The following is a 144179-nucleotide window of genomic DNA, read 5'->3' as shown; positions in this document are numbered from 1 at the left end:
TTTTTTCCCCACAATTTTTTATTTATTTTTTCCTACTGTCACCAGTGCAGTACAGCGTCGTCATATGACTGGTGGCAGTATGTAAAAAAAAACATTGTAAACATTTTTTTTTTACATACTTTCATAAAAGTAGGGCATTGTTGCCATAGTAGTAACTCTGCACTACTCTGGGGGGGGGGGGGGGTAATTTGTTTTCTAAACTGTTATTGCTTATAACAGTGATCACTGTTATAAGCAATAATTAGCTGTCATAAATGGCTTTCAATTCGTGATAGCTTTCTTACTGATGATATGCTGTGATTGACTACAGCTAATCACATGGCACAGGGTGTTGTGATTGGCCCAGGTACCACGTGATCTGTGGGCCAATCACAGCATCAACATAGCAAGCAAAACAGTCAGGAATGGAAGCCATTCATGGGTGTTTTGTTAGCATTGTTATGTGATCGCTGTCATGGTAGACACAGTGGTCACAGGATCAAGCCCCTGGGTACGTCGCCTACCCTGGCTGTGCCAACCCTCCGCAGTAAATGTACTGTGGGTGGGCGGCAAGCAGTTAATAGAACAAGGCTAGAACTACCATAATTAAATATCAATGTGGAAATGAATATTATCTTACAATGAATACATTTTGACCATAGATATGCTTTAAGTGAAATGTTATTCTTGGGACTATTTAAGAATGAAACAGATGTATCTACAGCAGCTGTGGGGAATTGCATATCATAAAATGCAAATTACTATCTTTCTTTTCTTATGCATTTACTGCCAAATAAAGATAAATAAACTATGAAGCTTTGTCTTGCCAGGGAAGTGTATGTTTTAGCGTGTTTTAGTAACATGAATCTATTATCCCTTTGATCATGTGGAGGAAATATTGCAAAGTAAGCATAGCACAGTCTGTTTGGAGAAATGTGCTGTCACAAGCTGATTTCTCTGTCCCTGGGGAACATTTCATTATCCCAAGTTGTTGGCTTGATCTGCCATGGTGTTTATTTAATGCAAATAGCTAAATGTTAATTACTTTAACTACAAACAGTCCAAGAAATCTTTAAAGAGACAGTTAGCCATTTCTAGAGTCAGGATAGTGGAAATCCTTGAAAAATGTGTTCTGAACAGAGGCACAGATACATTATTGGGTTGCCATCCAGATGACAAAAAGTATTTTATTCTTAAACTCTCTTGTGTACACTGTTGGAGCTAAGGTGGTACAGTGGGTAAAGCTGTGCTACAATGCCAATGGGAGCCAGGACTACATTATTTCATGAAGGAAGTGGGTTTCTTCTGAATGGAATTGCTTTGCAATGGAAGGATTCTGGTGCCATGTCCATAACATACAGAAGTTTCCAACTTAATGCCAATGTCTCCCACGATCATATCACTACCACCAGAACCAGTGGTGTATTTTAGTTTTGTGCTGCCAAAGGCAAGACAAAAAACAGGCGCCCACGCCAACGACCCCACATGTAAACTTGTCCCACCCCAGCCGATTTAACCGATTGCCGACCAGCCGTTATCATTAAAGTGCGAATCACTGTAGCTGTACGTCGGTCCCTTTAACAGCTAAAGGAGGTGTGCCTGCTGCACGGCGGGGAAGCTGATGTGCGTGGCTGGCGGCCGCAATGTCTGCCAGCCACCCGCGATCGCTCCACAGAGAGCCAGAACGGGCCTCTGTCAATGTAAACAAAGAGATCCCCGTTCTGTCAGGGGAGTATAGTGTGATTGTCTGTTCCTAGTGATTAGGAACAGCGATCTCTCTGTACTCCCAGTTAGTCCCATCCCCCACAGTTAGAAGCACCTCCCAGGGAATACATTTAACTCATTGATTGCCCCCTGGTGTAAACCCCTTCCCTGCCAGAGTCATTTATACAGTAATTAGTGCATTGTTATAGCACTGATTGCTGTATAAATATCACTGGTCCCAAAAAAGTGTCAAAAATGTCCGATCTGTCTGCTGCAATGTCGTTGTCCTGCTGAAAATCACTGATCACCACCATTACTAGTAAAAATAAATTGTAGAGTGGACGCTATAACTTTTGCGCAAACCAATCGATATACGCTTATTGCAATTGATTTACCAGACATATGTAGAATGAATATTGGCCTAAACTGATAAAGAAATTTGTTTGTTTTTTTGGGAATATTTATTATAGCAAAAAGTAAAAAAATATATATGTATTTTTTCAAAAAAAAAAATTGTATTTATAGTGCAAAAAATAAAAGCAGCAGAGGTTGATCAAATACCACCAAAAGAAAGCTCTATTTGTGTGGGGGAAAAAAACTTAAATTTTGTTTGGGTACAGCATATAAGGATTGACTCAAAAAATTGGTGGACTTTGTGGGCACATAATGAGAGGAAAGATCATTAAAAAATATATAAATGTTATTACAACATGATTTAAAAAACATATAAAGAACTCACAAATATCACCCTGTATGGACACAGTTACCGGTTACCCAATAGTGCAGTTACAGAGGGCTGAATCGTAAGTATAAAGATTGACTTTGTAATATGTCTAATAAAGAGAATTGATCCAGTAACGCCTCCGAAAACGTGCTTGTCGACACATTTCACTAAACTATTAGCTTCCTCAGGGCAAATACTGGGTAGGTGCTGGTAAATCTGTAGCTCAGGGTATAGGGACACCTCACAATACTAAACAAACATCCAAGATGACAAAGTTTCAAATCTTGTATATATGTATACGAAAATGATGCATATATACAAGCCATGTGGTCTATAGTAGACACAACTGATATATAGCAAGTACGGTATATGAATTCAGGATATAAAAATATCAAAGTGTATGCCAACAATACAGGTAAATTGCCATAGGTTATCACTACAAACGTTTCCACCAAGATACCAACAGCACCAATTATGGCCCAAAAATGCAGTAACAATATATCAAGTGAATAACTACATAGGATGTTTGGGTACAGCATCGCACAACAGCGCAATTGCCAGTTAAAGCGACGTAGTGCCGTATCACAAACAATGGCCTGGTGTATACTCCATCGGACCTTTGAGGTCGGAATTTCCGCCAACAAAAGATTGAGAGCTGGTTCTCAAATTTTCCGACGGAAAAAAATCCTAGCGGATAATCCGATCGTCTGTAGCAATTCCAAAGTGCAAAATTCCAAAGGAAGCTTGGAAACAATTTGACACATGCTCGGAAGCATTGAACTTAATTTTCTCGGCTTGTCGTAGCGTTGTATGTCACCGTGTTCTTGACAGATGGAAGTTCAGAGAACTTTTGTGTGATCGTGTGTATGCAAGCCAAGCTTAAGCGGAATTCCGTCGGAAAAAACATCCAAGATTTTTCCGACGGAAAATCCGATCGTGTTTACGCGGCATAAGAGTTTCTGTATGTGCTTTGGTAGTGTGTATCCCATGGAGAGAGATCCTGGGTCCGCATGACTCCTTTCTTCTTGGGTATTCTGGTCTGCTCTGGCACTCGGTGGTCTGGAGGGAGTGTCTGTTCTTTTAATGGTTCTGGTCATATTCATTCATTATGTATATGGATTATGATATCCCGCTATGACCCCTGAAGAAGATCTAGACTCTTGATTGGGGCTTTCACATGGATATTGTATTTAATTTGTTTTGAAACCATAATCAACAGGATTGATGTATACTGTATGGTGAATATATCCTAATGGAACTATATATTTTAAGGTATCCCATTCCCATTTTTTACCATGTATAAATAAAATTATATTATTTAAAAAATGTTTAATGTATTGGTAGTGTGCAGCCAATAAGGGGTGCACCAAAACACACAAATGTGTTTAAAAAAAAGTATTGGAAAAGAGAGCTATCATACTGAGAATTGAGAGTGCAGGGAGCAGCTCTGTAATGTCTTCATTCCCAACCTGTGATTTTCCAGTAGCCATCCCTTGATCTCATACTTGTCACTCTGCACACAGTGTATGCATCTTTCTATGTTTGCCAGCATGTCTGAGTCTAAGGTCACATTTGCATGCATCTCTGCCCCCACTAGAATTTTGCGTCATTATCAAAATCAAGGTCACTGCTGGCAAATCTGCTGAACAAGGTGTCAAACTCATTCTCATGGTGCATCATAAGTAACATTGTCCCTTCCTTCTTCTTGATATCACTGTCATCTCCCATTCACCTTCTCCTGTCCGATCACCAACAGCAACATTGGGGTGAGTCGGACACTAAACTTGGTCTTCTTACTTGCTTTACTGCACAAATGTCAGCGTTTTGTCTAATATTAAAGGGGTGGTTCACCCTAAAAACTACTTTTTTTTTTTTACACTGGCCCCCCACATTACAATACGATTAAGGCTATTATTATTTTTTTGATGCTGTACATACCTTTGTACAGCATATTCACCCGTGGCTTCCGGGTTGCGAGTCCCGCAGGAGTGGGCGTTCCTAACATGTATGTGATTGACGTTTTGACCAAAAACGAGCTCCCCCCCGTCGCGTAAGCCGCGTCAGGGTTGGCGAAAGGAGCCGAACGGCGAGTCGGCGCTATACTGCGCATGCGCATCGCCGTTCGGCTCCTTTCGCCAATCGTGACGCGGGTTACGCGACGGGGGGAGCTCGTTTTTGGTCAAAACGTCAATCACATACATGTTAGGAACGCCCACTCCTGCGGGACTCGCAAGCCGGAAGCCACGGGTGAATATGCTGTACAAAGGTATGTACAGCATCAAAAAAAATAATAATAGCCTTAATCGTATTGTAATGTGGGGGGCCAGTGTAATAAAAAAAAAGTAGTTTTTAGGGTGAACCACCCCTTTAAGGAGGATTGTACTATTCATGGCACAGCTGTCTGGGCATATTAGTAGCCTTTTCATATGTAATCTTGCACTACATATATTTTGCTATAAAATATGTTGATAGCTCAACTGCTGTTCAGGTAAATATTTCATTCATTAGAAAATGCTAACTTTAAAGCGGAGGTTCACCCTAAAAACAAGTATATACCATTCAATCCAGAATACTGCTGACATGTACAGTATGCTGGGGTTTTTCTTTTTTTTTTCGTTTACATACCGTAGTATAGGCATATTCCCCCCCCCCGGCTTCCGGGTAGTGGCTCGCGGGAGTGGGCGTTCTTATTCAGAGACTAAGTGATTGACGTATGACAAAAGCTTCCCCCCGGCGCAAAAGGCGCGTCACCAGTTTCCGAAAAAAGCCGAATGTCGGTGCGCAGGCGCCGTATAGCGCCGACTTGCAGTTCGGCTTCTTTTTCGCAAACTGGTGAACCTCCGCTAACTAATTGCCTACTGTGCCATTTTTATCCCCTTCCTGCCAGGCCAATTTTCAGCTTTCAGCGCTGTTGCACTTTAAATGACAATTGCGCGGTCTGATATAAATAGGTACAGTAGATAGGCAACACACATTTATCCAAACCAGCGATAATACGCAGGTCCTCTTCCTTCTTTCCTTCCTTTTCCCCCCTTTACTCACTTCTATCTTTTTGTTAAGTTTTCCAATTCTTCTGCCTTGTTATGTATTTTGATGTTATAACCTGGTTCATGGGACCACAGGCATTATGCTAAAACCAAACAAACGTGCATAGAGAAATAAAAACCCAACAAGAATCTCTTTTGAAAATTTATTAAGTATAAGTTCACACAACACATATTGACTCATATATGTCTGGAATTAAATTGGCCACGGCCTGATTCATTGGTTTAGAAAATATTAAATCACAAAATGTTGAATAAATCAAACTAACCACGTAGCTTAATCATTTATCAATTCTTTATAACCAACATACCCAGCTCAGCCACTGGAGACTCGAGCTGTACCAGAAGATTTACCAACTTTCCCAACCGACAGAAGGGGGAGGGGTATTACCACCCCTTCTGTCACCACCACCCCAAACCGCGGCCTCCTCTATGCACGTTTGAAAATTCATGTTGAGGATATCTAGGCCTATGTCGGACAGGTGTACCCCGTCCGACCTGTATAGGCCCAGCGTACCTCCCTCCAACTCTAAGTGCCTATATGACCGACCCAAACTAGGGGACAAAAATTTCTCCATCGCCCTGTTTAAACGTTTACGGACTTTCTCCAATGGTTTAAAAATAACGGAGTCTGACCAACACAAACGAGGGATTATCTCCGAAAATATCAGACATGAAGCAGGGGATGCCTGACTCAGAAAATTAAAATCGTCTTTCATCATGTTAATTAAATCAAGCGTTCTTATTTTACCCACATCGTTGCCCCCCAGGTGCACAATCAAAATATCCGGGGGGGAAAATAAAGTATACAACCTGCTCAGTTCAAAAATTAAATCTCCCCAGAGCATTCCTCTGCGGCCAAACCAATGAATGCTGAATGCTGAGGGGTCCAAGCCCAGATTCTCTGAGTATGTTCTACTCGCTGCTCTCTTCCGAGCCCAAAAGACAAAGGAGTGACCTAAGATCCACACGGATCGGTGACCACCTAGAATAAATTAACATGTTAGAGCAGGACGGATATATGACTTAAAGGCATTCGATCTCCACCTACCAATCCTCCTTATAGCACTTTCCTCAAGACCGATCCTGGCGGCCTCAGTGGCAGCCCCGATCCGAAATGAGTGAGAAGTCACCCTAGCATCGGAAACCTGACTATGAAAAGCGCATTTCTTCAGGACCATTGAAAATTGGTAAATGGATACAGGAGACCCGTCCCTATGAATAAATAAACGGTCACCAATCTGCGGGCGGATATGCAAATACTCCCGCAGCCTGATGATCGGGCAAACCTCTGATGACACATATCTATTCAGTGATACCCATCTCCCTTTTCCCAACACATCTGTCTTACTGCGACTTAAAAATAATTTTAACTTATCCCCGCAGAAGGACACCTCGGATAGTAGTATCCCGGAGGCCCTTCCCTTGGACGCTGGGAGTAGCTCAGAAATTCTGAATGCACCAAAAAATGCAATAACAAAAATGGCTTTAAACATAACCGCCTCGAATTCTGAGAAGCAAATTGCAGAGGTAGCTCCACAAATTTTAGCTAACAGGGCAGGGGTCATTGGAGACCTAGTATCCTTCCTGAATGATTCCTTCTTATAACCCTTTAAAACCTGCCGTACCGAAAAGAAGCTAAGGCACGCTGGCATGTTAACAAGGCGTAAAAAGAAGGAAATACCAGATAACGTCTTGCTGATGTGCGACCAGGAAAGGTGCTTCCTAATCATGGACTCTAAAAATAACAGGACCAGCTCTTCCGAGTAACTTGCTGTGGAAAGCTGTAATGATGACAGAAAGGCTGACCAAGAGAACCAGGAAGATAGATAGTTCTTCCAAGTTGAAGGAGCCACCGAATTCCTGACGTATTGCCACATTAAATTAGGGCCCATAAATGGGAAGGACAGCTCATCCCTACCGGATCCGCCCCCGGAAGCAATTCGAAAAAACGGTCCATCTGTTGACGAGAGAGAGCGTCGGCAACGTTATTGAGCCTCCCTGGAATGTACCTCGCTTTTAACCAGATGTTCCAACGTAAACAAATAAAAACCAACTGACGCAAAAAGGAAACTACTGGAGGGGATTTTGATGATAGCGTATTTACTGCGAATAGCACTCCCTTATTGTCTGTGGAGACCAGGATTCTTCTATCTGCAAAAAACTTCCCCCATAGCTCCAAGACGACAACTACCGGGAATAATTCCAGTAAGACTATATTTCTAGAAAAACCCAGGGAAACCCATCTATCTGGCCAGGTGCCCCCACACCAATGCGTGCCCCATATTGCCCCAAAGCCAACTGACCCAGCCGAATCCGTTTCCAGAAGAAAGTCGCTGTCGACAATGAAATCCTGTTGCCACATAGATCTACCATTAAATAAATGTAAAAAATTCTTCCAGACAAGCAAATCCTGCTTGATGCCAGCTGATAGCCTGATGTGAGCAGCAGGATTCTTGATTCCTGAAATAGCTGAATACAGGGTTCTAGAAAAAACTCGACCCATAGGGAGAATTCTCGATGCAAAGGCGAGTTGACCCAGAAGGGACTGCATCTCCTTAAGTGTCACCTTACCCCTTCTGAGAAATAGATCAATCGTCTGTGACAACCTGTAGATCTTCTCCTCAGGCAGCCTGCATTCCATGTTGGCGGAATCTATGGTTATGCCTAGGAATTCTATGCTAGTCACTGGCTGGACCGTTTTCTCTTTCGCTAGGGGAACCCCAAAATGCTCACAAACTAACTGAAAATTGGATAGGAGGGCAAGGCAGTCCCCCGAACCCCCTTTCCCTAAGAACAGAAAATCGTCCAAATAATGGATCAGCTGACATGATCCAGAAACCTTGCTGACCACCCATTCCAGGAACGTAGAGAAAGTTTCAAAATAAAAACAGGAAACAGAGCAGCCCATTGGTAAAGCCTTATCAAAATAATATTGACCTTCAAAAAATATGCCCAGCGAATTGAAGCCTGCCGGGTCCAATGGGAGTAAACGGAAAGCTGATTGAATATCAGCTTTTGACATTAATGCATTTCTCCCCAACAACCGAAGCTTCTCTAAGGCTGAGTCAAAAGATGTGTAAGACACCGATATGTTGTCCGAAACAATCTGGTCATTCAGGGAATTCCCAAAGGGGAATGACAGGTGATGAATCAACCTAAACTCTGAAGGTTCTTTCTTGGGGACCAAACCAAGGGGGGAAATCCTAAAATTTACAAACGGGGGGAGGGGAAAAGGTCCCTCCATCCTCCCAGCCTTGATTTCCTTACTGAGTTTAGCTCTTACAACCCACGGAGCCTCATCTACAGATTTAAGATTCTTAACCATGGTACACCCCACCCCTTCAAATTGAGGTATGGAGAAACCTTCAGAAAACCCCCTAATTAGCAGGGAAGCCCTCTGCTTGCTTGGGTAAATTTGAAGCCAGGGAAGCATTTCTGAAAGCTTCACCGGGGTGAGTGCTTTTGGGAAGGTTTTCCCTCTGGTTGGGCTGTAGCTTCCGAAAACACTTCGTTATAGGGTGGCCACCCCCGCAAGCTGCACACTCGTGTTTATATTTACATGCATTTGCCCACTTGCAGTGTGAGTCATTGAAGGAAAAGCATAACCCTTTTCTGTAAGAACTGCTAGTTGAGGGATGGGAGGCTTGCAACGTGTTTGAGCGAGCAGGAGGCTGCCTCTGGGGCAAGAACATGTTAAGCCATAGGCCCACATCCTTGGAACCCCATTGAAGCGAGGGCTGTACTGCCAACTTCTGGCGAAATGCCTCGTCATAATATAGCCAGGCTAAACCACTAAAACCTTTGTAAGCCTCCAAAATAATGTCTATGTGCTGGAAAATAAAAGGGCTCTGCTCGGGGGAATTTCTCACACAGCACACTGGCATAAGTAATAAAGGCCTGAAGCCAGGCATAAAATGACTTAATGACAGGCTTTCTGTCATCGGCTTTCTCATCCTTCCTATCATACCTGGACACATCTTTAGCTGGGGGGAGAAGCGATACAAGATCGACGTATTCCCCTCTCCAAATTTTATCCTTAGCACTGATAGGCAGGTGGAAACCTAAAGGTGACAATAAACATGGCATGCATTCCTTTGCATTGCTATCTGTACTTTTAACTGAATCCTCTTTGTATGCAGAACAAGCAGGCTGGAGTATAGTATTGGTATCAATACCTGACCACACTTCAGCCTCTCTAGCTAACACAGGAGTAGAGACATTTGCTTTCATTACAGCTATCAGTTGTTCAATGGATGCAGATAAGACAGACAATTGTGATGCAGTACTGCACTCACCCTCTGACCCCTGCGCAGGGAGCGCTCCAGGGGCTGGCGTTGGCGATTCACACCTCACCGGGATTCTGCTGGTCAGCTGTTCTTGCTGTGGGGGCGGGCCCGCTCCTCTGCGTCCCCCTCTGCCACCTCTGCCAGCCCTGGTGCTGGCGCTGGATTGGCTGCCTGGCGGTGCGCGCTCCCGGATAGGAGTCGCATTCCTCCTTCCCCGCCCGCGACCCAGCGGGGGGGGGTGCCTGACTGGCCTGGGTGTCCCTGCGGGAAAAAGAAAAAACCTCCCGCTCACCCCCCGTTGGCACGGGAGATGATGGGCTCAGGCTCCTCCTCTGTGCACGCCTCCTCTTGCTCGTCCGTCTGCCCGCGCCGTCTTCCATGCTGTCAGTCATGTCTGCGACCTCCTGCTCCAGTGACGTCGCGTTCTCCGATAGGCAGGGCTGCGTGTAGGAAACCTCTGCGCCGCTGGGACCCGCTGTTGCTCCAGACTCCGCGCTGCTTGCATCAGTTGGCTGTGGTAAGGAAAGGCAGAGACGAATCCAGTCTTCTCCTCCTGCATGCTCGGCCCGGTCCAATAGCTGGCGTAGTAGGGCATCCATCTGTCACTCTGGTCACGGAGCTCTTCCGGCTGGGTTACCTGTTGAAAAAGATGGTCACCTGCCTAACAGGCCCAGGCCTATATATAGGCCCTGGATGCTTCCAGCACCTTCTCCTAAAATCACCTGTTCCTGTGAACCAATCCCAGCCCGGCCTGACCCTGCTTCTGGAACCTACCAGCCCAGCTGTGAGGCCTGGCTAATTGGTTTTAACCTCCACACTCCCAGCTCACCTGCACTCTCCTGTCCTCACTTGACCTGACAATGACCTCCTTAACCCTTTTACTCCTGCCCCTGCCGTGGACCCATAAGGAAAGGAGAGCCTAAACGGCTACTCCCTTTCCTTTCCCATTCTCGGGTGCTATGTGATTAGGCAAGTTAAATACTAGGTTAAAATACTCTTCCTTGCCACTTGTGTTATTATTGAGGTTGTTGATAGATTGCGATGATGGCAAACAACATGGTTATTCTGGAGTTTACATGAAATCCCGTCTTGTTAGCTTAAAGTGGGGTGGTGACGTCCACATTTAGCAGTAGGACGTGTTACCCCGTGTACTTGGTATTTTATGATGAGAGTTTTTGTGATTTTGTGACTCTACGGTCACTATTTTAAATGTACGTGTTACACTCTCTACTGCTGTTTGCTAATAATTGCTGGTTCTGCATTGACAAGTGTTGAAAGATGTATTGATTCATGCAATATTGTAGTGTCATTTTCTTTTTATGAACCCATAAAAACTAATTGAAAAGACAATTGCGCGGTCATGCAACGCTGTACCCAAACATCATTTTTTTCACCCAAATAGAGTATTCTTTGGTGGTATTTATTCACGATCACAGAGCACGCCGCCCCTGCGCGCCGCACCGGGAGTGCGCTGTGTGAAATCGTAGGAAGAAGTCATATGACAGCCTCCCAGAACTGGTTGGCCATGCTGCAGCTGTCATTCAGTGTTTTATGGCTCGGTCAGATCCTGCTGAACGGGACGAATTTCGATACATATATACCCAGCTTTAAATGAAGCCTTTTATCAAGCTTTTTTTTTACTTTTTAATGAATGAAACACTATTATAATTCTATTTCAATTTAGGAAACTCAATCATGGTGGGTACCAATTTTTCTGGCACATAAAAATTATTTAGTTATTGTTTTCTAGTACTTTCATCAATATGCTAATGAGATATCTCACTTTTTTGTTACTGAAAAGCGGAGATTGTTGAAAGAGATGGGCAAGCTGTGGGTGATCAAGAATGAAGTGTGAATGTTTTAGTATTGTGATATGTTTGATGTTTCTAATAAGGGGTGAATGTGTTCACTAATAGGATGCGATCATAATTTTACTTGGGTTAGACTTCATTACCAACCTATTTCTAGTTACTTGAAGCTCTGCCAGATGTATCCACTTTCTATATAATTATCATTAATGCATGATGCAGCATATTTCTGATAAAATTCATTGTTGGAAATTTTCTTCTAGCTTGTATCAGTTGGCATTGTGGAAGCCCTATAAAAACACCCAAAGGGTGCAAACTAGAATGTAACAAAGCTGTAAGTGAGTTTATAGTTAGTGCGTAAATCAGTATTCAGGCCCAGTGCTGTTTGATACTGAAAAGAAATGAACAGAAACAAGATCATATTCCAGAGTGAATTTCATCATGCTGTGAAAAGAGTTGACACAGCAGAAAAAGTTTTTTTAGATCAGATTCAGAGCCAGACTTTATAAAATAATATATTATCAGAAAATCAACTTAAAACAGAAATATACAGAAGAAAATTGGAATCAACAAGGATGGGATTTGTTTCCAGAACTAACATATATAATATACTATATGATTGAATATGCATAAGAATGTGACATAAATATTGAATAAGTGACTTTGGCTTTCTGATCGATTCTCCCTGCACCTTATTTGTATCTGAGCATTCATTCTTGACCTTCCACTGGACTAGTATCATTATTGGCCATGGCCACCACTGGCCCAACTCTGGGCAAATAAGCAAAACAAATAGCGAAAATACATCACTTTGCCCAGTCCATTACACACTCTCTGCAGTATATAATCTCACTGCAACACAGGTAGACATTCCTACATGTGCAAAGTGAAGAGTATTTTTTTGGGTGAGGGGCTTCCTCTGTAAATCTAAAAGTGATCTTGTGCTAAAGGTATAAAACCAATACATACAAACTGCAAACGGTGGAAATATGTGATAAAGTGCTATCTATGTAATACCAAACGGCTCATATAGAGTAAGATGAGCCTACATATGCTGACCTACAAACAGATACTGATACAATATTCAAGAGTGATCAAATATATATATAAAGTGTCACTGTGCAAATCAGAAAAAAGTGCAAAGCTGCAAAAAAAGGTGCAAAAAGTGCAAGAATGCAAAAAAGTGCTAAACGTGCAGGAGTATACCAATGCACACAATATACAAATGGTTCAATTATGCAAAAAGATGTGAGTGAGAGTAAAGTTAGGCCCCATACACACGATAGAATCCATCCGCTGAAAAATCCCAGCGAATGGGTTTCAGCGGATAGATCCTATGGTGTGTACACTCCAGCGGATCTTTTTCCGCGGATATTTCTCCCCTGGGATGGATTCCAGCAGATAAATATTTGCTGACATGCCAAACAAATCTATCCGCTGGAATCCATCCCAACGGATGGATCCGCTGGTCTGTATAGACTCACCGGATCCATCCGTCCGAAGGGATCCCCCGCATGCATCGTAATGATTCGACGCATGCGTGGAATTCCTTATATGACAGCGTCGCGCACGTCGCCGCGTCATAATCGTGGCGACGGCGCGACACGTCATCGCCAGAGGATTTCGGCGCAGATTTCAATGCGATGGTGAGTACACTCCATCGCATAGAAATCCGCGCAAATCCTCAAGGATTTTTCCGTGGAAACGGTCCGCTGGACCGTATTCGCGGATAAATCCTCTCGTGTGTATGGGGCCTTAGTAAACATCCCAAATAGTAAATAAGGGGACAGATCTTCCAATGTCTCCAAATTCTTGATGAGAGTGTTTCCTTAATTGTGTTATTGAACCATGGTGTCTCTCCTTCACCAGTCTCTCATAACTCTCACCTTACAGATATATAAAACAGGCACATCAATTATTTCTCTTCCACTCCTTTCTGATGTTTAGATACCAGGATTAATATATCACTACTTCTCTTCTTTGTCCCCCTGCGATCTCTCCTCAGATTCCTCTTCATACACCACCAAAAAGTTTAACCCGTTTATATGGTGGTGGTCAGTCGGCCGCAACTCTATGCACCTTCTCTCCTATAACGGTTTCTGTTCATGGAAATACTCTTTTTGGTGGTGTATGAAGAGGAATCTGAGGAAAGTGAGCATTCTGGACAGCTGAGGAACCTCACTGCCTGTATCTACCACTCCTCATCAATCTTCAGGGAGGAGGAGCCTATCTCTCGATGCTGCCCTGGAAGACTTCTTAGAAAAAGAGTTACCAGTGATTTGCTGCAGGACGGAGAGAAGGAAACGCTCTCATCAAGAATTTGGAGACATTGTAGGATCTGTCCCCTTATTTACTATTTGGGACGTTTACTAACTTTACTCTCACTCACATCTTTTTGCATATTGCATTATTGAACCATTTGTATATTGTGTGCATTGGTACATTCCTGCACGTTTAGCACTTTTTTGCATTCTTGCATTTTCTGCACCTTTTTTTGCAGCTTTGCACTTTTTGCCATTTTTTGCACTTTTTTCTGATTTGCACAGTGACACTATATATATATATATATATATATATATATATATATATATATATTTGATCACTCTTGAATATTGTATCAGTATCTGTTTGTGGGTCAGCATATGTGGGCTCATCTTACTCTATATGAGCCGTTTGGTATTACATAGATAGCACTTTATCACATATTTGCACCGTTTGCAGTTTGTATGTATTGGTTTTATACCTTTAGCATAAGATCACATTTAGATTTATTTACGTGTACAGTGAACACCATTAGATCTAGCAGCTTCTGTCTCTTTGGCTTCCCCACATTCATATCTACTCACTAGTAGCGCGAGAAACTTCTTATTCCTACTTCAGGCTTCCTCTGTAGACATGGTATGATAATTTGGTCTCATGTAACAAAAAGCTCTATCTTTACCCTTTATAAAGAAAATCTGTATAAGATACTTTATCATAGGTATCATACTCCAGAGCTCCTTCACACAATCTACCCATTGACTGATAATAGTAGCTGGAGATGTAAAAGGGATCTGGACTCTCTCCATCACATATTTTAGCAATGTTCGCTTTTTAAACCCTACTCGGAAATGGTTGATACTCTCATTCACCACATTTTTGACTCATGGAACCCTTTTACTCCTAAATTTTACCTGCTGGGCCTACCTCTGCCAAACTTTCTACACCCACCAAGAAATTACTATCACATATTCTCACAGAACCGAGACGTTTTACTGGAAAAAAACCATAACCCCCATCTCTACTAGCCTTACATGCTTGAATTAGAGCGTTTTAAATAATGAAGAACCTGGCAGCACGCCTTCAGGGCATGCTGAAGCAATTTGATAAAGTTTGGCTTCATGTGGAGGATCCACCATGATGTCAGTTTTTGCACCTTGAGGTTCTTAGTTGGAATATTGGTACAGCCAGATAGAGATATGACTGGGGATCTCCCTTTCTCTCTTCTTCATTTCCCCTTCCTACTTCTTTTTACATTATTCCTATTCTCTATGACATGCTTTATAGAGTACAGGTTTTTTAAACCTTGATATTCAGCACACTGTCCTTGCATCATTACATGTCACCATGGATTATGCCGTAAGCTTCTGTGAACACTATCTCTTCTGATGGAATGCACCTCCATCTTTCTATGTATCATGAATTGTGTTACTGAATTTTGACAAAATAATGAAAAAAAAAAAATAGAGAGATACTTACCTCTGTTCCAATCATCTGATGTCTGAGGTCCCTTGCCAGTGGCGGTGTGTCCATAGAGGGCGCCAGAGCGCCGCCCCCTCTCGCTCCTACACCGCCACTGAATACAATACAAAGATTCATGCATTGCATGAATCTGTGTATTGTTGCTGCCGCCCACTATTCAGATGGCCGTCCCCCTGGCGAGCACTGGCCATCTGAATAACGGCAGCCGGTTGGCTTTGGAAGTGCCTATCAGAGCCACGGGGGGTGCGTTCCTTGGATGAGACTGACAGGCATCTCAGCCAATCAGGTTCACCGGTTCTGGTTACCGGTGACCTGATTGGCTGAAGCGTCATCGAGGGCTGGAGAAGACATCGAGTGACCGTGGAAGGAGGATGGCTGACCCCAGAAAGGTAAGTGCCGGGGGGGGCAGCATTTTACAGGGCACAGTGGCAATAATTTAAGGGCACAGTGGCAACAATTAAAGGGCAAAGTGGTAACAAATAAAGGGCAAAGTGGTGACAATTGATGTTGGCACAGTGGTGACAATTGATGTTGGCACAGTGGTAACAATTGATGTGGGCACAGTGGTAACAATTGATGTGGGAACAGTGGTGACAATTGATGGCACAGTGGCTGCATTTGATGGCACAGTGGCTGTGTTTGGCATGACACAGTGGCGACAATTGATGGCACAGCGGCTGCGTTTGATGGCATGGCACAGTGGTGACAATTGATGGGCACAGTGGTGATAGATGATGGCACAGTGGTGATAGATGATGGCACAGTGGCGACAATTGATGGCACAGTGGCGACAATTGATGGCATGGCACAGTGGCTGCATTTGATGGGCACAGTGGCTGCATTTGATGGGCACAGTGGCTGCATTTGATCGGCACAGTGGCTGCATTTGGTGGGCACAGTGTGGTTGCAATTGTTTTTTTTTTTTTTCGTTTGTTTGCGCCCCCCCAAAAAAATTTGAGCACTGCTTGCCAGTAACTGCATCCTCTCACTGGCTTCTTTCAGGTGCCGGTCTTTAGCCATATTGGATGGCCTGGCGCAGGTTCACTTCACTCCCACTCATGTGCAGGAGAGCTGTGCTTGCGAACAGGCAGGTACAGTAAAGTGTATTTTATTGCAGAATAGACATCGCATGTCTCTTCTTCAATAAAAAGGCCTGCCTGTTTGCATTTGTTTACCTTTTGCCTTTAGTTCCACTGTACGATATGGACTATTTTATACCTAGCAGGCACCCCTTCTGTAATATTATTGTCCATAAGTGTCATATCACATGTGATAAAGTAGATTTACGTCAGTGAAAACTTTTGGCAAGAAAATAAAGCATTCCATGACATCAGATTATGTTTGTCTTAATTGGAAAGTTCTACTTTTCGGAACATGTCTTCCTCTGGAGCTAATGACATAACTCGTTTCATTTCAAATTATATTTACTGGTGCCAAGAGAGGAAGAGTTGCATGTATAATGTTTGGAGTCTTTCAAAAAGGAAATTAAAGGAAATAGCCCACTAAATGTGCCCTCCGCGTGAATTCATCAATTCTTAATCACTCTGCTGTGTATGGGCAAACAGCTGGCAACTGAGTCTAATTACCAGCAATACTAGCATCTTCAATTAGATGTCTAAATTTAAATCTGCTACCTAAATGGTGCCCAAGCTAAATGTCAACAAGTGAAGAATGATTGGATCTCTTCCTCTCCAATCAAGTTTTTATTGTCTGAAATTTCCTGAGTCTTCTCAACGGCCCTGAGACAGTTCAAAAATAGATAGAATGAAAGCAAAGTTTTTATCATCTTAGTATTTCACAACTGCAATCATGTACTATTTATTTGTGCTTCCAGATCATCAGGAATAGATTTTCTGCATGCTCCCAATAAACAATGGCTCAGATTCAGGTAGAATCGCGCAATATTTGCGTGGGCAAAGAGCAAAAATGTTTCTCTGCGCCCACGCAAATATTGCGCTTTGCCCGCGATTCACGGAGCAGTTGCTCCGTAAATTGCGCGGGCGATATGCTAAATAGCCCTGCGTAAGGGCGCCTAATGTAAATGATCCCGCCGGGGGCGGGAATCATTTAAATTAGGCGCGCTCCCGCGCCGAGCGAACAGCGCATGCTCCGTCGGGAAACTTTCCCGACGTGCATTGCGGCAAATGACGTCGCAAGGACGTCATTTGCTTCTAAGTGAACGTGAATGGCGTCCAGCGCCATTCACGGTTCACTTACGTAAACGACGTAAAATTTGAACGTCGCGAGCGGGAAGCGCAGCTATACTTTAGCATTGGTTGCGCCTGCTATTAGCAGGAGCAGCCTTATGCTAAAGTGGCCGTACGGAAACTCCGTACCTTGCGTGCGCAGGGCCCGCGCAACTTTTGTGAATCGGTGGTAGTATGCAATTTGCATACTATACGCCGATCACAATGGCCGCGCCCCCTAGCGGCCAACGCAAGAATGCAGCCTGGGATGTGAAGGCATAAGGAGGCTTATGTCTGTCACATCCTAGGCTGCAGTCGGTGTAACGAGGTTCCTGAATCAGGAGCACTCGTTACACCGGAGCAAGTAAGCCCTTGCGCCGCGCAACCTATGGTTGCGCGGGCGCAAGTGCTTCTTGAATCTGGGCCAATGTTGCTTTCACCTAACAACTTGGTACCTGGAAAGGGTACTTAAGGACCAGTAATACTATAATTGCACCATTTGGTCATTATACCATGTTCTATTGGAATGCAAGGACTCAACTTTTAGAGCCAAGCCGTCATAAAACCCCATAAAGTCTTTCAAAGATTGGAAGATTGAGAGCTATAAAACCATCACTACTTATCTTGAAGCAACCACTTCCCAAGCTCAGTATGTTGTTCTCTACCTCAGTCCCCTTTTTCTTATAATATTGCATGCATGTATTTTTAAAGTGTTACTAAACCCACAACAATTAAATCTGTCTGTATATGCAGTAAAGCATGCTTGTTATACTCACTGTGGAACTTAAGGGGTTAATCATCTGTAATGTGTAAAAAGGCTCTTTGATCCTGTATGGACAGATCCTCCTCTCCTGCAGGGTCTCTCTTGGCAAGGCCACATAAGAAAGACACAGTCAGAGTGGTAAAGCTACACGTGCTCAGTTTGGTTTCTATTGCTGAAGAGAACATTTCCTGGTTGAACAGAGCTAGCCAGGTCACATGGTATTAACACCACACATTTGGGTGTGTATACAGATCCTAAATGACAGCCCTGTCAGTCCCTCCCTCCTCCCTAGAAAATTACTAGTAGCCTTATTGACTCTCAGTCAAAATTTTAAGAATCTGGGAACCCTGGCTTAAAGGAGTGTTCCAGCCTTTTTTTAAGTTTATTAAAAGTCAGCAGCTACAAAAAGTGTAGCTGCTAGCTTTTAATAAACGGACACTTACCTGCTCCACGGCTCCAGCGACGCGCCGTCCAGGCCTCCGCTCCTCGCCCCCCCTCGCCGGCCGGCGTCTTCATTCCTAGTGTGGGCACCCTGGCAAGGCCACATAAGAAAGACACAGTCAGAGTGGTAAAGCTACACGTGCTCAGTTTGGTTTCTATTGCTGAAGAGAACATTTCCTGGTTGAACAGAGCTAGCCAGGTCACATGGTATTAACACCACACATTTGGGTGTGTATACAGATCCTAAATGACAGCCCTGTCAGTCCCTCCCTCCTCCCTAGAAAATTACTAGTAGCCTTATTGACTCTCAGTCAAAATTTTAAGAATCTGGGAACCCTGGCTTAAAGGAGTGTTCCAGCCTTTTTTTAAGTTTATTAAAAGTCAGCAGCTACAAAAAGTGTAGCTGCTAGCTTTTAATAAAGGACACTTACCTGCTCCACGGCTCCAGCGACGCGCCGTCCAGGCCTCCGCTCCTCGCCCCCCCTCGCCGGCCGGCGTCTTCATTCCTAGTGTGGGCACCCGGCAGTGACAGCTTTCGGCTTCACGGCCGGGCACCCACTGCGCATGCGCGAGCGGCGCGGCGCCGTCTGATTGGACAGGCGCTCGCCTACAGGGAGGGGCTGCAATAAGGCGATTAAGCTAATCGCCTTACCAGCCCCTCGGTGGAAGGAGGAAGTGGGACAGGAAGTCCCCTTCTCCTGAAGCCCCCACTCCCCCCCCAAAAAATTACATGCCAAATGTGGCATGTAAGGGGGCGAGGAGTGGGTTAAGCCGAAGTTCCATTTTTAGGTGGAACTCCGCTTTAATTACGCCCTGCCATCCCTAAACCTTTCCAGCCTTTGGTTCGAGTCTGTAGGGGATGAGCCCCACCTTCCCCTTCCTTTCCCTCTTTTTTCCCGTACTCCTTGGTCTAGTCCCCCCATCTATACATATTTTCCCCTTTTTTTTCTTTGCTCTGTTAAATGTTTTTGTGGTTTTTGACCTTCAATATGATGTAAGTGGTACATTAAGCTGCACTGATAGTGAAAATTGAGGGGGGGGGGGAGGCTATGGTGGACTTCAATGGTACCATACAACAACTGAATTACAGACAAATGTAAAATCTTTAAATTCGTTTTATTACAAAATGATACATCGTTAACAATAAAGTTAAAGATGTATAATTCTGTAATAAAACTAATTTAAACATTTTACATTTGACTGTTTAATTCAGTTGTTGTATGTTACCATTATAGTTCAGTATAGCCTCCCCTCCACAATTTTCTCTTCCATATTGTTGGGACAAAGGTACCGCATGTAAACTTTTCATTACGGCACTCCTCTTCATGGACTCTGATGTTGGTTTTGGAATTTGTCACAGAAATCTATGCTACAGGAGGTGTGATTTGTCTTTATTGTTTGTGTATGCTGACATTTTTGCCATTTGCTATTGCCCCACGTGGGTTTATTGTGTGCTGTATTTTAAACAATAGAACAGATTGAACCAGAAAAAAATGCTGGAATTTTACTTTAAACTACCTGGCAGTTTTTTATATTCTAAAAGTCTGTGGGGAATAAGGGGAGTATGGCCAAATTAGCCCAATGTCACTGACCTATTAACCTCCCTGGCGGTATGATTCTGTCTGGAATTACGTACCAAAAGCGGTACAATTATTTTGCAAGGAAATTTGGCGTTTTATACTGTAGGCCTGTAATTCTTAGGAATAACTCACTTAGATCTGACCAAACAAGAGTCTAGTAGGCATCCCGGGTATGAATTTTTTTTAAAAACAAAATTATAAATTATAATATAATAAATAATTATAAATAATAATATAATTATAATAAAAATTATTCAATAATGTAATCAACTCAAAATCACTGAAATTTGCTCAGTTGCAGAATTGTCGCTGTCATTACTTTTTTTTTTTATGACAAATTTCCCCACAAATCGCTATCGCTCAATTCTGCAAGTGATTATAATTTATTATCGCTGTTTTCTAGCGACTCTAAAACCATTTTTGACATAAAGGGACACTTTTGGTTGCTATGGACAATCTACAGTTTGCAGGCAGAAAGAACAGTTTTTATTATATAAAAGAACATGTAGGGCACTGGGCAGACCACTAGGGACAAGGGGGGGGGGGTGTATTTTTGACATACAGTATTGTAATCTATAAGATTACAGTATACTGTATGTAATGTGTTTGTTTACTTTTTTGAATTTGGCGCCGTTCTCCGCCCCGTGCGTCGTAACGTCGCAGGGAACGGAGATCGGCGGCACACGGGCACACTGTGAATCGAGCGAGGACCCGCTGGAAGAAAAAAATGCTATAAATCCTGCACAAGTTGCTTTATGAATGGCAAAGGGACAGAGGGAAGAGGAGGAGGAGGATGATGAGGAGGAGGATGAGGAGGTATAACACTGGAATTGGTGTTTGTCATAAACTCTGTTCTGAGGCAGCTGGAAGTGCAGCTCCTACCGTACTTTAGGATAAGTAGGATAAGCTGTAGTAAGTGGGGCTCACAGTTAGCTTTCCTAGTAAGAAATCATTTACACTATGCACCAGCGTTACAGAATATTTGAAGGCTTTAAATAAAACATTAGTGTACCTGTACCTAGAGGTTAACTTTAAAGTAAGGTGACCAGATTTTTTAAATGAAATCCGGGGACATATTGTTTTTATTGGCAAATGGTAAACTATTTTATCCGCATATTTTCCTCAAATGATATATGCAGTTAGTGGTGTAGTGTGGAGTTGTCAGCGCCGAGGACAAGGCAATAAATTTGCACCCCCCCCACCAGACTTTTAGCACTCAGAGTCCCTTCCACTAGTACTGACCTACCTGACCACTGCACTGACCTACCTGATCTCTACACTATCCCCTACACTAACCTACCGGATTCCTACACCGATCTACCTGATTCCTATACTGATCACTGCATTGACCTACCTGATTCCTATACTGACCTCTACACCGACCTACCTGATCCCTATACTGATCACTACACTAAACTACCCGATTCCTACATTGACATCTACACTGACCTACCTGATTCCTATACTGACTACTACACTGATCTACCCGATTTCTATACTGACCACTACACTGACCTACCTGATTCCTGCACTACTCACCCCCCCCCACATGAACAGTGTAGATCGATTGATTTTGCTCACCTCTCCATGGCCTTCATGATAATCTATCGGAGCAGGGCTCTCTCCAGCACCAGGTACTGTTCCTGACACCCAGCCGCTCCTTGGTATCCCCTGCCAATAGCCGCCATACACTCTGCACAGCCCATCCCCTCCAATGTTCTCACACACGGGCCGCCCGCACCAGAGGGATCATGGGGGACAGGCTGGACTACAGGAGTCCCTGGGCAGGGACGCTGCAATCCAGGGACAAATCAGGGGACAGACTGGCTCCGGGGACAGTGTCCTCAATCCGGGGACTGTCCCCAGAAACCGGGGATGTCTGGTCACCCTACTTTAAAGGGATTGTAAAGGTACAATTTTTTTCCTAAATAGCTTCCTTTACCTTAGTGCAGTCCTCCTTCACTTACCTCATCCTTGCATTTTGCGTTCCACACAGTAATGCAAGGCTTTCTCCCTGGTGTGGAGTGTCATGCTCGCCCCCTCCCTTGGACTACAGGACAGTCAGGACGCCCACTAACACACAGCTCCTTTCTCTATCTACAAAGTAGAGAGCGTCCTGACTCTCCTGTAGTTCAAGGGAGGGGGCAAGCACAACACTCCACACCAGGGAGAAAGCCTTGCACTACTGTGTGTAGTTACAGACAGAAGAACAGGAAGTGAGGATTTCTCAGAAGAAATAAGGACATTTAAAAGCAAAATGGAAGGATGAGGTAAGTGAAGGAGGACTGCACTAAGATAAAGGAAGCTATTTAGGAAAACAAGGTTGTACCTTTACAACCCCTTTAAGGGCCCAGCCCCTTTGTGCCCTACCATAACCCCATTCCCCATAAAACTTAAAACAAAAATCCCTTGTTGTCCATTTACTGTAAGCAGCTCCATCCTGCATCCTTGCCTTGTGGAGATTCCCAAACAGCCCAGCCGTTGAATCCTGGGTAGCCATTGCAAATGGTTTCTAAAAACATATTTCTTGTATGAGAGCCACCTGGTTCTACTGGAACTAATTTAGATCCTCCTAAAGCAAAGTCCTTCTGAATGACTCAGGAAGATTAATGGCACACTGACTAACCCCTTCCCCCCACCTCCCGGGTTTTCTTTTTTCTTCATAGTCTGCCTCCCACTAAAGCTTTCTTCTCTCCATGTCCTCTTTCTGCATCCCCTTCTCCTGTACCTCTTCTTCACATCCATTACAAGCCGATCCTCTCACAGTCATAGACGGCAGAAAGAGTTTCCCTAACTTACAATAAAGAGTATAAACTAACTATGCATCGGCCCTCACTACACATCCTACTTGTCTTTCTCCATTTGATGTTTCGTACAGCATAAAAGATAGATTGGATGCAATCAAGACAAACCCCCTCAGGCAATATCTTTTCTTACGCCTGGTTATCATAAGACAAAACCATATGACTGAACATTCTTATCCCAAGAATATCCAGGATATAAATAACGTCATATTTGTGGATCTAGTCTGCTTCTTTCTTGTCTTTCTATGAATAAAGAATTTATATAAAAAAAACTGCCTGAAGTCTAAGCACATTTTACACAAAACTATATTCCAATTAACAAGAAAAAACAACCAATAAAATATAAAACCATCCAGGAAACTGTGCTTCTGTATTATTCCAAAGCTAAAAAGTCAGCGCCTTCTTTTTTCCCCATTTTATTTTTATTGATTTTTGTTTTGTAAAAATGTACTAAAACAGAGCCAATTGGGCATACCCTGGCTCGGGCAGTACGTCAAGCTTACAAAGTGTACTAAATCCAACAAAAAACCTAGGGCTAGATTCAGAAAGAATTTACACTGGCGTATCTATTGATACGCCGCGTAAATTCAAATCTGCCCCGGCGTATCTTCTTTCTGTATTCAGAAAGCAAGATACGCTGAAATTAGGCTAAGATCCGACTGGCGTAAGTCTCTTATGCCGTCGTATCTTAGGGTGCATATTTACGCTGGCTGCTAGGTGGCGCTGCAGTCGATTTCAGCGTAGAATATGCAAATTAGCTGGATACGCCGATTCAGAAACGTACGTGCGCCCTGCGGATTTTTTTACGTCGTTTGCGTAAGGCTTTTTCCAGCGTAATGTTACTCCTGCTATATGAGGCATACTGTAGCCAATGTTATATATGGACGACGTTCCCGCATCAAATTTTTAATTTTTTACGTCGTTTGCGTAAGTCGTTCGCGAATAGGGCTTTGCGTAAATTACGTTCACGTCGAAATCATTGACTATTTGCGACGTGATTAGGAGCATGTGCACTGGGATACGTTCACGGCCGGCGCATGCGCCGTTCTTGAGAAACGCATTTACGTGGGGTCATGTTTTATTTACGTAAAACACGCCCACCCCCTGACAATTTGAATTCGGCGCGCTTACGCCGGCAGATTTACGCTACGCCACTGCAACTTACGGAGCAAGTGCTTTGTGAATAATGCACTTGCCCGTCTAAGTTGCGTAGGCGTAGCGTAAATGATATATGTTACGCCCGCATAACCTTACGTCCCCCTACCTGAATCTAGCCCCTAGTTTGTAAAAGTGCTATATGTAAAAGGGGGTTGATTTTGGTACATTCGTCCCGTCAAAATGTATAGGGAATTGGAGGGAGGCTAAAGTAGACTTTAACCACTTAAGACCCGGACCATTACGCAGGTAAAGGACCTGGTCGCTTTAACTGACAATTGCGCGGTTGTGCGACATGGCTCCCAAACAAAATTGGTGTCCTTTTTTTCCCACAAATAGAGCTTTCTTTTGGTGGTATTTGATCACCTCTGCGGTTTTTATTTTTTGCGCTATAAACACAAATAGAGCGACAATTTTGAAAAAAAAAAATCTATTTTTTACTTTTTGCTATAATAAATAGATTTTTTAAAAAATGTTTTTTCCTCAGTTTAGGCCGATACGTATTCTTGTACATATTTTTGGTAAAAAAACGCGCAATAAGCGTTTATCGATTGGTTTGCGCAAAATTTATAGCGTTCACAAAATAGGGGATAGTTTTATTGCATTTTTATTAATAATTTTTTTTACTACTAATGGCGGCGATCAGCGTTTTTTTTTCGTGACTGCAGCATTATGGCGGACACTTCGGACAATTTTGACACATTTTTGGGACCATTGTCATTTTCACAGCAAAAAATGCTATAAAAATGCATTGTTTACTGTGAAAATGACAATTGCAGTTTGGGAGTTATCCACTAGGGGGGCGCTGAAGGGGTTAAGTGTAACCTCATATGTGTTTCTAACTGTAGGGGGCGGGGCTGGACATTGATCGCCTTTCCCTATATCAGGGAACAGACGATCAATGACAGCGCCACTGTGAAGAACGGGGAAGGTTTGTTTACACTCACCTCTCCCCGTTCTTCAGCTCCTGTGACCGATCGCGGGACTCCGGCGGCGATCGGGTTTGTGGATGCCGCGGTCTCGGAGCTTCGGACCGGGTCGTGGACGCGCGCCAGCGACCCACGGCTGGGCAATTAAAGAGGACGTACAGGTACGTGCTTATGCCCAGCCGTGCCATTCTGCCAACGTATATGTGCAGGAGGCGGTCCTTAAGTGGTTAATGGTACCATATGTGTAATGCTGCGGACACACGACCGTTTTTCATGACAAGAAAAATGGCCGTTAAAAATTTAGAACCTGCTCTATTTTTTCTTGCCGTTTTTCTCGTCGTGAAAAACGGTTGTGTGTACGCTTTATCGAGGGGGGAAAAACATGCATGCTCAGAAGCAAATTATGAGACTGGAAAATTAACATAAGCAGCCCAAAGGGTAGCGCCATTCGAAAGGAACTTTCCCTTTATAGTGCTGTTGTACGTGTTGTACATGTCACGCGCTTTACTCAAGCATTTTTTTTCAAGATTGTGTGTATGCAAGGCAGACTTGAGAGGAATCACGTTGAGAAACACTTAGGGGCAGATCCACAAAGAAAGTACGCCGGTGTATCTACTGATACGCCGGCGTACTTTCAAATTTCCCGCGTCGTATCTTTGTTTTGAATCCTCAAAACAAGATACGACGGCATCTGGGTTAGATCCGACAGGCGTACGTCTTCGTACGCCTTCGGATCTTAGATGCAATTCTTCGGCGTCCGCTGGGTTGGCGTTCCCGTCGTATTCCGCGTCGAGTATGCAAATTAGCTATTTCCGACCATCCACGAACGTACGAGCGGCCGTCGCATTCTTTTACGTCGTTTCCGTTCGGCTTTTTTCGGCGTATAGTTAAAGCTGCTATTTGGTGGCGTATGCAATGTTAAGTATGGCCGTCGTTCCCGCGTCGAATTTGAAAATATTTCATTTTGTTTGCGTAAGTTGTCCGTGAATGGGGCTGGACATAATATTTGTCCACGTCAAAACAATGACGTCCTTGCGACGTCATTTAGCGAAATGCGCGGCGGAGGGACGGCGCATGCGCAGTTCGTTCGAGCCGGGGACGCGCTTCATTTAAATGAAACACGCCCCCTACTCGCCGATTTGAATTACGCGCCGTTACGCCGCGAAAGAAACACTACGCCGCCGTAACTTACGGCGCAAATTCTTTCTGGATTCAAAGCTTTGAAAAGTAAGTTACAGCGGCGTAGCGTATCTCACGTACGCTGCGCCCATGCAATTGTACGTGAATCTGCCCCATAGTTTTTTTCCCATGAATAACAGTCGTGTGGACGCGGCATCACTGGTTACCAGTCAAGTTTATAAAGTAAAAAAATTGTTTTTATTACAAGAATAAACAAAGTTAATTTACATATTGGTAGAATATAATATATTATGTTGTGACAACCGTGCAGTAACTCATATTTTACATTCTATTGTTGCCAATAAAATTTCCAACCATCCACAGTGTATAGAGGCTCTCTACATGTTTCGCGTTTTTTTTCGTAATATCCTCTTCCTCAGGAGCTTTACACAAGTATAGATTTGTCAGATGGTACATATGGATTTTTGTCACATAACTATAAATAGAAAGAACATTATTGGTATTATTTTACAATGTGGATATAATCAATACATTTTTTTCATATAAAGGCAAGCATCCATTCCATGGGCCTTACCCAGTCCCATCCCAAAATCTCACCAAAAAGGGGGGGGGAGACGTGCCACAAAAAAGGTCACTGGGAACCGGATCAAGGGGTGACCTACCCCAAAGGGCACAGGTGCTCTCAAAGTGACCCCAAAATCCATTGGTCAGTTTCAGGCCCGGACTGGCCATAGGGCATAAAGGGCATATGCCCAGTGGTCCGCAACGCCCCCCGGCATCCCGTGGGCCACATGTAACGTCTAACCCCAGTGTAACATGCAGGGGGTCCAGAACTGTTAGGAGGTTGTCTGTGTAACAAACTGTGGGGGCTGTGTAATGTAAAGGGGCCCAGAGCTGCAGGGTGCTGTGTAATGTAAAGGGGTCCAGAGGTTCAAGGTGCTGAAACCCCACATCCCATCATTAACTGCCGCCGATGCCCAGTCTAAAATGCCTGGGCCTATTTTTTGTCCCAGTTCGGGCCTGGTCAGTTCTAAATAAATAGAATAAGCGCATATGATTATGATATATATATATATTGGTACACATATCTCGATTAGCTATTCTAAGCTTACATATATTAGGTAAAAATGCATAATATATTTATTCTATGAATATGTAAATTAACTTTGTTTATTCATGTAATAAAAACTATTTTTTAACTTTATAAACTTAACTGGTAATCAGTTACACATATGGTACCATTAAAGTCTCCCTCCCTCCAATTCCCTAAACAAAAAACCTAGGGCCAGATTCAGGTACAAATGCGGCGGCGTAACGTATCGTCTTTACGTTACACTGCCGCAAGTAAGCCATGAAAAAGCAGGCTTAACTTTGCGACGGGAAAAATCAACTTGAGACGACGTAACGCACGCGAGTAGTTTCGTGGATCGCCGTAAAAGCTAATTTGCATACCCGACGCTGGAAAACGACGCAAACTCCACCCAGCGGCGGCCGAAGTATTGCAGCCTAAGATCCGAAGGCGTACGAAGCCGTAAGCCTGTCGGATCTTAGCCAAATGCCGTCGTATCTTGTTTGTGAATCACAAATTAAGATACGACGCGGCAAATTTGAAAATACGCCGGAGTATCAGTAGATACTCCGGCGTATTTCTTCTGTGAATCTGGCCCCTAGAACTCAACAATCCAGGTGCACTTGGTTCAAGGCAGGAGCAAAACCGGTTAGGCAAGCATCAAATTGCATCTCTTGGGATATGGAGGATCTCCCGCTGGAGCAGCTTCAGTAAGATATGAATAGTAAACCATCACTTTACACCCAACCACCTCCCTGCAGAGTCAATCAAAGGCATTTTCATTAATGTGGGCCTAGCCTAGATCCTGTGAGGTATTGGAAGGGGCTGAGCTAAGCCAGACGTTTTAATCTTGGAAAATTTCCTAGGACAATCCCTAGATATGTATGTAAATTACTGAGATCCAAATACTTCAAAAACTCTAAGGAGAGGGCAATGGAAAATTTCCATTTCAATACTTTGGCTTTCCTGGTGTAAAATAAAAGTAGTCCTAATAGTACTCTAAGGGCCAGATTCACGTAGAATCGCGGCGGCGTAACGTATCCTAGATACCTTACACCGCCGCAATTTTTCATCGCAAGTGCCTGATTCACCAAGCACTTGCGATGAAAATTACGCCGGCGGCCTCCGGCGCAAGGCGGGCTAATTCAAATGGGCGTGTTCTATTTAAATTAGGCCGCTCCCGCGCCGGACCTACTGTGCATGCTCCGTTTCTTAACTCCCGCCGTGCTTTGCGCGCCGTGACGTCATTTTTTTGAACGGCGACGCGCGTAGCGTACTTCCGTATTCCCGGACGGCTTACGCAAACGACGTTAAATTTTGAATTTCGACGCGGGAACGACGGCCATACTTTAGATAGCAATACACTTGCTGACTAAAGTTAGGGCACCAAAAAAAACGACTAACTTTGCGACGGGAAACTAGCCTAGCGGCGACGTAGCGAATACGAAAAACCGCCGTGGATAACTCCTAATTTGCATACCCAACGCTGGTTTAAGACGCAAACTCCCCCCAGCGGCGGCCGCGGTACTACATCCTAAGATCCGACAGTGTAAAACAATTACACCTGTCGGATCTTAGGGATATCTATGCGTAACTGATTCTATGAATCAGTCGCATAGATAGAAACAGAGATACGACGGCGTATCAGGAGAAACGCCGTCGTATCTCATTTGTGAATCTGGCCCTAAGAGCCCTAGGTGGGGCTAGGGGATTAATTAGGCCCAACAGGCATTTGTCAATACTCAGTGGGTTTGAAACGGTAGTGAGCTGAAAAATGAAACGCGAGAGTTTGTCCCAAAATATGTTCCAGAATATGTGAGTAGAGTCAGTTGGGCCAGCTACTCATCTCCAACATCCCGCCGAAAGGGAGAGAAAGTCTGCTTCTTTAACCACTTCAGCCCCGGACCATTTCGCTGGCCAAAGACCAGAGCAATTTTTGCAATTCTGCACTGCATCGCTTTAACTGACAATTGCGCGGTCGTGCGATGTGGCTCAAAATTTACGTTTTTTTTTTTACCACAAATAGAGCTTTCTTTTGGCGCTATTTGATCACCTCTGCGTTTTTAATTTTTTGCTCTTTAAACAAAAATAGAGCGACAATTTTGAAAAAAATGCAATATTTTTTACTTTTTGCTATAATAAATATCCCCCAAAAAATCTACAAAAAAAAAAAAACAGTTTAGGCCGATATGTATTCTTCTACATATTTTGGGTAAAAAAAATCCCAATAAGCGTATATTGATTGGTTTGCGCAAAAGTTATAGCGTCTACAATATAGGGGATAGCTTTATGGCATTTTTATTATTATTTTTTTCTCCTAGTAATGGCAGCAATCAGCGATTTTTATTGTGACTGCGACTTTATGGCGGACACATCGGACACTTTTGACACATTTTTGGGACCATTGTCATTTTTACAGCTATCAGTGCTATAAATATGCACTAATTACTTTGAAAATGACACTGGCAGTGAAGGGGTTAACCACTAGGTGGTGCTGAAGGGGTTAAGTGTGTCCTAGGGAGTGCTTCTAACTGTTAGTGGGCGTGGCTACGAGTGACACGTCACTGATCGCTGTTTCTGATGAGAGGGAACAGACAATTAGTGACAGTGTCACTGGCCAGAACGGGGAGATGCTTGTTTACACTTGCCTCCCCCCGTTCTGCAGCTCTGTGACCCGATCGCGAGACACCGGCGGACATCGAGTCAGCGGGTCCCACGGGCACGGAGCTCGTGGTAGGGCTGCGAGTGCCACCAACGGTAGGAGCGTACGTGCGCCACCGATGTACTTTGCCCAGCCGTGCCATTCTGACGACGTATAAGTACAGGAGCCGGTCGGGAACCGGTTAAAGAGGACCTGAACTCTTGAAGCTGTGGCCAAAGTTAGACCAAGATTAGTCTCGAGCATTGTTTGTGCTCTCCCTGCAGAAGGTCTTTTCCCATTACTGACATACCAAGCCCTGTTGGTCTATCACATAAAATCCCAATAAAATACATTTATGTTTTTGGTTGTAACATGGCATAATGTGGAAAATGTCAAGAGGGTATGAATACTTTTTCAAGGCACTGTATTAGCCTAAATTTATAAAAAAAAATAATAATCATTTTAAAATAAAATTTATATGATAGGTTTTATAGCACAAAATATTATTTTATTTTCAAAATTTCGTTTTTTTTTTTATGTTTATACAGCAAAAAATAAAACACAGAGATGATCGAATACCACCAAAAGGAAGCTCTATTTGTTTTGCGAAAAAATGACATCAATTTTATTTGGGTAACAGCATCGTACGACCTCGCAATTCTTAGTTAAAATTACGCAGTGCTGATGGCCTGGTCATGAAGTGGGATAAATCTTCCGGAGATGAAGTGGTTAAAAATAAAAGGATAATGCGTACATTGTTTTTTTTTTTCAGGACAAACCACTTTCCTGTGGCAACATTGTTTTCCAGAATTTTATGCAACCTATAAACAAGAAGGTGTACAAATATATATATATATATATATATATATATATATATATATATATATATATATATATATATTTTTTTTTTGAGTAATTCCCCCATCGACTTTAAATGTGCATATGGGGGAACTGGTACTTTTATTTTGCGTTCAACCCACCGGTTGAATCATTTTTTTTTTTTAAAACAGTATAATGCATGGCCTAGCTGGGTTTTATAATTAGTAGTGTTGCTGTAGATCAGCATTTCGCAACCTTTTTAACCCAAGGGAAGCTTTGAAATAACTTTCCAGCCTCGGGGAACCCCTTCTAATATTGCCTTCAGCCAGGGCTTTTTTTCAGGGGGAACTCAGTTCTACCACCTCTGGCTCAGACCCTTTGGTGCCTGCTCACCACAATCACTTGTAAACACGGAAGTCTGGTTTCTGTGTTTACAAGCGACAGCTCTGCACTCTGTGTGTAACTCCCTGAACTCTGCACTCTGTATGTAATGCAATTCTGGTATTTAATGCCCTTTTAAGACCCTTCTACTGTTTGTGAAATTTGAACAGAGTGGTTGAGTTCCTGCACCTATTTTCTGAGAAAAAAAAGCTCTGCCTGCAGCTCCAGCACACTGAACATTAGTGTTATGCTCAGTCAGTGCGAATAATGCTCCTTCGTGGTCGATGGGAAGAATCCCCCTCTTATAGATAGTAAAAAGATCCAGAGGGAACTTATCTAGGAGGCAGACATTGTTCCTTGCTTTAGGAACCCCTACCAACCTGTGAAGGAACTTTAGGCCGGATTCACACCTATGCGAATTGAGTGAGGCTCAATTCGCATATGTGCGATGCATTCGCACTGCGCATTGCCGTTTTTTAGGCCTTGCGGTGCAGCTTAGGTGCGAATTCAGGCCCATTATCTTCTATGGGCATGCATCTGATTCACACGTGTTCATTTCTCTTCAGGATTTCCCTCATTCACCTCAATACACTTCCCCCCTCCCCCTCCCCTCTCCCAGGTCTCCAAATTCGCAGCTAAAATGGAGCTGATCTGCTGAACAGTTCTCTTATCTCTCTGCAGAGACAAGAGAGCTGAAATTTGCACCGCACAAGTCTGAATCCAGCCTAAATGTTCGATGGAACCCTGCTTGAATAAGGCTGCTGTGTATAAAAAGGTGGAGTATGAATGATGGACTATGAATGGTGGAGAATGAATGGTGGACTATGAATGGTGGAGAATGAATGGTGGAGTATGAATGGTGGAGTATGAATGGTGGAGTATGAATGATGGAGTATGAATGGTGGAGTATGAATGGTGGAGTATGAATGGTGGAGTATGAATGATGGAGTATGAATGGTGGAGTATGAATGGTGGAGTATGAATGATGGAGTATGAATGGTGGAGTATGAATGATGGAGTATGAATGGTGGAGAATGAATGGTGGAGTATGAATGGTGGAGTATGAATGGTGGAGTATGAATGATGGAGTATGAATGGTGGAGTATGAATGGTGGAGTATGAATGGTGGAGTATGAATGGTGGAGTATGAATGATGGAGTATGAATGGTGGAGTATGAATGGTGGAGTATGAATGGTGGAGTATGAATGGTGGAGAATGAATGGTGGAGTATGAATGATGGAGTATGAATGGTGGAGTATGAATGGTGGAGTATGAATGGTGGAGTATGAATGATGGAGTATGAATGGTGGAGTATGAATGGTGGAGAATGAATGATGGAGTATGAATGGTGGAGTATGAATGATGGAGTATTAATGATGGAGTATGGTGGAGTATGAATGATGGAGTATGAATGGTGCAGTATGAATGATGGAGTATGAATGGTGGAGTATGAATGGTGGAGTATGAATGGTGGAGTATGAATGGTGGAGTATGAATGGTGGAGTATGAATGGTGGAGTATGAATGATGGAGTATGAATGGTGGAGTATGAATGGTGGAGTATGAATGGTGGAGAATGAATGATGGAGTTTGGAGGTGGAGTATGAATGGTGGAGTATGAATGGTGGACTATGAATGGTCTAGTATGAATGATGGAGTTTGGAGGTGGAGTATGAATGATGGAGTATGAATGGTGGAGTTTGGAGGTGGAGTATGAATGGTGGAGTATGAATGATGGACTATGAATGATGGACTATGAATGGTGGAGAATGAATGATGGAGTTTGGAGGTGGAGAATGAATGATGGAGTATGGAGGTGGAGTATGGCTGAGTATGAATGAATAATAAAGTGTGCATGATGGAAAGTAAGTGATGGAGTGTGAATGATGAATAATGGAGTGTGAATGATGGAAAAAAGTAACTGATGGAGTGTGAATGTTGTAGAGTAAGTAATGAGGTGTGAGTGATGAAGTATGAATGAGGTGTGAATGTTGAGGTGTGAATGTTGGAATGTGAACATTCACTCCCATCATTCGCTCTCCATCATCTCTCAGCAGAAATGGACCAAAACCGCTAATCCTCCTCGTACACAATATTGATTCTACGTCTCTTGCATCGTAGCCATCCTATTGGCTGACAGGCGTTCTTCTCTTCTTTCCATTGGCTCCCACAAACATCAATCAATCTCAGCTAGCGGGCGTGTCTCTGTGTGTGGCCTCCTCGCTTTCTAATTGGCCGGCATGCAGGCGGCGTCACCGATGTAGTGTGAACTCCGCCCCGGCATCCTTGTGTGTGTGGTCAGTGAGCCGTGCGGAGGACAGTGATGGAGAAGGGGATTACCGGGGGGGCGAGTACAGCCGACCGACACAGGGACCGCTGACCTTCCCGGGAGACGGAGGAGCGAGGAGCCGGACAGCACGGTGCGTCTTCTTATGTCTTCTCCTTCATTGGGGTCCCCGGAGTGTGAGGGAAGGGGGCTCCTCTATTACTATACATGGGGGGGATGGGGGTTACCAGGGGTGGCTCCAACCGTCCAATCTGCATGCAGTCTTCTCACCATCATCCCCCATCTCACCCTCATCTCACCCATACTTATCACTTCTACTGGATTCATCTACTCACACTGCAATCATCTACTTACATTGTACCCTATAGTTACATTGTATTATTTAGTTACATTGTATCCTTTAGTTACATTGTATCATCTACTTACATTGTACTCATTTAGTTACATTGTATTGTTTAGTTACATTGTATCCTTTAGTTACATTGTATCCATATACTTACATTGTACCCATCTAGTGTCATTGTACCCATCTAGTGACATTGTACCCATCTAGTGTCATTGTACCCATCTAGTGACATTGTACCCATCTAGTTACATTGTACCCATCTAGTTACATTGTACCCATCTAGTTACATTGTACCCATCTAGTTACATTGTACCCATCTAGTTACATTGTACCCATCTAGTGTCATTGTACCCATCTAGTGTCATTGTACCCATCTAGTGACATTGTACCCATCTAGTGTCATTGTACCCATCTAGTGACATTGTACCCATCTAGTTACATTGTACCCATCTAGTTACATTGTACCCATCTAGTTACATTGTACCCATCTAGTTACATTGCACCCATCTAGTTACATTGTACCCATCTAGTGACATTGTACCCATCTAGTGACATTGTACCCATCTAGTTACATTGCACCCATCTAGTGGCATTGTACCCATCTAGTGTCATTGTACCCATCTAGTTACATTGTATCCATCTAGTGTCATTGTACCCATCTAGTTACGCTGTATCCATCTAGTTACATTGTACCCATCTAGTTACATTGTATCCATCTAGTTACATTGTATCCATCTAGTGACATTGTACCCATCTAGTTACATTGCACCCATCTAGTTACATTGTATCCATCTAGTGTCTTTGTACCCATCTAGTGTCATTGTACCCATCTAGTTACATTGTATCATCTAGTTACATTGTATTATTTAGTTACATTGTACCCATCTAGTTACATTGTACCCATCTAGTGTCATTGTACCCATCTAGTGTCATTGTACCCATCTAGTGTCATTGTACCCATCTAGTTACATTGTACCCATCTAGTTACATTGTACCCATCTAGTTACATTGCACCCATCTAGTTACATTGTATCATCTAGTTACATTGTATTATTTAGTTACATTGTATCCTTTAGTTACGCTGTACCCATCTAGTTACATTGTACCCATCTAGTTACGCTGTATCCATCTAGTTACATTGTACCCATCTAGTTACATTGCACCCATCTAGTTACATTGTATCCATCTAGTTACATTGCACCCATCTAGTTACATTGTATCATCTAGTTACATTGTATTATTTAGTTACATTGTATCCTTTAGTTACGCTGTACCCATCTAGTTACATTGTATCATCTAGTTACATTGTATTATTTAGTTACATTGTATCCTTTAGTTACGCTGTACCCATCTAGTTACGCTGTATCCATCTAGTTACATTGTACCCATCTAGTTACATTGTATCATCTAGTTACATTGTATCCATCTAGTTACATTGTACCCATCTAGTTACATTGTACCCATCTAGTTACATTGTATCCATCTAGTTGAGGGAATGATTCCAGATGTTAGATTCCTCGGACTCCTAGCAATCAGTTGGCGATTTGTTTCATTCTCAGCTGTTGGTATTTGTTATTAGAAACTTGGATTAAAAATGGAAGCATCCATCCTGTCCTGGGAGAAGGGCCTGTATTGGCGTGCATACACCACCCAATCTGATTGTACAATCGTCTGCCTACATACAAACTGTATAGGTGTGTCTTCTATTACATAGCGTTGGTCAGATTGTACAATCAGATTGTATAGTGGGTGGGCAGTGGTTGGCCGGGCTGACACTATGCTCCTCTCCATTGCTGATTCCAGTGTGGGAATGTGTTGCCTTGATTTGCTCTTCCTAGAGAAAACATTGTTGGGACACCCGGACATTTATTGTGTGAAATGGGGTGCAGCTCTGCCTAGGAACCAATCAGCTTCCAGGTTTTTTAGTCAAAGCTTATTAATAGAACAAGAGAAGTCAGAAGCCCCACTCTCCAGTTTTAGTAAATCCGCTCCTTTGTCGCTTCTATTTGCCCTCCATTGGCGTTCCACCCCCATAAACAATCACGTGTCAGTCCTTAGATGTGGCGGCTGCATTCCTTTTCTTTCTTTAACCTCTTCAGCTCCCCTTTCATGACCGGGACATTTTTTGCTATTTGGCACTTCGTTGCCTTAACTGACAATTGCGCGGTCATGCAGCGCTGTACCCAGGTGAGATTTAGATCATTTTTCACACAAATAGAGCTTTTTTGGTGTTTTTTGATCACCTCTGGGTTTTTTTTTTCCGATATAAACAAAAAAAGCCAGAAAATGAAAAAACAATGTATAATTTTTACTTTCTGCTATAAAACACATCCAATAAAAAATTTAAAAAATAATTTTTTTTCCGCCAAGTTTGGCCAATATGTATTCTGCTACACATTTTTTGGCCTACAAACTACGGGAAGTACTAGAACTTTTATTTTTTTATTTTTATACTACTAATGGCGATGATCAGCGACTTATAAGAGACTGTGATATTGCCGAGCAATTGCTCATCTCTCGGCTGCCCCCGCCGCCATCCTTGGTGAGGAAATCAGGAAGTGAAGCGTTGCGGCTTTACTGCCAGTTCCCTACTGCGCATGCGCAAGCCGCGTGGCACTCCCTCACTGGTCCCCGCTGTCTCCTGGGACCTGTGTGTTTCCCAGAAGACAGCGGGGGGGTGACGCGTAGGGGCGTGACTCCCGTGGGAGTCTATTCCCGGAAGTGGGTGCAAATGCCAGTAATACACAGGAATCTGCACCCCCTCCCCCTGAATGGTGCCAAATTTGACACCGGGGGGGGGGGGGGTTCCAAAAAGCGGAGGTTCACTTTTTGTGTGGACCTCGGCTTTAAAATCACTGGCCCGGATTCAGATAGATTCGTCTATCTATCTGCGGGCGTAACATATCTCAGATACGTTACGCCGCTCTAACTTTGGGCGCAAGTTCCGTATGCAGAAAGAAATTGCGCCCTTAGTTACAGCGGCGTAACGTATGTGAGGCGGCGTAAGCCCGCCTAATTCAATTGGGGATGTTGTGGGCGTGTTTTATTCAAATTTAAGATGACCCCGCGTATTTTAAATTTTTTGTGAACGGCGCATGCGCCGTCCGTGAAATATCCCAGTGTGCATTGCTTCAAAGTACGCCGCAAGGACGTATTGGATTCGACGTGAACGTAAATGACGTCCAGCCCTATTTGCGAACGACTTACGCAAACAACGTAAAATTTTCAAAACTCGGCACGGGAACGATGGCCATACTTAACATAGGATACGCCTCATATAGCAGGGGTAACTATATGCCGAAAAAAGCCTAACGTAAACGACGTAAAAAAATGCGCCGGTTTCTGAATCGGCGTAAATACCTAATTAGCATATTCCTCGCGTAACTATACGGAAGCGCCACCTAGCGGCCATCGTAAATATGCAGCCTAAGATACGACGGTGTAAGACACTTACGCCGGTCGGATCTTAGGGAAATCTATGCGTAATTGATTCTATGAATCAGGCGCATAGATACGACGGCCCGCACTCAGAGATACGACGCCGTATCTCCTATCTGAATCCGGGCCAATATTTTTTTCTAGAAAATGACTTGGAACCCCCAAGCATTATTTATATTTTAGCAGAGACCCTAGGGAATAAAATGGCAATTGCTGCAATATTTTTTGTCACACTGTATTTGCCCAGCGTTCTTTCAAATGCAATTTTTTGGAAAAAATGCACTTCAATGAATAAAAAAAAAAAAAACTAAACAGTAAAGTTAGCCCAATTTTTTTTGTTTTAATGTGAAAGATGATGTTATGCCGCGAGAATCGTGATCTATCTTCTAAGCCCAAAAAATCGTGATTCTCATTTTAGCCAGAATCGTGCAGCTCTAGTGGGAGGCCAGAGGGGAGATTTGGGGTCTTATAGACCCCAACTCTCTCCATAAAGAGGACCTGTCATGGCCCATGCTATCACAAGTTGATCCTATGATTAAGCGACGTAGGGCTGTCGCGATACGCGTGAGGAGGACACAGAGGGCTTGCTGGTGAAGTCACTTGCTTTGCGGCCGCAGAGCGGTGACACTCGATTGTACACACGCTGTTTAACACAGCAATGTTTGTGAGTGTATTCGTTTTTCTTTATTAAACTGATATCCTGTGGTTTTATGCTATGGAGGCATTCCTGTGTTTCTTTTTGAGAGCCTGAATGGGGAGGAGTGTGAGCCGTCTTTGGATCCTGGATTTTATCTATGTGACTGCAGAGCAGCTCCTGTTACAGGCTTGGTAAAAGCCTCAAGAAGGTAAGAGGCTGGTAAAAATAATCCCCACACTGAGGAAAATCGGGCTGGTTTGATTCACAGACATATGAGCACAATGTAACAAGTCTTCATTGAATGAGCACAATGTAACAAGTCTTCACTGAATTAACCACTGATCATCTGAATTGTTGAATGGAGCACAGATGCACTTTGCACTTTGGACTTTATTTTTAATATTTCATTATCACTTGATTGTGCACTGGATATAGTTTTATTCACTATCACTAATCCTGCAGTGATATTGTACTATCTGTTTTTGGACTATTATTTATGATTTTTTTATTTTTTTATTTTATATTTTATTTTATTTTTTATTTTATTATTATATTATTATATCTTTTTCATTGCACAGAAAAACAACAGTTTTATGATTGAACCGTTTAGGTTTGTAGGACACTTGCATTTTTGGACTTCTTTTCAGTTGTTGCTTTTTCCTGCATGTGTTTGCTAATTAGTAATTAACCACTACTTTCCAGGAGAGCTGGAGCTTTCATTCACTGCTATTATTGTTTTAATTATTAGCACTTTGCACTTGTTTTTCATCAAGCACTTTAAGGATTTATGACACATATTTTTAAAAAAAAGGATTATTATCCCATGTACACTGTGCGGCCAGTCAGGCACTTTTATCCATTGGATTTCATTATTTATTCACTCGCAGTTCCTTCCACATCTAATTATTGATGTTGGATGGTATTCTTTGGGCATAGACCTCGAGTGTTACACATTTTTACCCCAGTAGAGGACGGACTCACTCTCATACTTTAGGAATCATTGTTTAGAATATTTTATTGTTTTAAATTATTGTCGGTTTTTAGTATTTGCAAGCGCCACTACATCCCCCTGTCTATCATATGCTGTCAGTGCGTGAGCACTATTAGTTGTGGCTGCTGCTTGATTGTAACTTTTAATTTATTTGTACCACTATATATATTTTTTCCCGGGTTAGGCTGGTTTGCGCATTAGTTCCCCCCCTTGTTTTCTATCACAAGGGATGTTGTTCATCCCTTGTGATAGCAATAAAGTTAGTACAAAAAAAGGAAAAAGTATTTTTGTATGAAAATAAACTAATAAATAATAATACTTTTATTTTTAAAGCGCCCCGTCCCACCGTGCTTATGCGTAAATGCGAATGCATACGTTGCTCCCGCACGCATATGTAAACAGCGATCAAATCAATCACACGTGCGGTATTGTAGTGAACATCAGAGCGAGAGCAATAATTCCAGCACCAGACCTCCTGTGCAACTCTAAACTGGTAACCTGTAAAGGCATTTAAAGCATCGCCTATGGAGAATTTTAAGCACCGTAGTTTGCCGACATTCCCCGGGCACATGCAGTTTTAAAGCGTGACATGTTAGGCATCTACTCAGCGTTCAATCATCTTTCACATTAAAAAAAATGGGGCTGACTTTAGTGGGGGTTTTTTAATTCATGAAAGTGTCTTTTTTTCCCCCCAAAAAAAACCACTGCACAAATTCCATGTGACATAAAAATTGCAACACCCACCATTTTATTCTATAGGGTCTCTGCTAAAATATATATATAATGTTTTTACATGCTGGAGCAAAGTGTCAGAAATGGCTCAGATGGCAAGTGGTAAACCAGCCACTGATAGAAGTCACAAGACTGCTATATACTGCTGATAAGAAAAGGTATTTAGTAGGGATGCACCAATAGATCGGTGCCGATACCTATCGGCCGAAAACAGCTGTTTTGGCGACATGCCAAAACAGCTTTAAAATGGGCATCGGGTGCAAATGGTCGCTGGGCTGTCACGGCTCCGTCCTCTGCACGAGCCAATGAGTGTCACTGCCTCCTGAGTCCTCTTGACTCGATCGGCTATTCAAAAATGGCGCCGGGTGGCGCCATTACGTATCTGCTGATGCGCCGCCCTGCCGAGCGGATACAAGCTTTCCCGAGCCCGGCCGGCTTCGGGCTCGGGAAGATCGTATCCGCTCAGCCGGGCGGCGCATAAGCAGATACGTAATGGCGCCACCCGGTGCCATTTTTGAATAGCCGATCGAGTCAGGAGGACTCAGGAGGGACACTTTGGCAGTGACACTCGTTGGCTCGTGCAATGCACTCGCCATAGGCAGAGGACGGAGCAGTGACAGTCCAGTCCAGCAGAGCCCAGCACAGCACAGAGCCCAGCACAGCACAGAGCCCAGCAGCACAGATCCCAGCAGCACAGAGCCCAGCCATGTCCAGCACAGCCCAGCTTTAAGGTAAAAAGAAGCTGGTGGTGGCAGTAGGTGATGGTGGCAGGAGGTGGTGGGGGCATGAGGTGATGGTGGAAGAAGGTAATGGTGGCAGGAGGTGGGTGCGGTAATGCTGGCAGAATGTGATGGTGGCAAAAGCCGATTGTGGCAGGAGGTGGGGGTGGTGGGTGCAGGAGGTGATGGCGGCAGGAGCTGATGGTGGCAGGAGGTGATGGTGGCAGGTGGTGGGGGTGGTGTTTTAACATACAACTATTAAAAAAAAATAAAGTCATTTTCGGTTTCGACCTGACATTTTTTTTTATTTCGGTTTCGTTTCGGTCCTGAAATTTCCATTTCGGTGCACCTCTAGTATTTAGCAGTCTATATTTACTAAAATAGTTGTAGTTCCATGTTCTGTGTACTGTGGGAGACCAGATTTAGGGAATGCAGGTTCCTGGGTTTAGTAATACTTTAATCATTTATAAGCAGTTACAGCAAAAGTTCTGTTTTCCTTTAGGGATAATGGTTTTACATAAATAGATACATTCTGATCATTGTAAGCACCCCTGTCAGTGGTAACAAAAGCTTGGTCTGTGAAAGGAAGTGGAAGAAGAAATAACAGCAGCAGGATGAACATGTTGCACAATAACCCTCCAGGGGGGATTGCGCTGGTAATGCTGGTGACAGACCGCATCTCATGTCGTCTTTGATTTTCCTTTAGTACAACTTTGAACTCTGACAGCCAGAGCTTTTTTTCTCAGAAAATAGGTGCAGGAACTCAACCATGACCTGTTCAGATTTCACAAACAGTAGAAGGGTCTTAAAGGGGCATTAAATACCAGAATTGCATTCTATACAGAGTGCAGAGCTGTCACTGTATACACAGAAACCGGACTTCTGTGTTTACAAGTGATTGTGGTGAGCAGGCACCAAAGGGTCTGAGCCAGAGGTGGTGGAACTGAGTTCCCCCAAGTTCCCCCTGAAATAAAGCCCTGCTGACAGCCAATGAAAAATCACGTTCCAGACAGTTGTTAAGGTTACTGTACACCATATCACTTTATGTTGTTAAAGGTCCACAGTTCATTGTATATTACCAGGATGTGTTATGTGGGGGGAGGGGTGGATTCCTCACTTTTTATACTGTGGATCACCTCATATTATGATAAACATAACATAACATATGATAAACATGTCCACGCTAGATATGTAAATAACCTGTCACTCAAAGCAAGGAGAGAGGAATGGACTTTTTATTTAGACAGGTTTTATCTGGAAGTCTGTTAATTTTCACTGAACAATAAAAGAGGATTGCTCAGAGCTGGATTAACTCTGTGTGGCAAGACTGGGCACAGATGATAGGAAATCTTATACTCTACATTGTGACATCAGCCCCCCAGTCCCCCAGTTTACCTGGATGCTGTCACCCTCTGTCTGGGAATGAGCACACCATCTCTAGCTGGTGTCCTGTGTCCTGATTGGATAGATTGATAGCAGCGCAGCCATTGGCTCCCGCTGCTGTCAATCAAATCCAACAATGTGGCGCCGGGGGGCAGGGCCGAGTCCTGCATTCTGCGTGAATGGACTCAGATGCGGGACTCGGGAGCACGCCTGCATGGGTGTCCACCATGGAAAGCGCTTCTCCAACGTGGACACTCGATGCGTGTAGGAGCCACCAGCGCCGCTGAGGGACCCCAGAAGAGGAGGTTCGGGACCATTCTGTGCAAAACGAACTGCACAGTGGAGGTAAGTATATGTTTGTTATTTAAAAAAAAAACGAGGGTTTACAACCCCTAAACATGAAAGACAAAACATGTGTGTATAGATATAAAAAAACATTATAAATAAATGTTTTCCCCTTTGAATAAATGATCACATTCCCTCTGTTCTCAGCTGCATAAGGAGCTCAGAGAGCTGGGGAAGGAGAAACAGCAGCACTCTGGTCTTCCCGTTGCATGGCTGTGCAGTGGAGTCAGGACAAGTCTGATCATTGGAGCACGCTGTGCTCTCCTGCTTAGTGTGGTCAGTTTTTAATAGGTAAGCAGAGGGATTGGCAGGAACACCTGGGATTTCACATAAAGGAAGCAATACAAACAGAACTGGACACTTACAAGTACATGGTGCCGCAGGCACATGTCAGGAATATGATATGTTGGGTTTACATATTCTTTAACTAACTTTGATCCATCCCAGAAGCCGTATAGAAAGAAAGGGAAGAAGAGTGGGGATTACAAATCCCTGGCCCGCTAATCACGCATGGAGGTAAGTGCAGCTGGGACCAGCGGAGGGTCTATTCACCTCTTCATTTTTTCTGAAAAGGTGAAGTTGCCCTTTAAATCTGATGTAAACCCAATCACTGCCTTATCGGAGCTGGAAAAGATAACACAAGATTTAGAAGTGTGTCTGTGGGAATGTTTGACCATTCTTCCAGAAGTGCATTCATGGATGAGTGAGTTTGGGATGTAGAAACTTGACTTGCCTGCACAGAGTCCTGACCTCAACCTGATAGAAAACCTTTGGGATGAATTAGAGCGGAGACTGTGAGCCAGGCCTTCTCATCCACATCAGTGCCTGACCTCACAATTGCGCTTCGGGAAGAATGGTCAAACATTCCCATAGACACACTCCTAAACCTTGTGGACAGCCTTCCCAGAAGAGGTGAAGCTGTTCTAGCTGCAAAGGGTGTGCCAACTCAATATTGAACCTTACGCACTGGGATGTAGAGCTACACGATTAATAGTTAAAGCGGAGTTCCGGCCACAATTTCACTTTTTAAATAAAAAATACCCCTGTAATACACAAGCTTAATGTATTCTAGTAAAGTTAGTCTGTAAACTAAGGTCCGTTTTGTTAGGTTGTTACAGCATTTAGACACTTTATAAAATAGAAATTGACTGAGGCCATCTTAAGTGTGGGCATCATGAAGCCAGACTGTATGACTTCCTGGATTTCAGCCTTGCAGATCTCGCACATGCTCAGTGCTGCACAAACAGTGTAATAGGTTTCAGATCAGGTTTCAGCACCTGTACTGTCCAAGTCACATGATTCTTCGAGACTGGGGAATGCACAGACCCCTGGAAAGTTACACCCACTACATTCCCAGGAGTCTGTGCGGTGTAGGTTAGGAAGCTTAAGCACCTAGGTGCAGGAAGTGGGAAGATTAACTATTCTGCCTAGCAACAACACTTTGAAGGCATCTAAAAAAATATTTTTTTTTCTTAAAGGACTAATGACATTTTTTTAAAACTACTGATGTAATGTTATATTTATGGGTGGAACTCCACTTTAAGAATAGTTATCGCGATTTTTTCTCTGTTGCGATCTTGACAAAGTATTTCCTTATTCTTTCTATGCAGAGAATTCTCTCTGTTCTGCTGAAGCCACAGCAGTCAAAAGAAAGGAAGAAAAAATCCGGGCAGTTTGCCGAGTATCACAAAATTCTTTAGCAGTGGAACTAAGTCTAAACATTGTAACAATCTGTCCTTTAGATCAAAGAAATTTACTTTGTTGTGTAAATTAGGAGTTTAACCACTTAAACACTAAGGCCCCGTACACACGATAGAATCCATCCGCAGATAAATCCCAGCAAATGGGTTTCAGCGGATAGATCCTATGGTGTGTACACTCCAGCGGATCTTTTTCCGCAGATATATCTCCCCTGGGATGGATTCCAGCAGATCGAATATTCGCTGACATGCTAAACATATCTATCTGCTGGAGTCCATCCCAACGGATGGATCCGCTGGTCTGTACAGACTCACCGAATCCATCCGTCCGAAGGGATCCCCCGCATGCGTCGTAATGATTTGACGCATGCGTGGAATTCCTTATATGACAGCGTCGCGCGCGTCGCGCACGTCGCCGCGTCATAATCGCGGCGACGGCGCGACACGTCATCGCAAGAGGATGTACACACCATCGCATGATAATCCGCCGAAATCCACGAGAGGATTTATCTGCGGAAACGGTCCGCTGGACCGTATTCGCGGATAAATTCTATCGTGTGTATGGGGCCTAAGGCCCAGATTCACAAAGGACTTACGATGGCGTATCTCCAGGTACGCCGTCGTAAGTCTGAATGTGAGGCGTCGTATCTCGGCGCCTGATTCAAAGAATCAGATACGCCAGAATTTGTCTAAGATACGACTGACGTAAGTCTCTTTTGCCGTTGTATCTTAGGTGCATATTTCCGCTGGCCGCTAGGTGGCGCTTCCAATGATTTCCGCGTCGAATATGCAAATAAGCTAGATACGCCGATTCACGAACGTACTTGCGCCCGGCGTATTAAAATACGCTGTTTACGTAAGGCGTCCGACCGGCGTAACTTTACCCCTCATAAAGCAGGGGTAAGTCATGTTAGGTATGGACGTCGGAAACGTTGGAACAGCGCCGTATTTTACGTCGTTTGCGTAAGTCGTCCGTGAATGGGGATGGGCGTAGGTTACGTTCACGTCGACTAAACATTGAGCCGGCGTAAATTAGGGAGAAAATTTGACGTGATACTGAGCATGCGCGCGCATGCACCGTTCGTTAGGTGCGTCATTTACGTGGGGTCACGATTCATTACCATACAACACGCCCCCTACCAGCCTAGTTTGAATTAGGCGGGCTTACGCCGGCCCATTTACGCTACGGCGCCGTAACTTAGGGCGCAAGTTCTTTGTGAATACTGTACTTGCCTCTCTAAGTACAGGATACGCTAGGATACGCTACGCCCGCACAAATATACGCCATCCTACGTGAATCTGGCCCTAAACCTTTTTCTGACATTTGTTGGTTTGAAGTTAAAATCATATTTTTTTGCTAGAAAATTTCTTAGAACTTCAAACATTATATATATTTTTTAGTAGAGACCCTAGAGACTAAAATTGTGGTTGTTGCAAAATTTTATGTCACTATATTTGCGCAGTGGTCTTTCAAATGCAATTTCTTGGGGGGGAAAAAAAATTACTTTAATGAATAAAAAAAAAAAACTAACCACTAAAGTTAGCCCAATTTTTTTTTGTATAATGTGAAAGATTTTACGCCGCGAGAATCATGATCCTTATTCTAATCGTGATTCTCATTTTGGCCAGAATCGTGCAGCTCTACTTGGATGCCATTAAAGTTAATGGCCCAGATTCACAGAGAGCAAGGCGCACATTACGCCGCCGTAGAGCAAACACCGTACGCCACGCCAACGTAGCGCGGAGAGGCAAGCATTGCATTCAGCAAGCCAGTGCTCCCAACGCTGGGAGCGTTGGGTTTCGAAGGCGCACGCCGGCTTAGGTGGAAGTGGGCGTGACCCCATGCAAATGATGAGCCGAGCGCCAGACAGGTACGTATACACGAACTGCGCATGTGCCGTGACGTGGACGCATGCACAGCACCCCCCTGCGCCTGCTCACAACCACGCTGGCACAACTGCCTAAGCTACGCCGGATCACCGCGTACGCCGTGAACATAACGTACGCCCAGCCAGAAACACGTCCAACGCACAATACGCTGGCTTGTGTTCCCTGGTGCAGACCTGTGCTATGTCTGTTGCCAGGTTGCACCTCATTTATGGGGAATAACTTTACGCCAGACGTACAACTTACGCGCATTTAGCGTAGCATGTGCCGGGCACACGCACGTTCGTGAATCGGCGTATTTCCCTCATTTGCATGTTTGAATGGCTAATCAATGGGAGCAGCACCATGCGCCCAGCCCATATGTGCGCCCACCCTACGCCGGCGTGTGCAAGCTACGTCGGCGGGGTGTAGCCTGTTTTTAGGCGCATGTTGGTTCGTGGGTCTGCCGCACACATACGCCGGCGCACATTTGCACTTACGTCGACGTAACGTGTTATACGTCGGCGTAAGTGCTTTGTGAATCTGGGCCAATGTGCGTGTAAAGGCAGATATCCCAATACTTTTGACACTATAGTGTATGTTAGCAAAAAAATAAAAACTCAGTGGGGATTAAATATCACCAAGTGAAAGCTCTATCTGTCTCAATAATGATAAAAATGTAATATGTGTTGCATGACTGAGTAATTGTCATTCAAAGCGCGACAGCGCTTGAAGCTGAAAATTGGCCTGGGCAGGAAGGAGATGAAAGTGCCTGATATTGAAGTGGTTAAGTAATACCTGGTCATCCTACCATGATGGTCCTTGTTCAGGCATTTCCTGTTATATGGTGACAGCTGATGTGCCCCTGCATTGTCGCATTGTCACATTGCACAGGCATGGTATGGCGTTGTCACTAGTGATGAGCTTGTGTGTGTTTACATCAGGGGTCTTAAACTGGCGGCCCTCCAGCTGTTGCGAAACTCCCATCATGCCTCTGCCTGTAGGAGTCATACTTTTAACTGTCAGCCTTGCAATGACTTATGGGACTTGTCGTTTCACAACAGCTGGAGGGCCACCAGTTTGAGACCCCTGGTTTAGACCAAGATCTGATCCCACGTGTGCAAGTCCGCCAGGAAGCTGTCACCTGTACAATCATTTGTGGGTGGGACATTTCCTGCCCAGCAGCCACATGTATACCGATGCCCCGTACACACGAGCGGTTTTCCTGTCGGAAAAAAAAAAAGCAATGGTTTTCCCAACGGAATTCCTCTCAAGCCTGCCTTGCATACACACGGTTACACAAAAGTACGGTGAGCTTTTGACTGCCAAGAACGCGGTGACGTAAAAGACTACAATGAGCCGACAAAATGAAGTTCTATGCTTCCGAGCATGCGTCAAATTGTTTCCGAGCATGCATGTTTTTTTTCCCGTCGGAAAAGCATACAGACGAACGGTTTTCCCGCTAGGATTTTTCTTGACGGGAAAAAAGAGATCTTGCTCTCTTTTTTTTTTCCGGCAGTTTTCCTGTGGGAAAAAGTCCGGCCGGGATTCCCGACGAAAAGCTGTCATCTGACTTTTTCCAATGGGAAAACTGGTCGTGTGTACGGGGCATCACTCCCATATGTGCAGCCCCAGGGCAGGGTTTGCCCCAGCCGCAGAACCTTGGGCTGTACAGATGACAGCTTCTGGTGGGCGTGCACACATTGGTTCGGATCCTGGTCTGAGCATGCCCAAGTGCATCACTAGTTGTCACCATCGCTGGAGTGCTTATAGACAGGAAGTGGAGGCAGGGCCGGGACAAGAGGTGGGCAGGAGGGACGGCTGCCCCTGGAGCAATGGTTTATTGCATGGATGGGAAGCACCCTGACCTTAACCTTAAGGGAAAGGGGGGGCGCAGTTGGGCATCATTGCCCTGGGCGCTCGATGACCTTGTCCCGACACTGAGTGGAGGCAAAGAGGCTGCTGGGATGCAACAAAAGATGCACATTAGTGAAGCCAATATTTTTTTTTTTGTTTTTAACATGGCAATTTATCATCTACAATTCTTTATCCAACTATATTTGATTTTGTTTAACATTTTCAACTGTGATTTAAATGTCAGGATTCAGTTGCATGCATTGGGGCTTTTTTGCACTAAAAACTCCTCTTTAGTTGTGGGCAGCTCATGGTTATAAAATCTGATGCCATTTTATATCATTTTATGAAATAAGCCCCACATCTCTAAATGAATGGTGGGGTGTTTATAGAGGACTGTGCAGAGAATAGGACTCTGGAGCGCATTGTTACACTTCTTCAGTCTAATGAGGTGTGAATAACAATGTGATGTGATGACTGTGTGCTAAGATTCGGAGAGATCCGGCTGGCCGGGGTTCATGTTTCCCCAGTGTGTCCTCAGGAATTCCCCCCCCCCCCCATGCTTCCAGGCACTGGCTATGTTTAGAGCTAGTAGCTCTTGCTAGCTGACCAGCTGTCCTAGAGGTCTGTTCCTGATGACACGCTGAGTCCTGGATGCATGTCCTCCACGTGACTTATTTGTAAATGAGCAGGAGGCCAATGCCAAGCTGCCTTCCTTTGTCATCTGGCTTCACATTTGTCCAGCACACGGCCGGTTAATACAAGGGGGGTGGGGGTGGAAGGCTAGACAGGGCAGCAAGGGTTGCATGGGATTGTGGGAAGTCTGGCATAGAAAGGGTTCTGCATGACTTCATGTGTGCAGGCAAATTGCGAAGCAAGCTGAAATCCTTTTAAGCGTATGGATGTGGTGGAGCAGGTGCCGCGTGCGGTTTAGGCATTGATCCCTCCCACCGAGTATCATCGCCGCCGCAGCCTCAGAAGTCTGGGGAATTGAGAACTGAGCACTACAGATAAATATGCCAATTTGCGACTTCGCGTCACGATGCACAAATCAGCGCTCGCCATAAATATTTCATAGTGAAACCATTACATCTGCGCTTCTAAGTGCCTGGTGTAAAGAAGTAATGGGAGATTGTTTATAATGTAGATGTTAAAGTTGGAAGAGTTTGATCGTAGCAAGGCCTATACAAATAGCAGACAAAAGAAACGTCTGGATGTTAGAAAACAACTCGAGGCTGGTGAACGCGGCCTTCGGAGATCACACAACATTCGAGAAAGACACCGCTCCATCTAAAAAGTCTATCTCAAACTTTTTACCGTCAAAGAATCCTTGAAAAAGTTTTCAAAGCCAACTTTGAATGGGTCATATTGAGTTGTACTACCACCCACCAAATGTGATATGCATGTGTACAGCCTGCTTTTACCGCCCCCTGTCCACCCGTGTGAATGAGTCCATAGAGTGTTTGAAAAAATTGGGTGTACTCAAAGCGGCTATTCACCCTGAAAATGAAAAAATAAAAGTCAGCAGCTACAAATACTGTAGCTGCTGACTTTTAATAATCGGCGACTTACCTGTCCAGGGTTCCAACGCTGTCCTCGCCCAAGCCGGCTCTTGGGCTGTCTTCGGGTCCAATCGTTGGCATGTTAACTTCAGGAATGCTGCACGTTATAGAGGTCGACCAATATGTTTTTTTCACTGGCCGATGCCGATATTTAGAAATTGCGGTGACCGATGGCCGATATATGATGCCGATTTATTTATTTTTTTGGCCGATATGTTAGGCTGATTTTTTTTCCCTTCATCTCATAAAATCTAACAGTTGGACCCCTTTCACACTGGGGTGTCTTTCAGGCGCTTTTGGGCTAAAAATAGCGCCTGTAAAGTGCCTGCAAAACGGCTTCCCTGCAGTCTCAGTGTGAACGCCCGAGTGCTTTCACACTGAGGCAGTGCGCTGGCAAGACGTGTATACCGCTCGTCCACCACTCCTGCCCATTGAAATGTATGGGCACTGCTGCCGAAGCCCTTGAAAAAGCGCTTCTGCAGCGGTGGTACACAGCGCATTTAACCTCTTCATTGGCCCCTAGTTGGGTTATATGCTTCCTGCAAGCATCCGAATAGCGCCGCTAAAATGATGGTAAAGCGCCGCTAAAAGTAGTGGTGTTTTACCGTCAATGCCTATCCGCTCCAGTGTGAAAGCAGCGGAGTTCCGCCAAAAAAAATAAAATAAAAGTCAGCAGCTACAAATACTGCAGCTGCTGACTTTTAATATTAGGACACTTACCTGTCCTGGAGTCCTGAAAAAAAAAAAAAAACGGGCTAACTTTACTGTTTCGTTTTTTTATTTTTTATTCATTAATGTGTATTTTTTCCCCAAAAATTGCGTTTGAGAGACCGCTGCGCAAATACTGTGTGACATAAAATATTGCAACAACCGCTATTTTATTCCCTAGGGTCTCTGCTAAAAAATATATATATAATGTTTGGGGGTTCTAAGTGATTTTCTAGCAGAAAATACAGGATTTTTTCTTGTAAGCAACAAGTGTCAGAAATGGTAGAGGAGAGGGGGGAAGTGACGGACAAGCGGAATTTCCCTTCTGGGTGAAGTTCCATTTTAAAGCGGAAGTAAACCCATCCATAAAACCATTTCATTTCCAGCACGTGCCGGAAATGTAACACTCCAATTGGTTGCGCTCTCAACCAAACTGTCAAACCATCCAATGGCTGGTGTCTAAACTGATCACATGTGCTGCATCATGGCATTTGTAGATTAAAAGATGGCGGCTTCCTTGGCTGAAAACAATAGGAGGGCTTACTTTCACTTTAAGTGCTTCCGCACCATCCCTCGTATACCGTATTTTTCGCTCCATAAGACGCACCTAGGTTTTAGAGGAGGAAAACAAGAAAAAATATATTCTGAAACCAAATGGTGTACTAAAATATTTACCAGTGCCCATGAAATGCAGCCTGACCTGTGCCAAATAATTGCAGCCTTACAAGTCCCATAAAATGCAGCCTGACTTGTGCCCATTAAATGCAGCCCGACTTGTGCCCATTAAATGCAGCCCGACTTGTGCCTAATAAATGCAGCCCGACTTGTGCCCATTAAATGCAGCCTGACTTGTGCCCATTAAATGCAGCCTGACTTGTGCCTAATAAATGCAGCCTGACTTGTGCCCATTAAATGCAGCCTGACTTGTGCCCATTAAATGCAGCCTGACTTGTGCCCATTAAATGCAGCCTGACTTGTGCCTAATAAATCCAGCCTGACTTGTGCCCATTAAATGCAGCCTAACTTGCAGCCTTACCTGTGTCCATTAAATGCAGCCTGTTCTTTGCCTGGTGACTGGCGAGAATGTCATCACAGTCGCCTGTCCACCTGTCACTCAGAAGACAGAGCAGCCCGAGCGGCAGTACTCCTTTTGGCCGCTGGGGCTGCTCTGTTTTATTTCTTCTTTGAGTGACATAAGATCGTCCGGCGCTCGAGGGAGACGACCGCCCTGTATTGTGAGATGGCGGTGGCGACAACGGGCGGGGGGCTGTTAGTATTCGCTCCATAAGACGCACAGGCATTTCTCCCCATTTTTGTAAAAAAAAGTGCGTCTTATGGAGCGAAAAATACAGTATTTTACTGCGGCAGAGTGGCCCGGCTGCGCAAAATCACATACCTGTACAGGTTTTAGTGCATGCGGTTTTTGGAGGCGTTCGCACGCTGTCAGAGCGCCGCTCTCGCTGTGATTGAGCGCAGCGGGAGCCAATTAGGAGTGCAATTCCCCAGAGAGACAAGGCCCTTGTAGACATCGCTGGATTGAGTGGGGGCTCAGTTAAGTATTAGGGGGGCTGCTGCCCACAGAAGTCTTTTTTTACCTTTATGCATAGAATGCATGAAGGTAAAAACCTTGTGCCTACCTTGCTACTTTAATCCGGGCAACCTTCCTCTTATGGTTAGAATCTAAAAGCAAAGTTTCAGTGGGCAGCCAGGTGGGCGAAGTGATTATTATTATTATTATTATTACAGGTACTACCAAGATGAAAGTGACAGCATTTCAACCTGAAAGCTGCGTTCCTCATATCGGCTTTTTTCATATTTGACTGAAATGGTAATTGTATGCCTAACTGCAAAAATCCTTAGCAGCAGAATTGAAATGCCGCACGCTGACCAGATCAAAGTGAGCATTGCTTGGCAGAAATCTGGAGCTTATTATAGCTATTCTAAAATTCCAGCTTCTTGTATTTTTTTAAAACTAGCCTTATAAATTATTACTTTTTTTTTTTTTTAAACTGGGTAGGTATTGTAGAGCTTCTACTTTTGTTTGAATCCTGGAGGTTCCTTCCTTGTGATTTCCTGCAGACTTTTGAATCTTAAAGCTGAACTTTAGGCAATCTGACAAACATATATTTTATTTATTATAGGTACTTCACCCTTTCACGCCTGAGCTTATTTCTGACATTTGTTGCTTACAAGTTAAAATCTGTGTTTTTCTTTCTAGAAAATTACTCAGAACCCCCATACATTGTGTATATTTTTTTTTAGAAAAGACCCTAGGGAATACAATGGTGATCGTTGCAATATTTTATGTCACACGATATTTGTGCAGCGTTTTTTTTTTAAACAAATTTTTGGGGGGAAAAATACACTTTTACAAAAATATGTGTATATATATATATATATATATATATATATATATATATATATATATATATATATATATATATATATATATATATATATAATATATACAGTATCTCACAAAAGTGAGTACACCCCGCACATTCTTGTAAATATTTTATTATATCCCTTCATATGACAACACTGAAGAAATGACACTTTGCTATAATGTAAAGTAGTGAGTGTACAGCTTGTATAACCGTGTAAATTTGCTGTCCCCTCAAAATAACTCAACACACAGCCTTTACTGTCTAAACCCCTGGCAACAAAAGTGAGTACACCCCTAAGTGAAAATGTCCAAATTGGGCCCAAAGTGTCAATATTTTGCGTGGCCACCATTATTTTCTAGCACTGCCTTAACCCTCTTGGGTATGGAGTTCATCAAAGCTTTACAGATTGCCACTGGAGTCCTCTTCCACTCCCCCATGACGGAGCTGGTGGATGTTAGAGACCTTGCGCTCCTCCACCTTCCATTTAAGGATGCCCCACAGATGCTCAATAGGGTTTAGGTCTGGAGAAATGCTTGGCCAGTCCATCACCTTTACCCTCAGCTTCTTTAGCAAGGCAGTGGTCGTCTTGGAGGTGTGTTTGGGGTCGTTATTATGTTGGAATACTGCCCTGCGGCCCAGTCTCTGAAGGGAGGGGATCATGCTCTGCTTCAGTATGTCACAGTACATGTTGGCATTCATGGTTCCCTCAATGAACTGTAGTTCCCCAGTGCCAGCAGCACTCATGCAGCCCCAGACCATGACACTCCCACCACCATCCTTGACTGTAGGCAAGACACACTTGTTTTTATTCTCCTCACCTGGTTGCTGCCACACACACTTGACGCCATTCGAACCAAATAAATTTGGACTCATCAGACAACAGGACATGGTTCCAGTAATCCATGTCTTTAGTCTGCTTGTCTTCAGCAAACAGTTTGTGGGCTTTCTTGTGCATCATCTTTAGAAGAGGCTTCCTTTTGGGATGACAGCCATGCAGACCAATTTGATGCAGTGTGCGGCGTATGGTCTGAGCACTGACAGGCTGACCCCTCCCCCCACCCCTTTAACCTCTGCAATGCTCGCTGCACTCATACGTCTATTTCCCAAAAACAATCTCTGGATATGACGCTGAGCATGTGCACTCAACTTCTTTGGTCGACTATGGCAAGGCCTGTTCTGAGTGGAACCTGTCCTGGTAAACCGCTGTATGGTCTTGGCCACCATGCTGGATCTCAGTTTCAGGGTCTTGGCAATCTCATTATAGCCTAGGCCATCTTTATGTAGAGCAACAATTCTTTTTTTCAGATCCTTTAGAGAGTTCTTTGCCATGAGGTGTCATGTTGAACTTCTAGTGACCAGTATGAGAGAGTGAGAGCGATAACACCAAATTTAAAACACCTGCTCCCCATTCACACCTGAGACCTTGTAACACTAACGAGTCACATGACACCGGGGAGGGAAAATGGCTAATTGGGCCTAATTTGGACAATTTCACTTAGGGGTTTACTCACTTTTGTTGGCAGCGGTTTAGAAATGAATGGCTGTGTGTTGAGTTATTTGGAGGGGACAGCAAATTTACACTGTTATACAAGCTGTACACTCACTACTTTACATTGTAGCAAAGTGTCATTTTTTCAGTGTTGTCGCATGAAATCATAAAATAAACTATTTACAAAAATGTGAGGGGTGTCACACTCACTTTTATGAGATACTGTGTATATATACAATATGTGAAAATAAATGTAAATATGATTTTTATAAATGCCCATCTATATCTGACCAATAATGGAAACTTTAAAGAACATGTTTGTTTTTATTGTACTGACAAAGTATGTTTTTATATCTGGAAGTTTCCATGTTTTTGAGGTTGTGCGGTGCACACAATTAACTGTTTATTGTTCTAACCTTTTACCCAGCAGGGTGTCCTTTTAGAACAATTCATATGTCATTTGTTTTGCATTGAAGGATGTAGGATGGTTTTCCAGATTCTGACAGTGTAATGCCGCGTACACACCATCACTTTATGTAAAAAACAACGTTTTTGAAACTTCAATTTTCAAAGACGACGTTGCCTACACATCATCGTTTTTTCACAATGCTCTAGCAAAGCGAGGTTACGTTCACCACTTTTTTCCATTGAAGCTCGCTTCATAACTAGCTTCTGGGCATGCGCGGGTGTAAAAACGTTGTTTTAAGCGTCGTTTTTTGCTACACACGGTCAATTTCTGTGAAGTAAAAAACGACGTTTTGAAAAACGACACATAAAATTGAAGCATGCTTAAATTTTTTTTGTCGTTTTTTCACAAGACATAAAACAACGTTTTCCCCCACACACGGTCATTTAAAGTGATGTTTTTAAAAACTTCGTTTTTTTTTCATCACATAAAGTGATGGTGTGTACGCGGCATGAGAGTCTCAGCTGTTTGTGGCAAACCAGTAAAGAGTTCCTCCCTTTTCCGAAAAAAGCTGTGATTGATTTTTAAATTGTAAGACTTCCGGATGGCTCATGAATTATTTTTCACTGTGGTTGTAAATAATTCAGTGTTTGTAGCAATTTCAGTATTTCAAACCATACACTCTCTTGAAGTGAGGATTAAAGTGAACCTTTCGTTACTGGGAGGAAAAAATCCCCTTTAGGTCAGCCATGTACATTGTAATGATTTTAGCAATATTCATGTTGTATCCTTACCTGCCAATGCTGTAGATATTGAGATAGGTCATTGCTAGGTATTTTTAGCATGGGTGCTTAGTGATTCTGATATTACTACACTGTACTTACATAATTCATCCCATTGGGGTTAAAAAATAAAAAAAATGCTGTTCCTTTTTAGGCCTCATGCACACTGGGCATTTAGCTCTGGTGCATGAGGCTCTGGAATTTAGCTGTGGCTGGATGGCACAGGCAAACAATCCTGCCCCACTGCCTGCAGCCTGTCAAACTCAGAGTCTGACAGCTGCTGTGCCAGGATGGGGCTGTGTGGTTCTTAGCAGTGTACATACCACTAGGTACACCGCCCAGCCCCTCTATAACCCGCAGCTAAACACTGGAGTCTTATGCATCGGGGGCAGTGGCGGCTGGTGCTCAATATTTTAGGGGGTGGAAAACAAACTCCCCCTCACTCGCATGGGTAAGGGCAGATGATTAATGTAGCAATTACTTCCTGGAATCTATCTGCCCTTAGCTCAGACATGCAGGCAGGAGTAAGTCCCCCCTCCCCCCACCAGATAAAAGAGAAAACAATAGCTCATGAAGACTCCTGAGATATATGACATCCTTTGGGCATAGGCCGGAAACCAAGAAGTAAGACCCCTTTCACACTGAAGGCGCTCTTCAGGTGTTTAAAAAAAATAGCACATGAAAATTGCTTTCACACTGGGGCGGTGCGCTTGCAGGATGGGAAAAAAGTTCTGCAAGCAGCGTCTTTGGGGCAGTGCGGGAGTGGTGTATACACGGCTCTTAAACCGCCCCCTGCCTTTGAAATCAATGGACAGCGCTACCAAAGCGCCTACAAAGCGATTAGGCCGCAGTGCTTTTTGGGCGCTATTAACCCTTCCCTCAGCCGCTAGTGGGGGTTAAAAGCGCACCGCTAGTGGCCCCGAAAGCTAAAACTAGCCAATCTTCGCCAATTTTTGGGCAGACCAGACCCTTACCCGAACATACAGCCTAGCAGGTCAGGAAAGGGGGTGGGGATGAGCGAGCGCCCCCCACTCCTGAACCGTACCAGGCCACATGCCCTTAACATGGGGGGGGGGGTGCTTTGGGGGCAGGGGGGCTTTGCACCCCCCCACCCCAAAGCATCTTGTCCCCATGCAGGTTTGAATACAAGAAAGGGCTGGGACAGCCGCACTCCAAAAAAACTTCTCCTTTTATTAAAAATAGATCACAAAATACATGCCACGGCCAAAAACAGAACAAAAAAGCTCACGCGTTTCGCACTGTATCTCAGTGCTTATTCATAGCTATGAATAAGCACTGAGATACAGTGCGAAACGCGTCAGCTTTTTTGTTCTGTTTTTGGCCGTGGCATGTATTTTATGATCTATTTTTAATAAAAGGAGAAGTTTTTTTGGAGTGCGGCTGTCCCAGCCCTTTCTTGTATTCAAACCTGCATCCTGATTGCATTGCCTGCACCCTAGGTTCGGACCATAGGAACTTGATTATCTGGTTCTCTTTGAGCGGTTACGCTTTCTCCATCTTGTCCCCATGTTGATGAGTGAGTCATGGGTTATGTCTTGTTTTTGATTATTTAGTGTTTGATTACTGATCTAAAGATACATAAAATGAGCAGGATTGATAGTGAACAAAACATATGTTATAATTTGACTATTCCAATAAAGCTATTTCCTGACACATTTGTTTTCCTTCATTTGTATTGGGCCCCTTTTACACAGGCTTTCCGATCAGCTCCACCTGTCAGTTTTTCAGGCGGACCTGATCGACGCTTCATTCCCCTTTATGTCAGTGGTGACATGTCCACTGACATCCGCCGATATCCAATCCGATCCTGTCCGTGAAATCCAGACGGATTGAGACACTATTTTCTATCTCTCTGGCGGATCAAATGAAAACGGAGTGCTGGTCCATTTTCTTCCCATATCCCCATAGAGGAGAGTGTGGTTCTCCCAGGTCCATCTCAGCACAGCACTGTCATCCGCCTGCTCAACGGGGATCAGCGGATCGATCCTCCTAGTTTACACCTGCAGTTGAGGGGGCAGTAAAAACAAGCCTTGCGTTCTCACAGCCAGCTTCCCACGAGCCATGCTGTGCTTTGTGAATGGTCCCGCAGTCATCTTGGACCTGTGATGTGCCTCTGTGATTCGAGTGGAAGTGGGAACGTGTTCCTGCTCCACCCCCTCTCAAAAAAAAACATCTAAGCGCCAAATGTTAAGGGGGGTGTGGGCGGGGGCGGGGTGAAGTTCCCTTTTAACTAGGGTTGTCTCGATACCGATAATAGTACCGATACCGAGCATTTTCCCGAGTACTTGTACTCGGGCAAATGCTCCGATGCTTCACCCGATACCTGGACAGTCAGGGTGATCAGTGCAGTGGGGGAGTTACAAGCACCGATCACCGCTGACTGTCCTCGTATCCTCCTCCAGCCCCCCTCCATTCTGCTGCTGTCCCCCTCCGTGCTGCCGTCTCCCTCTGTGTCCCCCTCCGTGCTGCCGTCTCCCTCTGTGTCCCCCTCCATACTGCTGTCTCCCTCCGTGTCCCCCTCCATACTGCCGTCTCCCTCCGTGCTGCCGTCTCCCTCTGTGTCCCCCTCCATACTGCCATCTCCCTCTGTGTCCCCCTCTGTGCTGCCGTGTCCCCCTTCGTGCTGCCGTGTCCCCCTTTGTGCTGCCGTGTCCCCCTTTGTGCTGCCGTGTCCCCCTCTGTGCTGTCGTGTCCCCCTCTGTGCTGTCGTGTCCCCCTCTGTGCTGCCGTGTCCCCCTCTGTGCTGTCGTGTCCCCCTCTGTGCTGCCATGTCCCCCTCTGTGCTGCCGTGTGTCTCCCTCTGTGCTGCCATCTCCCTTTGTGCTGCTTCATGTCCCCCCAGTTTATGAATGGGGAGGAGCCGCTGTCTTCTCTCCTTTCATTTTCAGTGCAGCTGAGGCTGCTGAGAAAGGGCCTGGGGAATCTGTGTCCCTAGTCCCTTTCCCTGTCTCAAAGGGGAGATGTCAGAGGTCTGTTAAGACCCCTGATATCTCATCAAAGCCCCCCAACAGGGCTGATAAAAAAAAAATAATTGCAATAAATAATAAAAAAAATTAATTGTAAAAAATTAAAATTAAATAAAAATACACTGACACTGTCCATTCCCCCCCACCACCTCCAAAAAAAGAAAGCATTGTAAAAAAAAAAAAAAAAAAAAATTGTAAAAAAAAAAAAGTAAATTGTAAAAAAATAAGTAAATAAAAAAAATTGTAAAAAAAAAAAAAAATAATACTGACACATGTGCCACTGTCACATGAGATTTAAAAAAAGTATCGGTAATCGGTATCGGCGAGTACTTGATGAAAAGTATCTGTACTTGTACTCGGTCCGAAAAAAAAGGTGGTATCGGGACAACCCTACTTTTAACCCCCCCAACTTAATAAATACGTTCCGCATTCAGTTCTGAACGCAACCCATTAATGTCTTAAAACAGGTGGCGAGGAGGCAACATATCACCACCTCACTGCCTGTCTAAACACCCCCTGAAAAGTGATCGGCTACAGATCGCTCTGTAGGGCTACAGCTAGTCTAAATTAGCCCTTAGGCGTTTCATCTGATCATATTTCCTCTTAATTTTTCCTGTGCTTGATGATGCTAAGCATTAGATGTGCTTGGGCAGCTTTAAATAAAGCCAGTTAGATAAGCATGTGACATTGTATAATAGTAAAATGTGGAATAAATGAGTTGCTGGCTTTAATTGTGAAGTGTCGCCATTCATCTGCTGGATGCTGGCTTGTGCGCAGAGCTCAGCGTGGATTTCCTTGTCTCCCACCAATTAAGCTGAGACTTGGGCTGTCAGGTTTTACTTCTTATTTACAGGGACCATGTGTCTCATTGTGCTGGGTGTCTTGCTATAATTAGACTGTCGCTGTTACAGCTGTTAAACAATAGCGGCGCTTTAGTAAAATGTTCTTACTGGTGTCAGTTTCATATCATTCCGTCTGTTCTATAGATGGATTGCTATATTTTCATCCCCTACAATCTTTAGATTCCACTCATTATCTAGTTATTCTAAGTGAGTCAATATTTCTACTAAGCCTTTTTATTTTTTTGTTATAAATAACTGAGTGTGTGAAATTCCACCTTTTTTGACAGTTCGGATAGTAGAATTTTACGGGTACAACATGTAACATGTTCCTTTAACCCTTTCACAGCCAGATCCGTTTTTCCTTTTTTGCACACGATTAAAAAAATCATTTTAGGCCTGAAGATTACATAAAACACCCAAACATTATACATTCTGTGAAAGCAGACACCCTAGAGCAGAGATATTAACGGTCCTCCAGCTGTTGCAGAACTACAAGTCCCATGAGCATAGATGTGCACAGCCTATTGCATTAGGGTGTGCACCCCAAAGATTAAACACATATAGCTGGATTCAGGTACATTGCCGCATCTTTGCGGCGGCATAGCGTATCGTATTTACACTACGCCACCGTAAGTTAGCTAGGCAAGTACTATATTCACAAAGTACTTGCCTGCTAAGTTACGGCGGCGTATCGTAAATGTGGCCGGCGTAAGCGCGCCTAATTCAAATTAGGCTGAGGGGGCATGTTTTATGTTAATGGGGGGTGACCTGACGTGATTGACGTTTTTTACGAACGGCGCATGCACCGTCCGTGTATATATCCCAGTGTGCATTGCGGCAAAGTACGCCGCAAGGACGTATTGGTTTCAACGTGGACGTAAATTACGTCCAGCCCTATTCACGGACGACTTACGCAAACGACGTAAAAATTTCAAATTTCGACGTGGGAACGACGGCCATACTTAACATTGGCTACGCCACCTAGGGGGCATGTTTATCTTTAGGCGGCGTATCTCTTACGAAAACGGCGTATCTTTACTGCGACGGGCGCACGTACGTTGAACAGGCGTATCTAGTGATTTACATATTCTACGCCGAACTCAATGGAAGCGCCACCTAGCGGCCAGCCTAAATATTGCACCCTAAGATACAACGGCGCAAGCCGTCGTATCTTAGATAGGTTTAAGTGTATCTCTGTTTGAGAATACACTTAAACTTAGGACGGCGCAGATTCCGAGTTAGGTCGGCGTATCTACTGATACGCCGGCCTAACTCTTTGTGAATCTAGCTAATAGTACTGATTACTCACAATGAATGGGAAGGGGCCGGTAAGTTACATATTTACCAGCCCCTTCCCCCACTCATCCTAAAACATCCCAGAAGCAACAGCTGGAGGGAGAGGAGAGTAGGGAAGCCAAAAGTGCTGCGGGGGGAAGGAGCAGGGAATCAGGGCAGTAGGGGGAATCTGTGCTGCACAGAGTGATTACGCCTATGCCCATGAGGCATAGCAAGACTCTGACAGCCAGAAGCATGAAACGCAGAGGCAGAGGCATGATGGGACTTGTACTTTTGCAACAGCCGGAGGTCTGCTAATTGCATATCCCTGCCCTAGAGAATAGAATAGTGGTAGTTCCAATTTTTTTGTCACACGCTATTATTACCTCAAAGGTCTAGGAAACACAACATTTCAGTACAAAAACACATTACAATTAATTTTAGGGGGCACAAAAATGCAATACATTTTTCAATTTTTGGGTTAAAAATAAAAGCCAAGGTTGCACCGAGTAAATAGATACCCAACATGTCAAACCTTAAACGTGTCAATACCCTATATTTTCCATAGGTGATGCTTTTAAAAGCCTCCTATAGGTCATGAGTTTAGCATTACGAAGGAAGTCTGGTGCTAGAATTATTGTGCTCATTCCGGTGTGCCCGGTGATATATAACGTGTATTGCAATTGACGTTTTCAGGTATAGGCGCTCCGCCAAGTGCATTTACATGTGTACGTGCCTATATGTGGGGGCGGGGGCCTCAATTTTTTTTGGGGGGGGGTTGATTTTATGTGCTTGAGTGTAACTTTAATTTTTTACAATTTAAAAAAACGTTTTTTTTACTTAACGTTTTTGTTTTCCCTCACATAGGGAACAAAAAGTCCCTTATGTGATGTTTTTTTTTTTTTTTTTGACGGTGGGAGGCAGACCCACTTATTCTGGGCAGACGTCATATGACGTTGCACCTTCTTAAGCCACTAGGGGGCGAGCGCGTCACTGGGGACCCGATGCGCGTGCCCACCGGCCGTGATGGCCACCGGGCACCCGCGATTGACCAGTAACTGAGCAGCACCTTGTGTAAACACAGAGATCCACATCCTGTCAGGGAGAGGAGACCGATGATGTGTCCCTTGTACATAGGGACAACCATCGGTCACCTCCCCTAGTCAGTCCCCTCCCCCCACAGTAAGAATCACTGCCTAGGGAACACATTAACCCCTTGATAGCCCCCTAGTGTTAACCCTTTCCCTGCCAGTCACATTTATACAGTAATCAATGCATTTTTATAGCAGGGATCGCTGTATAAATGTGAATGGTCCCAAAAATGTGTCAAAGTCTCTGATGTGTCCGTCGCAATATCGCAGTCACGATAAAAATCGCTGATCGCCGCCATTACTAGTAAAAAAATACATAATAAAAATGTTATAAATCTATCCCCTTTTTTGTAGCTGCTATAACTTTTGCGCAAACCAATCAATATACGCTTATTGCGATTTTTTTTTTTATTACCAAAAATATATAGAGGAATACATATCGGCCTAAACTGAGAAAAAAAATTGTTTAAAATTTTTTTTTATATTTATTATAGCAAAAAATATTGTGTTTTTTTTTTTTCAAACTTGTCCCTTTCATTTGGGTACAGTGTTGCATGACTGCGCAATTGTCATTCAAAGTGTGACAGCGCTGAAAGCTGAAAAATGGCCTGGGCAGGAAGGGGGTGAAATTGCCCTGTAGGCAAGTGGTTAATTAAACATGCAGGGTCTAAAATACCGCGCATGTCTCCTCTGTGCTCCACTGAATGTAATGTAATGCACATCGCACTTGTCCCTTTGACCAGGGTTTCTCAACTAGGATTCCTCCAGAGGTTGCTCGAGGTTCCTTGAGTATTGAGCCATTTCTGACCCTCTCAGATAAGTTCCCACTGACCCTATTGATCTTTTTAGCTATTTGTAAGAGGAGGATTCTCCCCAATGCCCACAAGTGTAAGGAGCATTCTGCGCACTGTCCATCACACTAATGTATCATAAGTAGACACTGTATAGTCATTTTTAGCAGGGTTTTTTTTCTGTTGAAAAGGTTGAGAAAGGCTGCCTTAGACCATGCTGCCATTGCTTTGGTTGAGTTTTCTTTATTCCCTCTGGAGAAGGTAGACGTTCCTTTTGTGTAGGCGATCTGTATAGTCTGCAACCCACGAGGAGATAATTATTGGGGATGCAGAGTAATTGTCAGTACTGACTGAGATGTGTACATTGAGTGTTTTGTAACCCAAACCACTGTAAAGGCCCGCCTGAAGAAAATTAAAGATGGTAAGGGAAGGCTGGAAGTTTAACCACTTAAAGCGGGAGTTAACCCATAAATGTTTTTTTACCCTTAGATGGATGCTCATTTAGTCTAGGGGAATCGGCTAGTTGTTTTAAAATCCGAGCAGTACTTACCGTTGTAGAGGGCGATCTCCTCCGCCACTTCCGGGTATGGGTCTTCGGGACTGGGCGTTCCCTCTTGATTGACAGTCTTCCGACAGTCTTCACACAGGTTTCCGAAAGGCTTCCGACGGTCGCATCCATCGCGTCACGAGTAGCCGAAAGAAGCCGAACGTTGGTGCGGCTCTATACTGCGCCTGCGCACCGACGTTCGGCTACTTTCGGAAAATCGTGACGCGATGGATGCGACCGTCAGAAGCCTGTCGGAAGACTGTCAATCAAGAAGGAACGCCCAGTCCCGAAGACCCATACCCGGAAGTGGCGGAGAAGATCGCCCTCTACAACGGTAAGTACTGCTCGGATTTTAAAACAACTAGCCGATTCCCCTAGACTAAATGAGCATCCATCTAAGGGTAAAAATAGCAATTTACTGGTGAACCTCCACTTTAAGCCCCGGACCATATTGCTGCTTAAAGCGGGGGTTCACCCAAACATTTTTTTTAACATTACATTCAGCCGAGTTGTTAGAATGACATTAGGCTGTTTTTTTTTATTTCCTTGCCGTACATACCGTTTTATATATATATATATAATATATATATATATATATATATATATATATATATATATATATATATATATATATATATATATATATATATATATATATATATGTTCACCGCGGCTTCCGGGTATAATCTGCGGGACTGGGTTCCTAATTGATTGACATGCTTCCGACCGGTGCATACAGCGCGTCACGAGTTGCCGAAAGAAGCCGAACGTCAGTGCGCAGGCGCCGTATAGAGCCGACTCGCAGTCCGGCTTCTTTCGGCAACTCGTGACGCGCTGTATGCGCCGGTCGGAAGCATGTCAATCAATTAGGAACCCAGTCCCGCAGATTATACCCGGAAGCCGCGGTGAACATATATATATAAAACGGTATGTACGGCAAGGAAATAAAAAAAAACAGCCTAATGTCATTCTAACAACTCGGCTGAATGTAATGTTAAAACATTTTTTTGGGGTGGACCCCCCCTTTAATGACCAGGCCAGTTTTTGCGATTCGGCACTGTGTCGATTTAACTGACAATTGCGCGGTCGTGCAACGTGGTTTCCAAACAAAATTTACATCTCTTTTCCCACAAATAGAGCTTTCTTTTGGTGGTATTTGATCACCTCTGCGGTTTTTATTTTTTGCGCTATAAACAAAAATAGAGCGACAATTTTTAAAAAATTCAATATTTTTTGCCATAATAAATATCCCCAATTTTTTTTCCCTCAGTTTAAGCCGACACGTATTCTTCTACATATTTTTGGTAAAAAAATCGCAATAAGCGTTTATTGATTGGTTTGTGCAAAAGTTATAGCGTCTACAAAATAGGGGATAGTTTTATGGCATTTTTATTAATATTTTTTTTTACTAGTAATGGCGGCGATCAGCGATTTTTTTTTTTTTTTTTTTTTTTTTTATATGGTCCAACTCATCTGGTAAGAAGGATATCATCACATTTGCCGAAGATTTTTGCTATCTCACTGGGTGTCATCTTAATTCTTGGTTCTTCAGTCAAGGACTTTATTTGCGCTGCACTTTTATTATTATTTATCATTTGTACTTTTTGAGTTTTTTTTGTGATTGCCTCTGTTGGTGTTCAGCTTGCAATCAATTTAGTTTTATTTGTAACATTTGTGTGCTGATTGCTGTTTTTTCTAGTATTGTCATTGGCTGATAGCTGATCATGTGGTAAGGGGTCGGGATCGACCTCTTACTCTGATCTGTGATCAGCCAAATCTGATCACAGAGCGCCCTGCAGGGGCGCCCTTCCGGCAAATTAGGTCTGCACTGTAGCCATCTTTCGTCTATAGCGTGGATCTGAAGTAGTTAAAAAATACACTTCATTAATACTCTTTTCTTAGCTCTTCCATTTATGCAATTGAACATATTGTTGTCAGTAGTGTGTAGCTTGGCAGAACATTTAGCCCCCATTCACATCTAGGCGTTTTTACGCCTGTAGCGCTACGCCGCTGCCGCCAGAGGGCTGGAAACACATGTCCCTCTATGGAGATGGTTCACATCTCCACGCCGGACGCCTGACGCCTGCCGCCTGAAAAAAGGTCCCGGACCTTTTTTTCAGGCGTCTTTCGGCGTTCGGCTAGGAGATGGGAAGCATCTCCATAGAGGGGGTCAATCTGGGGCACATCTAGGCGGACAATACCGGCGTTTTGTCGCCGCAAATCGCGGTACAAAACGCCGATATTTGTACCGTGATTTGCGGCGACAAAACGCCGCGATTTCGTCCGCCTAGATGTGAATGGAGCCTTAGCCTTCAAAGATCTGAACAGCAACTCGGTTGACAAAAGTTGTGAATGTATTCCTCTAAAGATCAGTGGACTACCATGACGACTTTCTTACTCCTATAAGACTGAGGCCTCGTACACAGGACCGGGTTTCTCGGCAAAAACCAGCAAGAAAACTGATTGTTGCAGAGATTCCCGTTCGTGTGTATGAGGCAAAAAAAAAGAGAACCTGCTCTCTTTTTTCTCATCGAGATTCTTGTCGGCCTGTTTCCCGATGAGAAACCCGAGCGTGTGTATACTTACCTGTCGCCGTGGAAACCCGCGCATGCTTGAAATGACTTTGACGCATGCGGGGAAGCTTCCACGGCATAGGTAGGGTGAAGCAAGATGGCGGCGACGGCATCGATTGTGACGAGCGCATGCTCGTCATACGCAATGACGTCACCGCGTTCTTTCCTTTCAAGAGAACCGCGTTTCTGTGGAAATTACAGTCAGTACACTTCGGCGGCAAGAGTTTCTTGCCAAGAATATCGTCAGGGAAAATTACGGGTTTTTCCTGACGAGATTCTCGGACGTGTGTACGAGGCCTGACATTTGGTGCTTGTTGACTTTCTTGTGAAGTGGTTTCTTTGCATTATTCATGCGCAAAACTGTGCATTAGCCTGCAGTGTCCCATTAGACTGGAAGTGTTCCTGTAGAGGAACTTTTTCTCTAGAGATTTGCCACATTTAGCATGCCTAGCAGATGTGTGTCCTTTATTGGCTTGTTCAGTTATGTTTAAACTAAAGTGATTGTGAAGTGTTACCATGTTGTCTATTATAAAAACAGATGTGTGCCAATGAATCAAAGTGATCATTTTCTAGAGCCCACTCTTCCTGCTGTCACCACGGTAACTGCTAGTCATCATTGCATCTTGTGTGCACCTGTGTGCAATGTTCTTCAGCTACAAAGCATTTTATTATAACTCTTCGTCATGTTACAGCTATGAGGATTCTTTCGGTGTGCTGGTTTAACCACTTCAAAACTGGGCATTTTCACCCCCTTCCTGCCCAGACCAATTTTTAGTTTTCGCCGCTGTCGCGCTTTGAATGACAATTGCGCAGTCATGCAAACACTGTACTCAAATTAAATCCTTATGTTTTTTCCTCACAAATAGAGCTTTTGTTTGGTTGTATTTGATCATCTATGCGGTTTTTATTTTTTGCGCTATAAACAAAAAAAGAGCGACAATTTTGAAAAAAACACAATATTTTTTTACTTTTTGATTTAATAAATATCACAATTTTTAAAGAAAATCTTTTTTCCCTGAGTTTAGGCCAATACGTATTCTTCTACATATTTTTGGTAAAAAAAACAAAAAACGAAATAAGCGTATATTAATTGGTACAAAAGTTATAGCGTCTACCAAATAGGGGATAGATTTATGGCATTTTAATTTTTTTTTTTTTTTTACTTATAATGGCGGCTATCTGCGATTTTTATTGTGACCGTGACATTGCGACGGACATATCGGTTACTGTTGACACGTTTTTGGGACCATTCACATTTATACAGCGATTAGTTCTATAAAACTGCACTGATTACTGTGTAAATGTGACTGGCAGGGAAAGGGTTAAAACTAGGGGACGATCAAGGGGTTAATATGTTTCCTAGTGAGTGATTATAACTGTAGGGGGAGGGGACTCATAGGGGGAAGAGACCGAGCTGTGTTCCTCTGTACTGGGAACACACATCTGTCTCCTCTCCTCTGATAGGACATGGATCTGTATGTTTACATACACAGATTCATGTTCCTGCCGTGATCGCGGGCAATCTTGGGTGCCCAGCAGACATCGCGGCCGTCGGGCACGTGCACCGGGTCCTGAGCGCCCCCTAGATGCCCGGGAAACCCAGGACGTCATATGACGTCCACCCGGAGGGAGGGAAGGTTCCTGCCGACGTCATTTTACAATGACTCGGTAAGGAACCGGTTAAAGGGAATTCTGTTTTTACTTATGGCGTTATCCAGCCTCTTCGTGACTGGATAAGTAAGAGGAATATGTCATGACACAAAGCTGTGGTCTCAGAAAGCTCACTTAATGTGAGTCTGATTAGGATTAACTTCACTGCTGTTAAATTAGCGCGTCGCACTTGAGTTGGAAGAATAAGTGCTTCCATTAAAGCCTTCTTGGTGGCTGTTTTGCTTCATGTCAGGTTGCCATTGGAAGAGAATTCATATCTGATTTTGTTTTCCTATTTATAAATGCTATTGAATGGAAGCCTCTTTTTCCCAAGCTTGAATCCAGCATGTCATGGTAAAGAACAGTGACTTATCTCGTCTTGCTTCTTAACTTTTGCAGGTGAATTGACCTCAAACAGACCAAATAACTGGCCATTCTGCTGTCCAGGGTTGACTTACAACTTTACTAGATAGAGGGATAGGACTGACCCTACTGACTGAGGAGAAACAGGAAGTGAGAAATTCAGACAAAGAAAAAAAACATTTAGAAGGGAATTTGAAGGAAAAGGTAAGTGAACCAACAATGCACTAGCTTAACCACTTAAGCCCCGGACCAATATGCTGCCTAAAGACCCAAGGGGTTTTTACAGTTCGGGACTGCGTCGCTTTAACAGACAATTGCGCGGTCGTGCGACGTGGCTCCCAAACAAAATTGGCGTCCTTTTTTCCCCACAAATAGTGCTTTCTTTTGGTGGTATTTGATGACCTCTGCGGTTTTTATTTTTTGCGCTATAAACAAAAATAGAGCGACAATTTTGAAAAAAATGCAATATTTTTTTGCTATAATAAATATCCCCCAAAAACATATATACATTTTTTTTTCTCAGTTTAGGCCGATACGTATTCTTCTACCTATTTTTGGTAAAAAAAATCGCAATAATCGTTTATCGGTTGGTTTGCGCAAAATTTATAGCGTTTACAAAATAGGGGATAGTTTTATTGCATTTTTATTTTTTTTATTTTTTTTACTACTAATGGCGGCGATCAGCGATTTTGTTCGTGACTGCGACATTATGGCGGACACTTCGGACAATTTTGACACATTTTTGGGACCATTGTAATTTTCACAGCAAAAAATGCATTTAAATTGCATTCTTTATTGTGAAAATGACAGTTGCAGTTTGGGAGTTAAACACAGGGGGCGCTGTAACATTTAGTGTTCACTTAGTGTGTGTTTACTACTGTAGGGGGGTGTGGCTGTAGGACTGACATCATCGATCGAGTCTTCCCTATAAAAGGGATCTTTCGATCGATGCGCCGCCATAGTGAAGCCGTGTTTACACACGGCTCTCCCCGTTCTTCAGCTCCGGGGAGCGATCGCGACGGGGCGGCTATAAACGAATAGCCGCGCCGTCGTCCCGGATCGCTCCCCGAGGCTTACCGACCGCCGCATGTAGCGGGGGGGGGGCCCGATCGGACCCCCCACCCACGTCAAGCAGAGCACGTACGGGTACGTTGATGTGCCTGTCCGTGCCATTCTGCTGACGTATATTTACATGAGGAGGTCGGCAAGTGGTTAAAGGAACATATTTAGAAAATAAAAGACGAACCTTTACAACCCCTTTAAGGCTAGACATATTTGAGGAGTCAGCTGACGAATTCACCTAAAACTACACCTGGTAGCTAAGTGCCGGTTCACACTACAGCGACTTGGGTCCCGACTTGCCAGCCCTCAAGTTGCCCCAAGTCGCTGCACATAAGAAATTCCATTGAAGTGAATGAGAGCTGTCTTAATGTACACTACTGAAGTTGCTCTGACTTCAGAAAAGGTTCTTGTACTACTTCAAGGTGACTTCTAGGCGACTTTTACCCATAGATTTCAATGGAAGTTGTCTCCAAGTCGGATCACCATCAATATTGAAGTGTCTTTACAGGAAAAAGAAAATAGTTTACCCAGGAAAACCCCTCCTTCCCACAGAGCTGATTATTCTGTGATTGGCCACAGCCAAAGTCGCCTGTCCTGGAGGCAACTTTAAGTTGTGTTGTAAGTTGTTTAAAGTCATGCTGAAGTCACCTCCAAATCGCCTTGCAAAGTCGCGCTGTAAGTTGGGTTGCCCCTGTGTGAACCGGCATTAACTCTTTTGAAGTTTTATTGGCAACGGTGATATTGACAGCTAGGTTTAGATGTGCTTACATGTAAATTTTATATAATTTCCCTGACCCAGATTTACAGAATTTGCAGGGTGTAAAGAGTTTTCCTTTGTGGTAGGTTTTGCAGTTTGTATTGTTTGAAAGACACATATTGAAGGTTTGACACCAAATACGACCAGACAACTAGCAATTTTTAAATTGAAATCAAGGTTAACTATCCTATTTCTCTTGACCAGTTTTCTTTAAAACAAATTCTTCTTCCTTTACAGTAAAACCTTGGTTTGAGAGTAACTTGGTTTGAGAGCGTTTTGCAAGACAAGCTAAATGTTTTAATAAATGTTGCCTTGATATACAAGCGATGTCTTGATATAAGAGTAGCATCATGTCCCAACTGAGTATAAATAAGAAGAGAGGAGCCTCTGAGTGTAGCAATAAGGTTACATTTAATGAAGGTACAACATTTAGCAACTTATTGCTACACTTAGGCCCCGTACACACGACCGAGTTTCTCGGCAGAATTCAGCCAGAAACTCGGTCGGAAGCTGAATTCCGCCGAGAAACCCGGCCGTGTGTACACTTTCGGCCGAGGAAGCCGACGAGGACCTCGGCGAGGAAATAGAGAACATGTTCTCTATTTCCTCGTTGTTCTATGGGAGAACTCGGCCCGCCGAGCTCCTCGGCGGCTCCAGGACTGAACACGCCGAGGAACTCGATGTGTTTGGCACGTCGAGTTCCTCGGCCGTGTGTACGGGGCCTGAGAGGTGCCTCTCTTCTCTTTTATATCCTGTAAAAAAATGCTTTGATATACAAGTGCTTTGGATTACAAGCATGTTTCTGGAACAAATTATGCCCGCAAACCAAGATTTTACTGTATATACTTATTTTTTCCTTTTATTGATATATTGGGGTCGATTTACCAAAGGTAACCACCCTGCAAGAGCAGTTGCTCCAGAGCTTAGTAAATGAAGGCAAGCTCTGCTGACTTCCATCATCCAATCATGTGCAAGGAAAAATGCATTTTTTTATTTCCCTTACACATGATTGTGTATTCTCTGCAAAGTGAAGCTTTACCTCATTTACTAAGCTCTGGAGCAACTGCAGTCTTTTTGATTTAGTAAATCAACCCCACTGAGCCAGGGCAGCAAAATAATCAACTTAGTAAGTAACATTCATTTGAACATTCCATGATGAACAGTTGACCGTGTGCATAGTTTGACTGGGCAAAGTAGAAACTACAATATAGACGAACAATATAGATATTTAAATATTATGGGGCAGATCCACAAAGAAAGTACGCCGGCGTATCTATTGATACGCCGGCATACATTAAAAATTCACGCGTCGTATCTTTGTTTTGAATCCTCAAAACGAGATACAACGGCATCTGGGTTAGATCCGACAGGCGTACGTCTTCGGATCTTAGATGCAATTTTTCGGCGTCTGCTAGGTGGCGTTCCCGTCGTAATCCGCGTCGAGTATGCAAATTAGCTATTTCCGACGATCCACGAACGTACGTGCGGCCGTCACATTCTTTTACGTCGTTTCCGTTCAGCTTTTTAAAGCCGCTATCTGGCGTACTCAATGTTAAGTATGGCCGTCGTTCCCGCGTATAATTTTGAAAATGTAACATCGTTTTGCGTAAGTCATCCGTGAATGGGGCTGGACGCCATTTACGTTCATGTCGAAAACAATGATGTCCTTGCGACATCATTTGGAGCAATGCACCCTGGGAGTTTTGACGGACGGGGCATGCGCAGTTTGTTCGGCGCGGGGACGCGCTTCATTTAAATGAAACACGCCCCCTACTCGCCGCATTTGAATTCCGCGCCCTTACGCCGCGAGAGATACACTACGCTGCCGTAACTTACGGCGTAAATTCTTTCAGGATTCAAACCAAAGCCAGGTAAGTTACGGCGGCATAGCGTATCTCAGATACGCTGCGCCGGTGCAGATCTTTGTGGATCTGCCCCTTCGTATATAGGTGCATTTTTTTGTATCCTTGCTTGGAGTATCAGGCCCCTTTTCACACTCATGTGGTGCAGGAATCGCAGCATTTCCTGTGCCGTTCCCACACCGCATCAGAATCACAGGCAGTTCACACTGAGCTCTGCGAACTACTGCAGGTGTCAATATAAAGTTAATGACACTCCCAAATCGGTTCGCAGAACGCAGTGCGAACTGTGGAATCAGATCACATGGGTCCGAACACCCATGCGATCCTATGCCAATGCGGACAAAAAAAAGGGTCCTGCAGATTATTGGAGCAGATCCAGAACTAGTGACCCCATTGGAAGATTTTTTCTTTATTCTTGCTCTGTTGGCAACACAAAATTTGTGTGTTTTTTTTTTTTTTTTACTTCTCTCTCAGCTATAAAGGTAAACAGGATAATTCTATAACAAAGACACAGTAAAAAAACACAGGTATTCTAATCCCTCTTCACACTATCCAATACTAAATAATAAAATGGTTATATTTTAAATATTGAAACTTGAAAGAATATACAGTCTGGGAGTTTCTGCTTCTTCAAATTCAAAATGTATTTTGTAATGAGTTGCCTTCAAATATTCTTGGGTAAGTTAAAGAACTTCAGTCTCCGCTTGTGTGGCTCAGTCCCCCTATTCGGTGCAACCGTGTTCGTTATAATGGCATGTGCACAGATGTGCCGAAGGGTTCTGCCTGGCCTTCAAGTCTTAGAAGGGCCTTTTGGCACATCTGTGCAGGAGATTTTCCGCATACCATGGAATTTTCTGCATACCATGGAAAGTTCTTGTGCAGATGTGTGGGAAAGCCACACTTGTGCAGATGTGTGGGAAAGCCGCATCTGTCAAAGGTATGCCACCGGGCCACTGGGCTCAGTCAAGACCTGAAGCCCTGCAACACATCTGCACACATGCAGAATTCAAGAGGGACTAGGGTGACCACATTTCCAAACTACCATTCAGGGACACCCTTTCTTCCCAAAAATCAGCTTGTGCTGTAACAAATCACAGCACAGTGATTGGACACAAGAGGCAGGATTTATGATTTCTCCAATCACAAGCAGGGGGCAGGATTGTGCTCCTCCAGGCATTCCCGGCCAGGACAAGTACTGTCAGTGAGTAAAGCGGTGATGTGGCGGCCTTTTTTGGGGGCATCAGATTGGCCCGGGGGGGGGGGGGGGGTGGGTGGCTGTGTCAGTTTAATTCCGGGACACTGTATGGAATGAATGTGCCCGGGACAGATCTGCAAAATGCGGGACTGTCCCAGGCAATCCGGGACTTGTGGTCACCCTAAGAGGGAGGGGGGACAGGGGCAACAAATGCCATTTGTGCCTAGGCACAAAATTCCCATGTGCTCCTTTTATTGTGAATTATCAAATACATTTTTTTCTCCCCTCTTTTAGAATTTGCACTCCATTTGAAGCTGGCTGATCAGTAACAAGCACAAGAACCAATGTTTGGCTTCCTCTGAAGGATTTTGAAGAAAAACGTGTAAGTAGAAATACAGAGACTTTTTTCGAATCTGTGAGCTTGATTCATGAATGCTACCAAGTAAAATTGTCATAATAATACATCCACATGAGCTTTTAAAGCTGGACTCCTACCCCATTATTTTTTTTTGGCGTGTTCAATATTTTAATGCCATCTAGTTTATCCGAAGATTGTATGGTGAATCTATTTCTTGAAAATTGTCAGACTGCGGCTGGCTGTTGTGCTACCTACTTTTTGCTCTAAACGTTATACAAATTTCAAAATAAAAAGATTTATAGAGCAAAAATTGCCTGACTGTATGTGGGAGAGTTAATGAGGTTAAAACCGTAGTAATCGGCCCCAAAAATCCCTGCAGGTCTAAGCCATAGTATGTACTGCATACTAGCACATTATGACACATTTACCTGCACACAGAACCCTCCGGCTCACCACTGTCACAGATCTAACCCCCCCCCCCCCCCCGTAATTTCATGTTTACCCTGTTTTCCTTCTGGGTTCACGGGGCTCCGGCTGTTTGAATGGCCAGAGCGCAATGACGTCACTCCTGCACATGTGTCGCGGCACAGCACTTTGCATTCAACTGCATACTGTGTGCCCTGAATACAGAGCATCACTGTGCAAGTGACATGATCGGTTATTGTCGATGTGAATATCTTATAAATGTTGCACGTTTAGGAGATTTTCGTTATACATACAGGTAAAAAAGTAAAATAACGTTGCGCTACAGAAATGAGTATTCAAAATAATGAATGGTGGAGAGGAGGATACAAATGAAAAGGTTTCCAGATACATCTCCATTGGTTTACCAGCAAGCTTATTGATCCACATAAACAGCCTGTTTTAGCCTTCTTTTTAGTTAGAGGTCATGTCTGTCTGGCGAGTAGGCATTTTACTCACTCATCGGGTGTTATTTATAAGAATTTTGCCATTGGTGATGGTGTCACATTACTAAAAGACATATGGACTTTGAATTGATGGAATATCCGTTTCACTGATAGCATCACTATCATCACTATTGGAGGACTATTATTATTATTTTTGATGAATTTTATTTTTTGTATCATTATTTAAAGTGGATGAAAACCCGAATTATTATTATTATTATTATTATTATTATTATTATTATTTTGCTGTCACAATGTAGAGTATAAGATTTCCTATCATCTGTGCCCAGTCTTGCCACAAACAGTTAATCCAGCTCTGAGCAATCCTCTTTTCTTTTTTTCAGTGAGATAAACGGACAAACAGGAGAACTTTTGTCCGTTATTCCCCCTTGCTGTGAATGACAGGTTATTTACATATCTCATGCACTAGCCTGAGACGGGCATTATTTTTTAATTCTCACCCCCACTCCTTTTCTGAAGTCATGTGGTTACTTTTCTGGATTTTGACTAAATGTTGGTGATCATAGCATCATTTAGTGTAAGGAATACAGACAGAGAGGAGACATTTGACAGGTAAGGCTACATGATGGAGGCATGTATATCCTTATAGATCAGCACTATGGCATTATGGCAGTAGTTTAAAAAAGATGAGAGTGGGTTTACATCCACTTTAAGCACTATGCACTTTATTATGTTTGTTCTCTTTTTTTCTCGCCGAGAACCACGACAGTTTTCTCAACGAAAAACATACACACAACCGTTTTCCTCGGCAAAAAAGCTCTGCCACCAAGTTTCTTGATGGATTTTGTTGAGGAAAACGGTCGTGTGTACGAGGCCTCATGCTCTTTCAGAGAAACAAAAATTCAAGGTCCTACAACTTTCTATCTGTCGATTGAATAATATATATTTTTATAAAAATAATAAATGACAAGGAAAGGTTTGGCAGACTCGATTGACTACTTGGTCTTTTTTTTGGTCTTTTTTTCTGCCGTCACTTTTCTGTTTCTTCTGCCCTGTTCCTAAGCATCCTCAGAAAATCTCACTACATTGCCTAAGCCAGGGGTGCCCAACCAGTGGCCCGGGGCCCACATGTGGCCCGCGGAGCCCTCTGATGTGGCCCGCGACCTCCTGCTCTGGGATGGAAAAAAATAGAATAGAATACTATTATTAAAGGTAAGTTTAAGTTTATTACTAAAGTCACATAGCCGGATTCATAGAGACTTACGACTGCGTATCAGTAGATACGCCGTCGTAAGTCCGAATGAGCGCCATCGTATCTTTAAGCGTATTCTCAAACTGAGATACACTTCACAGTTGCTAAGATACGACCAACGTAAGTCTCCTACGCCGTCGTATCTTATATTTACGCTGGCCGCTAGGGGCGTGTACGTGGATTTACTCGTCGAATATGTAAATGAGCAATATACGCCGATTCACGTACGTACGTACGTACGTACGTACGTACGTACGTACGTACGTACGCCCATCGCAGTAAGATACGCCTTTTACGTAAGACATACGCCGGCGTAAAGATAAACCACCAAAATATGGCGCAACCCATGCAAGGTATGAACGACGGAACAGCCGTCGTATTTTACGTTGTTTGCGTAAGCGTACGTGAATGGGGCTGGGCGTAGGTGACGTTCACGTCGAAAGCAATGAGTATTTGCGATGTTATTTTGAGCATGCGCGCGCATGCTCCGTACCAACGGCCCTCATTTACATGGGGTCACGGGTACTTTACATGGAGCACGTCCACTACCTGCCTATTTTGAATTAGGCGGGGTTACGCCGGGCCATTTGCGCTACGCCGACGTGACTTAGGGAGCAAGTGCTTTGTGAATACTGGCTTTGCCTCTCTATTTTACGTCGGCGTAGCTCAATTGAGCTGTGCTACGCCAGCTTAAACATACGCCGATGTATGTGAATCTGGCTAACAGTGTATATATGGGCATATCTGTTCTGCAGTGGTTACTGGGCTGCTTTCAAACTGATCCACAGGTGCAGATAAGTGCACCTGTGGGTTACCTGCACTGAGCCATAGACTTCTATTACCTGCAAGTTTGGTGTGCTGAGAGTAGAGTGGGCTCTATAGAGTCGAGTGGGCTGTCATCCACCCGCTCCTCTCATTGTGGCCCGCAACCGGTTACCAAGTCGCTTAAGTGGCCCTTGCTCTTCAAAAGGTTGGGCACCCCTGGCCTAAGCCATTAGAGTACTTAGGCACCTTAAGGCTACTGCTCCAATCAGACAAATAGATTGCCTGTTTGCCCTGTTCTCTGGACCTTGCAGGGGACACCCTGCTTCAGGCCAGGTTCACACCTATGCTAATTGGATGTGGGTTTCCCCACATCTAATTCACCTAGCAGTAGAATGTGACCGGATCTTTATGGAGCTGGTTCACATATCTCCGCAGCAGGTCCGGTGCATTATTGCTGAAAAAAAGTGTGCCTTTTTTGGTCCATTTTAGGTCCAAATTCAGCCCCAAATTTGGGCTGAAATCGGACCTGAAACAGTAAATCAGTACGCACCGGACCCCTGCTGTGCTACAGATCCAGCGATGGTGTGAACCCAGCCTCAAATTTCAAAAATTGCACAATGGATACAGAATCTGATTGCAAGAGCTTACGTTCTCAAAAAGAGATCTTCTGCACTTTTATGCACACATTTCACCAGATTGGTGGGGGTTTCATGGACATTTTGCCACCAAGCCTTGGTCGCCCAGTTGTGAGAGGCCACAACCTGGTCTTTTGTTCATGCTTTTTCAAAATTTTCCAGGTGGACGTCCAATATCCTGCTGATGAAGCTTTTGGCCTCAAGGTTCTTGCAGCAGTTCTGTGAGGTTGGGTCTTTTGACCCTTGTTGTTGGGCCTGTTGGCACAGTTCTGTTTGCATCATTGTTGGCCACTCTTCCTATTTATTGCTTGGGAATGTCCAATGGAGTATGGAGAATTTTGACTTGCCTGTAAATTGCATATCTTGAAGTACAACACAGGACAAAGACTCCCTTTTCCTCCCTTTCATCCCTTGGTTTATTCTCCATTGCTTGTTACAAAACTGAGGGATCATAGAATGGGAAGTCGTCCAGGGGATGTGCCCCCCAAATTACCTAAAGGTATATGCCTATATCTCATGGTGTAAAAGAATATTCTGCATATGCCTTGTACTGTACTGTACTCCAAGATATGGGATTTACTGGTGTAGCGCTACCCCCGGAGGAGCCGCTGGATAGATTTGGGACAGCATAATTAAGTTACCTCTGTGATGTGTCTAGGGGTGATGATGGTGGTGAGAGCAGTGACGGAATGTCCAGACAGTTGGTTGACGTTTTCAATGCTTTTATTTCTGGTCCAACACGACCAACAGTCAACTTGGGATAGACAGTATGGGTTGGTGAAAGGAGAATAAACTTCGCAGATTCAGGCTATGGATAGAGAAAAGCAGTCCTGCCTCCAATAATTACACTTGTCACGTCGCCACTCCAGCCGGAGTGGGTAAAGTGCCCCTGGACAGGCCTCTCTCACAGGCCTGGCAGCCAGAGCGACACTCAGAATCTCTAGGAAGGAACAAGTCTCTGCCACCAACTTGGCTCTAATAGAATTTGGATTGGTAGTGAGACCTCTGCCACAGGCCTAGTACACAAGAGCATGAGATAGTAGAGCGAATCCTCCCAGACTATAACTCGCCTGAATCTTTCTCAGGTGGACTTCTTAGCTTGGGGTTACCGACTGACAGTTTGCAGCATACAACCTGTCAGTGTCCAGTCACCCAGATTCCTGATGGTTCGTTCAAGCCCTATTGGATCACCTGCCTCCGGGTTTTCCTCAGACCGATCCGCCACCGAACAGCACAACTCGCTTGGGATCTTCTCAATAGAGATGGGGGACCCAGTAAGTCACTGGGGCCCCTTAGCAGCATCAGTTGCTCCTTTCCATGAGAGTCAGGAACTCCGCGTAGCACGTGCGCCCTGGCCTTGTAGGCCATATCGCCGGGGCCCGTGATGTGTGCACACCCTAAAGGTGGGTGCCGCACCTGGAACCAGGAACCCCCGAAGAACCCCGAGCAATGGCCTCTGCCACATAAATACCCCTCCCCAGCATGCTCCGCGAGGGAAAACTCCTCTAATTGGCTGCTGGGGAGAAACGGCTCCGCCTGGACCCCTCTGGCGCCACCTGCCATCCAGAGATGAAACTGCATCTCTGGAGCACAGAATGACCCACAGGACAGTTCAGGGCTGGAGACAGCCGAAATTTAGCGAATCAATATAGATAAGAGCAAGTAACTCTTTCATCCCCCAACTAAATTTAATATAGCACCTGTACTGAAAAGTACACAGGTGCTACACTGGTAAGTCAAAATTCACCCTTTTTTTTCTGGTTCAAGGTTAGGCAGGGTGAAAAGAGTGCCCCTGTCATACCTAGTGTCACCTGTAGGTGTTTAGTCAGATGGGTTTCTGCACATCTTTGCTTTCTTGTGTCTTTTGCATTGGTCTAAATTTCGGTATGTTTTCCTCCCTGTCTAACTTTGTGTGGATTGGCTCCGGCCACCCTTTTACCTTTTTTGTCAGTTCTGATTTTTGAGGGGTACTCTTGAGGTTTTTTTCAGTTGGCCTCGAGGTCTGTTTGGCTATCTGTTCATATATCATGCTACGAGAGCTAATTGGTTACTAATCTGCATCAGATTCTGTGTGCACCGGTTTTAGTAAATGTCCAAGTTTGCTGCTCCTTCATTGTCAATTATTAGCCTGAGTTGGATTTTAGGCCAAGCTGTATTGCTTAGCTACCACGTAGTCTGCAGGAAGGTTACAGGAAGAGTGGGTTACTTGACTGGCTTAAAGAATTCGAGATACTTTTGCAAATAGTTTTCATACATTTATTTGTACTTTATTTTATATATATATTTAGTGGTTTGCTAGAGTTTAGATATGAAAGCGCTCCGTTAAGAAAATTTCGCTTTTGGATGGTTCTAGTACAATTTGAATTGCATGTCCAGTTGCCATGTGTCAGTTGGATGAGACAGGTTTGTCGTGTCAAACATTGGAACCAGTTATCATCGGCTTGTAGTGTATGCAGTGCAAAGACTGTACTTGGCTGTTTTACAGACACAAGAGGAGTACTGTTTATTTTGCCTTTGAACCCTAAAAAGATCCCCAATCCAACCACAGAGAAAACTTTCATCTTTCAATTAGGATCACTTGATCGGTAAAGTGAGGGGTAGGGAAGGGTTGTGGCTCCACTCCAACTTGAATAATTGCCAACTGAAATTGGTTGGAAATTGTCTTTTTCCACTAAAAGGAGAGACATGAAACAATAGAGAAAGCAGAAAGCAGAAAGATATGAAAAAAGGGACCAGAGAAGATGACGGTCCTTGCTAGCAGAAAACATTACTTTGACGGACACTACAAGCATACCAAAGAACAAAGCACACAAAACCATTCCTGTAGTAGACCCCTTTGTGTTCCAGGTCTTTCTGCAGGGACCTCTCATTGGGATGTCTGCATCTTGGAGAGTTCAGTGTGAGCATTTATCTCCATAAGAAGAGGATTAACATGTCAGCATCTTCTTTTACTAATACTTTAATCTAGTTGGTTGAAGAAGAGAATAGGTCAGCAAGCAGTCAAATATTTTAACCCCCAGAACAGGTCAAAATTAATTCAGCTATCTTATCAGAGAGTTGGATTCAGTGGATTTTTTATCTCAACAAATCGACCACAAGTCAGTTTGGTTCCAGCGTGAGGAGAAAAAAAGCTGGTCACCGGCTTCTGTGCAAGGGACATCGGTCTCGAAAAGGAAGAGAGACAGGCACCTCATCTGTGCCCACCAGTACCACCTGCCCATGCCACCTGCCAGTTTTCACAGTGCCACGAATCAGTGCATAACAGTGCCACCTATCAATGCTCATGAGTGCCACCTAGCAGTGCTGCCTATCAGTGCCCATTATTGCCACCCATCAGTGCCCATTACTGCCACCCATCAGTGCCCATTACTGCCACCCATCAGTGCCCATCACTGCCACCCATCAGTGCCACCTGTTAGTGCCACTTCTCAGTACCCACCAGTGCCACCCATTAGTGTCACCTCTCAGTGCCACCTATAGGTGCCCATCAGTGCCACCTTATCAGTGCCCATCAATGCAGCCTATCAGTGCCCATCAGTGCAGCCTATGTGCCCATCAGTGCAGCCTCATCAGCATACATCAATGAAGGAGAAAAATTACCTGTTTGCAAAATTTTGTAACAGAATATAAAACGGTTTTGTATTTTATTTATTTTTTTAACAAAAAAATAAAAACCGCGGAGGTGATTAAATACCACCAAAAGAAAGCTCTGTTTGTGGGAAAAAATTTGGGTACAGTGTTGTATGACCACGCAATTGTCGTTCAAAGAGTGAGAGCGCTGAAAGTTGAAAATTGGTCTGGGCAAGAGGTGGGTTAAGTGCCCAGTAAGCAAGTGGTTAAAAAACAAATTTTATTACATTTTTCCCATTATACAGCAGAAAAAGAGAGAGAACAACAAAGGACATCTTACAAGGTTCACAACTGACAGACACACAATAATATCAGTAGTCCAAATAGATATATTGTAGCAGCAACACAACTTCTAATAACAGTAGTACTTTTAAACAGCAGGATGAGCAGTGTAGCTTCAGAAATATTATCAGTCAAGGCCAATCCCAGGAAGGACCAGCCAATGCTTAGCCTACCAGGAGGACCCAAAACATTAAAGTCCGAACTTCCAAAAATAACAACAGTGGCCCAGATTCAATAAGCAATTGTGCCTGCGTAACCATAGGTTACCATAATTTGAATTTCACGTCGTTTGCGTAAGTGATTCGTGAATGGCGCTGGACGCCATTCACGTTCACTTTGAAGCAAATCGATGGCAGCGCAAAATATTTGCGTGGGCGCAGGGCAAAATCGTTGCCCTGCGCCTCCGCAAATATAGCGCAGATCTCTTTGAATCTGGGCCAATGAGAACAAGGAATAGAATTATACAGAAAAGGAAAAATCTAGATTAAGGAAGATTCCTGAATTCAAAGTAGATGGAACGTTATGTACATGGATGTAAACCCGATTTTTTTTTTCAGGTGTCACATTGTACAGTATAAGATTTCCTATCATCTGTGCCCAGTCTTGCCACAAAGAGTTAATCCAGCTCTGAGCAATCCTCTTTTATTGTTCAGTGAGATAAAACAGACTTACAGAGAAAAACCTTGGTCTGTTCCGCCCCCTTGCTGTGAGTGACAGGTTATTTACATATCTCATGCACTAGCCTGGAGATAGGCATTATTTTTTAATTCCCACCCCCACTCCTTTTCTTTTTTTAATTTTTTATTTATCAACAAAAAGCCAGTCCTCACGGACCATCATCATACAATTATAACAGTGGGGACAAAGAAATCCCGTATCGGGCAAATAGCAGTGAGTTTTACATGTAGACAAACAGGCAATGTCATCCTACCCCATTCGAGTCTCCAACCAAATAGTAATGTTACATCTTTGTGACATAGTAAGTAACATGGCCCGGTCGAGCCGGCTTCTCTACCCATTTTCCTTTTTCCATATAGCAGTAGAGTAGCAAGGAAGAAATCAAGGAAAGAACAAAAGAGAGTGAGATAATAGAGGGGAAGAGGGGAAGGAGGGGGGGAGGGCTGCACAGACAGGGTAGGCACGAAAAAAGCGCCCCTAAGGGCGTGTGTCAGTTTTCCGCTTCCGTGGAGTGTCAGGTCTGTCAAATCATCCCAGAGACGGGACACAGACATGTTAATCTGTCTCCCGGAGTTTCTGTCCCTTCTCTGAATATTTAAAGATGTTGTATATCTGCCACGTTTCCGAATACGTCTCTCGACGTTGTTGGCTGGAGAGGACCAGGTCCTCCATCCGGCTGATCTCATCTACTTTGTTTAGCCACATCGCAATGGTCGGCGGATGAGGGGACTTCCAAAGAAGAGGCACACAAGCCTTGGCTGCGTCCAACAAATGGCGCACCACTGACTTCTTATACACCCCGGGGGATAGGTCATTTGCGTGTAATAGAAAGTAAGCTGGGTCATCCGGCACCACACTTCCCGTAAACTGTTGGGTGATTCGGCGTACCTCCCCCAGAAGCCCCTGATCCGCGGAAGTCATGTGGTTACTTTTTTGGATTTTGACTGGATGTTAGTGGTCATAGCAGAATTCAGTGTAAGTAATACATAGGACAAAATGCATGTTGACAAGGGGAGTGTAGAGGAGAGCGGGGAGTCTACTGACATCACAACTCCACCCACAGAGCCCCAGACAACAGATCCACCCACATAATCTGCAGTTTTTCAGTTCTTATAACAGATAGAGGGGAGACATTTGACAGGTAAGGATACATGCAGGAGGCATCTATATCCTTATAGATCAGCACTATGGCAGTAGTTTAGAAAGGATGAGAGTGGCTTTACATCCACTTTAATGTAAATGTAATGTGTCACCTTGAAGCTTTTGGATCATTGGTGGCTTTCCACAGTAGAACAGCTTTGGAACAAATCATCGACCCTGTGTATAAAAATGATTAACTGTCAACTGTCCCATATGGTATATAGATTAAGGGATGGGTGCTGTGTACACCAAACATTTTTCTTGAAAATACGACAGCTAGAATCTGGCTCCTGTTGGGAACACAGACATGTTTTTACACAAGAACCCAAAAAGCTGCTTGGTGAATTATTGGATAGCCACATGGAATAGGTTCAGTTTCCACTAGGAACGTTGGCTGCCTTGTTTTTAGTTTCCTCCCAAAAAAAATTTGCAGACAGGTTATCAGGCCTCCACACAGATTGGCACCAGTATGTGCGTATGGATGACTGCAGAAGGAACGTTCCATTGTAAGCTTGTTTGAAGCTGGTACAAATGTAACATGTAAAAGTTCATGTGATATTTAATCCAACAAATTAAAGGGGTTGTAAAGGTACATTTTTTTTCACCTTAAAGCGGAGTTCCGGCCACAATTCACTTTTTAAATATAAATACCCCTGTAATACACAAGCTTAATGTATTCTAGTAAAGTTAGTCTGTAAACTAAGGTCCGTTTTGTTAGGTTGTTACAGCATTTAGACACTTTATAAAATAGAAATTGACTGGGGCCATCTTAAGTGTGGGCATCATGAAGCCAGACTGTATGACTTCCTGGATTTCAGCCTTGCAGATCTAGCACGTGCTCAGTGCTGCACAAGCAGTGTCAGATCAGGTTTCAGCACCTGTGCTGTCCAAGTCACATGATTCTTCGAGACTGGGGAGTGCACAGACTCCTGGAAAGTTACACCCACTACATTCCCAGGAGTCTGTGCGGTGTAGGTTAGGAAGCTTAAGCACCTAGGTGCAGGAAGTGGGAAGATTAACTATTCTGCCTAGCAACAACACTTTGAAGGCATCTAAAAAAATTTTTTTTTTTCGTAAAGGACTAATGACATTTTTTTAAAACTACTGATGTAATGTTATATTTATGGGTGGAGCTCCACTTTAATGCATTATATGCATTAGGGTGGAAAAACATCAGAGCATTAGCGCCCCCCCCGAGCCCCTGTTTACTTACCTGACCCCTTTGAAAGTCCTGTGCCACAAACGCGCTGGCTTCTCGGTCGGCTTCTCGGCTCATTCATTGGTTGATTGAAAGCAGTGCAGCCATTGGCTCAAGCTGCTGTCAATCATATCCAATGATGCCGCACGCCAGGGGGGGGGGCGAGTGATACAGTGAGCGGCTATAGCCGCCGGCTGTATCACGGGAGCGCGCCCACAAGAACTTACCACCATGCGAGAGAGCTTGCATGAAGGTGGAAAGTTCTTGCGGGGGGGGAGCCGAGACAACCGCCGAGGGACCCCAGAAGACCAGGGGCCACTCTGTGCAAAACGAGCTGCACAGTGGAGGTAAGTATCAGGCCTCGTACACACGACCGAGTTTCTCGGCAAAAACCAGCAAGAAACTTGCTGGGAGATATTTTTTTGATGAGGAAACCGGTCGTGTGTACATTTTCGTCGAGGAAACTGTCGAGAAACTCGACGAGCCAAAAAGAGAGCAAGTTCTCTATTTCCTCGACGGGAATGGAGAAACTTGCCTTGTCGAGTTCCTCGACAGCCTAACAAGGAACTCGACAAGGAAAACGATGTGTTTCGCCCGTCGAGTTCCTCGGTCGTGTGTACGAGGCTTCACATGTTTGTTATTTTTAAAAAAAAAAAAATTCTCTTTAGTGTTCCTGGATATGGAGCATCGGTCTTTCTGTTTACTGTTTATTCAAAATTCCATATTACACAGAACCCAGAACAGCGTAACATGGAATTTTTAATAAAAAAAGAAGCAAAAAGACCGGTGCCCCATCCCCTCTATTTGTGGATTATACGGAGAGCGGTGTTTGGGAGTCTGATGGATGTTGAAGCACGAATACGAAATAACTGAGACACATGGCAGCTCACCTTTACTGATGTATCACACAGTATATAAATAATACAATTTCCAGAAGCAATGCAGTTCAGGTTGCCAGTGTAATTATGTTCATTTTAAAGTATCTGGTTAGGCAGTCATGGCTGAACAAGCTAATTTTCAATCTGAACACGTGGAACACAATTCCCTTGACAGAGTTTGAGATTTGCAGCTGCTTTTAGGCACTTTTAGAAATGATTTCAGACAGTTCAATGTGATTAGATGAGTTAGTAAACTACTTTGTATATCCAGGTGGATTATACCTTGTTTTTTTTTTTCAGGACAAATTGGGCTTTTATTTGGCAGTAACTGATAATGGATATCACCTGATTTATTTATTTATTATTACTGTTATCAAAAGAAAACTGGCTCAAAATAGTAAAAAAAAAAAAAAAAAAAAAAAACCAATATAATGCTGTGTATAATTTTATGTTGGCACTTTCTGTGTACTTTTGAATGGTAATATATCCACCGACCAGAGCTCATATTTTACTGGCAATGTGTCCATGTCATAATGACAATTTTTCAATAAAGATATTTTTTTAATAATCCAATTCTTTAACTTGCTAACCCTGCTGTGACAAAACCCCACGGGGGAACCTTCCCATAATGTTATTTGTTGTCTAGTACAGCCCAGAAACAATCGTACGCATTTTGCTTCTTTTTTTTTTTTGTCCTACCTAAAACATACCGACACTAATACAAATTCAAATAAAATCCGGGCCAAAATATAGAGAAAGATACAGTGGCCCAGATTCACAAAGGAGATACGATGGCGTATAAACGTCAATCACGTCGGGTCATGGTCAATTTACATAACACACGCCCACCTCTTTACAATTTGAATTAGGCGGGCCTACGCCGGCCTATTTACGCCGCCGCAACTTTCTTTTGAGAATACGGCACTTGCCTGTAAAAGTTGCGGAGGCGTAACGTAAATAGGATACGTTACGCCCGCACAAAGATACGCCATTCTACGTGAATCTACCCCAGTGTATCTAGGCGTGATGAAGACGACTTGCTGAAGTTCAAATCGAGCGCCAGAAAGGGGAAATTGGGATTTACAGTGCCTTGAAAAAGTATTCATAACCCTAAAAGTTTGCACATTTTGTCATGTTATAACCAAAAACATAAATGTATTTTATGTGATAGACCAGGGTGTCCAAACTTTTTTCAAAGAGGGCCAGATTTTATGAAGTGAACATGCGTGAGGGCCGACCATTTTGCCCGACATTCACTGCCCAACAAGAATGTTCTTGCCTTTGTGGCTGTGTGTGAGTAAAGAGATGAACTCAGGCATATTATTTGGATATACCGTATTTATTGGCATATAACATGCACCTTCACCTTAAGTGGAAAGTTTCAGGGAAAAAAATAAAATTTTAAATAAAGAGCTGTGAAGCAAAATAAGGGTCAGTGCCCATTTGCAGACCTTCAATTGCCAGGAATGCAGCACCCCCAATTGCCAGGAATGCAGCACCCACCATTGCCAGGAATGCAGCACCCACCATTGCCAGGAATGCAGCACCCACCATTGCCAGGAATGCAGCACCCACCATTGCCAGGAATGCAGCACCCACCATTGCCATTAGTGCAGCCTTGGAGGGGACAGGAAGGGGCAGGATGAGCGCCAAAGATTACCTACAGGAGAATCTCCTGTTTACACGGCAGCCTCTTTAATAGAAAGTCCTGCCTCCTTTAATGGACAGAACAGTCGTCCAATGGCAGCGCCGGAGACGGGACTTCCTATTACAGAGGCTGCCGTGTAAACCAGAAATGCTCCTCTTGTATGCACGACACTCGTCCCGCCTCCTCCCTGTCCCCTCCAAGGCAGCCAGCCTATATATCTTTTCTGGCCCCGACGCTGGGAGATCCTCGGGGGCCACAAAAGATATATATGTTTAGATAACCAGTTCAAAGTCGGACTGCGGGCCGCGATTGGCCCGCGGGCCGGACTTTGGACATTCCTGTGATAGACCAACACAAAGTGGCACATAATTGTGAAGTGAAAGGAAAATGATAAATGTTTTTTTTTTTTTTTTTTTACAAATAAATATGTGAAAAGTGTGGGGTCCATTTGTATTCAGCCCCCCGGAGTCAATACTTTGTAGAACCTCCTTTCACTGCAATTACAGCTGCAAGTCTTTTTGGAGATGTCTCTACCAGCTTTGCACATTTAGAGAGTGACATTTTTGCCCATTCTTCTTTGCAAAATAGCTCAAGCTCTGTCAGACTGGATGGAGAGCGTCTGTGAACAGCAATTTTCAAGCCTTGCCACAGATTCTCAATTGGATTTAGGTCTGGACTTTTACTGGGCCATTCTAACACATAAATGTGCTTTGATAAAAAACATTCTGTTGTAACTCTGGCTGTATGTTTAGGGTCATTGTCCTGCTGGAAGGTGAACCTCCACCCCAGTCTCAAGTCTTGTGCAGACTCTAAAGGTGCGTACACACGATCATTTTTCATGTCATGGAAAAAAAAAAATTTCTCTACGTGTTTCTTGTCAAGCCTGCCTTGCATACACACGATCGTGAAAAGAAAATGCTTAAGCAAAGCGCGGTGACGTACAACACGTACGACGGCACTATAAAGAGGAAGTTCCATTCGATTGGTGCCACCCTTTAGGCTGATTATGCAAAATTCACGATGAGAAAAACTACAACGTGAAAAACAACGACGTGAAAAATCGCGGGCACCTGGCAGACATTGCGGCTGCCAGGCACACGCATCAGCTTCCCAGCGATGCGCCGGGCACAGTGTTTCCCCGCTGCACGCCCCCAGCGGCGCGCACGGGGAATGTAAACAACAGGACGTCCACTCGACACTTGAGAGCCGCGCTGTGGACGTCTTTCGTCTATAGCGCGGATCCCAAGTGGTTAAGGTTAAACCGCTTCTCTTTTCATTTCAGTGAATGGCCACGTGTCTTTTTAAATTCCCTTGTGCGTAAAAGTTTTTTCCCTATTGTGGGTCACCAGTATGGTATTTGTACATTGAAATCATATCCCCTCTCATGCGTCTCTTCTCCAGAGAGAATAAGTTCAATACTTGCAATCTTTCCTCACAGCTGAGGTCCTGCAGACCCTTTATTAGCTTTGTTGCCCTTCTCTGGACTCTCTACAGTTCCAGTACATCCTTCCTGAGGACTGATGCACAGAACTGGACAGCATACTCCAGGTGCGACCGGACCAGAGTTCTGCAGAGTGAGTGAATTATAGTTTTATCTCTGGAGTTAACTTTTTAATGCATGCCAATATTCTGTTGGCTTTGCTTGCAGCAGCTTGGCATTGCTGAGCCTATCATCTACTAGGACCCCCAGGTCCTTTTCCATCCTAGATTCCCCCAGAGGTTCTCATCCCAATGTGTAGATTGTATTTATATTTTTTACACCCAAATGCATTATTTGAATTTTTTCAACATTAAACCTCATTTGCCATGTAGTTGCCCACCCCATTAGTACATCCCTATCTATTCTATCTATTTACTAATGCTAGCAGTATAAGGATTAAAAACAGGTAATGTTTGAGAGAGTTTAGTTCCACTTTAACGTACACATTAGCCATATGTGAGGAACTGTGTGAAACGCTTTTGCAAAGTCCATGTATACTGTATACACAGCCACTCCTATCTGTTTTTGCTTACTTCCTCATTAAAAGAAAGCAGATTTGTTTGACAACTTCAGTCTTTCATTAATCAATGCCATCTGTTGCTTCAAACATTGTTTTTTTAACAGAAGCTCTTCTATGCTGCTTTTTTTTTTTTATCAAACTCCCAAGTATCTTTCCAGCCAAAGAAGTTAAACTAACCCCTTTTTTCCCATTTTTACAGTAATATAGGTACCACATTGGCTTTTTACCAATCTAGTGGCATCGAGCCAGTCATTAACCACTTTCCATGCCGCCTATAGTAATATGACGCCCGTAAAGTGGCTCTCCCATCCCAGGCGGGCGTCTTATGATGACCTCGGCTTTCTGGCGGTATAGTAAAAAAAATTACATAAATCAATAACCTATTTTGTAGGCGCTATAACAACATATTGGCCTAAACTGAGGATTTTTTTTTTAAAATGGGATATTTGATATAGCAAAAAGTAAAAAATATTGTGTTTTTTTTTCCAATATTGATGCTCTTTTTTTTTTGTTTATGGTGCAAATACCACCAAAAGAAAGCTCTATTTGTGGGGAAAAAATTATCAACATTTGATTTGGGTACAGTGTTTCATGACCGCGCAATTGTCATTCAAAAGCTGAAAATTGGCCTGGACATTTAAAAATCAGGGTTTTTTTTTTTTGCTAGACAATTACCTCTAAACATTTTACTGTTTTGAAAGAAGAGACCTCTGAGATTAAAATGATGATTGTTGCAATTTTTTATGTTGCACACTACTTGTGCAGCAGTTTTTCAAACACAGATTAAAAAAAAAAAAAAATACACTAATGGATTTTAGTGCACACAAACACAATATAATACCCAATTTTTTGGTAAAATATAAACAATAATTAAAAAATAAATAAACGCCTAACATGCCACACTTTACAAATAAACACGCGTGTGAAATGGAGACAAAATACGGTACATAAATATCTCCATAGGCGACGCTTTAAAAGCCTTTACAGGTTACCAGTCTAGAGTTACACAGGAGGGCTATTAGACCCCATATCTCTCCTCTGGCAAGTACTGTAAAGGCAGCCATGAGAGAGGGTGTCCTGTAGAAGCCATGGGACAGCTGTAAATCCGCTCAGATCACTTCTACAGAAAAGTCCATCGCTTGATGAAAATGTTGGTACCCGGATGATGGCTGCAGCCATCTTCCTGGTACAGCCACTTCAACCTGAGGAAGTACGGGTACATCACAGTGGTTTAAGAATCACTAACATTTAGAAACAATGGCTTTGAAATAACAGCGCTAAACTCTTGAATGACATTTGGCCCAGGTACTTTATTTAACTTTTTTTTTTTTCAAATCTTTTTGGACCATATCAATTTTGAGCCATTGGGGTATGGTAAGGCCCCTTTCACACGGATGGATAAAATGGTGCTTTTAGCTGCAGATTTTACCGCTGCTAGAAGCACACAATGTATTCCTATGACATCATTCACACACTACAGTTACCTGCGGTTTTGTTACCCACGGTTTTGTGCGGATAGAAAAAATAGAACTGAAAGCGTCCAGCTGCGAAATCCTGCAGCTATCGGCACATAACCGCAGGTAACCGCAGTGCACTGTGTCAGCTGCGTTTGGTATGAATCTTGAGGGGGAACTCCACGCCAAATTTCAAATAAAAAACCGGCATGGGTTCCCCCTCCAAGAGCATACCAGGCCCTTGGGTCTGCTATGGATTTCAAGGGGAACCCCCCTACGCAGAAAAAACGGCGTGGGGTTCCCCCCAAAATCCATACCAGACCCATAACCCCCCCCCCCCCCACCCGGCGGAAGAGAACCAGACGGCGGTGAAGACCGGGACATCCCCCCGCAGAAGACGCCAGAAGAAGCCCAGGAGGGGGCCGCTGTAAAAGAGCTAAAGAAGAAAGCGCCCCCACCACGACGGAAGAAAACCAGACGGTGGCAGAAGACAACGAAGAAGCAGGGCCCCCTCTCTTCTTTAGCTCTTTTACGAGGAGGGGGCCCTGCTTCTTCGACGTCTTCTGTGGGGGGATGTCCCGGTCTTCACCGCCGTCTGGTTCTCTTCTGCCGGGTGGGGGTATGGGTCTGGTATGGATTTTGGGGGGAACCCCACGCCGTTTTTTTGGGATACGGGGGTTCCCCTTAAAATCCATAGCAGACCCAAGGGCCTCGTAGCTGACTAATAAATTACTTTAAGAACCCTGTGTAGTGTTTTTTTACATTTTTTTTTCCCACCAGGTGAATGGGTAGGGGTACGATGTACGATGTACCCCATACTCATTCACCTAGGGTGGGGGGCCAGCATCAGAGGGCCCCCTTATTAAAGGAGGCTCCCGGATTCTGATAAGCTCCCCTCCTGCAGACCCCGGCAACCAACAGCCAGGGTTGACGGGAAGAAGCCCTGTCCTCATCAACATGGGCACAGGTGCTTTGGGGTGGGGGGCCACAGGGCTCGTCCCCACCCCCTTTCCTGACCGCCCGGACTGCTGCTCGGATACAGGTCTGGTATGGATTTTGGGGGGGAACCCCACGCCGTTTTTTCGGCGTACAATCAAACACATCGTGCAAACTTGCTTGTGTTACTGCAGAAAAAATTACGGGGATTGTGGTGTAAATGGGCCCACACTGATCAGTAAGATCAAATTGGTGGTTATAACTTTTTGTACTTTTATTTTTTATTTAAATGATTGCAGTTAACTCCAGTTTTACTATTGTTTTTATCTTGCAAAGTATATGGATATCTTCTTGCTGACTGTGCAGGCTTCAGTGTAAATCGTTTTTGTTTTGTTTGTTATTGATTCATGCATTGTCCCACTGTATTGGTATTGATCAAGCTGATTCATCAGTTTGTCCTATAAACTGCTTCAGGATTAAAATCTGATTTAGCAGAGCTCTATAAATTGCTAACTGAAATTTAAGAGGAAAGTAATTCTAACCTATTGGGAGGGGAGATTCTCTAACAGATAGATCGTAGATTACAGCAAATGTCATTGATTGATTATTTGGTTAGGTTGATGAGTATAACACTTTTTTCCCTCTCTTTGTTACAGCTATGAACCATGCCGCTGGTCAAGAGGAACATAGAGCCCAGGCATCTGTGTCGGGGAATTGTGCCAGACGGGATCACCAGTGAACTGGAATGTGTGACCAATAATACACTTGCAGCGATCATCCGACAGCTAAGCAGCCTGAGTAAACACCCTTTATTTCCCCTTTTCTCTTGTATAAACTAATGCAGATTAATATTTCTTGGTACAAATGGCACAGTATAGGCATCTACTTTCTCTGATCCAGCCAGCGGGTTAAACTAAAAAAACTGACCCCACTTCCCCCATCAGCATACACTGATCAGCGCTGGAGCCGTTGCCTGAAAGCGCTTATCTAATGCTGTTTTTCAAGCATGACCATTTGACAGAAGCTGTTTGTTAGACTGGCTTCTGTTAAATAGTCACAGGTACACACAAGACCAGATGTTTGCCAGTTCAGAGGCCCGTGCTTACCCTGCTTTACAAAATCCAATCACTTTCAACCAGCAGTTGAAGTGACAGTCTAAAAAAAAAAAAAATCTAAAGAGCATGTCACTGCAACAGTAGAGGTTTTAACGCCAAATTTAGGAGGCCTATGTCCTCTATCTTCACTACTTAGAAGCGATGCAGCCTCCATCACACACTTCAGCATTTTGACACTTCAGGGCATGTCTGGTACCTGAGTGTCCCCGTTGCACACTGTGGTTCCATTTTCCGATCCCTGAATGACTACAGGACACGGCAGTGATGTAGAAATCGAACGAAGGATGGAACCATAGTGCATACTATACTGTACCGAAATTTGCCATGTTCAGCAGGATAAACCAGACTTTTGGTATGTGCTAACGACCATCTTCTGTCGAACTGTCATGCTAGCAAACCAACATTATATCAGTGCTTGCAGCCAATGGCTGCATGTGCTGAGCTGTGTATTCTGGCGGAGGGGGAGCCCCCCCTCTCAGAATACAATACAGCAGCAGGAGAGCTCCTTGCATCAACATCGCTTGTATTGATGTAGGAATCTATCAGTTTTAAAAAAAGAATGTACATGTATATAGTCCAGTGGCTGCCTGGACAGCTGGCCAAATTTGATAGGGGGGGGCTGGTGAGGGTTCCCGAATGCACACTGCCTATGTTTAAGCAATGCACCCACACAGCTGTAAAATTGGGACAAGTGTCTGTGTCCTCATAAACTTAGGTGGGATGCCTGCATGTAGCACCTGGAGGCTCCAGCTGCATAAACAAATGGCACTATAAGGCTGTACAGGCCTCAGCGCCCATTTGAATAAGGTCTCATTCTAAATGAAAAAAGTCTGTTTATATACAGTAAACTGGTTTAGAAAAGGTAAATAATGAATCCACCCACAGGTTCAAAGGGGTTAACACCATACGCCGTACACACGATCAGAAAATCGGACGAAAACTGTCATCCGAGGAAGAATCGTATGACAATTGGATCGTTAGTACAGAGCTTTCAAGATCCGATCATGACAATTCATCCAATATTGTTAGATCGGGCAAGCATGAAAATTTTCCTCATACGATACCAACAATTTTTGTTTAGGCTAGGTTCACACTGCTGTGAATTTCAAATCACACAATTTTACTGCGATTTTGCGGCCGCAATTTTGCCGTGATTCGCGGCCACGATTTCAGGGAATGCCAGTCTATAGAGCTGAATTTGCATCACACACGGATCAAACTCGCACAGGACCCTTTTTTCCCCGCAGCTTAGAATCGCGCCGCACTGATGTGAACGGCACTAATGGAAAACAATGTTATTTTAATGACTTGCGAATTTGAGTGATCTCAACGGCTCAAATTCGCAAAAGAATTTGCAGCAGTGTGAACCCAGCCTCAGTGAGTACAGTTGTCGTCCGAAAATACAAATACATTACAACACATGACATCACTTCTGATTTTTATTTTTCCTGTCGTGCGAGAATTTTCGTGACTTATTCAATCACTACTTGCGACGATCTGTCGTCCGATTTTCGGATCGTGTGTACAGGCCATTGGACTGCACAATCATATTTACATACTCTGTACCCTGCTGTAAAAGGAAAGTGGAGGGAAGACCCTGAAAATGGAGGTTGTGAGAACATTGGCTAAGTGACTAGGGGGCAGATCCGCAAAGAAATTACGCCGGCGTATCTATTGATACGCCGGCGTAATTTCAAAATTCCCGCATCGTATCTTTATTTTGAATCCTCAAAACAAGATACAACGGCATCGTGGCTTGATCCGACAGGCGTACGTCTTCGTACGCCTTCGGATCTTAGATGCAATTTTTCAGCGGCCGCTAGGTGGTGTTTCCGTCGAAATCCGCGTCGAGTATGCAAATGAGCTATTTACGCCAATCCACGAACGTACGTCGGCCCGGCGCATTTTTTTCCGTCGTTTGCGTTCAACTTTTTCCGGCCTATAGTTAAAGCTGCTGTTCTGAGGCGTACTCAATGTTAAGTATGGCCGTCCTTCCCGCGTACAATTTTGAATTTTTTGCGTCGTTTGCGTAAGTCGTTGGCAAATAGGAATTTACGTAGAATGACGTCACCGTCGTAAGCATTGGCTGGTTCCGGTTTAATTTCGAGCATGCGCACTGGGATACCCCCAGGGACGGCGCATGCGCAGTTAAAAAAAAAACGTTGTTTACGTCGGGTCACGACGTATTAACATAAAACACGCCCCCATCACTTCCATTTGAATTCCGCGCCCTTACGCCGCAACAGATACGCTACGCCGCCGTAACTTACGGCGCAGATTCGTTGTGGATTCAAACAAAACAAAAGTAAGTTACAGCGGCGTAGCATATCTTAGATACGCTGCGCCCGGCGCAGATGTATGTGGATCTGGCCCTTTATTTTTATTTATGTTACTTCAATTGGGCTTTAAGACACAGCAATCTGAATGGCAAATCAGCAACAGGAGAAAGCATTTTTGCTGCTGGTTGTGCATTTTTGCTGCTGATTGTATGAACTCTGTGGCTGTCAGATGAGCAGGGTTTGTGTGTGTTTTGACATATTTTTCTCTGTTTGGCAGGCAAGCATGCTGAAGACATATTTGGCGAGTTGTTTAATGAGGCGAACACTTTCTACATCAGAACAAATTCTCTTCAAGACAGAATTGATCGGCTTGCTGTCAAAGTCACCCAGCTGGATTCAACAGTGGAAGAGGGTGGGTGATTGCATAGAAGCCGCTCTATTACAAGTGTGACACGTACAGACACTATTAATTACCTGGCAACGGCTGGCTCCTAGCAGGAGATCGCCACTGTCCCTCTGAGCGTGTTGTTGCTATCTTAAGTATTAATTGGCTAGCAACATATTGCAGCTTACCCTCTCTCCATAATTTGTATGAAAACTTGTTCTGGCTGATTCAGAAACGGCCAAGTTCTCGCCTACACACATTTGTATAATGAGACTTTATGGATTATAATTGCATTTGGAAGCGTTATAGCAATGTGTAATTGTCCTGGCTTGAGAAAATTAAGTGCCTATCTTGTATCTGAAACGGCTGTTCCCAAGCTGCGAGGGCTGCATGTGTTATATTGGAGACCCTTTACCTTACTGCTTAGACATTTTTTTATTTTATTTTTTGCACTTTAGTCTTTTGATGTTTTGCTTTTTATTTTTTTAGGTCTTTTTTTTGGTTCTTTTTTTAATTTTTAATTGCCCTTAAAAAAAAAAAAAATTGGAACAGAAGCTGGTAGATTAGTAGTCATTGCAACTTTGTCCCTCTTGCGTTTTTAAGGGGTCAGTTTAACTAAAAGGGAAATTGCTGTTAGGCCCCGTACACACGACAGAGTTTCTCGGCAGAATTCAGCGAGAAACTCAGTCAGAGCCGGATTCTGCCGAGAAACTCTGTCGTGTGTACACTTTCGGCCCGATGGAGCCGCCGAGGAACTCGTCGAGAAAATAGAGAACATGTTCTCTATTTTCTCGTTGTTCTATGGGAGAACTCGGCCCGCCGAGCTCCTCGGCGGCTTCAGGGCTGATCTCGCCGAGGAACTCGACGTGTTTGGCACGTCGAGTTCCTCGGCCGTGTGTACAGGGCCTCATGGCTGAATCATCCACTGGCCTCTCATCTCTGAAACTTTGGCAACCGTTTTTTCCCCTACTTATGAATTCTTACTACTCCTGCTGCAAACAAGAGAATTTCACTGCCCTAGTCTGTAATTCTAGATTTTCCTAGTATAGGGACGGAAAATATTGATTATATGATGACAGGAGGCGAGTATCTTGCATTAATCTTTCCATTTTAATGCTCATAGCAGAAAACATATTTACATTTAAATGAACTGAAAAAACTACGTTTCCCATCAGTCCCAGCGTCCATCTAGCCCCCCCCCCTTAGGGGTCCGAGCCTATAATTAGGACTGCCCCACTGTAAATCCTCCTCTTTCTGTAAGCGAATGCCCAACTCCGGACCACTTTGAGGAAGAAACAACATCACAACTCTTCGACCAGCCGGTCAAACCTGCGACGACATCAACATAGGTAAGCTGGAGGACAAAATGTAGTCAACAGGACTCCAACCGGGAAACTAAGCACGACTTCGTTCCAACGGGGAACACAGGAATCGCTTCCATGACTGTACCAAGAATCTGGGATGATATTCAGTATCCTGAAAAGAGAAGATAAATAACCGTAATAGGGCGGGTAGGGAGGGAAGATACTCGCCTCCTGTCATCATATAATCAATATTTTCCGTCCCTATACTAGGAAAATCTAGAATTATATATCAGACAGGAGGCTCATATCTTGCAAGTTCAAAGCTATACATGTGTGAACCTCCTGAAATACTCACATATTTATCATATATACAATATTTTTCAAAGAAAACCTTAAGAATGATAACCGGGATTCATAAACTAAGTGTTGAGAACAGATAATGAGACATGATCTTCCGGCCTAAAGTAAAAACGACGAAAGGTCACCCCTGAAGACCAATCAGCCGCCAATAAAAGATCTGATAGAGATCCCCCTGATGTAACCACTCTAGTGGCCATGGCACCTCTGGTGGAATGAGCTCCAAAGAGAGATATATCTATACCTGCTATCTTCATGACTGACTTTACCCATCTAGCTAGGGTTGCTGAAGATACCGGCCGATGTGGTTGCACAAAGGATATCAACAATTGGGAAGAATCTGGAGCACGAAGCGCCAAAGTGAGGGACTCGTACGTCTGTAGGCAACGGACCACACAAAGACGCGGATACGCTGGAAAAAAGGGGTAAAAAACTGTGTGTAGATTGGTTTTTGTCCTGCGAACCACCGAAAACTTAACCCCTTCCGGCGAGAATTGTCGTCTAGAAACGTCTAGGGCCCTGACATCGGATACTCGTTTAATAGAAATTAAACATAACAAGGTGGTGAGTTTTAGGGATAAGTCTTTCAAGGATAACTGATCATTATCCTCCCAAGAAGAAAACACCTGAAGTATTTTGGACACATCCCAAGTAGAATGGTATCGTGGACGAGGAGGGCGTTTGTATTTAACGCCGCGGAGTAAACGACACACAAGAGGGTGTCTGCCTATAGGAACTGCATCTACCGGACAGTGGTAAGCCGATATAGCTGACCTATAGACGTTCAGGGAACTGTATGATCTTCCCAGCTCATAAAATTCCGCAAGGAAATTTACAACTGAGGAAACAGGGGCATGAATGGGATCAATCTGTCGTTGATCACACCAACGGACCCACAACCCCCAGGCAGATCGATATGCCGATCTAGTCCCTGGGGCCCAGGCCACGGCGAGAAGATCTCTAGCCGATTGTGAAAGGTCTGAACCTGTCTCTGACATCCCGAGACCAACCAGGCCAGGAGTGGCAGCCTGTTTTCCAACAGCAAAGGGTGTGGACCTTTGGACGGGTTCGTCAGTAGCTGAATTGAGTGTGGGAGAAGTCTGGGGTAGTCGATCGACATGCCTAGAACTAGCGGGAACCATGGTTGCGTTGGCCACCAGGGAGTGATCAACGCCACCGTCGCCGATTGAGTCATGACATGAAGGAGAAGCCTGGTGATCAGTGAGAAGGGGGGAAACGCATAGTTCACTCCCTTCGGCCATACCTGGAGGAATGCGTCCACCGCTGTTGCTTCTGGATCCGGCCTCCAACTGAAGAAGTGGATCAGTTGTCGATTGATCCTGGAAGCGAAAAGGTCTGTGTGGAACGGACCCCAAAGTTCCTGTATTGTTAAGAAGGTTGATCTTTCCAGCGTCCAATCGCTGGCGTCTGACAGATAACGGGAATTCCAATCTGCCACGTAATTGGAAACCCCGGGGATATATTCTGCCACTGGCAGGATGTCCCTGGAAAAACAGAAATTCCAGAAGTCGGACGCGATGTCCGCCAGCATCTTGGATTTCGCGCCCCCTAGGTGGTTGATGTATTGCACCGCCGCCACGTTGTCCATGCGTAAAAGAACGCAACATCTGGACCTCCGGGAGAGAAAACTCTTGACGGCAAAGAATGCCGCCAAGAGTTCCAGTGCATTGATGTGAAGGGATGACTCGTCGTTGGACCAAGTCCCCCCCGTGGAGGCTTGCCCGCAACGAGCACCCCAACCCTGTCTGCTCGCATCGGATTCCAGTATGACATCCGGTCGAGAACTGAAGATAGTTTTGCCATTCCATTCTATGGCATGATGGAGCCACCATCGTAACTCCTTTTCGGATTCCGCACAAAGAGAGATTTTGTCCGAATAACCCAGACCCTGTCTCAGGTGTAAAGTTTTGAGGCGCTGAAGGGCCCGGTAATGTAGGGGAGCTGGAAAAATAGCCTGAATGGAGGCTGACAAAAGTCCGACAATGCGTGCCAGGGTTCTCAACGATATCTGGCCTTTGCTCAAAACTGACCTGATTTCTTTCCGAATCAGGGACAATTTTGACTGAGGCAAACGTAAAATTGCCTGTCTGGTGTCTATCGTGAAACCTAAGAACTCCATCTCCTGAGCTGGGGACAGTACGGACTTCTTGAGGTTGATGAGGAAGCCTAGTTCCTCTAAAAGTGACACTGCCCATCGTTTGTGTAGGTCTGCCTGTGCTTTCGAATGGGCCATGATTAAGAGGTCGTCTAGATATATTATCAGACGTACTCCTCTGCATCGAAGGGCAGCTACCACGGGCTTCATTATCTTGGTGAAGCACCATGGAGCCGAGGAAAGGCCGAAGGGGAGGCAGGTAAACTGCCACATACGGCCCCACCATAGGAATCTTAGAAAGGTTTGTGAAGACAGGTGCATGGGAATCGTCAGGTAAGCATCTTTCAAGTCTATCTTGACTAGCCAATCCCCTTGAGAGAGTAGGTCTCTTAATAGATGAATGCCTTCCATCTTGAAGTGACGATACGCCACAAATTGGTTTAATCCTTTCAAATTTATAATTGGGCGATGACCTCCGCCTTTCTTCTTCACTAAGAATAGGCTGCTGACAAACCCGGGTGATAAGGGGTCTACTTCTACTATGGCCTGCTTTGCTGCTAGGTCCTGAATCTCCTCGTCTATGAGAAGAGTACATTGTTCTGAAAACTGAGCTGGGTGTGGGGTCGCCAGCATGATTGGTTGCGAGATGAAATCTATGTTGAAACCCGCTACTGTCGATAATATCCAAGCGTCTGCCGTAATCGTGTGCCAGACGTGGATAAAATGCTTCAGTCTGCCCCCTACTGGAATGTGAGAAGAAAACTGAGGAACACTTACCAGTGGAAGGGCGTGATCTGGGAAAACCTCTGCCCCCGCGTCCTCTCCATGGACGTCCTCTGGGAGGGAAAAATGGCGCCGGTTGTGCCACTGGTAGGGCGTATTGCTGATGCATGGGTGTGTAAGGTTGAGCGGCTGCTCTAGGGTAGGCCCTGAAGTAATTGTTTCGACCGGCAGATCGGCCTCTCCCTCTGCCGGCCCTACCAAAAACCTTAGATCCAGAGCCCGCTTTCTTTAAAGAAGTCTGGGCCTTGTCAAGGCTATTAAACAGGCCGACAAACCTGTTAATATTTTTCATAAGATCTTCTCCGAAGAGAAGACCCTCTGCAGAGGGGCCCGGTTCTGATTCTGCCAAATGGGAAAGTTGTGGGTCCAACTTCATTAATATTGACCTGCGACGTTCTACAGCGCAGGCTGTATTAGCCGAGCCTAGCAGGCAAATGGCCCTTTGTGCCCAACCTCTTAATTGCCCTAAGTCTACTGGGCCCTCAGTGGAGGCTGCTTGCTCCGAGAGGTTTAGGATTTTTGTTAGGGGTCCTAACATATCTAGGATACGATCCTGGATCGATTTAAACGATCGTTCAATGCCCTTTTTGGCTTGTTTGCCAGCTTTGGTTAGATATTTCAAAAGCACTGGATCGATCTCTGGGGTAATAGCCACTTTCTTTGGAATAACGGGTCTCGGGCATTCTGCCCTTAGTTTATTCCTATTGACCCTATCCAGACCCTTCCGAGTCCAGTGTTCTACATACTGGGCTACCTGAGGAAGAGGTGTCCAGTCCCCCGATCTGGGGTGAGAAATGCCCTCTGGGTTGAAAAAGGGTTCGCCTAGCGAGTCTAGAATTGTCTCAGATGGTAAATCTGAGTTAGCCCCAAATTCCGTGAACTCTTGTTCAGAGTCTCCCCTGTCAGAGTCATAATCTTCTGATGCGGCGATCAGAGATCCCTCAGAGGCATCATCATCTGAGTCCTCGTTAAAAGAGTCCGGTTTGGACCGGTGGGAAGACTTAAATTTTTTCTTAGAAGACTCCTTAATTTTTAAGGGTCGTTCACCCTCTGGGTGATTGGGGCGGCAGGCCGTGTGGGGTCCTGCGTCATGCATAGATTGTACTTCCCCTGCCGGGGAGTCAGAACAAGCGGTCAAATTTTTACGCTTGTAAAGGGCCTTGCCCTTTTTCACTACCTCCTGCTGGGTAGTAGACGGATTTGGATGAGAGGCTAGGGCTGCTTGAATAGAGCAATTAATAAGGTCCTGTATTTGAGCAGCAGTTAGGAGCTGCGGGACCTCAGGGGTTAAACCTGTAGAGGTATTAACTGTCATGTTAACATCATCCGTCATGGTGAAGTATTAGTAAGCACAGTTTACAATAACTGGGGGTTTAAGACTTACCTGCAGAGTAATCCCTGCAGAGGCACAGTTAACAATTAGTGAGCCTAAACTTTCCTGCAAAGTTTAACCAATAGTAATCAATTAAGTGCAATATGCTAAATATATATATATTTCTAGCAGACCACTCCTCGAGTGCTCCGCTCTGAGAGAAAGAGAAAAATAGGGATGATGTGCAGCGTTACCGCTCTCCTCACCGCCCAGCAGCAGACTGGCGTGCGGTGAGGAAACGGAGAATACAGTTTACAGCGCCGCCCGAGATCTCGCGAGATCTCGGCTGCGGGCTGTGATTGGTTGGACAGCGCTGAGGAGAGAGCGCGCTTGACGTCGCCCCCCTTCCTCTGCCCACAGCCCGGGAAAGTCGGCTAGTGACAGGGAAGAGGAGGGGGAGGCGAGGAGGACAATGGAGGACAGAGCCTGCCTTTGACCAGGAGGGAGAATACCGCAGAGGCAGCAGTTAACTGAACCATGACGCCCTATAAGCAAGGGCAGGAATACCAGAAAACTGAACACAAAATACCTTATGCTAATAAACCTCAATTAATTCAATAGAAAATTAATAGAATATAACATAATAATAAAATTGAAAATAAACAAATCGATAATAGATGCACATAGGAGTGCTCTATGTAAAAGCACATATATAATAAATCATAAATATCAAATAAATGTCAGATAATATCAAATAAAGATCAAAGTAATATACTTATCTCTGCCATGAGCAGAAAGAAAGAGGAGGATTTACAGTGGGGCAGTCCTAATTATAGGCTCGGACCCCTAAGGGGGGGGGGGCTAGATGGACGCTGGGACTGATGGGAAACGTAGTTTTTTCAGTTCATTTAAATGTAAATATGTTTTCTGCTATGAGCATTAAAATGGAAAGATTAATGCAAGATATGAGCCTCCTGTCTGATATTTAATCAATATTGTAAGTAAAAACCAATCCTAGTAATCTCCATGTAATGATTATGGTAGTGGGCTGTTAAAGAAAGTCAGGTGTAGAGGTCACCTCAAGAGTCCTTGGAGGACTACAAGTGTATTTTCACTTTTGCATTTCAATTTGAGAATTCACCACTAAATTTATGTTTTCCCATTTATACAATATATTTTTTATATATATTTCTTACCTTTTAGATGTTTATAATAAGAGAGCACATGACTCACTTCAGGGATTTTTGAATAGTGTCAGAGCGAATCTGTCCTAAGAACAGGATGTGTCTCCTCTCATTAAGGCCCCATAAACACAAATCTTCAGATTTACCAAAACCATACAATAAAGGTCAAACCTTTAAGGCCGCGTACACACGGTCGATCCAAACCGATGAAAACAGACTGAAGGACCTTTTCATAGGTCCAAACCGATCGTGTGTGGGCCCCATCGGTCAGTTATCCTTCGGTCAAAAATTGTAGAACTTGCGTTAAAATTGAACCGATGGACGCCTAACCGATAGGTCAAAACCGATGGCTAGTATGCAAAAGCATCGGTTAAAAACCCGCGCATGCTCAGAATCAAGTCGACGCATGCTTGGAAGCATTGAACTTCGTTTTTCTCTGCACGTCGTTGTGTTTTACGTCACCGCGTTGGACTCGATTTGTTTTTTTAACTGATGGTGTGTAGGCACATCAGACCGTCAGTCAGCTTCATCGGTTAACCACTACTTTACATTGTAGCAAAGTGTAATTTCTTCAGTGCTGTCACATGAAAAGATATATGAAAATATTTACAAAAATGTGAGGGATGAACTCACTTTTGTGAGATACTGTAACTGCTCTGTCTTCTTTTTGGGTCCCCTGCCAGGAGCCTTGGCTCCCCCTTCCTGCTGAGTGCCCCCAATAGCAAGACTTTTGCTATAGGGGCCAATGGCTCCCACTGCTGTGTGATCCAATGAGGAGAGAGAGACCCGTGAGAGCCACTGCTTTCATGCACATCGCTGGATCGAGATGGGGCTCAGAAATTGATTGATTGATTGATTTTTGAGCTTAATTAGGCGCCAAATGCCCACTGTGAAGTGAGCGTCTAAGCGCCGATTATATAAGGGGGGTGCACCCAGAATTTTTTTTTACCTTTATTGCACAGAATGTATTAACCGGTTAAGACCCGGACCATTATGCAGGTTAAGGACCTGGCCCCCTTTTGCGATTCGGCACTGCGTCGCTTTAACTTGTCGTGCAATGTGGCTCCCAAACAAAATTGGCATCCTTTTTTCCCCACAAATAGAGCTTTCTTTTGGTGGTATTTGATCACCTCTGCGTTTTTTTTTTCCACTAATAAACAAAAATAGAGCGACAACTTAAAAAATAAATCAAGATTTTTTACTTTTTGCTATAATAAATATCCCCCAAAAATATATAAAAAACATATTTTTTTCTCAGTTTAGGCCGATACGTATTCTTCTACATATTTTTGGGGAAAAAAATCGCAATAACCATTTGTTGATTGGTTTGCGCAAAAGTTCTAGCGTTTACAAAATAGGGGATAGTTTTATGGCATTTTCATTAATAATTTTTTTTTTTACTAGTATTGGCGGCGATCTGTGATTTTTTTCGTGACAGCGACATTATGGCAGACACATCGGACACTTTTGACACATTTTTGGGACCATTGTCATTTTCACAGCGAAAAGTGCACTGATTAATGTGAAAATGACAATGGCAGTGATGAGGTTAACCACTAGGGGGCACTGTAGGGGGTTAAGTATGACCTCATGTGTGTTTCTTACTGTAGGGGGGCGTGGCTGGACGTGTGACGTCACTGATCATCGTTCCCTATAACAGGGAACAGACGATCACTGACACTGCCACAGAGAAGAACGGGGAAGGTTTGTTTACACTCACCTCTCCCCGTTCTTCAGCTCCTGGGGTGCAGTCACAATGCTTCGGACCAGGTCGCGAGCGCACCGCCGGCCATTCTGTCGACGTATATCGTTGTGCGGCAGTCTTTAAGTGGTTAAGGTAAAAAACGTTCTGCCTTTAGAACCACTTTGAGGGCCAAGTCACACATGGTGCCGTGGCTTTTTTCAACACTGGAAGAACACCAGTCGCCACAAATCCAGACCTGTAGGAGGGACCCATCATACCCTACCCTCTATAGTCGACCTACAGAAAACTACAAAAGTGGGCAGAGATGAGACCAGTCACCTTGCACAAAGAAGGGAAAAAAGCAGTGACTGGTCATTATAAAGTCTCTCCACAGGGACAAAGTTTGGATTACGACACAGATCTGGTAAAACAAAAATACACAAAGCCTACTGAGAAGAGTAGTAAGGGAGGGTGCAATGATGTTTTCAGGAAGCTACGTACAGTACCCCATCGGACCCTCCCATCAGCCATAAACTGATTGAACTGCACTGAGACTCATTGATGTCACTTGGTGTGAAAGTATATAATAATAATAAGCAATTTAATTTACAAAATGTATTAGAATGCTGATGAGGGGGCAAGGGAGGAACCTAGGAAGGTAGATTAAACTTCAGGTTTAAAAACCCAAGTTTAGCTATGTGTTTAAATGGGGGGGACCCCAAACTCCTTGTAAAAATAAAAAAGCATCTTATGGTGCTATACTCACCTGATGTCTGTTATATGATGTAGTAGTAACAATGTTTGAAATAAAGTCCTGACCATAAAAAAACAATATTTTCCATGAAACAGCTGATGCCCTCTTAGTTCTTTTAAAGGACTACTGATGGAAGAAGGGCTGTGTAGAAAAATATGTCTTGGGAGCCTTTTCTTTACATCAGTGGCTGATGATAAAGAACAGTTTTATAGAAAATGGATTGGTTCTAAAATCTTTGATGCCATTCATACATGCAAAGAGTAGATTAGCAGCAGGGTGTAGTCACATCTGTGAGGAGGTAGGTAGGGAAGCTTTCTGGAGCATCTTCAAGCTGTGAAGTGAAATTAGAAGGTGAAAGACACCCCACTAGCACGTCTGGCTTATTCACCAAGTATAAAAGCCAAATCGGAGGCAGAAAGCTGTGGGAGGATAGATAGAAGAAAATTATAGCATGTGGGGAAAAGCTTTGACGATAATGGCAGAGAATAATCAGTGCATGCAGGTTGGGGATATTTGAAATGGAGTTTCAGTATGGGCTTATCGTTATGGACCTTTGTAGAAAAACTCATATTTAGAAAATGTGTAGTTTTTCTTTTTAAAACGGGTTTCTAAAGTGGCTTTCCCTGTATATTCTACAGCAATTGGGCTTGGGCTGTATGTCGGCCGAACAGTGGCCGACACACACATATTTAGTCTATAGTGGCCATGCCCTTGTCTAGACATACTTTTATCATCAGTGTCGCTACTCCCCACCGCATGTTGGTCCGTAAGCAACGTCCACACCTATGTTGTATGTCCCCCCCAGAGGCACTAACTTGCGTCTCAAATCTCAATGTATATTGTAGATTCTTAGGCCCAAATTCTTGTAGATCGGCGTAAAAATGGGCGGGTGTAACGTATCTGATTTATGTTACGCCGCCGCAAGTTTTTCAGGCAAGTGCTTTATTCACAAAGCACTTGCGTGTAAAGTTGCGGCGGCGTAACGTAAATCACCCAGCGGAATTCAAATTCAGCGGGTAGGGGGCGTGTAGCATTTAAATGAAGCGCGTTCCCGCACCGAACGAACTGCGCATGCGCCGTCCGTAAAATATCCCAGGGTGCATTGCTCCAAATGACGTTGCAAGGACGTCATTGGTTTCGACGTGAACGTAAATGGTGTCCAGCCCCATTCACGGACGACTTACGCAAACGGCATAACTTTTCAAATTTCGACGCGGGAACAACGGCCATACTTAACATTGGTTGCGCCTCATAGACCCAGGGGCAACTTTACGCCGGGAAAAGCCTAACGTAAACATTGTAACTTTACTGCGTCGGCCGCGCGTACGTTCGGGAATTCGCGTATCTAGCTAATTTGCATACTCGACGGAAGCGCCACCTAGCGGGCCAAAAAAAAATTGTAGTTAAGATCCGACGGCCATTAGAGACTTACGCCTGTCGGATCTAATGGATATCTATGCGTAACTGATTCTAAGAATCAGTCGCATAGATACGACGGCCCAGATTAGGACTTACGACGGCGTACATGGCGCTGCGCCATCATAACCCCTTTGAGAATCTGGGCCTTACTGACTAAATTCCCTAGCAGCCACAGTGTCTATGCCACTTCATACAAAATCCTCCCCAGACTCAATTTTCTTTTTATTCTCACCGCCCCCCCCCACCCCCATAATACTTCCCGATCAACCATTTCCTCCTTGGCATCCTTTCCAGGTGGAACACAATCAGCTGCTGCTCCTCTACCACCCATCGGCAACACTCAGCTTTTTCCCAAGTCCAATTTCAGGTTCCATTCTACCTTCTTTCTCCACAGGCACAGATATTTTTTATGCTACATGTACACTGGCCACCCCTAAACGTAACTCTCCTGGCAACAGAAAAAATGCTAAATATGGCAAAAAAAGCGGTACCGCAATTTTGCCACATTTGCATGTTTTGCCAAAACGTTCCTCTCCTGAAGGCGATTCTTCTGCATCCAGGAGGGGAGCGTTTAACTGCCCGTAAACTGTACATGAACACACAGGCTTTTATGGAGTTGGGTTCAGGAACTTTAGCCAAAAAGCGCCAAAAGCTCCAAAACTCACGTTTCAGGCCTCGTACACACGACCGAGTTTCTCGGCAAAAACCAGCAAGAAACTTGCTGGGAGATATTTTTTTGACGAGGAAACCGCTCGTGTGTACATTTTCGTTGAGGAAACTGCCGAGAAACTCGACGAGCCAAAAAGAGAGCAAGTTCTCTATTTCCTCAACGGGAATGGAGAAACTTGCCTTGTGGAGTTCGACAGCCTAACAAGGAACTCGACGAGGAAAACGATGTGTTTCGCCCGTCAAGTTCCTCGGTCGTGTGTACGAGGCTTAAGAGCAGCAGTGTACATAAGGCCTAACCGTGCCCTCCAGCTATGCTGTGCCTTAATCTGCCTATTCCCTCAAATGGCCTATGGTGAGATCACCCACCCTCAGCCTCCTCTAAACCTTTGTCCACGATCAGTTTCTACTGCCTTTTGTCTCTTTCCTGGTCCATGATAATCTCCTCACTGCCTCCACTCTTTCACATGCCCTGTCATTGATCAGCTCATGGTCTTCCTCCTTTCTTAAACAACATCCATTCATGATGATCTAATTTTGTCTTCCTATGCTCCTTGGTACATGATCAGTTTATGCATTGTCCCTTCTCTTTCTCCACACATTCCATACTGTTTCCTTATGCCCTCTGCTCAACAACCAGTTGCCATTCTGCCTCCTGTATATTCCCATGTTCTGACTTTTCTTTGTTCTGGCAAAGTAATGGCTTCTGTGTTTTATGATTTGCTTTTGTTTGTTTTTTTGGGGGGATCATTATTTCTATATGTCATAGGCTGTCAATGACATATACCGTATTTATCGGATTATAGCGCGCTCCCGCGTATAGCGCACACCCCTAAAGTTGCCCCGAATTCCTGTGGAAAAAGTTTTTTTTGTACTTATAGTTTTGGTGTCTTGCGCGGCGTCCACGTCGGGTCCGGCGTCCGTCTGCGGCTTCGGGTGTCCTCTTCGTCGGGTCCGGCGTCCGTCTGCGGCTTTGGGTGTCCTCTTCGTCGGGTCCGGCGTCCGTCTGCGGCTTCGGGTGTCCTCTTCGTCGGGTCCGGGGTCCTTCTGCGGCGTCCTCCCAGCTCGTATCCCGTGCCGAGTTTGAATATTGCGCCGACATATACAGAGCGCAGTACACTCGTGTATTGTCGGCAATGCTCGGCTACTCTCGTGCTGACGTCCTGTACGTCCAGGACGTCAGCGCGGGAGGAGCCGAGACTGCCCGACAATACACGAGTGTACTGCGCTCAGGATATGTCGGCGCAGTATTCAAACTCGGCACGGGAAAGCGGGTATCGGCGTATACCGCGCACCCACGATTTTGCCCTGATTTTCAGGGCAAAAAAGTGCGCGGTATACGCCGATAAATACGGTATATATATATATATATATATATATATATATATATATATATATATATATATATATATATATATATATATATATATATATATATATGCCCTTAGTTAGCAGCAGGAAAATTGCTCATATCTAAATCGAAGTAGTTGGTCCTAGCTAAGTGAAGTGGGCAGGGAAGTGTTAAACCTGAATTTCACCTTACATGCCACATTTGGCATGTAATTTTTTGGGGGGAGGGAGCGGGTACCTAGTTTTGACAGGTACCCAGCTCCCACTTCCTCCTCTTCTCCTAGGCGACGCCTCCTCTCCCCCTCCCTCTCTACAATCTTCTGGTAAACATCACAGGTCCCAGAAGATTGCCTGGCCACTAAGAGAGCACAGCGCAACTTGCCACAAGCTGTCACAGCCGGGTGATCACACTTGCAATGCGGGCGCCGCGGAGAGGTGGTGGAGAGGAGCGAGGCTTCGGGCAGCCACATTGCTTGACCATGGGACAGGTGAGTGTCTGTTTATTAAAAGTCAGCAGCTACACTTTTTGTAGCTGCTGACCTTTAATAAATGTACAAACGAGTGGAACTCCAAGAATTCGGAAATGTTTTATTTTTTGTATATTTCTGGGCAATATTTGTTACTAATTTGTTTTTCTGTTTTATAGTTTCACTCCAAGACATCAACATGAGGAAAGCTTTCAAAAGTTCCACCACCCAGGACCAACAAGTGGTTTCTAAGGAGAGCATCCCTAACCCAGTGAAAGAGATCTATAATACCAGTGATAAACCTCCTCCCCTTAACATTCTCAGTCCATACAGGTTAGTGAATTACTGCCAGTTTTTATTTTTATTTTTTTTATATAATGAATGTATATTTTTTTATATTTCCTTTTTAATATGTGTTGGACTAAATATGATTTTTTTTCTTGTTCATCGAGGGACACAGGAATTGAGAGACTGTCAGGTTAAACTTCTGTTTGCAGGAGCATTTGAACACTGTCAAACAAAAAGGGGTAGCTCAGTGTTGTACAAGTTTCTTAGGAGCATAGATGCCCTTTCTCTGCTGAGAAGTCTTACTTTTTTGCTAGCTACCTTTTCTTCAGTCAAGTTTCCTCTACAAGCTGCTGAGCTGATCTCTATATGCGATTACCTGAACCGGCTGCTCCGTAGCCCGTATGGGGACCTCAATGGACAGAATTATTGCAGGGTTAGCCTGGAATGTGACCTTCAGGCATTGGGGCACTTTCCGGATCCATGGCATAGTTCCAGGTGTGGTGTAACCCTTCTCTCTGGAGACTAACTTTTTGAGTAGGCCATGTGGGTGTCTAGCTGAAGAAGCTACCTTGTTTCTATGAGCTCTAGGGGGCATTTAAAATTTCCACTTTTCCTCAATTTACACCAGGAGGAGTTAACGCTGAAGGATTGAACACAGGCATCATCCGCTGGGTGGAGTGTTGAGCATTTGCTGTACTCTTTCCCACCATTCAGTGAAGAGGAAGCTCCTTCCGCCACTGCTCTGGACTCTAAATGACACATGGATTTTACCTTGATTTGTCTCTACTGCCTGTGTACAGTGACTTGGTCATTTTCATCTGCCTGAACCTTTCCATCTAGCAGCAGACGATGAGTATTCAAGGTCTGGCTTTGTACCCTGATCTTTATTTCCCTTGCCGTATGCTGCAACATGTCAGATTCCAGACATAGAGTAGGGAAAATAATTAATTGAAATAAAGAAAATATAATATAAAAAAAAAAAATTAATTGATCCCCTGCAGATTTTGTAAATTTGCCCACTTACAAAGAAAGGGTCTATAATTTTTTATCATAGGTATTTTAAATGATAGAGACAGAATAGCAACCAAGAATCCAGAAAAAAACACATTAAACAAATGCTATAATTTAAGTTGCAGTTCAGTAAGTAAGATAAGTATTTGATCCCCAAGCAAAACATGACTTGGTACTTGTTGGAGAAACCTTTGTTGGCAATCACAGAGGTAAGACCTTTCTTGTAGTTAGTGACCAGGTTTGCACACATCTCAGGAGAGATTTTGGTCCACTCTTCGTTACAGAACTTCTCTAAATCCTTAAGGCCTCGTACAGACGAGAGGATATCCGCTGGAAACGGTCCGCCGGACCGTTTCCAGCGGATAAATCCTCTGGCGGATTTGGATCTGATGGCTGTACACACCATCAGATCAAAATCTCCGCGGAATACATCCGCGGTGACGTGGCCGCGCCGTCGCCGCGACGATGACACGGCGACGTGCGCGACCCTGGAAGGTAAATACTTCCACGCAATACGACGCATGCGAGGGATAGGAGCGGACGGACTTATCCGGTGAGTCTGTACAGACGACCGGATAAGTCCGAGGGACTGGATTCCAGCGGATAGATTTCTTAGCATGCTAAGAAATTTTTATCCGCTGGGAATCCGTCAGCTGGATTTTTTTCTTTATCGTACATCACGGGACACAGAGCGGCATATTCATTACTATGTGGGTTATATGGAGTACCTTCAGGTGATGGACACTGGCAATCTTAAACAGGAAGTCCCCTCCCTATATAACCCCCTCCCATAGGAGGAGTCCCTTAGTTTTTTCGCCAGTGTCTTAGGTGTTGGTCACAAATTAGTTTGTCTCCATGTCCTTGGGACTAGGTAGACTATACCGGATCTGTCCAAAGTGCCTCAGAGCCAAGGTGGACAGTACCCGGGCCCCAAGTCGTGGGGTTTTGCCTATAATGCCTCTCTTCGGAGGGCTGGACCCTGGGCCCAGAACTTTGAACTTTCTAAAGTCCAAAAGGCGCTGTTGCCAGGGTGCTGTATAGGTCCAGGGCAGTGGGGTTCCTGCCAAGGACCCGGGTCCCTGAAGGTCTGGTACACAACCCGCGGAGATGGGGGAAGATTGGGCCTCTTGCTTTTGCAATACCCTGCAGCGTGGAGCAGGTAAGAGAGGTGCCTGCGGAACTTGGTTCGTCGACAGGTCCCTCAGTGTGGGAAATCTAGTTGGGACAGCCTGGGATGCTCTGCATGGGCGACTTTTTCCACTATGTCTGCTAGACAGGATGGTTACCTCCCACATTCTAGTGTATCCCCCTCCACTAACTGTGTTTGCCATTATATATATTTATATATGTATGTTTGCTGCTCCGCATGGCTTTGGGGGTTAGGGGCTCCTTTCCTGGTTCCCTGGGACTAACAAGGATCAGCCCACCCCCGTGTTTTCCTGGCTTAAGCTGTGCTAAAAGATGGCCAAAGACTTGCCTTGTCAGGTGTTGCGCTGCGGCCAAGCGGCTGTGTGCTGTCACGCCGCTGGCGTTGCTGCCTCTCCTCGTGGTGTGTGTCACGTGCGTGCGCGCGCATAATATAGGGGCGCGCACGGAAGAGGCGGGGACCGTAGCAGCGTCAGCAAGGAGGAGGGGGCGTTCCCCTCGCTATTATCTCGGCTGACAAACCTGTCCTCCGGTCAGTGTGAGAAGCATCTGCTGGCCGGAGGGACACAGAACGGGGCACAGAGCGGCGCTTGAGCGACACCTGGTGGCGGTAAAGAGACCTGTTGGTCTGGAGCTAGGCTCCCCACTGACCTGAAAAAAAAAAAAAAAAAAAGGGAAGCTAAAAACCCTTTTTGTTTTCTTTAAAGCCAAGAGTCTCTAGCAGCAGGTTGGCTATTATTAACACAGTTTTTTTCCTAAAGGAACAGTGCCTGTAAAGAAAAAAAAAAAAAGATATATAAAATAAAATAAATATATTTAAAAAAAAAAAAAAAAAAAAAAAGGGGGGTTGATATAGAAGGAAGGTGTGAGCACTGCCTTCCTTTGGCCTTAAGGGGATATTTTTTTCCTGCCTTAAGCTATATATTTCCTTTTTCCTCCTTGCTACAACAGTCAGTTGTTGCTAGCGGAGTGCCTCAGTGTTGTATCATGGGCCCTAAAGGTTCGGGGACTAAGAATGCTAAAAATGCAAAAAAACAGAAGGGTTCCCCCTCTAGTTCTGAGGATCTTAGTCAGGCCATGCCGGGTTTGTCCTCCCCTGAGAAATTAACAGACGTCACCTTTGAGGAGCCATCAGGTGTGGTGGGTGCTGCGGCTGGCCCCATTCTACCTGCTCCGGTGTTTGTTACACCCGAGATGCTAGCTGTCTCCCTGGACGGGTTAGAACAGAGATTGACAATGCTTCTTAATAATTCTCTTACAGGAAAAAAGAGAGATAGGTCTCCGTCGCCTAAATTGGTGTCCTCAGAAGTTGAGGTTCTCTCCCCTGAGGAGTTTGAGTCCCAGGAAGACCTAACAGAGCAGAACCTAGAAGGTTCAGATATGGAGGAGTCCACTATTGAGGAACCTTTTTCGGTCTCCCAAGCAGAAGGTCTGTGGGTTCAGTCTCTAACGGATATGGTCCGTTCAGCTTTTAAACTGCCTTTACCAGAGCCTCAGTTTCCTGCTGTATCGTCCTTGGGCTCCTTGAAAGCACCATTTAGTAACGCAGTCTTTCCGCTTCACCCCTTGTTGGAGAACGTGATTTTTCAAGATTGGGTTCGGCCCGATAGAATTTTTGTGCCTCCAAAGAGGTTTTCTGTTCTGTACCCTATGGAGGAGAGTTTTTCTAAAAAAATGGGTGCTTCCTGCTGTGGATGCAGCGGTCTCCTCCGTAAATAAGTCTTTAACCTGTCCGGTAGAGAACATACAAATATTCAAGGATCCGGTTAATAAGCGATTAGAGACCCTTTTGAAAGCATCTTTTTCTACAGCGGGTGCAGTCGTGCAACCGGCAGTTGCTGCTATAGGTGTTTGTCAGGCGTTAAAAGACCAGACAAAACAGATGTTAAGGGAGCTCCCGGCTCAGCAAGCGCAGGATCTGGCCGACCTCCCTAGAGCTCTGTGTTTTGCGGTGGATGCCATAAAGGACTCCATCCAACAGGCTTCCCGTCTGTCGCTGTTTCTGGTACATATGCGGCGGCTCTTGTGGCTAAACAATTGGTCAGCCGAGACTCTGTGTAAAAAGCTTTTAGCGGGCTTTCCCTTTCACGGAGGAAGGCTTTTTGGGGAAGATCTTGATAAATACATACAGACAATATCAAGTGGCAAGAGTACTCTTTTACCAGTCAAAAAGAGATTTCGAGGCCCTACGTTCAAGCGGCAGCAATCCCCAGCCCCAGGGCCCTCTGGCCCCAGGCAGTATCGACGGCCTCCCGCACGATCAAACTTTGCTAATAAGTCGCAGGGACAGGCCGCTGGTGGTAAAAGACCATGGTTCCGCAAACCAGCTAAACCGGCTCCCAAGTCAGCCTTATGAAGGGGCGCCCCCACTCAATCAGGTGGGGGGAAGGCTTCGATTCTTTGCAAAGGTTTGGGAAGCCAGGATCCCCGACAAATGGGTTCTTTCCTTAGTGGCGACTGGCTACAAGATAGAATTTCGGGAGTTCCCCCCTCCGCATTTTCAGGAATCAAGGATTCCAAGCGATCCGGCAAAGAGGGCTGCCTTGCTATCAGCCTTGGATCGTCTTCTAGATCAAAGGGTAATCATTGAGGTAACCGTTCAGGAGCACAAGCTAGGCTTTTACTCCAATCTGTTTATCGTTCCGAAACCCAATGGCGATGTAAGGCCCATCCTGGATCTAAAAATTTTAAACTCTTACCTGAGGATCCAGTCCTTTCGGATGGAATCCATACGCTCTGCCGCCGCAGCTTTGCAGCCAAACGATTTTTTGGCCTCAATAGACATAAAGGATGTTCCAGTTTTCCAAGGGCATCAAAAGTTCCTACGCTTTGCTGTCGCGGGGTGCCACTATCAATTTGTGGCTCTCCCTTTCGGGTTGGCTACGGCCCCCCGTGTGTTTACGAAAGTCCTGGCCCCCATCTTGGCCAGTCTGAGGACCCAGGGAGTCTTGATCCTGGCCTATTTGGACGACCTCCTGGTCATAGATCACTCTGCTTCAGACCTGAGTCGAGCAGTAACCCTGGCGGTTCAGTACCTCAAGGTATTTGGTTGGGTTCTAAACCAAGAAAAATCGGCTTTGCAGCCTGCAAGGCGATTGGAATACCTTGGCATGCTGCTAGACACAAAGCAGCAAATGTTGTTTCTCCCCGTAGAGAAATTCAGGGGGATCAAACAATTGATCCAGTTAGTGCTAAGCAAAAGGCAGCCCACTATCCGTTTGTGCATGAGATTACTAGGAAAGATGGTGGCCACCTTCGAGGCGGTGCCATATGCTCAGGCCCACACTCGAATCCTGCAGACAACCATCCTGTCAGCCTGGAACAAAGATCCACAAGCCCTGGATCTTCCGTTGACCCTTCCATCAAGGGTCCGGCAAAGTCTCTGCTGGTGGTTAAAGCCTCTGAACCTCCTAAAGGGAAGATCGTTCAGTCCCATCATCTGGAAGTTGATAACCACAGATGCCAGCCTGAAGGGCTGGGGAGCGGTCTTGGATGGGCAGATCCAGCAGGGGATTTGGGCAGAGTCGGAAAGACGGCTGCCAATCAATGTCTTGGAGATCAGGGCGGCACGCCTAGCTTTAAAAGCCTGGACATCCAAGCTGCAAGGGTCTCCAGTGAGAGTGCAGTCCGACAATGCCACGGCGGTGGCATATATAAACCACCAAGGGGGCACGAAGAGTCGAGCCGCCCAAAGGGAAGTGAGTTAAATTTTTCTATGGGCAGAAGCGCATGTACCATGCATCTCGGCGGTTTTTATCCCAGGGGTGGACAATTTACAGGCAGACTTCTTGAGTCGCCAGCAGCTGATTTCAGGGGAGTGGTCTCTCCATCCCCAAGTCTTTCAGGAAATCTGCCAGAAATGGGGATTTCCGGATGTGGACATCATGGCATCTAGGTTCAACAGGAAGCTGAACAAGTTCGTGTCCCGATCTAGGGACCCTCTGGCCTGTGGAACCGATGCGTTGGTTTGTCCTTGGCATCCGTTTAGTCTGCTGTACGCCTTCCCCCCGTTACAGATGCTGCCCCGCCTGCTGCGCAGGATCAGGGCGGAGAACAGACCTGTCATTCTGATAGCCCCAGCATGGCCCCGGAGGTCGTGGTACTCACTGATCGTGAGAATGTCAGTAGGGGAACCTTGGACCCTCCCACTTCGTCCAGACCTACTCTCTCAAGGTCCGATACTCCACCCTGCCTTACGGCATCTAAATTTGACGGCTTGGCGGCTGAATCCCTGATCCTCAGGGGTAGGGGCCTGTCTAGCCAGGTTATTTCTACTCTGATTAAGGCTAGTAAACCAGTCTCCAGAGTAATTTATTACAGGGTCGGGAGGGCCTACGGAAGCTGGTATGACTCCCAGAGATAGCTTCCACGCAAATACACCATTGACAGGGCATTGCGTTTTTTTCTCCAGATAAGAGTACATGAGGGTTTGACCTTGAAATGCTATTAAAGGACAGATTTCTGCCTTATCAGTATGGTTTTGTTGGTCGTTGGCCACGCACTCTTTGGTTAAAGCCTTTTACAGGGGATCCTATGCATTAATCCCCCCATCTAATCTCCGGTTTGTCCGTGGGATTTGAATCTTGTGTTGTCAGCTCTGCAAAAGCAGCCCTTTTGAGCCTCTGGCAGAGGTTCCGTTGGTTTTACTGACTGGGAAGTTGGTAATTTTTTTTTTGGTTGCTATGGCTTCCGCTAGAGCAATATCAGAGCTGGCAGCCTTGTCTTGTAGGAACCATGCCTCAATTTGCATAAAGACAGGGTGGTTCTTCGGCCGCATCCGTATTTTCTGTCTAGGGTGGTGTCCAGTTTTCTCTGGAATCAGGATTTGATTTTCCCATCCTTTTTTCCAGAAGCACACTTCTAGAAGGGAAGGCTTGCTGCACACCTTGGATATTGTCAGGGCCATGAAGGTCTACCTGAAAACTACAGAAAGACTCATAGGACGGATACATTGTTCATCCTGCCGGAAGGACCCTAAAGGGTCAGGCTACGGCAAGAGCTACCATCACTAGATGGATTAAGCAGTTAATTAGTCAGGCCTACGGCTTGAAGGGATTGCCCCCTCCTTTTTCAGTTAAGGCCCATTCTACTAGGGCCATAAGCGCCTCCTGGGCAGCACACCACCAGATCTCTATGGCTCAGGTTTGCAAGGCAGCAACCTGATCATCGGTCCACGCGTTCACAAGATTTTACTAATTGAACGTAAGAAGAAGGGCCGGCGCAGCCTTCGGACAAACAGTGCTGCAGGCTGCGATTTAAGATCCTCGAGATCCGGGGCACCCTTGGTTAATTAATGAATGAATTGAATTAATCAGATTAATTAATTTTTTGTTGGATTTAATTTGGATTTATTATGATTTAAAGAATACTTTCTGAATTAGATCTCCTGGTTAAGATGTCTCCCTCCCCTCATTGTAAGCATTGCTTTGGGACATCCCACATAGTAATGAATATGCCGCTCTGTGTCCCGTGATGTACGATAAAGAAAAGGGGATTTTTTAATACAGCTTACCTGTAAAATCCTTTTCTTGGAGTACATCACGGGACACAGAGCTCCCACCCCTCTTATGGGAAACATTTTGGGAGGCATACTGCTTGCTACAAAACTGAGGGACTCCTCCTATGGGAGGGGGTTATATAGGGAGGGGACTTCCTGTTTAAGATTGCCAGTGTCCATCACCTGAAGGTACTCCATATAACCCACATAGTAATGAATATGCCGCTCTGTGTCCCGTGATGTACTCCAAGAAAAGGATTTTACAGGTAAGCTGTATTAAAAAATCCCCTTATCCGCTGGGAAATGTCCGCTGGGCCGTACACACGACCGGATCTATCTGCTGGAACTGATCCGCGGATCAATCCCAGCGGAAAGATCCGGTCGTGTGTACGGGGCCTAAGGATTTCTTTGCTGTCGCTTGGCAACTCAATGTTTCAGCTCCCTTCATAAATTTTCTATGGCTTATTTTGGTTTGCCCACCCCTCATTGAGGCACTGCTTTGGTACTTCCCTAGTGGTCAAGAATCCGAAGAGCTGTGCAAGTCAATGAACATAGGAGAAAACAAGATTATTGTTACTCACTGTGACAAACACAGCACCCACCCCTCTGTTGGAGATTTTGCTTCAAACACTGCTTTGTGACTAACCCTTTTGCCTCGTGTCCTACATCTGTAGATGGCGCTATAAAACCCAAATGGTCAAGAATCAAAAGAGCCGTGTCCACCAATGAACTCAGAGAAAGGGAATTATACGATCAGGAAACATTTTTTTATGCAAAATGGTTATGAACAATTACATTTTTGAACAGCTGAAGCCTCCTGCCTGCTTGTGATAACTCTCAAAGCTGACATAGTGATCACATGATTGGAAAACTAGCTTATACTGTATGTAAATTGCAGACATAAAAGGGCTAATAGAAATCATTAACATGTATTTTGCATAGAGTTGGCTCTATATCTCTATATTAAATCAAAAGGAGGGGTAATGGTGTAACCTTACACAATGTGTCAAAAATCAATAGAAGAGGTGCCTAACACCAATGACAATCCTAGTAGGTTACCAACAGTGAGGCCTCTACGGGGCTAAAAATGTGTATATATGTGATATAAACAAACGTGATCCTCAATATGGTCTGCACATGTATCAGTGCACAGACCAGCAGGAAGTATATATGTGCCAATTGAATGAATATACACAAAAATTAGTTAAAGTGACTATTGTGCATCAATGATGAGTAAAAAATAATAAATAATAATAATAAGTGATGTCCATCAGCATAAATTAACAGTGAAAAATAAAATCCAAATGCGGCAGTGGTGTATGTCACCAAAGCTCAGAAGCAGCTATATATAGGGAAGTCCAAGAAATTATTTAGAATAACCACGGAACAGATAACTTCTTCCAAAAATTTACTCCAAGTGACATATGTGCTCTCAGTAGCAAGAGTGACTTCTGTGACCCCTCTTGTATCCCTGCTTACCAGATCCAGGAACCCCTATGGGGGTATTAGGCACGTCAGGTATAATTCTGGCTTGTCCACACTGGGGGTCCTTATGTTCAAACTGAGGCTGTCACTCCAGCTGCCCATACAGATTTTCAAGAGACAGATCCACTAGCAAGGCAAGGTGTCATTTCCTGTAGTCTTGAGGAATATCAAGTGAGGACTGTAGTGTAGCTGGTGAGTATATTGTAACCAAGTCCATGGGCAGAAGATGGGAGTAATCCTGCTTTCTTTAAGGCTGGGTTCATACCAGTCAGGTTTGAATTCCAGCTCCGTTTTCCCTCTCCTCCATGTGTTCCCCTTGTATATCTCTATATTATAATCTCTAAATTGATATGTTCTCTCCAGTGCAGTAGCACTAGTTATAGGTAAAGTGACAGCACTTTGAGCCAATAAGTCTCTGTAGCAGTGCACAGTGCTTTTCATCTAACATAGAGAACTTCCTGATGTGAAAGAAATACAATGGCTTTCTAATCATAGGCGGGAGAGTTCCTTGTTGTCTGGCATTCTACTTTGTTTTCTAGGGGTATTTAACCAGCGTTGGATACCTGTAAAATACATGTGTGCTTGACAGACTGGTTCTTTGGGCTTGCATCCAGAACCGAAGTGCCCATTTGTTACAGCCAGGCTTCCTCTAGGATTCGGATAGCCACGTTAAAGATGTCTAATTAGATTTGCTCTAAGATCTAACTAAAAGCTGTTTCCACTAACTTTCTTCATAGAGATGACAAGAAAGATGGCCTGAAATTTTACACCGACCCGTCATATTTCTTTGACCTTTGGAAGGAAAAAATGCTGCAAGACACTGAAGATAAAAGAAAAGAGAAAAGAAGACAGAAGGTAATGGTTGTAACTCATACTGGTTGCTGTAAAAGAATAGAAAATCCAATAGGACCACTGATGGGGTCTATATAGTATGGCCACATCCAGCCCGCTGGGACATTTTTTCTGGCCCACAGCTTGAGTCGCCAGACTCACTGCAGGGTCAGTTTCTGCTCAAGCTATGTCGGGTAGCAGGAACTGCACTGCATACTTAACCCTGACAATATGCAGTGCAGGTCCTACAGCCCAACAATGGCTGCCCAACCCGGTGCCTCACTAAGTTATTGATTGCTAGGACCGCTGGGCTAGGACCTGCTGCACCTCCTGGCTCCTGCCCTATTGTTAGCATCAATGTCCTTTTAAGGCTGTAATGTTTGCCTACAACATGCCTGTGTAACAGCCGGGCAGGAGACGGGAGGTGCAGCAGAACAGCACTGAAGCCGGACACAAATGTAGGTGTGACACAAATGTGACTGCTGGTGCTGTTGGAGGGAGAAATCTCCGATGAGGACACAAATGTGGAGAGGTGGTTCTGATGAGGGACACAAATATGCAGGGTGGGCTCTGATGGGGACATAAATGTGCAGCAGGGGCTCTGTTGGGGACACAAATGTGTGTGTGAGAGGGTCTCTGATGGTGACGCAAATATGCAGGTCGGCTCTTATGGGGACACAAATATGTGAGGAGGCTCTAATGAGGACACAAATGTGCTTGGGTCTGATGAGGACACAGTGAGTGGGAGGGCTCTGAGGGTAATGCAAATGTGTCGGGGGGGGGGGGGGCACTTAAGGGGACATAAATATGCATGGGGCTCTGATGGGGACACAAATATAGAAGGGGGCTCTGATGAGGACACAAATATGCATCAGGGAGGTCTGATGGGGACACAAATGTGCGGCAGGGGGGTCTGATGGGTATACAGTTTGGGGGCTCTGATGGGGACACAAATGTGTCGGGGGGCTTTGATGGGGACACCAATGTGTCAGGGGGCTCTGATGGGGACACAAATATGCAATTTTCACACATATATTGAAGGGGGCTTTAATGGGGACACAAATATGGAAGGGGGCTCTAAGGGGGACACAAATATGGAGGTGGCCTCTGATGAGGACCTAAATGTGCAGCAGGGGGTCTGATGGGGACCAAATGTATGGAGATGTGGGTGTGATGGAAACGCAGATGTAAAGCCCTGTGCACACTGGAAGTTTGGCCCCTGCGTATGAGGTTACGGCTTTTAGGCGCGGGTGGGGAACCATCCACCTCTACTGCTGGAAGCCTGTCAAATTCTCTTCTATTCTGCTGCAGATTAATTTTTATCTAAATTTTTCGGCCCCGAATATGTGAAAAATGTGGCTCTCTGAAGTGAACAGTTTGGAGACCCCTGTCCTAGGTCCTCTGCAGCTCTCTGGTTCTACTGTATGCTGTAATAAGTCCAGATGCAGATATGGAACTCTACCCAAAATGTGTAGTCTTACTTAGCTGTTTAATTGACTTCTTTATTTTCATGGTAACTGACCCAGAACAAATATGCATATCACTCTTATTTTACTTCATAAAAATACAACTAAAAACTATAGAAAACAATGACAGGCTTTCCATTTTATACAATAAATATTCCTTTATTTACCGATATCTTTTTTTTTTTTGTGTGTGTTTTTAACATCTCCTAAGGAGCAAAAGCGTGTGGATGGCACCACCCGTGAGGTGAAGAAAGTCAGAAAAGCCAGGAATAGACGCCAAGAATGGAACATAATGGCCTTCGACAAAGAACTAAGACCGGACAACAGACTGTCTCCTAATATTTACCAAGGAGCCTCTTCTGAAGGATCCATGTCACCCGATACTAGGTCTGTTTGTTCCTCTGTTAGGTCCTCTCAACAGAATCTTTGTATGAAGTTGTGCAGTTTCAAAGTGTTGGCTACAACAGAGACACATGACCGGTGACTTGTTATGCTAGCTGGCTATAAGCTTTAAAATGGCTTTGTTTTAGTGAATGTATTCGTAAAATGTGGAAAAGCTTGCATGCAAAGTCTCCAATCACCTAAATTCAATGTTGCTGATTTAAATCACCCAGAAGCTTCATGTATCTTCTGGTGGTAAGATCTGGGTTACGTCCCCAGCTTCACCCACTTGCAACAGCTTCTACTCTCGGCCCGAGTTTTATTTGTTTTATGGAGAATGAAATAAAATGAGTGAGACCCCCTGAACCATAAACTAGGTGAGATGTCACTACTATTGATCCCTAATGATATAGAAAACCAAAACATATTCACCCTAACTTTAAATATCAGGTTTGGTAAAGTGTGTTTTAAACATATTTTATATATTATGTTTACCAATTTACCATGATCATTCAGGAGCTAGAGCTTCTGACAAACACCCTTTTTATTTCATTCAGCTTTTTTATAGAGCGTAAATTAAGGAAACAGTCCAAAAGCAAGTAACTGTTCCTGGTCTGTTCATATTTTAAAAACCCAGAATTCTCTGCTGGCACTTTGTCAGGGAAAACATTCTGTATTTGAACATTTATTTCCTAAATTAAGGTTTTATGGAGGTAATGAAATGCTAAATAAAAGATCAGTTTAAGAAACTGGAAACACAAAAGCAACAAACATTGACCAGTAGCCATCATTGTCCTTTTAGATATCTATACGTATTAAAAAAAGCCTTTGTGTATATTTTTTCATGTGAACCTTAGGCTGTGATACTTTTTTTTAGAAGCAAAAATCATCATATTCAGTATCTTAACTCCCTATTGCAGTTGAGTTTCCATTTTTTTTCGAAATTTGCCTCCAACCAAGAGGTAGCAATTTGCAGTAGTCAAAGCCCTTCCTGGCTCTAGTCCTCCAGCTACATGTTTTATACTACTGTGCCCTTGGAGGACTACGCATTCTAATCTGTAACACATTTTAGATGAGTCATGTGACCTATCTGGTTGAAAGCAAGTGGCTATTAAAGGAGTTGTAAAGATTTGTTTTTTCTTTTCTAAATAGGTTCCTTTAAGCTAGTCCATTGTTGGTTCACTTTCCTTTTCCTTCTAAATGTTTTTTTTTCTTTTTCTGAATATCTCACTTCCTGTTCCTTCTCAGTAAGCTTGCCCACATCATCCGAGCCGTTCTGGCTGGGGGTTAGTTAGCGTGCTTGCCCCCTCCTTTGGGACTACATTCCTGCAGGGAGACGCCACAACATCTCCCTGCAGTCCCACTAGCTTAAAGGAACCTATTTAGAAAATAAAAAAATTAACCTTTACAACCCCTTTAAGTTTAAGTAGAGATTTAATCAAGTGCAACATTTTTTTCTACTTTTACAAAAGCTTAAATCCGAATTTTTAAGATTGTTGCAAATAATGTATGAAGTTATTACAGATATACAAGACGTGACCACATTGCAGAAGATAAAAATTATAGAAGGGTTAGTTACATTTTATTCAATTGGAAATGCTGTGGCGTGTCTATCATTTCTGAAGTGTCACAGCATGGGATAATTGCATGTTGTTTTTTTTTTTTTTTTTATGAAATGCAGAAACACAATTTTAATGTAACTAATGCATTTTCTTCCTAATACAAGTACAGCAATCTGTTTTATACCACTGGTTCTGTATCGGCTTTAATTAGCATTTCAAAGGAATATAATCCAGAACTGAACTCATTCCTTGGCACAATCCGCTATGCAAATTTGCTCTTTTATTGTGTGTGGTATAAAAAGAAACTACTTATTTTTATAGCTTTCCCTTTAACCTTAACACAATAATATCTGCATAATAGTTATCAAAGTGTATCTAAAGCCCAAAACCTGACAGGGGTTTTATTCACTCTCTTCGATGTTCAAGGACTAATTAAAAAGTTTTGGCTCTAGAAATACTTTAAGTGATATTTTCATGGAAATGCATGTATTGACATTTTCACTAAAAGGTTGCAGACTTGGAAAAAGTAGGTTGTGTTGGCATTTATGTATTTTTTTACTTTTTTTTTTTTCTTTGTCACAGGTCACATGTATCAGATCTTACAGAATATTCCTACCCTGCCACACCAAACCACTCCCTGCACCAGCATTCCATGACACCAACATATGTTGGGTCAGGAGATTCACTGCATCATGTAGGTGCTAATCAGGTTCATGAACACGACTTCCGCTCCTCAACTGGAACACTAAGGCATGGCACTTTAAACAGACCGCAGCAACCGCCACCACCTCCCCCACCAACAATGGATGGACTGCACCCACCTCCACTAGTATCCTCAGAGTGCAGGTAACCTAAATATCAGCTATAAGAGGTATAACTGAGTGACACAACTGTGGAGTGGTTGCCCAGAGCAATCAGTCCCACCATTACTACATTTTAAAGAATTCATCTTTGTTTTTAGCTTAAATTACCCCATTCTCTCATTTTTAAAGTTACCATTGTTTAAAAAAGCCCCCCGGCTTAACAAGTGGGAATAACAGCATAATTGTAGAGTAGAGCTTCTAAAATAATTTAATCCTGTCTTGTCTTATCCTCCCCTTCTTTTACTGTCCAAAATGTATCTGCTGATAGAACAGAGCCCTAAGATGCACTCTGCACATGCTCAGTTTGGTGTGTAATGCTAGAGAGTTTTTTTGGGGGGGGGAGGGTGCATGTGATCAGCACAGGGCCAATCAGCACTGTCCAGACAGAGGTTCAGGGGTCATGCATCCTCGTAGGACAGTCAGAGGAGAATAAAAACTCCTACAAGCTTTAACCAGTGCTCGGCCGAACACTGATAGAAGTCACAAGACTGCTACATACTCCTGATGAGAAAAGGTATTTAGCAGTTTATTACTAAAATAATTGCATTTCCATGTTCTGTGTACTGTGGGAAACCAGATATAGTGAATGCAGGCTCCTAGGTTTAGTAACACTTTAAGGGGAATTTTGAATTTTTTTTTAAGTACAGTTGGCACTAGGGTCACAAAAGGAGTTATCTGAGATGTGTAGATAGCTGCCAGTGACAGTGGTTCCATACAGTGTTGTCTAGCCATAATCATAAATAAAAATGTAATCGCTGGCAATTTTTTATTTTCTTTGCTGAGAAGCGATTTCAGCAGCTACAGGTCCAACTTGTATTGTATTTGGTTAGCATTTTCTGCTACAAATCATCCTTGATGATCAGCTTGTCCCTGACACGAAACTCTGCGTAAATCTAATCTCTGGTCAACTGAGCTACAAACCGCTGTAAGATTATCAAATTAGCAATACTATAGAAAATAACCTTCCATTCCTTGGAAAGAAAAGGATTGTTGCATCATCTATTATAATTGTGATAAAAAAAAAAAATGGCTGTAACAATGCAGCTAGCAGTGTGTGTACATATTTTCTGTTAGTCAGAAATGAAAATAAAATGTGTAAAAATATTTTATCTTTATTGGATAATAATGATTTATAACATATTTAATACTGCGCAGTCTTCTACCCAGCCTGCAGATGGAGCTCTTTTAATTAATTTCCGATTTTCAAATTTTCATCTGTGCTGAAAAAAATTGCTGTTTACCAAACTTATTGGGGCTAATTTTCTGTTGTCTTTGCAGGGGAAGTTGCAGTTTGCAAGGATATTTTCCCCAGAGCTTATTGAATTTTCACTTTGTAAAGAATACCCAATGTCATGCAATGGATTTTTTTTCTTGCACCTGTTGTGATGTGCTTCACCTCATTCAATAATCTCTGGGGGAAATGTCTAACAGTCTATTAGCTAGATTCAGTAAGAGTTAGGCCGACTTATCAGTAGATACGCCGACCTAACTCAGAATCTGCGCCGACCTATGTTTAAGGGTATTCTCAAACAGAGATACGCTTAAACATATCTAAGATACAACGGCTTGCGCCGTCCTATCTTTGGTTGCAATATTGAGGCTGGCCGCTAGGTGGCGCTTCCATTGCGGTCGGCGTAGAATATGTAAATCAGTATATACGCCTATTCACGAACATACGCCCGGCCGCCGCAGTACATTTACGCCGTTTACGTAACGCATTACAGGCCTAAAGTTATTCCATCAAATAGATAGAATAGTAATGTTAAGTATGGCCGCCGTTCCCGCGTCGAAATTCGAAATTTTTACGTCGTTTGCGTAAGTCGTCCGTGAATAGGGATTTACGTTGTTTACGTCCACGTCGAAATCAATAGGCCACGTAGCCGCAATGCACACTGGGAAATGTAAGCGCACGGCGAATGCGCAGTTAAAAAAAAAACGTCAAAAACGTCAGGTCAAGCCCCATTAACATAAAACACGCCCCCTCAGCTAAATTTGAATTAGGCGCCCTTACGCCCGCCCGCTTTAGGCTACGCCGCCGTAACTTAGCAGGCAAGTACTTTGAGAATCGTGTACTTGCCTCGCTAACTTACGGCGGCGTAGCTTAAATGCCTTAAGCTACGCCGCCTTAAAGTTGCGGCCATCTACGTGAATCTGGTTATATGTGCTTTTAGTAAATCAAGCCTTTTAAGTTACCAGGGCAGTGACTTATCCTTGATTAGACAGCTCAGTATTGCGTGTAATCGGAAAAAGAGCCTCAAAGATGACCACTGTGCTGTGGGGTCTCTTAAGCTAATGGACCTTTAAAAACAAGTCAGCATGGGCAGCTCCCACATTTCTATTCAAACAGTTTTGATTAAAATGTTGGACATCTATTCCTTTTTAATCAAATTGAGCAGGATTTCAAGGTTGCAGTGGCTGTACAGCATTGTGAGCTCAACTTCTAAAACACGGTGGGGTTGATTTACCAAAACTGGAGAGTGCAGAATCTGGGGCAGCTCTGCATAGAAACCAATCAGATTCCATTTTTTTTTCTTATGAAAGCTCTCTCCTGTTTTAGTAAATCAACCCCTTTCTTCTTTCCATGTATCCAAATTATCTAGTGACTTTCCCACATCGCCACCTTATTCTGGCCTGTGGGAATTAATTACACTGATGTCTATATGAACTGTGCCATAGTAAGATGCATGATCACAGCATTTGAAAGCTTATCAGGAGCTTGGGGTAACTTTGTATTGTTTTCTAGCTATTGGTAATGTACTGTAATAACTATAATTGTTTTTTATGTCTTAAAGGAGAGTGCTGCCTCCTCAGATGATGGAGTATTACCCCACGGCATCCCCACCCCCGCCTCCACCCGTTATTCCTTCAGCTCAGACTGCCTTTGTTAGTCCTCTTCAGCACCCGGTTCCAGGATCACCAGGGGGACAGTTATCTGGGTCTCCCTACGCAGCATCTCCTCCTCCTCCTGTAAACAGTGCTTCGGCCTCACCTGGACCTCCCCCTCCACCACCAGGACCTCCTGCACCTGTCCTATTTCACTCTTCATCTCCAATGCACTTTGCCAAAGTACTGGAAGCAAAGCGGCATGATGGTGCTCATATGCTTGGCCTGACCAGCGATGCCCGAAGCGACTTGTTGTCTGCTATCCGCATGGGTAAGTAAAATGTACTGGGTAGCTTCAGAACTGAGCAATGTACTTAGATAAGTAACTTATTCTTAACATTACAGAACAAGTCTAGCTGAATATAATTGATTACTATTAGCCATACCATGGCATAGATAAATAAGAACCTTCACTGATTAATTACTTGAATTTGTGCCTTTTGTTGTAGCATGAAACTGTATCAAATAAGTAAAATGCATAAACCTACAGCAAGCAATCATAAATCATTGCTGTGCCAAAGCTGACGTTGCTGTATGTGGCCATATATCATTAGTGCCATTATTACTTTTAAATGTTTTATATAAATAAGCCACTTTTATTAACAAAACATAGGGCCAGATTCTCATACATTCGCGCTGCTCCTGGGCAGCGGAATATATGAGATCTACGTTACACCGCCGCAGGTCTACAGGTTTACATCCTGATTCTCAGAACACTTACCTGTAAACTTGCGGCGGTGTAGCGTTAGATTGCTCGTCGCAAGCCCGCGCAATTCAAATGGGGCGGGCACCATTTAAATTAGGCGCGCTCCCGCGCCGAGCGTACTGCGCATGCTCCGTCGGGTAAATTACCCGACGTGCATTGCGCTAAATGACGTCGCCCCGACGTCATTTGCCTAGATGTATACGTAAATGGCGTCCAGCGCCATTCACGGACATCTTACGCAAACGACGTAATTTTTATTGAATTCGACGCGGGAACGACGGCCATCGTTAACATTGGTTGCGCCTGCTAATTAGCAGGGGCAACCTTACGCGTCGGGTACGCTACGCAAACGACGTTAATTCGCTGCGTCGACCTCGCGTATGTTCGGGAATCGCCGTACTTACCTCATTTGCATAGACGACGGGGAAAAGCGACGATGCGACACCTAGCGGCGGGAAAAAAAAATACATTTAAGATCTGACAGCCTTACGCATGTCAGATCTAATGGGTACCTATGCGCAACTGATTCTGAGAATCAGTCGCATAGATACCCGGGGCCAGATGAGGTGTTACGACGGCGCTAATGGTGTTGCGCCGTCGTAACGCCTTTGAGAATCTGGGCCTTACTGTATAAGGCTCCATGCACACTGAAGCTGATAAACTGCAGTTTATTGGCGTTTTGGCTTTTTTTTTTTAAAGCCCATGAACTGAACTCTATGTTAGCCTATGTGCTCATGCACATCTGGGCGTTTTTTAGTGTTAATGAGCTTTGGAGTTTATTGGCTTTTTTCTGAACGCCTGAAATTTGCGTTCAAAGTGCAGTTTTTCAGCGGGAAAAAACGCTAAAAAAGCAAAACGCCCAAAAAACGCTCAAAGAAGTTTTTTTATCCATTGAAAAAAAAAAAAGCTACACTAAAAAACGCTGATTAAAGCTATTGCAAAAACGCTAAAAAACTTTGAAAGGCTCCCTGCAAAGCTACTGGCGTTTTTTATAGCTTTTATCAGCTTCAGTGTGCATGGAGCCTAATGCTTTTGCCAGTAAGAAATAAAATGAAAATGCCTGATAACCTCATCCTCTCATGAAGCCCCGAACCCTTGCCCACTCTCATGAAGGTTATTTAAGACAGAATCGCAATAATTATAAGTGCAGAAGTGAATTTCCTAATCACTCATTTCCAGGACACAGAGGAGTCCTATTCGTGACTACTTGAGTTATGCTGCTGCTTTCAGATGAATGGACACTGGCCAAAAAAAGTCTGGAATCCCTGTCCAGGCATAACCCCTTCAAGCTTAGCTGAGCCTTTAGCTAGTGTCCTTAGGTGATGGATATACCTACAGATGTCTCTCTGAAGATTTTCCTTGTAAGGCCTTAGTCCCGATTCCCTGGCCTGTGCCCAGCACCCTTGATCCTTTGATGGAATAGAGCAAGGCTTAATTTGGATCGGTCACTACAGCCTAAAAACAGGAGGGACTGTACTCAGACCCTGGATGCAAGAGCGGGGATGGCCTGTAATGCCTGCAGGTTGGTGCTGAATCCTGCAGGGCATCAATCATCCAGGGTACAGTGTATCCAAAGTGCTATAGAGGTTCTGGACACTGATCTTCCATTAGAGCATCCATGGTGGTGGGTGAAGATTGGACCTACTGGCCCTGCAGCAAACCTATGGACTGATGAGTCTATCTGATTTTAGTAGAGAAGATGGCAGACTCCCCTCCCCAGCAATGTTCCCTGTAATGGGGAGATTTGGTAAATTTTTTGTTATGTGGAGTGACATATGGTAGTGGAGAAACGCAAAAGGGGCGATCTCGCATGCTGATGGCTTCACACGTGTACACATGCACAGACACCATTTTTACTGGCTCCCAAGAGTAATATACATGCATTTTGAGCTCCTGGACTGGTTGCACTGCATTGGAAACGGGTTTCTCAACATCTTGAAGCACAGAGCAATAAGGATGGCTTTGTAACACTGGACCCCTCTTCTTCAAGGACACCCAGTCAAGTTGCAATCCGACAATGCATCGTCTGTGACCTACATCAACCACCAAGGGAGAACCTTGAGTCATGCAGGTTTAAAGGAAGTGAGCTAGATCATTTTTGAACAGACACACTGTCCCACTATCTCTGAAATTTTGGATTTCCCATTACTTTCGGTCTCTGAAACAATCGACACCAGACAATAAAAAAAAAAACACAGTGGTAACAATAAAGACTTCATGAAGTTAAAGTTTGTATACATATAGGGTGGTTTAAAGTTCACCTTTGGAATCCATATTTAGAGTGAAACATGTAACATGTTCCAGTTCTTAAACCCAACTAGTGACAGCAGGCAGGGGTTCCTCTCCCTGCATCCACTGTAACTTTTTAAAAACAGCCGGCTTTGCAGAGCTCTGCCTACAATGCCACATTATTTATTCACAGATTCCTGTGAATAAATAAACTACAATTATCATCTGCCACTGCAGCAGATGGAATTGTAGTTTCAGTGAACTGTGGGGGCGCTGATGAGCTCTCTCGTAGTCCGCTGACATGTCCAACTTTCAAACAGAAACAGGTGTGTGCTGAAAGCCAGAGAACATATAATCCAAGGAAAAACTAATAAATGCACATTTCTTTTTGTGCAAAAAATATGTGCATTGTGTTTTTTTTTTCTGTAAAGGGTTTAAACTTAGCTTTTCATGTTCTAAGAAGTGAGGCTTATATAGGCACACTCCCAAATCTATGTATCAAACCACAACATATGCCATACAATTTACTGTATAAGGGAATAAAAAACGTCATACCTAGTGTGGTTTTTAGTCCCTGAAATACTGCATAATGTTCCTGGTAGCTGAAGTGTATTTGATTAACTCCAGAAATCTGTTATCGGGGATGACTGAACCCGTGTAGGGTATTCGTACAGTTTACCTGCTGCTTTGCATAAAGTGTATCTGTACAGCCACAATCACAACTGATCCATACATCCAATGATACACTGATAAACACTGAGACAAACTAGCTTTTCAGTTATGACCGGATCATTCAAATTTGTATTACACTCTGGGATATTTTTTAGTGCTTAGGTACAGCCTGTTTTACTGTTATTGTTGTGTGAATTAAATATTTCTTATTGTTTAGCAGAAACTATATTATTCCATTCCTTTATTCTACAGGGTGGGCCATTTATATGGATACACCTTAATAAAATGGGAATGGTTGGTGATATTAACTTCCTGTTTGTGGCACATTAGTATATGTGAGGGGGGAAACTTTTCAAGATGGGTGATGACCATGGCGGCCATTTTGAAGTCGGCCATTTTGAATCCAACTTTTGTTTTTTCAATAGGAAGAGGGTCATGTGACACATCAAACCTATTGGGAATTTCACAAGAAAAACAATGGTGTGCTTGGTTTTAATGTAACTATTATCCTTTCATTAGTTATTTACAAGTTTATGACCACTTATAAAATGTGTTTAATGTGCTCTCCAGTGACATGCGGCGAGTGCTACGCTGTGGGCTCTTGCTGAATGAAGCTAGGACAGCCACTGATGTCTCTTCATTAGACCCCTTTCACACTGGATACGCCTATAACAGAGCGTTAAAATCGCGGAAAAACACTGCTCTTTTACCGCAATTTTACCGCAATTTTAAGGCTCCGCTATAGGCGTATCCAGTATAAAAGGGGTCTAATGAAGAAACATCAGTGGCTGTCCTAGCTTCATTCAGCAAGAGCCCACAGCGTAGCACTCACCGCATGTCACTGGAGAGCACATTGAACACATTTTATAAGTGGTCAGAAACTTGTAAATAAATCATGAAAGAATAAAGTTACGTTAAAACCAAGCACACTGTTGTTTTTCCTGTGGATGTCCCAATAAGTATGATGTGTCACATGACCCTCTTCCTATTGAAAAAACAAAAGTTGGATTCAAAATGGCCGCTATGGTCACCACCCATCTTGAGAAGTTTCCCCACTCACATATACTAATGTGCCACAAACAGGAAGTTAATATCACCAACCATTCCCATTTTATTAAGGTGTATCTATATAAATGGCCCACCCTGTATATTGGTGAGACAATAAAAACTTCAAGGGGTTTCAACCCTTCTACACTCTATACCAGGGGTCTCCAAACTGTCCAAGTAAAGGTCCAGTGTACTCTCCCTCAGACAATAGCAGGGCCTGATTGTGGGCAGTGGGAGTAGAAAATGGTTAAGGCTTGGTGGTTAGTGGGGTTAAAAAAAGTTAAATAATGCCTGTGGACGGTAGGATGAGGAAGAGTTCCCCATCAATGTTATCAATGGAAAGAATAGTTCCACATCATTGGTATCAATGGGAGGATTAATGCCACATCATTGGTGTCAGTGGGAGAATTGGTGCCCCATCATTGGTGTCAGTGGGAGGATTAATGCCACATCATTGGTGTCAGTTGGAAGGATTAGTGTCCCATCATTGGTGTCACTGGTAGGATTAGTGCTCCACCATTGTTGGTGTCAGTGGACGGAATAGTGCCTAGTTCCAGTGGGAGGTTTAGTACCCTAGGTGACAGATAAAAGCAAACAAAGGGCCACATCTGGTCCACGGGCCACAGTTTGGAGACCACTGCTCTATACAAAGCTAAGAAGCTAAAAGTTTTCGCTATACATACACACAAAACCTGGGTGTGCCGGTATGGTCATGCAGTGACACACTTATATGGGAAATACACAAAAGAAATATGCTTGACATGAATAAATATATTATTACAAGGTAATCTCTATTATTCAACTATAACACCTTTTAATTACATTTTTACAGGAATTCAGCTGAAAAAGGTACAAGAACAGCGTGAACAGGAAGCCAAGCGGGAGCCAGTTGGAAATGATGTAGCAACCATCCTTTCCAGACGGATTGCTGTTGAATACAGCGATTCTGAAGATGATTCAGAATTCGATGAGAATGACTGGTCTGACTGAAAACGGATTATGAAAATGTTGTCATCGGGAAGAAACTTTAGGCGTACCTGTCAGGATCTGCCAGTAGTAGCACAGCATCCAAGTTATCAGGTCTTCTGTAATGATAGGAACTTGCTCAGCCCCTTCTGTGTCTCCCTAGACAGGGTCGCATGTATGCAGGGGGGAAATTCCATGATAAAAGGTTCCAGGATGGCCTGTGCTGACAAGCATGTCATTTGCATGCTTCAGCCATAGGTTAAGTAAGACGCATGACAGGTATAATTTAGCTAATATAGAACATGAACACTGAAGTCTAAGTTGTAATTCTAATGGGCATTACAAGATTTTGTAGCCAGAAGTTTATAAGACTAACACTCCCACAGTATAGAATTTATTGGAAACTCAGGGAAATGAAGGTGACAGTACTTGGAATAGTTAATAGCGTAAAATATTAATGATAGTTCTTAAACATGTGTAAGCGATTTTCCATAAATGTATCCTACTGAATATGCATCTGAAGATATACAACAGTTTACGCATTGTGACAGAAGCCATTTGGTGGAATGATCCTGTATTCATATACTGACAAGGAACGGAAATGTCTCAAGGTCAAGCTTGGGTGGTCACCTGCAGATATCATTGAAGATGAAAAGCACACACCAGGATATGTAGTTCAGTATATGCCTTTATCTATTAAGAGGTGGTGGCATATCATGCATGGGTTACGGACGCTTGCATGGGTCACAGTGAGGCCATGTAACATCGCATTTGTGAGCCTACATTAATTCTGTATATGGCCTTTTCTTTTATCATAGCCTAGGTCTCAAGAAAACAGTGAGACCGCAACATAGTGCAAATGTCCTCCTATTTCCCAGAACAGACACCTATGTGGATCTTATTACCCCACAAGACTCCTGCATATTTGCACTACACTCCATGTTCCCTTAAGCTTCACTTACTTTTCGGAGTTGTGTGGCTTCTGTCCCATTTGGACTCTTGACTCGAGTTGGATGCAGACTTGTCAAAGAGGCATTATGCAGGACACTTCCTAGTGGCAAGCAGTGAAGCCACATACCCCAGGACCTAGGTGTAGCTATACTTATTATGGTATTTCAGCAGGTTTCTGACCATCAGTGGACTTTAAACGTTGTAATTGGTTAGAAATGCCAGTAAATTGTATACTGCTGACCAACCATTGGACACAGGGGTCAGAGATGCACACTGCCTGAAAAGGAAGTATGGTCATATAGCTGCTGTAACAGTTGTTATGGATAGTCTATTGTGCTGTTCCGTGTTGATCGTAGCAACCCGACAGATTCTTCCTTTCTATCGTTCCTGCTGTGCGCTGTGGGAGTGTAAAAGAAATAATCTATGTGCTGTGGGCACTGCATATTCTTCTACGACCCTATGTCTGTGAAGGTTTTCATTTATCCAGACTCTTGGTTACCGTATTTATCGGGGGAATTGCGAGCTCCGGCGTATAGCGCGCACCCCTAATGTGGACCCGCAATTCCTGTAAAAAAAATCATTTTAGTACTTACAGTTTTGGTGTCTTGCGCGGCTTCCATCGGCGGCCTCGTCGGGTCCGGCGTCCATCGGCGGCCTCGTCAGGTCCGGCGCCTGTCTGCGGCTTCGGTGGTGTCCTCCCGGCTTCTCCCGCGCGGTCTCCCTGTCGAATGGCCGCTTCCCGCGCTCAGTTTGAATGCCTGCGCCGACATATACAGAGTGCAGTACACTCGTCTACATTCGGCCAGGCTCGGCTTCGCTCGTGCTCAAGCTCTGTGACGTTTATGCGTGAGCACGAACGAAGCCGAGCCTGGCCGAATGTAGACGAGTGTACTGCACTCGGTATATGTCGGCGCAGGCATTCAAACTGAGCGCGGGTATCGGCGTATATCGCACACCCACGATTTTCCCCTTATTTTAAGGGGAAAAAAGTGCGCGGTATACGCCGATAAATACGGTATATACTGTAGCTAGTAGTTCTGTTCAGCTGGACCTGTTCAGAGGTGGTAAAGATGTTTCCTCACTCATATAAATGGCTCCCCAGCTTGTTTTCTGATGCTCTTATACTCAAGGCATGATTTAATCCCCTAGGTTCCGGTCGAAAACATTGCAAGTGACATTTTGAACTTGTTTTCGAAGATGTATAATCCTTGTACATCTTTAACTACTTAAGCTGGGTACACACTGTCCTAAAATTGGGCAGTTCAGAGGGAACTGGTCGGCATTTTCGGCCAGTGTGTGCAGCAGTTTGTCTGACAAAGGCCGTGATTAGAAGGGACATGCTGGAAACCCAGCATCCGATCAGCACTTGCTGCCAATGGCTGCGAGTACTAATCAGTGTATTCTGGCAGGAATATAATAGAACAGTGGGGGACATCCCTGTGACTAAGCTCCGGGGGTGCAGCGAAGCAAAACACATTGAGAAGATGGCCTGGCCAAAGCCCAGGCTGAGACTATATGATGAGGATATTTTGTACTATAGCAGGGAACATCACCGCACCAACATCGCTTGTGTTGGTACTGAGATCTGCCGTTTTGTTCAACCCGCTGGGTTGAATGAAAAAAAACTTGGTGTGTACCTGGCTTAAATGATTAGTTGACCCAGAAAACAAGCATGTCTGACTACAAATAAGCACATACTTCACCCTAGAGCAGGGATCTTCAAACTACGGCCCTCCAGCTGTGGTGGAACTACACTTCCCATGAGGCATTGTAAAAAAAAAAATCTGACATTCACAGACATGACTAGACATGATGGGAATTGTAGTTCCTGAACAACTGGAGGGCCATAGTTTGAAGACCCCTGCCCTAGAGCATAGACTTTCCAAATAAGGTGGCAAGACGGCGCCTGCATTTCTATCTTGAAAAGCTTTTACAGTTTTTGTAATCTATTATTTTTTAGTAACCAACACTTTTACAGAAGTGCACCTTTTTATCTTCATCCAGATTTCCTTACCATGTGCAGCAATTTTGAAAATCCATTTACCACCATTGTGGACATAATAAAACTTACATTGCCAATGTAGTGCTTTCCTCCCCTGGTTTTCCCAGAAGTTTTTGAAATCCTGTGTATTCACTGGCTAAGGCTCCATTTACACTTGTGCAACTTGTCATGTGACTTTGGACGCAAAATCGCATGACAAGTCACAGCCCATATATTTAAATTGAAGCCGTTTAAATCTATGCGACCTAAAAAGGTTTCTGCACTACTTCGATGACACTCTTATGCAACTTGAGTGCCATAGACTGCAATGTAAGCATGAAAGGGGCATCATAATCTTATCAATGTGACAGTTGTGCAACAGTCAAAGCCAAAGTCGCATCCAAGTCACACTCATTCAAAGTTGCAATGTAAATTCACAATGTAAATTGCACGACTTTGGAGTTGCACAAGTGTGAATGGAGCCTAAAGCCTCGTACACACGATCGGATATTCCGACAACAATTGTGTGATGGATGTATTTTGTCTGTATGCTCCATCAGACAATCGTTGTCGGAATTTCCAACAAGAAATGTTGGATGGCCATGCACGCAAATTGTCCGACAACAAATGTGTTCCATCGGATTATCTGATCGTGTGTACACAAAGTACAAACACACATGCTCTGAACCAATGCTAACCATAAAACAACATTAGCAGAAGTTGCCCAAAGGGTGGCGCTAAAGAGCAGAAAAACCATGTAGTTTCGTGAATGTTGGCTGAAAAAGTTCTGCCGTCTGTTTGCAGAACAAGTTCACGGCCAGCGCCCTTCGGACAAAAAAACACGTATATGTCCAGTGTAAATCCGATCGTGTGTACGAGGTTTAAGGCTATAGGGAATGGTGGGCAAACCTGTCTGTAGCTCAGAACACATGCTAGGCACCGCAAATTCTCTGCAAACAGGCTCGGCACTGTGCTTAGATGCTCAGTCAGCTGGAGGAACCAGGGGCAGGAAACACTGTGTTGGTTGGTGTTATCCTTAATATAATCCACATCTGAGTTGTGTGCAAATTTCCATGGGAGGGAATGACGGTTTTATTTTAAAGGTGCACTTGCCCATTAAAAACTAAACAGATATTATTGTAGGAAGCCATTGATTTATTTTAAGCACAAGTAAGTTCCTGGAGTACTTGACAATTTTCTAGCCATTTGTCTTAATCTAGGCAGTGGCTGCAAACAGTGTGTAGACGAAACAAAACCGAATCAGTCATTAGCAAAGAAATGTATTCATTTTATACACCTATTGTGTTGTACATAAGTGCCACAAAAGTTTAAGATCCCACCAAAATAATATTTTTTTTTTTTTTTTTTTAGCGGGGTTGTTTTATAACATGTTTTTTTTTAGATGAATAGTGTTCTAATATTGCCTTTTTTATTGTCCAGCTGGGTTTTGTACTGCCGTAGGATCTAAAATCAGGGTAACAGCCTGAAAGTGATGTATGTTCTGTTTTTTGACCTTTTGAAATACTGTGAATACTGTAAGACACTGTGTTAGATTTTTGAATATTAACAGCTGTTATATCCTGTGAAGTGTCTGATTACGAGTGTATAGCTGTTTTCAGCTAAAAGTATTGTTTTTGTATTTTTTTTTTTTTTTATACCCCCAACTGATATTAAAGCAGATTTGACATCTGTTTTAAGAGGGAACTTTTGTGAAAAATGAATTCCCTGTTTGCCCGGGACCCACAATGATGTCCTGATCGTAACCATCCCTTGTAAACAGCAGGACCCCCTCCCCCTCCCAGCTCACTGTTTACAGATGCTCACAGCCCATAATTTACCCATCTCTGTGGTTTCAGGTGCTGGCCGATGGGGCTGGGCAATGCACCACACATAGAATGTACACTGCAATGAGATCTGCCTTCACAAAGCTTTATCATTCCAGGACTAGAACACAGAAGAGTTTACCCAGACCAAGCCTTGCTCTTGACTTGTTTCAACCAAAAGATTTCTGATTAAGCCCTTTTTTGGGTGAAACATGCTAGAGTGAGACTTGGTCTGGACAGATCTAGTCCTGGAATAATAAAGCTTTGTGAAGGCCAGCATCACTGGAGCATATTGTTTCCCCACAGTGCCAGCTTTTACCAGCAGATGACACTGCAGGTAAAACACAGCAGTGAGAGCTCTCTGGTTAGGATAGGACCTTTTGCATGCATGGAATTTCCATGTTTGTATTAGTCGTGTGTTCTTTTTATTTATTTTTTAATCAGTTTACATTTATGTTGGTAGCCCAGCCACAATTTATTTATAGAGAGTAACTTAGGCCCCTTTCACATTGAGGAGTTTTTCAGGCGATACAGCGCTAAAAATAGCGTTGCTATCCCGCCGGAAAAACTCCTTCACTGCAGACTCAATGTGAAAGCCCGAGGGCTTTCACACTGAGGCGATGTGCTAGCGGGAGACAAAAAAATCTCCTGTCAGCAGCATCTTTGGAGCGGTGAGAGGAGCGGCATGTATACTGCTCCTTCCCATTGAAAACAATGGGAAACCGCGGCAATACCGCCCGCAATGCGCCTCTATAGAGGCGCATTTGCGGGCGGTATTAACCCTTTATCGGCCGCTAGCGGGGGTTAAAACCGCACCACTAGCGGCTGATTCCCGCGGCAATCTCGGCGGTATAGCGGCGTTATACCGCCACCGCGGCTCCCGCCCCAGTCTGAAAGGGGCCTTAGACATAACTCACTTTAGTGGCCACAAATTGCCATTCAGATCTGACCTGCAGCTTTCATGTGGTCTTGTATGCACAAATTGTCCTAATGAACTCACTGGCCTTACAGGAATAATACAAATTAAGGGAAGGGAACGCTTTTAGAAGTATACATTGATTTTAATTTAAAAACTGCACCCTAAAAATTCCACGCTCAGCCGTTGATTGTAGACGTCGGTGGGGAAATGCACTGATCTGTCAGCATTTTTTTTTTTGCGATGGCTAGTAATGTGATTTTTTTTCACATTCCTAAGGTAAGTAAAAAATATAGAAATTGACTTGGACTTCTCACAGTGGCAAAGTATAACATATACGCTTTGAGAAGGGAAGGGTAGTGGCGGAGTCAACGTGTACCAATATACATTTTAAAGAGAACCCCGGTAAAGGCCGAAAACTCTGTTTTGAATAAAAACACATAAAATTTCAAGCTACTAGTTTTTTTAAAGATGGTTTTTATTGTAGTTTTAGGATTAAAACAAAAATGTACCTAAACTTAAGGTATCTGGGGAGATTTCTGATACAGAATTTGTTGTGCGCTACAGAGTTGGCAGTGGTGCCAGCAAATGGCCATATCTGCTTTACCAGGTCTGGCAGGAGTTTGTAAAATATCCAAATGTATCTGGTGTGCTTTACCCTGCATGCCATCTAATAAGTGTGCCTATTGTCTGACTAGAAGCAGTAAGAGTTGTACCTACATTAATCTTGACTTCTGGTGTTCTTACACTACACTGGCTTATCCTACAGCAACCATGGGAGAGCAAGAAACTTCAGTGTGCACATTATCAGGGCATCTCCAGGGGTTTTATAGATGCCAGACATAAATGGACTATAAACCTAAATCTGGTTTTAAAATGTGTTGGCCCCTAACTCATCTCTGGTGATGTTTTTAAAGATGATCTAGGTAAAAAAAAATCTGCCAGTAAATACCTTATACAGCCCAATTCCTGTTTTCTGTCTGGTCATTAGCCTAGGCTTAGGACATCATGCACAGCTCTCTTTCGCTCTGGTGAGAGTTTGCCAGGAAGGGATGAGTCATACGAGGGCCAATGAAAGCTACAGGGCTTCAGAGCTGGAGGTGTGCCTCTGTGTAAATCCAGGAAGTGCAAAGTCAGCAGCTTCAGTTGCCCACAGTTAAAATGGTTGCAGCCAGACTCAGTGGAGGGAAATTTCTGAAGCATATTTGGCAAGTACAGAATTACAGTATATATAAAATAATATGCAAAGTGGTTGGAGGGAAGCTTCTTAATGGCAAAGATGTTTTTATTACAAATTATTATTATTGAGTGGCATCCAAAATAGAGTTTTCAGTTTTTAATGGAGCATTTTTAATTTGAATACATTTTTACTGCAAAATACAGAGACAAATTATCCCAATTCCTGCCATTGGTTTTACTAGATTGTTCAAGAAGGGCTAATTTTTACTGCCACTAGTATTGTACTAATTTAATTTGTTGTATTGATAGTCTATTCCTTTTAAATAAATAAAACATTTAGTAAAATGGTTTTGTCTTTTGTTCCTTTCTTTGAGGTTTTACTGTTGCATCTAGACAAAATTGAGAGTATAGCCTCATATAAACAATAATATGTAAAAGTAATGTACCATCATCCCAGTTAATTGCGAAAAATGGGGAGCATGGGGGGAGGGGAACAGTTGCTGAGGCTGAACCCACAACAGCCCACACAGTTGAGTAGAAGCGGGACTATCTCGGTACAGATGAAACAATATAAAACAGGAATAGATAAAAAAAGGGGGAATTTATTATTAAAATAGACAAAACAAATATATATATATATCAACAGTTGGTCATGGTCGACTAGTTTCGCGGAGGTTCACCGCTTCATCAGGAAACCAATCTGTGAATTATATAATAGAATAAACATATATAATACATTTCAGCAGTACAATATGTAATGTACAAGGGAATAAAAACTTACCACATGAGTGAATTGATAAGGCACAGAACCAGGGCGCCCGAAGGATGGTTCCCCCCACGGCGGGCATGGGGGTATTGGTAGTGGAAATCTGAATATAGGCATAACAGTGTAATAATTATATAGATATATAAACCAGATTGGTTGTTTTGGTAGGGAAGGAGGGAGGGAGGTGGCGGATTGTTGATAGGTAAGGAACAGGCAAGATTAGGTAAGGACTGAGTGGTAAAGGATAGAATGAAGGAAAAAGGAGAAAAGAAGGAGAAAAAAAAGGGAAGAGAAAAAGAAAGGGAGGATGAATAGTGGGGGGGGGGGGGAGAAAATTGAAAAGAGGGAGAAGGGACAACCAAGGGGAATGGGGGGGGAGAAATAAAAGCAGGGGGGGGAGGGGGCTGGGATGGGATGGGAGGGGAAGGATGAGGTGAGAGAAAGGGGAATTTGGTTGGGGATTATGCCAAAGATAATGCTTACCACGGTAGTTACATCCGTGGAATTTGAAAGCCAAGCCATGGTGGAGGATGGGATAGTCTCGGTACAATAAGGCAGCAGGCTGGTTGCAGGAGCGTGGCAATGTGAGGGGATCAAAGGTGGTGCAGTGTTAAAATGAAGTCCAAAATTACTGGTGAGAACCAGTGTTGTGTCATCCATGGAAGTACCCAAAACGGAGACAATGCACTGTAGTGCATGGACAGAACCATTGAAACAAGGGACTGCACGTACATCCAAGAGGATCCCCAAGGTTGCCGTTAGACTCCAGACCTGTCACTGCCCAGACCGAGAGCCACAAGAGGCGAGATCCACTCAACTCATCCGGGGGCCAGACGGCCCTTAAATGAGCTACCCCAACCCGGAGACATCACCTACGCCGCCAATTGACGGCGCCGTGACGTCACCGGGTCAGTTTCCCCGCACTGCACAGGTGCGCAATTAGCCCTCCTGTGCAAGCGCGCTCCACCTAGGCCAGCGGGCTAGACGCCCAGCCGGGGGAGCAAGAGAGGGTGGGGGGGGAAGGGAAACACACCCCCTCCAGGGGAAACACATGTCCGCCGCAGTGGGGAAGCACGGGCACCCCGGGACCGCACACAATGCACTCAAGGGGTAATATGGTAACAAGAATAAACATCATGATAATACAGTAAAAAACAAGGGGGTAAGTATAATAAGTGGGGGTATGAATCCCACAAACATGATTGCTAATTTATGGCGACCTAGAATATTGATCAATAATGACAGCTGCCATTGCAAAAAAGACCCTGCAAGAGGGCGGGGGATAAATAAAAGAAGACATGTGATATAGTGCAAAAATAAAAAATAAAGTGAAAATTAAGAAACTGGGGAGGCTAAGCCTTATGGGGCAACCAAGACTGATATCCCCTATTGCACAGAACCCAGGATGTGCTTAAATTGAGCTATAATAATTTAATCATAATAACTAGATAATTATAGTGTCTTGTGGTGAATGTTAATTGAATAAGTGAAGGTGATAAAAATAGAAAGGGTGAAAGAGAGAACGGTTGTTTAGATGTGAATACAAAACTAACCGAAGTGATACATTGTGAATAGTCCCAGAATTGGGACAAAGTGATACAAAAGTGTATTTATATAATGCCCATAGTTGTTTAAGATAACAAGGTAGCTAAGTTGGAATGCAGTAGGTTGGTATATATGAAGAGAATTAAAAAAATGGTGTGGGAAAGGATCACCACTAAATTACACCTGTAGACAAAAGCTTTACTGTTGCATCAATCCTTTTAAAGTTAAAGTTATTGTAACAGCTCATTTAAAAAATAAAAGAACAAACATGTTATACTTACCTGCTCTGTGCAGTTGGTTTTGCACAGAGCAGCCCAGATCTGCCTCTTCTCAGGTCCCTCTTTGCTGCTTTTAGCCCCTCCCTCCTATCGAGTGCCCCCACATTCAGCAGCTTCCTATGGGGACACTGGAGCCAAGTCACAGCTTAGTTTGTCCATTCAGACATGGGGCCCCCACCCTGGACCCGCCCCTCTCTCCCTCCTGATTGGCTGACGGACTTTGACAGCTGTGGGAGCCAATGGCGCTACTGCTGTGCCTCTGCCAATCAGGAGTGTTCCGGGTGGTTTAGACATTTGTGGACATCGCTGGAGAGAGATAGGGCTCAAGTAAGTAATTAGGGGGTGCTGGGGGGGCCGCTATGCGCAGAAGTTTTTTTTTATCTTAATGCATTCTATGCATTAAAATCAAAAACATTCTGACTTTACAACTCTAAGATATATGCCTTCTTTTTTTTTTAACTTTCAAAATTTCTCAGGACCCTTTTTTTTGCAGTTTTCCAATCCTACTGATTTGGGGGGCAGCAGAAAAAAATTGTAATTTGATTTCCCTGCATGCATTACTTCTCAAATGCTGGAATACGCTGGGCAGTTTTTTTTGGGTATGTGGTGGCCTTCGGTCAGCTTTCATTCACAATTATTCATATATTGCCAGCAGGGCCGGACTGGGAGTAAAAACCAGCCCTGGAAAAAATGTCATACCAGCCCCATAGCATTATTATACCAGCCCAACAAAATAACGTCATTATTTTCTTGTTCATAAAAGGGAAAATTAATTATGCATTGTAAAGCACAGTTGAAGAGTGTATTATATATAGATAAGACCGATATGACAGCACATAGGGCTAGGGATATATAACAGCAAATTACAGTTAAAAGTGGTAAAAGTGGAGCAATCATCAAGAGGGACACCTTACATCAACCCCCCCCCTTACATCAATGACCCCCCCCCCCCTCTCAGACTGGCCTGGCAGCGCTGTCACTGACCACCTCTCAGGTGCACTGTGCAGGGATCAGTCAGTCGGCTCCCAGTTGGTGGCTCTGGTTTTCCTATTGTCTCCTCTCCACAGTCCACACACGTCTGACTTCTCCCGTGACCCCAACCGTTGACTCCTCTCCAGACTGCAGACATGATATAAAACAAGAGATGGTCAGAGGTTGCAGACATGATACAGGAGATGTCAGAGGCTGTGGGCATGTTACAGGAGATGTCAGAGACTGTGGGCATGGTACAGGAGATGTCAGAGGCTGTGGGCATGGTACAGGAGATGTCAGAGGCTGTGGGCATGGTGCAGGAGATGTCAAGATGGCAGAGGCTGTGGGCATGGTGCAGGAGATGTCAGAGGCTATGGGCATGGTACAGAAGATGTCAAGATGGCAGAGGCTGTGGGCATGATACAGGAGATGTCAGAGGCTGTGGGCATGGTACAGGAGATGTCAGAGGCTGTGGGCATGGTACAGGAGATGTCAGAGGCTGTGGGTATAGTACAGAAGATGTCAGAGGCTTTGGGCATGGTACAGAAGATGTCAGAGGCTTTGGGCATGGTAGAGAAAATGTCAGAGGCTTTGGGCATGGTACACAAAATGTCAAGATGGCAGAGGCTGTGGGCATGGTACAGGAGATGTCAGAGGCTATGGGCATGGTACAGAAGATGTCAAGATGGCAGAGGCTGTGGGCATGGTACAGGAGATGTCAGGGGGTGCAGGCATGGTACAGGAGATTTCAGGAGCTGCGGGCATGGTACAAGAGATCAATGCAGCCAACAGTGCCCATCAAATGCAGCCTCACTGTGCCCATCATTGCAGCCTGACTGTGCCCATCATTACAGCCTGACTGTGCCCATCATTACAGCCTGACCGTGCCCATCATTGCAGCCTGACCGTGCCCATCATTGCAGCCTGACCGTGCCCATCATTGCAGCCTGACCGTGCCCATAATGCAGTGTCACTGCAGTCAGTGTCTGTGCCCAGAGGCGTAACTAGAACCTTCAGGGCCCACAAGAAACCATGAAGGGCCCCTGGTGTCCTTTTCTTCCATCACGGGGCCCTTGATTTTGGTCCTGCAGAAGGACCCCTTTTACACAATTGAACTGATTGGACTACCCATTGTTTTGTATGGGGAGGTGGATGTAAACAGACGTGTCCATTTACACCTGCCTGCATCCGCTCCAATGAAAAAAGATGGATGGAGATTCCCCATCCGTCTTGCAGATTGGATGACAGTCAGACCGGTCCATAGAGAACAGCAGTCTGTGACTGTGTCCACTCTGCACAAGTGAAGCAGACATGGACCCGTCATCCGCCTGCTCAGCAGGGATCAGTGGACAGTTCCCCCACTGAGCAGGTGGATTTGCTTGGCAGAGTCTGCCCATGTGAAAGGGCTCCAAGGGAGAGATCTGTGGACTGTAACGTAAAGGGAAACCGATGTAAGGGCCAGTTCACACCAGACGCAGTTCCATACAGTTTTGTGCGCATTTTTACTGCGCTAAAAATGCATGCACAGTGTTTTCCATGTATTCCAATGGATCTTGATGGCTCTAGTTCACACCACGCAGTCAGTTTCTGGTGCAGAAACTGACCGAAAACTGACTGCATGGTGTGAACTAGAGCCATCAAGATCCATTGGAATACATGGAAAACACTGTGCATGCATTTTGTGCAGAAAAAAAGCACATGGAACTGTGTCTGGAGTGAACTGGCACAAAGAGGTACTCTTGGAATCCTGATGTAAGAGGGTCTCTAATCATCCAAAGCCCCCATGTACATCAGAGTCCCCCTTTACATCACAGTCCACAGAGCTCTCCCTTACATAAGTGTGCTCAGAGGTTGGCGAGATGGGGGGGGGGGATATTTCCCTTACCAAAGATGAAGGCTTGGGCCCTAGATTGGTCAGCAAACAAGGCCTACTAGCCTGTGCTATACATAGGCTGGCAGAGCATGCTGGGGCTTGTAGTGCACCACACTAGGGAAACCCTAGTGGGCTGCTGTGTTGGTTGAGGGACTCTGGAGGTGACAACACACTCTGTTCAGCCCCATCAATGACTGACCCACCTGTGTGCTGCTTTCTTTTCAATCACTGGAAAGTTTAATTAGGAAGCAAGGATTTTAGCTGACCTGGAGCTGTGGATCCTCTGTGGGGGGTTGCAGCATCCATATTACAAGCTGTCCTTCCCTCCACTATCTAACTGCTGCAGGCTGCTAGTTTCTCTTTGGGAAGCACGGAGGAGCTGCCGAGGATTGGATGTGGGCGGGGCCACGAGGACACACGAGGGGGGGTGAGAGAAGATCCTGCTCTCTGTATTTTCTTTTCTCTCCTGTCCAATGTGCGAGGAGGGGGAGGGCGGGCTGTCAGTGCGGGGTCCGAGCAGAGTGACAGAGAATAGACACTCTGCTCAGAACTGAAGCCACATTACACTAGCTTTTGCCCCCCCCCCCCTCTCTGCAGACACAAGCTGGTCTAGGAGGAGGAGGGGGGACTTTTCAATCAGAAGTGCGGCTAAAGTTTTCACACTCACAGCTTACAGACACACAGAGGGAGATACCCGCTGACTGTGAGTGTGATGTACACAGTGTAGTGGAGGAGGACAAGGGAGCAGAGCGCTGCAGCCACAGATTCGCCCCTAAGCAGCCTCAGGGCAGGTCAGTCCGGCCCTGCAGGTCAGGATTTCATTAAAATCTATTCATTTACCTTGTGTTTCAAGGGTGGTCGGCGCCATTAACTTCTTCTCCTCTGCCTCCTCTGCCACGTGACCCTGCAGGAGAAATAGTGGGCGGTGCTGGCGCCGCACGGGAAGATGGAACTGATCTGACGTTCAGTTCTCCTGCTCGGCTCCTCCCCTCCCTCAGTCACATGATCGCTCCAGTCCAGTGAGTCAGTCCACACAGCAGGTTAGATGCTGGGAAGGAAAGTGCGGCGGCGAGCATGGCGGCCGCAACTCACCGGCGGCCGGCCCGCCGCTGCTTCACTGACATAATGTGACATGCATGACACTGGAGTGACTGCAGCTAGGCATAGGGCAGCCATCCAGCCCTGCACAATTGCAAAGTGCGGCCGCCGCCGTAGCCCACACAGCTGATAAATTTGACTGACAGCAGGCGGCCTACCGGGAATTTTCCCGCTATCCCGGTAGGCCAGTCCGGCCCTGATTGCCAGCAATTGGCTCACTGAAAATGGGTGGAAATTAAGGCACCCTCTGTAGAAATGAAAAAGTATTTTAAATCTATTTCTACCCAAATTTTTATAGTTTAGTATTTGATTGGTGCGTTTTGGCACCAGAAGTTTTAGCGTGAAACTTACCATCACTAGTGGGATTTAAAGTATAGGTAAACCCTGTTGTCATTACGATTTAAAAACAGTAAACACAGTTGATTGATAATAAATGGCTTCCACCAAACACTAATGCCGCGTACACACCATCGTTTTCTGCGATGGAAAAATGCGACGCTTTCTGTGCTTTAAAAAAACGTCATTTTTCAAACTTCAATTTGAACAACGACGTAGCATACACACCATCGCTTTTTCACAACGCTCTAGCACAGCGCAGTTCCGTCAATCACGCACGACGTCACTATAAAGGGTCGTTTCCATGCGGAAGACGGCCTCTTTTGCTGATATCGTGTTGCTGCGTGTTAGTAAAAGTTTGGTGAGATACGATTCGTGATTTTCAGTGACTGTGCTTTAAATTTCGTTTTCTTGTCTATAAGCTGAAAAACACCTTAACGAATGTGCTGATTCCATTCTGAACAGTCGTTTTACATGAATGAGCGCTGCCGTCTCCTAACTTGCTTCTGAGCATGCGCGGGCTTAAATCGACGTTTTTACGTACACACGGTCAATGTTTAGAACACAGAAAACGATGTCGGCCAAAAACGACACATAAAATTGAAGCATGCTTCAATTTTTTTCTGTCGTTTTTTAGAAGACATAAAACGACGTTTTTGCCCACACACGGTCAATTAAATTGACGTTTTTGAAAATGACGTTTTTT

The 144179-nt window shown here is 44.2% G+C and overlaps 1 protein-coding gene across 1 annotated transcript; it reads left to right on the top strand.

The window, feature by feature from the left end:
* Positions 1-33473: 33473 nt before the first annotated feature.
* On the top strand, positions 33474-130829 carry WASF3 (WASP family member 3). The gene is made up of 11 exons (XM_040340491.1): positions 33474-33617; positions 66985-67152; positions 72119-72206; positions 90204-90345; positions 93219-93353; positions 106902-107055; positions 116887-117004; positions 118658-118833; positions 120972-121235; positions 124045-124406; positions 129622-130829. Exons 4-11 carry the CDS (start codon positions 90213-90215, stop codon positions 129777-129779), a joined length of 1500 nt encoding a protein of 499 aa, XP_040196425.1. The 5' UTR covers positions 33474-33617; positions 66985-67152; positions 72119-72206; positions 90204-90212; the 3' UTR covers positions 129780-130829.
* Positions 130830-144179: the final 13350 nt, after the last annotated feature.

This window comes from Rana temporaria, chromosome 2 (assembly GCF_905171775.1).
Source record: "Rana temporaria chromosome 2, aRanTem1.1, whole genome shotgun sequence".
Taxonomy (NCBI): Eukaryota; Metazoa; Chordata; class Amphibia; order Anura; family Ranidae; genus Rana; species Rana temporaria.
The sequence above is the reverse complement of the archived record's forward strand: the minus strand, read 5'-3'. Positions and strand labels throughout refer to the sequence as shown.

Bases quoted from the DNA above. Each gene is read 5' to 3' on its own strand.
- WASF3 (XM_040340491.1), top strand. From the start codon at position 90,213: ATGCCGCTGGTCAAGAGGAACATAGAGCCCAGGCATCTGTGTCGGGGA. The intron at 90,346-93,218 runs GTAAACACCCTT...TCTGTTTGGCAG, and splicing joins CCGACAGCTAAGCAGCCTGA to GCAAGCATGCTGAAGACATA. The intron at 117,005-118,657 runs GTAATGGTTGTA...ACATCTCCTAAG, and splicing joins AAGAGAAAAGAAGACAGAAG to GAGCAAAAGCGTGTGGATGG.